Here is a 144,179-nt window from a genome sequence, read left to right as displayed (position 1 = left end):
TCCAACGAGTGCGTTTCCCGACCTATAAATTATGCAAATGTCTAATGGACCATGCCAGAAATGTAGACTAAAGGCTTTGAAGATTAAATACCTAACCTTGAAATGCTTATGACGAAGACAAAACAAAGAAACCATTAACGAAACACTTTTGACCCTTAAAAAAAATCCAAGTCTTAGGAATTGACGATAGTCTTTTCTTTGGACGAACAACAGGGGTTCATCCACCTAGCCCCTTTTCTTTGTGGAAATGCATTTAAAGTTGTTTTTCAGATAGACATTCGCCAATTTTTGGAAGCATCGTCAATCTTTTTGACTGTTTTGGGATGCACCTTAATCCTTCTTCCAACAAGCGCGTTTCTCGACCTATAATTTATGTAAATGACTAAGGGACCATGCCAGGAATGTAGACTAATTTTTTGGATTTTAAACATCTAGGGGAACTCATAACGCACATGGAAGATGTCAGAAGAACACCTAAATTCTCCAACGTCATAAGTAAAACATCGGGAATAGTTTCACCTCTCCCGACATTTTACTTATAATGACGTTGGGATATGACGTTGGACATAGGATCCCCTAGAAATGCTTATGACAAAGACAAAACAAATAAACCGTTGACGGATCAATTTTGATAAAAAAAAAAAACCTGAGTCCTAGGCATTACCGTTGGCCTTTTTTTTTGGACGAACACCAAAAGATCATCCACTTGGTCCGTTTTCTTTGCTGGAAATGCATTTTCAGTTGTATTTCATAATTAACAGACGTTTGTCACTTTTCGGAAGCATCGTTCATCTTTTCGACCATTATGAGATGCACCTTAATCCTTTCTCCAACAAGTGCGTTTTCCGAGCTATAATTTATGTAAATGTCTAAGGGACCATGCAAAAACGTAGACTCAACTCTTAGAAGTTTAAATCCCAAAGCTAGATGTAAAGTGGCGAACATCTGTCGAGCTTGAAAACGACTTCAAATTCATTTGCAAGAAAGAAAATGGTCTAAGTGGATGAACTCCTAGTGTTCTCCCAAAAAAAGCCTGACGACAATGCCTAGGGCTGAAGTTTTTTTTAAGGGTGAAAAATGGTCCATCAATGGTTTCTTGGTTTTGTCTTTGACATAAGCATTTCTAGTGTCACCATAATCCTTCCTCCAATGAGCGCATTTCCCAACCTATAGTTTATGTAAATGTCTAAAGGACCATGTCAGAAATGTAGACTAAAGTATATGGAGTTTCAATCCCTAAGCTTGAAATGCTTATGAGGAAAACACAACTAAGAAACCGTTGATGGATCAATTTTGACCCCTAAAAAAACCCTGAGTCCAAGGCATTGTTGTTGACCTTTTTTTGGGACGAACACAAAGGAGTTCATCCACTTAGCCCCTTTTCTTTGGTGAAAATGCATTTCAAGTCGTTTTTCATGCTCGACAGACGTTCGCCACTTTTTGGAAGCATCATCCACCATTTCGACCGTTTTAGGATCCACCTTAATCCTCCCTCCAACAAGTGCGTTTCCCGACGTATAGTTTATGTAATGTCTAAGGGACCATGCCAAGAATGTAGACTGATGCCTTTGGAATTTAAATCCCTAAGCTTGAAATGCTTAAGACGAAGACAAAACAAAGAAACCGTTGACGGGCCACTTTTGACCCCTAAAATAAAACTGAGTCCTGGCCATTGTCGTAGGCATTTTTTTGTGGCGAACACAAGAAGTTAATCCATTTGGCCCATTTTCTTTGCTGGAAATGCATTTCGAGTTCTTTTTCATTCTCGATAGACTTTCGCCACTTTTTGGAAATATTGTCCATCTTTTCTTCCATTTTGGGATGTACATTAATCCTCCCTCTAACGAGTACATTTTCTGACCTATAATTTATGTAAATGTCTAGGGGACCATGCTGAGAATGTAGACTAAAGTATTTGAAGTTTAAATCCCTAAGCTTAAAGTAGACCTTCAACGGTTTCTTATTATTGTCTTCATCATAAGTATTTCAAGCGTAGGGATTTAAACTCCAAAGACTTTTGTCTAAATTCCCAGTATGGTCCCATAGACATTTACATAAATTATAGGTCGAGAAATGCGCTCGTTGGAAGAAGAATTAAGGATCATCCCAAAATGGTCAAAAAGATGGATGACGCTTCCAAAACTGGCGAATGTCTGTCGAGCATGAAAAAGAACCTCAAATGCATTTCAGCAAAGAAAATGGGCCAAGTGGATGAACTACTGGTGTTCGTCCTAAAAAAAGACCAACGAGAATGCCTAGGACTCAGTTTTTTGTTTTGGTCAAAAGTTGTCCGTCAACGATTTCTTTGTTTTGTCTTCAACATAAGCATTTAAAGCTTAGGGATTTAAACTCCAAAGACTTTAGTCTGCATTCCCGACATGCTTCCAAAAAGTGACGAAAGTCTAACGAGCATGAAAAACAACTAAAAATGCATTTCTAGCAAAGAAAATGGGCCAAGTTGATGCACTCCTAGTGTTTGTTCCAAAAAAAGCCAACGACAATTCTCAGGCCATAGTTTTTTTTTTATGTCAAAAGTGCTCCGTCATCAGTTTCTTTGTTTTGTCTTCTTCATAAGCATTTTAAGTTTAAGGATTTAAACTTCAAGGGTCTTAATTCCCGGCATGGTCCCTTAGACATTTAAATAAATTATATGTCGGGAAATCGCTCGTTGGAGGGAGGATTAAGGTGCATCCCAAAACGGTCGAGAAGATGGACAATGCTTCCAAAAAGTCTCAAAAGTCTGTCGAGCATGAAAAACAACCGGAAATGCATTTCTATCAAAGAAAATGGGCCAAGTGGATGAACTCCTAGTCTTCGTCGCAAAAAAAAAGGCCAATGATAATGCCCATGACTCAGTTTCTTTTTTCGGTCACAAGTGGTCCGTTAATGGTTTCTTGGTTTTGTCTTCGTCATAAGCATTTCAGGCTCAGGGATTTAAACTCCAAAAACTTTAGTCAACATTCTCGACATGGTCCCTTAGACATTTACATAAATTATAGTTCGAGAAATTCGCTTATTGACGCTCGTTGGAGGGAGGACTAAGGTGCATCCCAAAACGGTCGAAAAGATGGATGATGCTTCCAAAAAGTGGCAAAAGCCTGTCGAACGTGAAAAACAATTGGAAATGCATTTTCAGCAAAGAAAATGGGCCAAGTGGATGAACTCCTTGTGTTTTTCCCAAAAAAAAAAAGACCAACGACAATGCCTAGAATCGGTTTTTTTTTTTTTTTTTTTTTTGTGTCTTTAAGTGGTCTGTCAACGGTTTGTTTCTTTTGTCTTCGTCATAAGCATTTCAAGCTTAGGGATTTAAACTCCAAAGACTTAAGTCTACATTTCTGGCATGGTCCATTAGACATTTACATAAATTATAGGTCGAGAAATGCGTTCCTTGGAGGGAAAATTAAGGTGCGTCTCAAAACGGTCGAAAAGATGGACGATTCTTCCCAAAAGTGGAAAAAGTCTGTCGAGCATGAAAAATAACTGGAATTGTATTTCCAGAAAAGAAAATGGGCCAAGTAGATGAACTACTGGTGCTCGTTCCAACTTCTGACAATGACAATGCCTAGGACTCAGCTTTTTTAAGATCAAAAGTGCTCCGTGAACGATTTCTTTGTTTTGTCTTCGTCATAAGCATTTGAAGCTTGGAGATTTAAACACCAAAGACTTCAGTCTACATTGCCTGCATGGTCCCTTAGACATTTTCATAAATTATAGTTCGAGAAATTCGCTTGTTGACGCTCGTTGGAGAGAGGATTAATGTGCATCCCAAAACGGTCGAAAAGATGGACGATGCTTCCAAAAAGTGACAAAATTATGTCGAGCATGAAAAACAACTGGAAATGCATTTCTAACAAAGATAATGGGCCAAGGGAATGAACTCCTTGTGTTTGTCCCAAAAAACCGACAACGACAATGCCCAAGACTCAGTTTTTTTTAGGTCAAAAGTGGTATGTCTATTGTTTCTTTGTTTTGTCTTTGTCATAAGCACTTCAAAATTAGGGATTTAAACTCCAAAGACTTTAGTCTACATTCCCAACATGGTTTCTTAGAGATTTACATAAATTATCCGTCGGCAAACGCGCTCGTTGGAGGAAGGATTATGGAGCATCCCAAAATGGTCGAAAAGATGGGCTATGCTTTCAAAAAGTGGCGAAAGTCTGTCGAGCATGAAAAATAATTGAAAATGCATTTCAAGCAAAGAAAATGGGTGAAAGGGATGAACTTTTTGTGTTCGTCCTAAAAAATGGCCAAGGACAATGCCCAGGACTTAGTTTGTTTTTCTGGGTCAAAAGTGATCCGTAAACGGTTTCTTTGTTTTGTTTTTGTCATTAGCATTTCAAGCTTAGGGATTTAAACTCCAAAGTTTTTAGTCTACTTTTCCGGCATGGTCCTTTAGTCATTTACTTAAATTATAGGTCAAAAAATGCATTCGTTGAAGGGAGGATTATGGTGCATCCCAAAACGGTTGAAAATATGGACGATACTTCCATAAAGTGACAAAAGTCTGTCGAGCATGAGAAACAACATGAAATACATTTCCAGTAAAGAAAATGGGCCAAGTGGATTAACTCCTATTGTTCGTCCCAAAAAACCGCCAACGACAATACCCAGGAGTCGGTTTTTTGGGACAAAAGTGGTCCGTTAACGGTTTCTCTGTTTTGTCTTCGTCATAAGCATTTAGCTTAAGGATTTAACCTCCAAAGACTTTGATCTACATTTCCGGCATAGTTCCTTAGAAATTTACATAAATCATCGATCGGGAAACGTGCTCGTTGGAGGGAGGATTAAGGTGCATCCCAAAACGGTCAAAAAAATGGACAATTCTTCCAAAAAGTGGCGAAAGTCTATCGAGCATGAAAAACAATTGAAAATGCACGTCAAGCAAAGAAAATGGGCCAAGTGGATGAACTCCTACTGTTTGTCCCAATAACGGCCAACGAAAATGTCCAGGACTCAGTTTTTTAGGGATCAAAAGTGGTTCGTCAACGGTTTCTTTGTTTTTTCTTCATCATAAGAATTTAAAGCTTAGGGATTTAAACTCCAAAGAATTTAGTCTACATTGGCGGAATTGTCCCCTAGACATTTACATAAAGTATAGATCGGAAAACGCGCTCGTTAGATGGAGGATTATGGTGCATCCCAAAACGGTTGAAAAGATCGATGATGCTTCCAAAAAGTGGCGAAAGTCTGTCGAGCATGAAAAACAACTGAAAATGCATTTCTAGCAAAACAAATCGGCCGAGTGGATGAACTCTTTGTGTTGGTCCCTAAACGCCAACGACTATGCCAAGGACTCAGTTTGTTTTTTTGGGTCAAAAGTTTTTCGTCAACGGTTTCTATGTTTTGTCTTCGTCATAAGCATTTCAAGCTTAGGGATTGAAACTCGAAAGACTTTAGTCTACATTCACGACATGGGCGCATGGACATTTACATAAATTATTGGTCGGGAAAAGCGGTTGTTGGAGGGAGGATTAGGGTGCACCCCAAAACGATCGAAAATATGGTCGATGCTTCCAAAAAGGATAGAAAGTCTATCAAGCATGTAAAACAACTGGAAATTCATTTCCAGTAAAGATATTAGGCCAAGTGGATGTACTTCTACTGTTCGTCCCAATAAACGGCAAACGACAATGCTCAAGACTCAGTTTTTTTATGCGTTAAAAGTGGTCCGTCAATTGTTTTTTGTTTTGTCTTCGTCATAAGTATTTCAAGTTTAGGGATTTAAACTCTACAGACTTTAGTTTACATTCATGGCATGGTTCTTTAGACATTTACACGAAGTATAGCTCGGAAAATGCGCTCATTGGAGGGAGGATTAAAGTGCATCCTAAAACGGTGGAAAAGATGGACGACACTTCCAAAAAGTGGCGAAAGTCTGTCGAGCATGAAAAACAATAGGAAATTAATTTCCAGCAAAGATATTAGGCTAAGTGGATGAACTCTTGCTGTTCGTCCAAAAAAATGGCCAACAACAATGCACAGAACTCAGTTTTTTTAGCAGTTAAAAGTGGTTCGTCAAGGTTTCTTTGTTTTGTCTTCGTCATAATCATTTCATGCTTAGGGATTTAAACTCCAAAGACTTTAGTCTACATTCATGGCATGATCCCTTAGACATTTACATAAAGTATAGGTCTGGAAACGTCCTCGTTGGAGGGAAGATTAAGGTGCATCCCAAAACAGTCGAAAAGATGGACGAAGCTTTCAAAAAGTGGCAAAAGTCTGTTGAAGATGAAAAACAACTGGAAATTCAATTCCAGCAAAAATATTTGGCCAAGTGGATGAAGTCCTAGTGTTTGTCAGGAAAAATGGCCAACGACAATGCCCAAGACTTAGTTTTTTCTAGGGGTCAAAAGTGGTCTATCAACGATTTATTTGTTTTGTCTTCAGCATAGGCATTTCAAGCCTAGGAATTTAAACTCCAAAGACTTTAGTTGACATTCACGGCATGGTCCCTTAGAGATTTACATAAATTGTAGGTCCGAAAACGCGCTCGATGGAGGAAGGATTAATGAGCATCCAAAAACGATCGAAAAGATGGACGATGCTTCAATAAAGTGGCGAAAGTCTGTCGAGCATGAAGAACAACTGGAAATTCATTTCGAACAAAGATATTAGGCCAAGTGGAGGAACACCTGGTGTTCGTCCCAAAAAACAACGAACGACAATGCAAAGGACTCAGCTTTTTTTAGGGGTTAAAAGTGGTCCGTCAACGGTTTCTTTGTTTTGTCTTCGTCATAACTATTTCAAGCTTAGGGATTTTAACTCCAAAGGCTTTAGTCTACTTTTGCGGCATGACCCTTAGACATTTACATAAAGTGTAGGTCGGGAAACGCGTTAGTTGGAGAGAGGATTAAGGTGCATCCCAAAACAGTCGAAAATATGGACGATGCTTCCAAAAAGTGTTGAAAGTATGTTGAGCATGAAAAAAAACTGGAAATTTATTTCCAGCAAAGGTATTAGGCCAAGTGGAGGAACTCTTGGTGTTCGTCCCAAAAAACGGCCAAAGACAATGCCCAAGACATAGTTTTTTTATGGGACAAAAGTGGTCTGTCAACGGTTTCTTTGTTTTGTCTTTGTCATAAGCATTTCGAGCTTAGGAATTTAAACTCCAAAGACTTAACTCTACATTCGCAACATGGTCCCTTAGACATTTTCATAAAGTATAGGTCGGGAGATGCACTTGTTCGAGAGAGGATTAAGGTGCATCCCAAATCAGTCGAAAAGATGGACGATGGTTCCAAAAAGTGGAGAAAGTCTGTCGAGCATAAAAAACTACTGGAAATTCATTTCCAGCAAAGATATTAGGCCAAGTGGATGAACTGCTGGTGTTCGTCCTAATAAACGGCCAACGACAATGCCCGAGACTTAATTTGTTTTTTGAGGGGTAAAAAGTGGTCTGTTAACGATTTTTTTTTGTCTTCGTCATAAGCATTTCAAGCTTATGGATTTAAACTTCAAAGACTTTAGTCTACATTTGCGGCATGGTCCCTTAGATATTTACATAATGTATAAGTCGGGAGATGGGCTCCTTGGAGGGAGGATTAAAGTGCATCCCAAAACGGTCAAAAAGATGGACGATGCTTCCAAAAGCTGTGAAAGTCTGTTGAGCATGAAAAGCAACTGAAAATTCATTTCCAGCAAAGATATTAGGCCAAGTAGATGAACTCTTGGTGTTTGTCCCAAAAAACAAACAACGACAATTTTTTTTAGGGGTCAAAAGTGGTCTGTTAACTGTTTCTTTGTATTATTTCTGTCATAAGCATTTCAAGCTTAGGGATTTAAACTCCAAAATACTTTAGTCTACATTCGTGGCATGGTCCCTTAGACATTTACAAAAAATATAGGTTGGGAAACACACTTGTTGGAGGAAGGATTAAGGTGGATCCCAAAACAGTCGAAAAGATGACGATGTTTCAAGAATGTGGCGAAATTCTATCTAGCATGAAAGAAAACTATAAATTCATTTCTAGCAAAGATATTAGGTCAAGTGGATGAAGTCCTGGTGTTCGTCCCCAAAAAACAGCCAGACAATGCCCAGGACTCAGGTTTTTTTAGGGGTCAAAAGTTGTCCTTCAATAGTTTTTTGTTTTGTCTTCGTCAAAAGCATTTCAAGCTTAGGGATTTAAACTCCAAAGACTTTAGTCTACATTCACAGCATGGTTCGTCCGGAATCGCGCTCGTTGGAGGAAGGATTAAGATGCATACCAAAACGGTCGAAAAGATGGACGATGCTTTCAAAAAGTTGCGAAAGTCTGTCGAGCATGAAAAACAACTGGAAATGCATTTCCAACAAAGATATTAGGCCAAGTGGATGAACTTCTGGTGGTCATCCCAAAAAACGGCCAACAACAATGCCTAGGACTTAGTTTTTTTTAGGGGTCAAAAGTGGTCCGTCAATTGTTTCTTTGTTTTGTCTTCGTCATAGGCATTTCAAGCTTAGGATATCAAACTCCAAAGTCTTAATTCTACATTCACGGCATGGTCCCTTCGACATTTACATAAATTATAGGTTGGGAAACGCGCTCGTTAGAGGGAGGATTAAGGTGCATCCCAAAACAGTTGAAAAGTTGGACGATGCTTCCAAAAAGTGGCGAAAGTCTGTCGGGCATGAAAAAAACTGTAAATTCATTTCCAGGAAAGAAAATGAGCCAAGTGGATGAACTCCTAGTGTTCGTCCTAAAAAACGACCAACGATATTGCCCAGGACTAAGTTTTTTTTTGTCAAAAGTGGATCATCTACGATTTTTTTTTTTGTCTTCGTCATAAGTATTTCAAGCTTAGGGATTTAAGCACCAAAGACTTTACTCTACATTTTCGGCATGGTCCCTTGGACATTTATAGAAATTATAAGTCGAAAAACGTGCTCGTTTGGGTGAGGATTTAGGTGCATGCCAAAACAGATGAAAAGATTGACGATTCTTCCAAAAAATGGCGAAGGTCTATCGAGCATGAAAAAAACTGTAAACGCATTTCCAGCAAAAAAAAAATGGGCCAAGTGGGTAAACTTCTAGTGTTCGTCCCAAAAAACCAGCTAACGACAATGCCCAGGATTTAGTTTTTTTTTTGGGTCAAAAGTGGTCTGTCAATGATTTCTTTTTTTTTTTTTGGTCTTCGTCATAAGCATTTCAAGTTTAGGGATTTAAACTCCAAAGACTTTAGTCTATATTCTCGACATGGTCCTTTGAACATTTACAGAATTATATGTCGGGAAACGTGTTAGTTGGAGGAAGGATTAAGGTGCGTCAAAAAACAATCGAAAAGATGGACGATGCTTCCAAAAAGTGGCGAAAGTCTATCGGGCTTGAAAAAAAACTGTAAATGCATTTCCCACAAAGAAAATGCACCAAGTGGATGAACTCCTAGGGTTCGTCCCAGAAAACGGCCAACGATAATGCTTAGGACTCAGTTTTTTTTTTGTGGGTCATAATTGGTCCGTAAACATTTTTTTTTCGTCATAAGCATTTCAAGCTTAAGGATTTAAATTTCAAAGACTTTAGCCTACATTTCCGCCATGGTCCCTTGGACATTTACAGAAATTATTGGTTGGGAAATGTGCTCGTTGGAAGGAGGATTAAGGTGCATCCCAAAACGGTAAAAAAGATGAACGATGCTTCCAAAAAGTGGAGAAAGTTTATTGGGCATGAAAAATAACTGTAAACGCATTTCTAGCAAAAAAATGGGCCAAGTGGATGAACTCTTAGTGTTCGTCTCAAAAAAACGGTCAACGATAATGCCCAAGACTCAGTTTGTTTTTGGGTCAAAAATGGTCTCTCAACGGTTTATTATTTTTGTCTTCGTCATTAGCATTTCAAGCTTAAGGATTTAAACTCCAAAGACTATAGTTTACATTCCCGGCATGATCCCTTGGACATTCACATAAAGTATAGGTCGAGAAACGCGCTCGTGGTAAGGAGGATTAAGGTGCATTCCAAAACGGTCGAAAAGATGGACGATGTTTCCAAAAAGTGGCGAATGTCTGTCAAGCATGAAAAACAACTAAAAATGTATTTCCAGCAAAGAAATGGGCCAAGTGGAAGAACTCCTGGGCTTTGTGCCAAAAAAAGGCAAACAACAATGCCCAAGACTTCATTTTTTTTTTTTGCCATCTGTCAAAGGTTTCTTTGTTTTGTCTTTGTCATAAGCATTTCAAGCTTAGGGATTCGAACTCTAAAGACTTTAGTCTATGTTCTTGGCATGGTCCCTTAGACATTTACATGAATTATAGGTCAGAAAACGCAATTGTTGGAGGGAGGGTTAAGGTGCATCGCAAAATAATAAAAAAGATGTACGATGCTTCCAAAAAGTGGCGAAAGTCTGTCGACCATGAAAAACAACTGGAAATGTATTTCTAGCAAAGAAATTGGGGCTAGTGGATAAACTCCTTATGTTCATCCCGAAAAAGGCCAATGACAATGCCAGGACTTAGTTTGTGTTTTTTGGTCAAAAGTGGTCCCTTAACGGTTTCTTTGTTTCTTCTTCAGCATAAGCATTTTAAGCTTAGGGATTTAAACTCCGAAGACTTTAGTCTAAATTCTAGGCATGGTCCCTTAGACATTTACATAAATTATAGGTCAGAAAACGCGCTCGTTGGAGGGAGGATTAAGGTGCATCCCAAAACGGTCGAAAAAATGGACGATGCTTCCAAAAAGTGGTGAAAGTCTGTCGAGCATGAAAAACAACTAGAAATGCATTGCTAGCAAAGAAAATGGGCCAAGTGGATAAACTCCTAGTGTTCATCCCAAAAAAGGCCAACGACAATGCCCAGGACTCAGTTTGTTTTTTGGGTCAAAAGTGGTCCGTGAACGGTTTCTTTATTTTGTCTTCATCATAAGCATTTCAAGCTTAGGGATTAAACTCCAAAGAATTTAGTCTACATTTTTGGCATGGTCCCTTAGATATGTACATAAATTATAGGTTGGGAAACGCGCTCGTTGGATGGAGGATTAAGGTGCATCCCAAAACAATAAAAAAGATGGACAATGCTTCAAAAAAGTGGTGAACATCTGTCAAGCATTAAAAAAGAACTGGAAATGGATTTCCAACGTGAAAAAGGGGCCAAATTGAAGAACTCCTGGTGTTCGTCCTAAAAAAAGGCCAACGACAATGTCGTAATCAGTTTTTTTAGGGCTTGAAAGTGGTCTGTCAAAGTGTTATTTGTTTTATCTTGGTCATAAGCATTTCTAGCTTAGAGGTTTAAACTCCAAAGACTTGAGTCTAAGTTTCTGGCATGGTCCCTTGAACATTTACCCAAAAAATAGGATGGGAAACGTGCTCGTTTGAGGTAGGACTAAGGTGCATACCATAATGGTCTGTCAAGCTTTAAAAATAACTAGAAATGCTTTTCCAGCAAAGAAAATGTGCTAAGTTGAAGAACTCCTGATGTTCGTCCCAGAAAAGGCCAACAGCAATGCCTCAAACTCAATTTTTTAGAGGTCAAAAGTGGTCCACCAACGATTTTTTTGTTTGGTCTTGGTCGTAAGCATTTCTTGTAAACCCGAGATTCTCTTTGGATTTTTTAATATAATTTTAAAGAAAGAAGCAGTTCTGATCCTCAACAAGAAAGAACAAGTTTTGAGGAACAAGACGATTCCACTCAGGTTTTATGGAGACATTACGAAGTGGAGGAGGTAACTTGGGAACTAGAAGAACAAATGAAGAAGAGATACCTGACACTTTTTAGTTAAGGACATCTAAAATTTGAGCACGAAATTTTCTAAGGGGAAGATAAGTTGTAAACCTAAGATTCTCTTTTGATGTTTTTTTATATAATATGAAAGAAAGAAAGAAAAAAATGGAAATTAATTCTATAATATTTTTATCTAATTAAAGGTTTGGCTTAAAAAAACAAAAACAAAAGAAAAGAAAAAAAAGATAAAAGGAAAGAAAGAGGAAAAGAGGGAAGAAGAGATCTTTTTTTCTTCTTCTCTTTCGGTCATGTTGCCCTCTACCGCCAAAACAAACCTCTTCACCATTTTATTATCCCAACTTTCAGAGATTCTTTTAAGAGAAGCATTGGAGAGAACCTGAGGAAGAAGAAGAAGATTTCTTAGTTCTAAGGTTGAAGAAGAAGGCGAAAAACTCAATGGAAGTTGCAACCATGGCAGATTTTGACCCACACTACGCATTTGTGGTTCTTAATCCAGTTTGATCTTCCCAAAAAGAACTAAGAGGTAAGGGTTCAATTTCCTGAAAGATAACTCACTTTTGAACAATTTTTGTGAAGGAAGTTTGAGTCAATTTTGTTGTTAATTGGTTGATATTTGACAGAGAAGACAGAGCAGGTGTTTTCCACACGAAATCAGATATCCTTTGGCTTGTTTAGTGTTGCAGTGCATACACGTTGTATTAGAATCTCTATTTGATATGGTTGTAAAGTCTATTCAATTTCCTATAACTTTTATGAAGATGCTAAGAGTCAATTATAACTGGAAATGTGTTAATTTACAGGGACAATTTGAAGGTCTTTAGAGTTTGCGATTTTGGAGTAGTTTTATTTTGAGGTGTTTCTGGGATTTTCAACTGGGAATTTGGTTTACATATCTTGAGGTACATTTTAGAAGACATCCAATTGAAGATTGTGATATAAAGAACGCTCATTTTAATTAAGTATTGAGGGAGTTATAGTCATTTGAAGTTTGTGTTGAAAATCTGGAAAATGCAAAGAGTTATTGAAATAGGATTTTATTTGTTAAGCTTTGAATTCGTGAGCGTCATCTTTAGTACGACATGTTAAGTCTATCATTAGAAAACTAGAATATTTAGTGTTCTAATACTTGGTTTTTTTGTTGACAGACCGAGAAGAATTAAACCGAGCTTATAGACCAAGGATCTAGCTCAAGATAGTGAATGACAAAACAAGTTTTGAAAATATTTTTCATAATTGTTATTAATGATTAAGTGTTTTATACATTTATTTACGAAGCTATGAAAATCATTTTAATTTCATGACTATTTTCAAGTATGAGTTTCAAGACTAGATTTCTTAATGAAAAATTATGCTAGCATGTGACTATTGAATGTCTGGAAAGTATTTGAACGACAGTGTTTCAAGCACAATATGAATTAACATGTTTTGTTTTAAAAACTACAGTTTTTCATGAACGAACTGAGTAAATTTTGAGCTTTCAGCAAGATAAAGATAAAAAGGTATGTTTTAATACTTTAGATGATTTATGAAATTTTCTCATTGACTACATGATTGAGATCTTAAGCTTGAGGCTAGAGGATACCTTGTGCTCATAGGTTATTTTCTATTGGTGACGTTGGGTATACTCCGTCACAATGAAGCTATCGTGAGTGTTGGGTGAGCCCTACTACGGCAAAGATGATGGGAGTACTGGACGGGCCCTACTACATCGTACAGTTAATAAACATTTGTTGTACTGGGTGTGCCCTATAAAACATAATGATGTCATGTTAGTTGTAAATGCCTTGCTAGCTTTTACAAATATAGATTTGAATATTTGAAGAATTTGTTCTTTTAAAATATTTATGGTTAACGCTTTACTTATGTATTTATTTATTTAATGCCGATTTGTCACATACTCCGATTTATCAAATAATAGTTTTATAACCAGTCACTCACGAGGCTTATTAGCTCAGCTTTAGACACATTTTCTCACTTTTCAGGTAGAGGTCTAGCTCCTAGTGTCTGAAACTCTACTATAGTCTGCTACTAGTTTCACATTTACTTCCAGTACGTGGGTGGAGTTGTATATTGTTTCTGTACAACTGTATATATGTATCTGAAGTTGTTGAACTTTAAGTTGGGCATATTCCCCAGTTCACTTTGTAAATATTTTTTTATGTTTTACATTTAAATAGTTTATCCAGGTAAATGTTTCATGTGGGTGAGTTAGGGTATCGGTACAACTGTATGTTTTGGAGTCTATTACCGTTCCGTTGGGTTTTGTGTATAAATCATATTTCATGTAGAAAATAGCAAGTCTACCAGGTTTCATAGTTCAACAGGGCCAACAAGTATCATTAGAGGATAGTGATGTCTGCTGACTTAACGCTGTCTTTCGGGCTAAGCTAGCAGGTAGTTTGGGAAAGGGTATAACAACTGGTATCAGAGTAGTTTGCTCAATGGGAATTGAGACAAAGTAGTTAGCTCTAAGAAGAAATTGGAAAGTAAATAGTTGGAAATTAAGATAATTTAGAGGGGCTAAAGTTTAGTACATCATTTCATCCCCAGACAGATGGTTAGTCTAAAAGGACCATGTAGACCTTAGAGGACATGTTGAGAGCATGTGTCCTTCAGTTTAAGGGAAGTTGGGATACCCATATGAGGCCTTATACGGTAGACTATGCAGAACTTCTATGTGCTGGAATGAAGTAGAAGAGCGGAAGCTAGTAGGTCTTGAGTTGGTTCATATTATGACAAAAAATATTAAGTTAATAAGAGGAAACTTGAAAATAGCTCAAGATAAACAGAAAAGTGATGCAGATAAACGACGAAGGAACTTAGAATTTCAAGTTGGAGATCAAGTTTTCTTGAAGTTATCTCCGTGAAAAGGTGTTATTCGTTTTGGAAGCAAAGGTAAGTTAAGTCCTATGTATATTGGGCCTTATCAAATAACAGAACGAGTGGGACTAGTAGCTTATAGACTTAAGTTGCCAACAGAACTTACTCGAATACATGATGTTTTTCCTGTATCCATGTTAAGGAAATATATACCAGATCCATCACATGTGTTACGGGAGCAACAAATTGAGTTGAAAGAATATTTGAGTTATGATGAAGAAGCAGTTCAGATCCTCGACAGAAAGGAACAAGTTTTGAGGAACAAGACGATTCCACTCGTGAATGTTTTATGGAGACATCACGAAGTGGAGGAGGTAACTTGGGAACCAGGAGATCAAATGAAGAAGAGATACCTGAACACTTTTCAGTTAAGAACATCTAAATTTCGAGGATAAAATTTTCTAAAGGGAAGGTAAGTTGTAAACCCGAAATTCTCTTTAGATATTTTTTTTATATAATATAAAAGAAAGAAAGAAAAAATGAAAAACAATTATATAATATTTTTTATATAATTAAAGATTTTGTTAAAAAAAACAAAACAAAACAAAAGATAAAAGGAAAGAAAGAGGAAAAGAGGAAAAAAAAACTCTTTTTTTCTTCTTCTCTTTCCGTCATGTTGACCTCCACCGCAAAAAAAAAAAAAAAAACCTCTTCACCATTTTATTATCCCAACTCTCAGAGTTTTCTTTTGAGAAAATCATTGGAGAGAACATGAGGAAGAAGAAGAAAATTTCTTAGTTCTAAGGTTGAAGAAGGGAAAAACTCAAAGGAAGTTGCAACCATGGCAGATTTTGACACACACTGCACACTTCTGGTTTTTAATCCAGTTTGATTTTCTCAAGAAAAACTAAGAGGTAAGGTTTGAATTTCCTGAAAGATAATTCATTTTTTAACAATTTTCGTGAAGGAAGTACGAGTCAATTTTGTTGTTAATTGGGTGATATTTGATAGAGAAGACAAAGAAGGTGCTTTCCACTTGAAATCAAATATCCTCTTATTGTTTTAGTGTTTTAGTGCATACACGTTGAGCTAGAATCTCTATTTGATAACTTTTATCAAGATGTTGAGAGCCACTTATGACTGGAAATTTGTTAAATTACAGGCACAAGTTGGAGGTCTTTAGAGTGCACGATTTTGGAGTAGTTTTGTTTCGAGGTGTTTCTGAGATTTTCAACAAGAAATTTGGTTTATATGTCTTCATGTAAATTATAGAGGACATCCAATTGAAGATTTTGACATAAAGAATACTCATTTTTGTTAAGTATTGTGGGAGTTATGTTCATTTGAAGTTTGTGTTGAAAATCTGGAAAATGCAGAGAGTTGTTGGAATAGGATTTTATTTCTTAAGCTTTGAATTCGTGAGCGTCATCTTTAGTGCGACATGTTAACTCCATCTTTAAAAACCCATAATATTTAGAATTCTAATACTTGGTTCGTTTGTTGACAGGCCGAGAAAAATTAAACCGAGCTTCTAGACCAAGGATCTAGCTCAAGAAAGTGAGTGACAAAACTAGTTTTGAAAATATTTTCCATAATTGTTATTTATGATTGACTGCTTTATAAGTTTATTTACGAAGCTATGAAAATCAATTCCATGACTATTTTCAAGCAGGAGTTTCTTGACTAGATTTCTTAATGAAAATTTATGCTAGCATGTGAAAATTGAATGTCTTGAAAGTATTTGAACCACAGTGTTTCAAGCACAATATGAATTAGCAAGTTTTGTTTTTAAAAAACTATAGTTTTTCATGAACAAGCTGAGTAAAATTTGAGCTTTTAGCAAGATAAAGATAAGTAGGCATGTTCCTTAGGCTTTAGTCTACGTTACTGACATGGTTCCTTAGACATTTACCCAAAGTATAGGACGTGAAACGCGCTCGTTGGAGGTAGGACTAAGGTGCATACCAAAACGGTAAAAAACATAAACGATGCTTCCAAAAAGTTGCGAACGTCTGTCAAGCATAAAAAATATCTGGAAATGCATTTCCAGCAAAGAAAAGGGGCCAAGTTGAGGAACTCCTAGTGTTTGTTCCAAAAAAAAGGTCAACGACGATGCCTAGATTATATTTTTTTTACGAGTCAAAAGTGGTTTGAGAATGGTTTCTTTGTTTTTTCTTAGTCATAAGCATTTCTGGAAGAGGGATTTAAACTCCAAAGACTTGAGTCTACATTCCTGGCATTGTCCCTTAGACATTTACCCAAAGTATAGGATGGAAAATGCGCTCGTTGAACGTAGGACTAAGGTGCATCCCAAAACGATCTTAAAGATGGACGATTCTTCCAAAAAGTGGTGAACGTCTCACAAGAGTAAAAAATAACTGAAAATGCATTTTCATCAAGGAAAATAGGCCAAGTTGAAGAACTTCTTGTTTTCGTCCTAAAAAAAGGCCAACGACAATGCCTCAAACTGAGTTTTTTTAGGGCTCAAAAGTGGTCCTTTAACGGTTTCTTTGTTTTGTCTTTGTCATAAGAATTTCTACATGATAGATTTAAACTCCAAAGATTTGAGTCTACGTTCTAGCATGGTCTCTTAGACATTTACCAAAAGTATAGAATGAGAAACATGCTTGTTGAAAGTAGGACTAAGGTTCATCCGAAAACAGCGAAAAGGTGGACGATGCTTCCAAAAAGTGGTAAACATCGGTCAAGCGTAAAAAACAATTGGAAATGCACGAAGAAAATATGCCAAGTTGAAGAACTCCTAGTTTTCGTCCGAAAAAAGGCCAACGACAATACCCCAAACTTCGTCATTATGTTGTCATTGGTTCTCCAACAATTGCCGACACATTCACTTATGGTATCGTGAGAACCTAGTCAAAAGTAGTCCAAACGTCACATATCTCATGACTTTTCCTACCCTACGTAAGCTTATGTTCGATCTCTCATGACGCCATGCATTCTGGCGTCATGAAATGGTTGTGAAATTTTTTTAAATGTTCTACCTTTGTTGACACGGTCAAAGCAACGTCAGCAAAAGATCGACCTCTCATGATGGCTTGCATGCAACGTCGGCAGTTATTGGGGCAACAACGACGTGTACATCCATGAGGTTGCAAAACGTCTACATTATTATTTAAATTAAAAGTTTTTGCCATATCTCCTCGCTCGGCGTTGTGGAAGCCTTATCCTCTTTCGACGTTATCTGTTCGACGTCGCCAGAGTTCAACGCTGTCGATGCCTTCTTCATGACATCGTGAAAAGGATCTTCTTACGACGTTCCTTTTTTCGACGCATGTTTCTGCATTGGCAAAGCTCCGATTTTTTGTAGTGATAACATATAATTATTTAACTACAATGTTATTGTTTTCAAATCTTCTTTTGTTAGAATAATTAGTATTTGGTATAATGTTTATTATTTTTAGTTATCATCTCTTTTCCTTTTTTACACACGTTTACTATTTCCTATTTAAATCAAAATAATATATATATTAACTATAACTGAAACTAAATTAATTTGCACTTCGACAATATACTAGTAGTATAACCTACCAACTTAACATAATTAACTCACATACTATAATAATTTACAATAATAACTATACCAACTTAACATAATTAACTCACATTGCTATAATAATTTACAATAATAATTAATTCAACATTCCAACCTCTCTCTAAAATAAAAATGTTATCATCTTGAAATTTGAGACTTGAAATAAGAATCAAATTTTGTTTTTTATATATATATGGTCATAGAGAAAAGATACCAGTTTTGTTATAACTTTTCTTTTAAACTCTTGAAACAATGTTTTCTTTTGAAACAAAATTCTATTTTTTCCCATATTTTAGAAAATATAAAACAACAATAACCAAATTAAAATTAGGCTCTGAAAATGGGTCTTTTAAAAAATATAACAAAACGGCAAAATATTTACACTGTATAGAACAATTTCGAAAATGGAAAAAGTCCACAGACCCACTGTGAAAAATACCAAAAATGTCTCGTCAGCCACGCTATCAACAATTCGTGCGTAATATATATGGCACACGATCGTTTAGATTTGACTATTGTTTAATTGGTACACGATTGTTTAGATTTGGTCGTTTGGATTTGGCTATAATTCATTTTTTTAATTTTACCGTTTAATTTGGTTATGTCTAAATTTGGTTACATGGTCGTTTAGATTTGGTTAATCGATTTTTTTAAATTCTTTGAGTATATATGTACATAATATGAAGGGATATATATTTACATATACAGAGAAGATAATAACTACTATAGTGGAATCTCAAAATCTAAAATACAGTAGATTGGGTATATATTTACATAAACAGAGAAGATAAATAACTACTGTAACGGAAATTCTAAATCTAAGAAAATGATGATGGAGCTCTGTAATGTAAAGTAAAGTTTCTGACGGTGGAAAAAAGATCCGGTTATGTAACAAATTTTCAGCAGAAAAAAAATATAATGATGGTTGAGGACTTTCAGTAGTGAAGAAATTAAATAGGGAAGAAATATCCTGCAAAACTGTACATCCGGATGAATGTACGTACAATGTTAATATGACGGGATATATATTTATATAAACAGATAGCACATGTAGCTACTGTAACGGAAATTGAAAATCTAACATACAGTACATTGGGTACATATTGACATATGATGATATTGTTAAATAAACTAACCGGATATATGTGAAACGAAATGGAATCGTGAAATAAAAAAATGCCGGAAAAGCTCTTAGACAAATCTGGCGGTGAAATTTCTTTTTCGGTCAACGACGATTTTCGGCGGTGGCCGAAAGATCCGCCTGTGTAATAAAATTAGGACAGAAAAAATATATAATGATGATTGAGGTCGTTCGGCGATGGAAGAAAAATTATGGAGTAATTGATATAGATGAATAATTTTTGACTAATGGAAAAAATCTTGTAAGTAGTGAAAAAATGAAAAATTAAAAGAAAATATATCTTTTTGAATAATATTTCATAATAAACGGGAAACGTTTTGACTAATATAATTAATTCATATTTATTTAAAATACAAATAAGGAAAATATAATGTATACAATTATGATAACAATAATGTAATTAAGGAAATAAATAATAATTAAATCTGAAAATGATATATATTAAATGATAATCATAAGGATAAAATAGTCCTAAAAAAAAGAGAATTGCTATTTATGTAAAAGACTTAGAATTTATAATAATTGTGAAATTTCGATGTCAAATTAGGTCTTTCCTCTAAATCTTTCTATTTACATTGTATAGAATAGTTTTAAAAACGAAAAAAGCCTATTGACCTACAATAAAAAATACAAAACATGTCCCGTCATTAATTGTCCACTCGCGCGTGTAATATATTTGGACAAGATCCTTTAGATTTGGCTACACAATTCGAAATGTCAAATTTTGTCAAATCTAAACGATTTTTTTCAAGATTATTTGGTACACGATCGTTTAGATATGATTGCACGATGATTTAAATTTTCCTACCCAAATCTAAACAATATTCTTTCAAGATTTTTTGGTACACGATCGTTTAGATTTGGCTACTCAAATGATCTAAACGATTTTTTTTTAAGATTCTTTGGTACACGATCAAAGCAAAATCTAAACTATCGTGTACCAATTTTCAACGGTTGTTTCATGATTTTTTTTAGATCTTTTATATTTAGTACACAATCTTGAACCAAATAACACTTTGAAAAAAAAATACAAAATTTATAATTGATTGAAAATAAATATCATGATTTAAGAAAATATATAAAAGAAAAATTGCAGAAGAAGAGAATAAAGACAATGGAAAGGAAAGAAAGATTGCATAAGATCTTCTAGAAGAAGAGAAGAAAGAAGATAAAAAGGAACGATAGACCTGAAATATTTAAAAAAATAGCCGACTTCATGGATTTTGGCCGTAAATATTTTGTTATTTTGATATAGTATGAAAATTAACTTAAATAAAATACAATAAAGTAAATAAAATAAAATAAAATAGATATTTAAACAATAAATAAAATCTGCACATAAAATAAGTAAATAAATAAACATAAATATAATAAATAAATGAGCATATTAAGCAATAAATAAATAAACACATACAAATATAGGAAGTATATAAATATAAAAAGTAATAAACCATAATAAAGTAAAAAAGAAAATATTAAGCAATAAATAAATAAATACTTAAAAAAATAGGAAATCCATAAATATAAAAGCAATAAACATAATGAAGTAAAAAGAATGTTAAAGCAATAAACAAATAAATTAATAAAATAAAATACATAAACACAAAGCAAATAAATAAAACACAATAAAGTAAAAAGAATGCATAGATATAAAAACTAATAAACTAAAAGTAACAATAATAACAAAAAAAAAGCATAAATATAGATGAAAAAAATGAGAAAAATAATAATAAGATAAATATACTACCTCTTTTTTTTTTGTTACAAACTTCAAAACAAAACTTACGAAAAGAGAGAAAATATGTCAGCTTTTTTTCTCAAGTGGGAGGCTTTTCTAGACCCTTCAACTTCAAGAAAATAGCTAGAGAAGAAGAAAAAATCTCTATTTCACTTTGAACTTTTTTTCTAGGATTTGGAAATCTGTAACTCTTTTTGTTAGGGCTAACTTTCCTTTTCAAAATAAAAAGACATCTTCCCCAATGTAGAAAGCACCTTGTTTATAAAGGCAAAAAAAAAACTTTGCCACACTTAAAGGTATGCTCCCTTTTTTTTACCTAATTTGAAAAATCTTCCCCAGAGAACTAAAGAGGTAAAAGGATGGAAGGAAATGAAATTTGGGTTTTCTTTATCAAAAATTTAAATTATATAAATATTTACTTTTTACTTACCAACTCTCCATCATTTATCAATTCAAGAAAAAAATAATACTTAAAATAAATGAAAATAAATAGATAAGTGAATAGAAAAGGAAAATTAGCATCAAAATTAAATCGGACAAAATAGTTGTCTATACTGAAAATATTCAGAGATATAACAAAATATCACAATTTATCCGTAGTAGTAATCTATATCACTAAACATAGATAATAGTTTATCGTGTTCTATTATTGATAGACAGATAGACAAAGAGACTTTGCTATATATTTGTAAATGTAGCTTACAGTTGTTTGTCATTCTTACTCTTGTAAAGCCATTTGCGAGTCTGTGACCCTTCTATGGAAATTACCAATAAACTATTGTGGCAGCGGACATGAACACGATTGAGATAAAAAATTCGTGCTTTGTATGCATATTTCGACTTCGTCGAAAAAAAAGTTATTTTTTTTTATTAGAAAACAATGTGGCAGGAGCCATCTTTTATTAGACAAAGCCAAGTTATAACAACACATAGGCTTGAGAATAGCCTATATATTTTAGTCTAACAAAGCTTTTATGTTTAAGGAGATTGTTGTTTGATTATAGTCTTGTAGTTCCTTACTTCTACTGGACCACATTCCTAAGAGATTTGTATATCCTCCCATATGTTGTTTATGCTTCTTTCTGAGCTTTTGAAGATTCTGTTGTTTCTTTCCTTCCACAAGCTCCACAGAGTTGCGATCCCTGCATTGAGATGTATGATGTTCCTTCTTCTTTTCTGCTTTAAAGAGTAAAGATCTTCGAAAATTGTTTCCATACTTTCTCTGTTGAAATTGATCCCTGTGCTATTTGTGAGTTTGTTCCAAAGCTCTTTTGTGAACTTGCACTGTATGAAAAGGTGTTGAAGATCTTCGTTTGCTTCCTTGCACAGATAGCAGATGTTTGGATTTAGACATGAGGTTGGAAGTCTTTGTTGTAGAGTCTCTATCATATTGATACACTTTTGTCTTATGGACTAAACAAAAAATTTGCATTTTTTTGGTAGTTTGGTCTTCCATATCATTTCGAGGATTCTATCATTTGTTTGTTGGTTGTTTCGGTCTTCTCTCTGTAAAACTTCTTTGACTGATGCAATCGAGAAAGGTTTCTTGTCATTAGGAAGCCAAATCAAGGAGTTGTCTCCTTTGGTAGTGTCTGGTTTGGGGAGCTCTCTTTTGATGAGGTTCCATAGGTCAGTTTCCCTTTCATTTAGAAGTCTTCTTGATTTTAGGATCCATTCTTGTGATGTTTGGTCCCAAAGGGTCTTCAATTGTTGCATCTTGTTTTTCTTGTAATGCAAATAGTAAAAAAAAGGAGTTATTAAGGTTGAATAGATTTTGTTAAAGAAAGATGTATAATATAATAATAAGTTTTTGATACAAACTAGTGGGCATTTTGATACAAACAATACCAAATCCCTCTGCTTATCTCTTGGTATGATGAAACAAACAAAGAAACAAAATATCATTTGCCTGAATGCGGGGTGGCTCTTCTTTGGTTTGTTTGGGTGAAAAGAAATAATCGAATTTTCAGGAATGTGGAGAAAAGTCTGGTCAACATTTGGGAAGACATTGAAACTTTGATTAGAATGTAGTCTAGCAGAAAGTCTTTGTTTAAAGACCACAATCAAACATCAATATCTTTAAACTATAGGGCTTTGTTAGAATAATGTTTCTTGTATGACTTCCCTCTTGCCAAAATAATAAACAATGTTAACATTGCCTATTATCCATGAATTTGTGGTATGGTGTGAATGCACTTGCTATGAACATATATTATGTTTCCTTTGAATGAGAATCAATATTTTTCACCCTTTAACAAAAGTAGTGAAAAAACTAAAAACAAAAACAAACACTAGAAGAAATCTAGTCTTTAATGTCAGGTGGAAAAAATGAAAAATGGGCTTTAATGTCATTTTTCAAAAGGCGGATGTTTAATGTCGGTTTTAAACCGACATTAAAGATAGAGCTTTAATGTCGGTTTAAAACCGACATTAAACACCCTGCTTTTTTAGAACTGACATTAAAGCTCATTTTTATTTTTTAATTTTGTAAAAATTCAACTTTCTCTCTCTTACTTTACTCTTTTCTCAAACCCTCCCACACACTACTTTTTATCTTTCTCAAATTTCTTTCATCAAGCAGTAATTCTTCGCCTTGCAACTTGTCTTCGATCATTTCTCCAATCGAAACAAGGGAAGACACCTTCATCCCTAAGAGTTTAGTGAGCATCTTTCAGCTTTCCAAACTCATACTCAACTTCAAGCCTCAACCACCGCTACCGAAATTGAAACTCCCCCGCGCGGTCTCACAGCTATTGCTTCCTCTCTGGGCCGATTCAAAGGCGAAAACTGAGATGTCAACAGGGATCACCTTGCTTCTCATACGAAGGCTTAGTCTCTTTCGCTCTGCTTACTTTGTCCCACTCCTCTTCTCTCTCCTTAAGAATCAAGTTCCTTCGCACATGGGCTAGCTGGTTAACCTATTCTCAACGGTCTCGACTTCTAACCTTTGAGCGACTAGGTTCAACGGTAGCAAATTTACTGGATGCTTTTCATTTATGCCGATTTTTTTTCTAAAATTTTGCTTCTATTTCTCAAATTACCTTGGTTTTTGCTGTGCAGGAGGATATTTTCCCCTCTGAAATCCGGAGCTTGATATGGCCGGAAGAGAAGAGTACCGAATATTTGTCGGCGGTTTGTCGTGGGACATCACGGAACGTCAGCTTGAGAACGCCTTCAATCGTTTCGACAAATGGTAAAATTTCAGCGGGATTAACTTTTACCATCTGAAGCCATGATTGTTTTTTTTCTCAGTATTGTTTTATGGTACTTTATTTTTTTTCTCAGTATTGTTAAAATTAAAATGAAGTACTCAAATCACAGGTTGAGTTTTTAATTAAAGCCATTAATGGATAAGGTGAGCTTGGTGATGATTTCAAGCTTCAATATTCTGATCAAACCTTGAAGATACTCATACATAAGCAACTTATTAAAGAATGCAATAAAGTTGCCCTTGTTGTTTTACCATCACAAGAGACTCAAAGCTAAATTATAAGTATCGTTATTAGCTAACCTTATATTCACGATCATCACCATCACAACATCTTCATATGTTCTTTAAGTATATATATTAAACATTGTTGATGTGCCTTATTTCTCTCATTCTAAAAATGTTATTTCATTTCTTAATACTCTAACTAAACACGTGGATAGTTGCTTGTGAACATAGAACTTTGAGTATGCTTTTTATGACTTTGGGACACGTTTGACTAGGGTCATTTTCTTTTGTATTTTGTTTTTGAAAATTGAATGTGTTTGTTTGCATCGATGATCTGATTCGGAATTTTGTTTATTGTTGCTAGTGGAATTTAGATTTCACCTTGCGCTATGTGAAAAGATGAGGAAGATGCATTCTTGAGTTATTAGTTTATGCTCATAAGATGTTTGATGAAATGTCTCGTAAAAGTCTCTTTTTCTTATGCATTGAGTGAGCGTTTTGTTTGGTTTTTTAGTATTATTTTTGTGAATGTAGGTTGTTCAAAAGATGCAAACTCCTAAGGAATGTTGGTTTTAACATAGGAAACATATTGTATCATTGTATTATTTATTTCTTTTGTCATTGAACTAAAAGGTTTTGGTTAATATTTATATTCTTCATCTAAGACTTGCTACTATTCTGGTATATAGGTGATTAAGGGGGTTTCCCATGTACAAAGTAGAAGAATGGGCAGTAAACTGAAGTTTGAACTTGAGAGATTTCTCAGTTTTGATTTGTGTTCTTCTCCCTATACTCAAACAAATAAACACAGAGAAGGACGCTGAGCTAGAAACAGAGGCCATGGTAAAAGATAGTATTAGATTCATCAACTTTTGGTGTTATATTATTAATTCTGATTTAAATTTTGAATTTGTTATTTGTTTGCAATTGGTATATGTTGCTAAAAAAATCAACATCTTTTAGTCCTTTTTGGTTTGTACAGGAAGGTTACCAGTGACTACGAATGTGTCACCACTAATGAAGCTAGTTGGAAAGTTCCCCTGGCTACCCAACGGTGAGATAATGCAAACACATGTTTTACTATGCTGTGTTCATTGTATTGTAATCTCTTTTCACATCCTGAGTCAATGATTACTTTTGCGTCAACAGTTAACTAACCATTCGCTAGGAATTTGGATAGACAGTGCAATTAAGCTGCATAGAAGTTTATAACACGCTTTTTAATTCACTTGTATAATTATGGGTTTGCTTCGATCATGTTGAGAGTTTTTGAGGAACTTATTTGGGATTCTGCAGCTGGGATGGGCTTGGAAATATGGTTCCTGCTGAAGCCATGCGCCTTTTTGTGAAAATATTGGAGGTCAGTGCGAATCCAACACCAAAAATCCATGTGTATTGTTGCATCTCATTTTAATTAATTAATAGTTGTTTGATCTTGATAGTAAGAAGAGCCATGTTGGTATTCTAGAGTATCCAGCTTTATCCCAGAGCCAGGGCCTATTTTAGATGTGCAAATTAATGTGAGCATATGAAATCCCTATCACAGATCTTATTATCATTAAGTTATTTAAGATTAAAATAGTCTCAAAGCATAGAGGTGAAAATGATATTTTTCCTAAGTTTTAATAAACGTGATATAATGCTAATAGAGACCGCTTTGTACCTCAATTAATAGTCATTTTATTGGACCTATTGATAACATCAATGGAAATGTAAGCAAAATATTTTACATGGTTTTGCTGCATTCGTGCAATTTTTCATTTTAGATTTTGGATGATTCTTTAAGAAGACTTGGCTTAATTATTTATTGTCTAATGGAACAATAAAATAGAAACAAGAAAGTCCTGGTCAGTCTGAGTGATGAGATTTCTTTCTAATCTGCACCTGCACCTGCTCTTCTACCTAATTGATTGATTTCTTTGCATAGTTCTTTTTTTGAACTCTTGGACTCACATATAGGTTTTGGTTTGTGATATGTGGTTTGCTTGCTTTGAACGACCTTTTTTTCTCTTAAATAAGTTGGTTTCTGTTTTTTACATTTTTGTTTTGTTTGTGATACGGGTACTTAGTTACGTAGGTTTCGGTTGCGAGGACTTGCAATTATAACTAGGTCATAACATTGTTACTTATCAATTCAACTATCTTGATGTCTTTTACAGGGAGCTATCACTAAACAAATGACTGCAATAGAAGAAATGGTTGCAAGTGAGTACAATTAGCCAGACCCTCATCTTTATGACAAGATCTTGAACATGGTCATTCGTGAAGCGTTCTAGTTTGCTATTAGTTGCAATTTTAGTTATTGCTCTCTCAATATATTCTTTTTCTTTCTTTCTTTTTCTTTTTTTTCCAAAGGATGATTAGTGTATAATAATTAAGCTTCATAATTTCTTTGTCTTTGGAGCCAAGTTGTATATAAATGTACACATTATTAAGATTTCATTTTGTATATGTACAAGTAAAAGATTTCATTTTTAACTATTTGGTGTCATACAAAATGGACTATAATGCAAGGATTTAATAAAAATAAATTTGAAAAAACGATATTAAAGACAGCTTTAATGTCGGTTAAAAAAAATTAAAGACATCTTTAATGTCGGTGGAAAAACGACATTAAAGATGTATCATAAGTGACATTAAAGACATATTTAATGTCGGTTATCCACCGACATTAAAGATGAACCGACATTAAAAGCCTTCAATAACACCTTCAAAGATGTCGGTTTATAACCGACATTGAAACCCAACCGACATTAAAGCCCTTTAATAACGCTCGCAAAGATGTCGGTCGCCAAGTGACATTAAAGGCCTTTAATGTCGGTTTTAAACCGACATTAAAGGCCAGATTTCTTGTAGTGAAAAGTTGTCTCATATATCTTTTAACGAGTCATCTTTTATAATGGGTCAACTCTAGTTTAGATATCTTGATGTACCTTCTTACTCTCACTATTTTGTATTATATTAAAAAAAAAAAACTCTTAACGTGTATTCCACACCTTCCATTATCTAAATGAAAAAATTTGTATGAGATGGAAAGATATTGTTATTGTTATAAGTAATTTTAGATCAAATATTATAATTCTTAAACACTTCTTATTTTTTAAATATAATTTTATTTTTATTATTATTAAATTTTTTTCTTTGAAGAGGAAACAAGATGAAAGAGCATAGCCTTGGCACTAAAAAATTATTTATAGTAAAGTAGTAGAGTACAATCAGGGTAGGAGAATAGCCTCTAAAGGATTTCAGTTTTAAATATATTTTTATTTGTTAGTTGAGCGATATTACTTTAGCCTATATATTATTATCATCATTATAACTAGTTATGAATATTAATATATATATATACATATTTTGTTATATTTTCTGCACCAATTCAGAGTGTAGAGCTAAAACATGATAATAATGAATGCACAATTCAGACAAAAATCCACAAAACATTAAAAGAGCAAAAGAACACAACGATATATAGTGGTTCAACCGATTTGGTCTACATCTACTTTGAGAACTAACTTAGAAGGATTTTACTTAGAGCAAAGTTTGAGGAACAATTACAGAAATCAACAAGATCCACAATCTGTAAATAAACAAGGCAAACCCAACTATACCATCAACCCATAAATGAGAAACACGCGGATGCTCTCTGAACTGAGAACTAAAACCCGCTGCACTGACTCTCGAAAACGAACGCTGCTCGTCAACCACCGCCTATAAATCGACGCTGCCCGTCGAAGAACACCCAAACAACTGATGCCCGAATCACGCCACGCTGCTCGTCGACGTGATACCCACAAAAAAGATGTTGCCTGTCGCAAGCCCACGTCGTTGCTGCGAAGACCGACCTGTTGTCGGAAAGACCCAACCCGCCGCGTCGTTCACCATCACTCACTCGCCGTCACTCACTCTCTGTGTGTATGACTGTCGGCCGCCCCTCGCCTCTTTTTTTCCCCTTCTTTTGTTCTTCACATATTAACCTAAAAGAAAAGAAGAAGATTGATATAATTGCAAAAATGGCATTAAGCATAATTACCAATCTGCCCTCAATGTTAAAAACCCATTTTCAAACCTCTTAAATAATTTGTCAATTTCCACAAATCTCCATCTTGACAAACTATTTAAGACACCAAACTGATTCTCCAAACTCTCTTTCATCCAGATTTAACATTCAGCTCATCTAATAGGTATTTAAACCTATGAGCTGAAAGAGCTTTAGTTAACATATCTGACAAATTCTCAACTTTATGAACTTTGACCATTTCAACATCTTTCTGAGCAATAATGTTTCTGATGTAATAAAATTTGATATCGATATGCTTAGATCATTCATGATGAGATGGATTCTTCGCAAGATGAATAGCACTCTGGCTCTCACAATGGATGATTGGAATAAACTTCTGCGATAACAACTCACCAACAATTCTTTTCAACCACACTGCTTCCTTAACTGCTTCACCAAGAGAAATGTATTCTGACTCAGTAGTCAACAAAGCAACAACTGGCTGTAGGTTAACTTTCCAACTGACAACATTATCATACAAGCGAAAAATGTGACTGGATAAGGACCTTCTTTTATCAAGATCTGCAGCATAATCTGCATCTGTGAAACCTTCTAACAGTGTTGATTTATCACGATCCCTGCTATAACACAATAACACACTGGCACTACCTTTCAAATACCGTAACACCTATTTAACAGCTTTCCAATGTTCCTTCCCAGGATTTGACATAAACCTACTAATTATACTCATAGCATAACCCAAAAGGCTTAGTATACAAATCATTAGATACATAATACTTCCAACAGCATTACAATATGGAATATTAGACATCTCTAACCTTTCTTGTTTAGTAACAGGACATTAAGACGAAGAAAGTCTAAAGTGAGATGCTAAGGGTGTTGAAACTGCCTTGCTACCAGACATATTATACTTTTTAAGCAGTTTAATCACATAACTCTCCTGCAAGATGGTTAACAAACTTTTCTTTCTATCTCTCTTTACATTTATGCCTAGGATCCTCTTTAGCTCACCTAAATCTTTCATTTCAAACTCATTACTCAACTGTTTCTTGAGTTCACATATTTCAGCATAATCCTTAGACACTAGTATCATATCATCTACATTCAACAATAGATAGATGTGATGGAAAAACAAAAACCAAGCAGAGACATGCAGTAGCAAAAGATAAAGATCATGCTTTACTCTATATGCATCTAAACGATTTAGAAGCTAACAAGCATAAGCTATGCAATGGACCTAAACAAAGAGAGAGGAAGGTAAACGGTGAACTTACCTTTGATCCAAAGCTTTTTGTCTTTCTGAAAATCACGAGCAAGGACAACCACCAAGCTGACCTACTATGCTCATGACCAAGAACTGAGTTGTGGGACTCAGCTATGTGAAGAGAATATTTATGAGAGAAAAAGGAGTCAATCGTTTAGGTGTTACAAGAGCAAAAAAACTCATCATTTCTCATTCGGTAATGAGAAATTTTATATGAAATCTACATGCAAATTACATGCAATATTATTTCATATAAGTTCAACACCTCATTAGTCCATTAATTATCAATGGGATCCGTAGCTTCAAATTCACAATTAATTGACACATTTTCCATTAACCGTTAATTAATTGAATAATTAACCAAAGGGGCATTTTGATCATTTGACCAACTTTAGTCAAACTCAAACTTTGAATTTTCTCAGTCAAAAGTCAACTTTTTGACTTTTTACTAATTTTCCCGTCTTGACTAATTCTAACCTCCCGAGTATGAATCCGTATTCATGTCTCTAAAATTCAAATCATATTTGAAAGTAAATCCAGTCAAAGTTCAAAATCAATATATTAACTTTTTTACAGTTCTCTAAACTTTTTAAGCTTTTAAATATGAATCTATATTCATATTTGTTTAAATCATATTTAAACACAAACTTAAAGTTTATTTTTACTGACTTATATCTAATATATTTCTCGATTTCTCTCTCTCTTTTTAATTCGAACAATTTGAATTACTTCAACATACTTGTTTTTAGTTGAATCCATATTAGCTAGTAGGGGAACCCAATTGATCTATAGATCATGGGGTCCAACGATCCGAGATTGACTGGCTAAACTCTTTTAGACCAAAGTTAATCAACATTCGTTAACTAAAGAGTCATTCCACTAAAGACTCTCAGTTGCACTCCCCTCACTATAGATATATTTCTATCCAACTGATATAACCATAATGGGTAAGTTGATCCTTCACAAGTTATTCGTAATCTTGGCTGGGTCAAAATACCGTTTTACCCCCGAGATTACATCTTCCTCCTTAAGACCCACTGATCCACTATTGAACAATTGGTTTAAGGTCCAACCTATAAACCAGAATCCTTCTCGGACCAATGAGAAGGTGGGGTCCCTTGTTCAAGACTTGGATTCAGTCCTTAAGGAAACAACCTATCTACTATCTCAAAAGTGGGTAGGAGTGAATTCCATCTTGCACCCTATGTCCCTAGCTATCCACTCGGTCTTACCCCTGAAATGGGAGGCATATTGGGCCAGCGATGTTGAGTTGCCTTCACCTATGCAAATCTAAGGATACTACCGAATGAACAGAAGTTCATAGTTAACTCAGGATTAAGATCAAGTTACCTAGGTCATCATAAATGAAATAGTCAGTTTATAGTTTACGGTGTTATAACTAAAAGTGACTACTTCATGGTTCTAGTCTTATGCAAATCATTTACATAGGACGCCCCCACTCCCATGTCTCTACATGAACGATTTAGGATTACATCGTTTGTACTAACGACGGAGCGGGTCGCATCCATAGTGTTTATCCAGAATAAGGCGCCTAACCTTATTCATACACTATAGACTATTTGGGCTATTAACTTGAACTTAATCCATGTTTATGTCTTTACATAAAGCTCAAGTATATATGACAAACTAGTAAATAGCCTCGGGACCTTAAATTTATTGATTTTAAGATTATAGCATTCAATAATAAAATTTATTGAATCAAATAACAAAGTATGAGTTTTATGACATAAATTCCAACAAGATGTACGTACCTTTCTGAGATAGTTTCCAGTAAACACAAGCATCATATGAGTTCCTATGGAATCCCTGCTTTAGAATGAAAGTATCAAACCTGATATACCACTGTCTTGGAGATTGTTTTAGTCCATAGAGGGACTTGTGAAGACGATACACTTCCTCCAATTCTCCATGAAGAAATGTTGTGGTGACGTCCATCTGTTCAATAAACATATCAAAGTGAACAGCAATAGATAAGATTAATCTAATGGACGGATGCCTCACCACCGTAGAGAAAATCTCATGAAAGTCAACTCCCTCCTTCTGAGTGTAGCCCTTGGCTACCAACCTAGCCTTATATCTAGGCTTACTGTTACCTCCTGTACCTAGCTTAATTTTGTAAATCCATTTTGATTGAATGAGTTTCTGATTAGGAGGCTTTGGAACCAGCGACCATGTCTGATTCTTATGTAAAGAGAACAACTCTACTTCCATGGCATCCTTCCATTGTTTCTTTGAATCATATACAATTGCCTCTTCAAAAGTAAAAGGCTCTGCTTCAATACTGTCAGCATAACCATACCTTATAGGAGCATGTCTTTCCCTCTGAACTCTGTCACGGGTAAGCTGATAATTTTGTAGGTCATTGTTACTTGAGCTTTCTTCAATAGAAGCTCCCTCATCAATCAAAATCTTCTCTTGTTGAGACTTTATACCATCAAATTCAGACTGTTGTGTATCCTCTATTTCTGAAACTAGTGACGGCTGATCACTAGAAACATCTAAGCCAACCGATGGTCGTACCTCTGAAGCAATTCTGACTTCTGTCACAACATGATCACCTGTCTGTTGTTTCTACTGCTCTTTAACACAGTAAGGCATTTCTGTCTCATTAAAAGTTACATCTCTACTGATAATGCATTTATTCATCCCTTTTTCCAAACACCAAAGTTTATAACCTTTGAAACCCTAAGGATAACCAATAAACATGCATTTTAGTGCCATTTTGTTCAGTTTTCCATCTTTAACATGAGCATAAGCTGTGCATCCAAACACTCTGAGATGGTCTAAACTTGGAGCTTTACCTGTCCAAACCTTCTGAGGAGTCTTTAAGTTTAAAGAGGTAGAAGGACTCCTATTAATGAGATAACACGTTGTTTGGGCAGCTTCCCCCCAAAATTTCAAAGGTAATGAAGCATTAGTTAAGAGACACCTTGTACATTCCATGATAGTTCTGTTAAACCTCTCAGCCAAACCGTTTTGTTGTGGAGTGTACGTAACAGTGAAGTGCCTCGTGATTTTCTCAGATTTGCAAAAGTTGTTGAATTTGTTATTTACAAACTCTAAACCATTATCTATCCTCAGATACTTAACCTTCCTACCTGTTTGGTTCTCAACCTGCTTCTTCCATTCAAGAAAATTTCCAAAAGCTTCATCCTTTTATTTCAATGGATACATCCACACTTTTCTTGAAAAATCATCAATGATAGAAATAAAGTATCTCGAACCTCCCATACAAGCCTCTTTCGTAGGACCCCACAAATCTGAATGAACATAATCCAAAATACCTTTGGTTGTGTGCTTCCCTTTCCCAAACCTTACTCTAGTAGACTTTCCCATTATACAATGTTCACAAAATGGGAGTTCAACATTCTTAACTCCTCTCAGCAAACCTTGTTGGGAAAGTGCTTGTAAGCCTCTTTCACTCACATGAGCTAGCCTTCTATGCCATAACATAGACATATCTATAACTTTACCTGACGCAATAGCAGCACTACCTGAAACTGTAGTACCTTCCAACACATATAGACCATGCCTCAAGGTTCCCCTCAGTTTAACCAAAGAACCTTTGGTAACTTTCATAACTCTATTTTCATATTTTATGGTACAACCTGATCTATCTAATTCACCAAAGGATATTAGATTACGTTTGAGTTTTGAAACATACCTCACATTAGTAAGTATTCTGACCATCCCATCATGTGTTGCAATTTGAACTGAACCAGTTCCCTTTACATTGCATGTACCATTGTCACCCAATAAGACCTTCCCCCATCACCTTTCTGAAAGTTAGTTAGAAAATTCCGATGAGGGGTCATGTGAAATGTGCACCCTGAATCCATGATCCAAGCATCCTGTAATCTCTATGAGACACCATCAAGACCTTTGCAGACTCATACCCAGTCTCTGCTGAATCATACCCATTAGTAATCTCTGCTGAATTATATCCATCAGTAACATTTGCTTCACTAGTTGATGCTTCTCTGCTCTTATTCAAGGGGCAATTTTTCTTAAAGTGCCCTTCTTTATGACAAAGGAAGCACTTTCTAGATTTTTCCTTGGATTTCGACCTGGAACTCCTCTCTTTACCTTTCCAGCTCTTTTTCTCACTCCTCCGTCTGGCCATGAGTAACTCGCCATCTTTGCGTTCTTTCTTGATTTCGAGATTTCTAGTTTTCAAGGCATCCAACATTATACTCATGTTCAATGAATCCCGACCATATTTAATAGCAGCCTTAACCTCTCGATATATTTCTGGTAATGAATTTAAAAGAATCACTGCTTGATTCTCATCCGACATCTTCTCACCAATGTTATTGAGATCAACTATAATCTTCTGAAATTCATCCAGGTTCTCTTCTAAACCTTTACTTTGGTCCATCTTATATCCAAAGAACTTCTCTTTTATATATATCTTATTTGACAAGGACTTTTTCATGTAAAGGCTCTCTAGCTTTTTCCACAACTCCCCTATAGTAGTAGCCTCATCAACTAGCCTAAGAACTTCATCTGACAGATACAGAAGAATAGTTGAATAGGTCATTTCATCCATATCTCTTTTTTCACTTTCTGTAATATTTTCTGGAAGTCTCTCTTCATCTAAGATCTTTGCTACTTTATGTTGAACCAAAATAGCTCTAATCTTTTTTCTCCAAAGAGCAAAATCTCCATTCCCATTAAACTTAGACACTTCAAATCGTGTCGAAGCCATCTTTACAGAAAAGATTTAACCAAGATATGCCGACTGCGAACTACTACTCAAAACCCAAATTTCCTTTGGATTGAATGGAGCTCCGATACCACTTGTTATATTTTCTGCATCAATTCAGAGTGTGAAGCTAAAACATGATAATTATGAATGCACAATTCAGACAAAAAACCACAAAACATTAAAGGAGCAAAAGAACACAACGGTATATAGTGGTTTGACCGATTTGGTCTACATCCACTTTGAGAACCAGCTTAGAAGGATTTTATTTAGAGCAAAGTTTGAGGAACAATTACAGAAATCAACAAGATCCACAATCTGTAATTAAACAAGGCAAACCCAACTATACCGTCAACCCAAGAATGAGAAACCCGCGGATGCTCTTTGAACTGAGAACTAAAACCCGCTGCACTGACCCTAAAAAACGAACGCTGCTCGTCAACCACCGCCTGCAAATCGATGCTGCTCGTTGAAGAACACCTGAAATACTGACGCTCGAATCACGCCACGCTGCTCGTCGACGTGATACCCGCAAAAATGACGCTGCCCATCGCAAGCCCACGTCATCGCTGCGAAGACCGACCTGTTGCCGGAAAGACCCAACCTGTCGCGTCGTTCGTCGCCACTCACTCGCCGTCATTCATTCTATGTGTGTGTATGACTGTCGGCCGCTCCTCTCCTCTTTTTTTCCCCTTCTTTTGTTCTTCACATATTAACCTTAAAAGAAAAGAAGATTGATATAATTGCAAAAATGCCATTAGGCATAATTACCAATCTGCCCTCAATGTTAAAAACCCATTTTCAAACCTCTTAAATAATTTGTCAATTTTCACATATATGTATGTATATATATATACTCCTACATCTTGTACTTTACTACTCTTTATATTAATGAAACGGAAATTATGATGGTGTTATGGATGTGTCCATCTAGTGGAACTGTCTCGGTGCACCTATTGACCCAACCGTATCAATTTACAAAAAAAAAAAAAGTTGCTTAGATTATAATAAATTCATTAATAATTTGATTTACTAATCTAATGGCCCGAGTTCAAAAATGGACATCAACGAATCGATATCACATCTAAATGAGATAAATTCTAAAAATATGAAAGTATTGTTAAGAAAGACTAAAAAAAATACTTGAAAAGGATTGAAAGTTAGTAAAAATGCTTAGCTTTGGACAATCTTATATTGGGTTAAACAAGAATGACCTTTCTATAAATTTATTTAAAAATTTATATAATTATGGTAGATAAAAGTTTCGAGAAATTGTTTAAAAATTAATTTAAGATACAAATAAAATTATGATTTTAATTATTTCAAAATCTCCCAAAAAAACAAACATAAGAGTTCATCACACACACATCACATTGTATAACATTGTATAGGGAACAAACAATATTCAACAAAAGGGTGGGAAAACGCTCATTCTCATTCAATAGGATAAGAGAACAAATTTTGCTCCAACAAAATCTACTCCCTCCTTACAAATTTTATAAGAACATAGTACTGTAGAAAAAACAAAGAAGAGAACAAACTCATTATCATATAACATTATTCTTATTCATCATGTTCTAATTCGAAGCTATAATCTTCTTACAAACTACAAATCTTCTTAATCACATCCATGTCAGGAGAAGGAATCTTTTGATAAATTTCGGGGGCACAATCGTTAAGCTTAGAAATGGCTTTGCAACAAGACGGATGAGGTGCAATCGGAAACTTGATAACATCTGTCACACACAACGTTGCTTCTAAAATAAAAGGAGCACATTTTAGAAAAGGGAAGTTTTGTGGTACTGATGGACTAGGTGCTGCAGCTGTTGTGTCGGCCATCGTGGTCGATGGCGCTAAAATGGCTATGCAGACAAGAAATACAAGCACGAGCTTCATTGCGGATACGTTAAGCGACTGGGCTGCCATTGTTTGTAGAAAAACGAGTGGGAGAATTGAGAATCTTCAGTTTTGTTGGTGTGAGAAAGTTGTGTGAATTGGGAGCATCTTATATAAGGGAAATTTGGAGTGGAGATTTTGGCATCTTTATGTCATTGATATTACTACCGCCTTTGTTATTGTAACTTTCTTCTTTATGAACTTTAACACGAGTATAACTCAAAATTCCCTCCATTGCACATGTGTGATTTTCTGTTCATATCTGTGGTCTTCCAAATTTCAACACAAACATTTTAGTCTTCCACATTTGCAAAATAATTCTAAATGTTCTAAGCTTTAACTTTAAGTTAATGTAATGGTTACCTAAACCCTTATGTATACTGACTTGTATGGTAATTGTACCGATTAGTTGACAAAATAAGTTACTTTCTTCTTCTATAAAGTACAAAATTGCAATAGCAAGATATCAAAACATCTTCAATTTGAGATGGTATATAAGTATCTTATCTATTAATTGTATAGTTTAATAGTAAAGTGATGAATTTTTATTAATTGAGTTTCAATATTTCATCCTACCATTGCATATTAAAATAAAAAATTTATGATCTACAAGAATAAAAATGAGATTGGTACGAATTTTCAATAACAAAATGGAATTATATATTTGATAGGATGTGGTTTAAAAATTAGTGATAGTTCCCTCTAATTGTTTTTATTTTCATTACCACAAGAAGAAAAGTAAGTGTACATTTTCAATATTTATGTTTTTGGTTTTAGTCTCATAGCCTTAGGTAAACAGAAGATGTGAAATATATGGAAGAAAACAGAAAGAAACAAAACAAAATTAACCAACTACCAATAAAAATGCAAACGGGAATATGATATTTAATGGGACTCTAATTTTATTTCTATGTATAGGGGAGAGAACCATATTTGTAAAACTAATTTCCTTTTAAGCCAATGTGTACATGACTCTAGAACTTTTCAAAAAAAAAAAAAAAAAAAGAATGTATATGGTAGAAACATGTATGATTATTATTTTTGGTTATCGGATAAATTTAGTATATATCGACATTCTAGAAACATGTTTTATCCTAATTATTTCTACTAGCTATTTTTTAACAAAATACTTCTTTTGTTTGGTAACATTGTTTTTTATTCTTTTAAGAAGAAACATGTTTTTTAAAATTATGCACAAAAATTGAAAATGAAAAATAAAAGTTTTAAAAAATACATTTTATTTTTAATTGAAAAACAAAATACAAAATTATTAGGTACCAAATATATATGGCTCTTGCTTTTAAGCAAAAGTTTAAAAATAGAAAAAGGTAAAAAAAACCAAATTAAAAAATTGTTAACAAACGAGGCTTTCGTTTTCTAGTTTTTTTTAAAACATTGGTAAAACGTAGATAACGATGCAAAAGCGTTTGGAGATGAAAAAGATTATTAGAGGCTTTAATTTCTTTTAAAATACTTGGGTTTCTTTTGATAACTTTTTTTTTTTTAGTATTTAAAAATGGAGCTAATGTCTATTTCTACCAATGTGACCAAGAACTATGCCAAATTTTAAAATTTATAAAAAATACTTTCAAGATCATTTAGTTAAAAATTCAAGATTTGAACTTAAAAAAGATGAAAAACATGATAATAAATTAAGAGAAAATAAATAAGCTTTTCAAACGGGTTATCAAACATGGCCCAAAGTAATTTTCAACAATTTGTTTTTATTTTTAGAAATTGGTTAAATTAGGAGAAAACAAGTAAGATTTAAAAACTAAATATTTAGCAAACATGATGAAGTATCTTAAAAAATAAACAATGGTGAAAATACATAGGGAGAGTAACTAAAATAAAGTTCAAATTGAAGTTACCTAAGCTATGAGATATCAAATGTGAACCTTTTTGAGTTTTCTCTATTTCCTTTTCAATTTTGTCCTTCTCAAGTACATAAAGAGTAGTTGAATGGACATCTAAGATCAATAAATGATGGGGTAGGGGAAACCAATTTCAAAGTGGACTCCCCATTCATAGTAAGATCGATAAGATCGCTTAGACTTCATAACAGGTTTGCCGTATGTTTTGCCTTGTGGCAGATGTCAGATGTTCATATGACATGGGAATAGACCACTGTTATTGAATCAAATCACCTGAAATGAAAAGCAAAGCATAAAGATCGATCAATATCTAGATTGTAATACATTAAGATGCCAATGCCTATAAACAAAATATAGGATGATTCATCTTTTCTGTTTTATCCTAAAGGAGGGTTTTTGTTTCTAAATTGTATACAAAAGGATTAGATTTTCAGTTTTTGAAGCACTAAATAAGACCTCCTACATACACCCCTCTCAGTCTCGATTGCCATGTGATCGAGTTTAGTTGGAATTTATTTTGCTCTAGAAGTTACTAACACACTTCTAACTTTTGTGTCTCATAATGTTGTTAATTAGTATTTGATGTTCTTTGGTAGTGAAACTTACATGCATTCTAGGCACCGATGATTGGTATTGGATGCATCTTTAAGTTGTGTAGAATCAAATTAGTTTTCTTTGTTAAATTAATGTCGGTATAAGTAAAATTATTAGCTGCCAACGTGAGTTCAGTTCAATTGACACATTTTTATGTATTTGGTAAGGTTAAAAAAAATCATGGGTTAGAAGCTTGATTATATTTTAATAATATTAAAGTTTAACAACTAAATTAATTGTCGCAAATATGAAAATACATGAATTAATTATTTTTTTTTAAAGGATACGTTTGGATCAACAGGTGCATCTGGGTATCTTTATTAGATAAACATCCCTATAGCATTTTCATCATTTTCGTAACATAGATTAATTGTTAATTTCATGAAAGTGATAAATTCAAATTGTTGCTTTCATAAAAGTTTAATCAAATTGTTGCATCACAAAAAGTTCAAGAAAAAGTGTTTTTTTGAACTTTTTCTTCCCCTCCATTTGCACCCAAAATGAGAGTTGAGAAATGAAAACGAAAATTTACATAATACTACTTTTTGGTGTTGAATCAATTAGTATGCCACACCACTAAAACTCTAATCAACCTTTTTCTTTTTCTTTGGTATATAACGAGACTCACGATATAATATAAATAAAACTTTTAGTTTATGTAAAATCATATAATATTTAGAACTATTTTTAAATATAATAAAATTGCTTAAAATATTTACAAATATAACAAAATTTTATTCTTCAAACATTTATCATTCTAGTGATAACACTAATAAATTCAACATATATTATAGATAGAAAATGTCAAATGTTGTTATATTTGTGAATATTAGCTAGTTAGCCCACCATTTTAAAAATGGAATGCAATGTCGTATAAATAGAATGTTATGGTTTTTGGTGTACAAATTTCTTATATTTTTTTTTGCCCCTAATTATATCCTATTATTATAAACAACTCTCGAGGAGGATGGTTAGGATTTTAATTCATATAAAATCTTTATTCTTTTCAAAAGATCCTAGGAGATTCAGTCCTTTCCAAGATTTTGGTTTGTTTTTTACTTAAAACATAGCTTGTGGGGCAGCCTAGTATATATGTGAAAGTCAGGACTCATAGTTTGTATGTTTTAGTAGATTTTGCATTGATGGTGAGTTTCTTTCGAAAAATCCACGTGTGTGGTGTGTATTTGAGCACTACTGAACATTGTGATTCACTTCGATAAGAAGATTTCTGCAAGTTAGAGGGAGTTTAATGTTGATAGTTATTCTGAGGAGTCTCTCAGGGGGAGCTTGGACATTGGTATGCAAAGGTGAAGCGTGAAGCATATGATGTAGGGGAAGCTTAGATAGAATCCCTTATTCACATATCGAGTGGTTTAGGGAGAGCTTAAACATTTATCATGTGAAAGTTGCATAATACAAAATAATTAATTCTTCATAAGTTATATATTTGTAAACTTCTCGAATTTGAGTAAATTAAATGATCTTTTCAATCGAGCTTAAGAACCCCTCAAATGTAGGTGTACGTCAAATTAGATTACAAACTTGGTTGTGTTCTATCCTATTTTACTGTTGCTTATGCTATTTAATCTGTCAATAGCTTTGGTGCAAAAATAATTCTCTAAGTTAACACTCTCTTTTTTTTAATGTCTTCCAAATAAAAGGTTGAACTTTTTTTATTAGAGAATGTTAGAAAATGGTCCCACTTCCTTTATTTCAGTTATTTAATATTTTCGATTAAAAATTATTTAATTTAAATATTGCTGGTTTGCTATGAAGATTCTTGGACTTGGTTAGGATTTGTTTTTCGTACTATTGGTTTCAAGATTTTAACCTCATCTGGTTGAGATTAAGTCCACTCCCGTTTAGCAAGTCGTGAAGATTCCTGGAATGAGAGTGTTTATTGAGAAAGGAAAGTAATGAAGTGATAAATAGTTTGCGGTAAGTTTTTTGAAGTGTTGAAGAAAAAGTTTGATGATGTCCTGCAATTAAGATAGAAGAAGAAATAGTTCTTCCAGGACTTGTATGATTGTATTGCAAGTAGTCTTTGATTAAGGGAGAGACAGTCTTCTAATTCTTATGATTACCGTGTTAATTCACTTCTAGTTCTGATGAGTCAGTTATTGGTCAACACGTTGTTGAATGTGTAGAGTGATGTACCTTTCAGTCAATTACTGCATGAGCAATACCTATAATCTTCTATCATGGTCAAAGATCTCCAAGAGATGTAGATGCTTAGTCATTGAACTAGGCAGGGGCAGATTTATTAAGGGGTCAGCGGGGCACATGTCCTCCCTCACATTATCTATTTTTGTATTTTAATATTGATTTTGAAGTGTCAGACTACAATATATATTAACAAATGCCTATCATTTTTTAAAATTAAGTTAGGGGTTTGAATCCTACGATTATTTTTATAAAATAATTTTTATTCCAAATATCATTAATTTTCTTTTCTCAAATATCAAATATCTTTCCAAAATTCAATAATTTTGTTTCCCAAATATCATTAAATTTTTTTCCCCAAATATCAAACATCTTTTCAATTCTCAATAATTTTATTTCTCCAAATGTCAATATTAATAAGAGGAAAAAAGCCTAACTAAGATAAAACCCTAACTTATTTGGGAAATATCGAATGTTTCCTAAATTGTCACAAAATATATTTTATTCCAAACATCATTAATTTTCTTTCCCCAAATATCAAATATCTTTCCAATTCTCAATATTTTTATTTCTCCAAATGTCAATATTAATAAGAGGAGAAAAACCTAACTAAGATAAAACCCTAACTTATTTTCTAGCCGCCATCATTTGTTATCTAACAAATATTTAGAAAAAAAAATGCAACAAAGTCGATGATATAAACTTTCACTATCTCAATAATATTCCATGAAAGAGCTATTATTCTTTCTTTTTTGTTTTCTTTTTCTGATATAATTTTTAAATTCACATTTACATTACTTATGCTTACTTATGCATATATTTATTTAATTTAATTTCAAAATTAAAGGCTAGAAGATAATTTTTTTCCGTAACCATACCAAAGATATTGAAGCTGTGACTTTGAAAAATGATCCAAATAATTTGAAATTGATTGCACCTGATATTCAAAAAGATATAGTAAACTGCATTGCAACAAAAATTGTTAATATAGTTATAAGAGATGTGAGTGACAAACAATTTTCTATCTTGATAGACGAATCAAAAGATATATCTTCAAAGGAGCAAATGTTAGTAGTATTACAATATGTGGGGATGAAGGTCATGTGATTGAACGATTTATTTGAATAATCCATGTCAATAATAATACAAATGTCATATCACTTAAGGAAGCTATTGACGGTTTTTTCTCTCAACATGGATTAAGTCTTACTAATTTGCGAGAACAAGGATATGATGGAGAAGGTAATATGCAAGGTGAGTTCCATGGCTTGAAAGCACTTATTTTGAAAGAAAATGAATGTGCTTTTTACATTCATTGTTTTGCTCATCAACTTCAATTAGCTCTTATGGATACTGCAAAAAATCATGTGAAAATTTCTGGTCTTTTCTTTATTGCTACAAATGTAGTGAATGTTATTGGAACATCAGCGAAACGTCGAGATTTTCTACGAGAGAACCATAGCATGAAAATTTTTTAAGCTTTAAATAATGGTGAAATACCAAGTGGATGAGGATTAAATCAACAGATAATGATTAAAAGACTAGGAGATACTCGATAGGGATCACATTACAACATTTTAACGAGTTTAGTTACAATTTTCTCTTCAGTAGTTGATGTGCTTGAGACAATTGTGGACAGTGGATCAAATTTAGAACAAAAATATGAAGCACAGATTCTAATGAATTCAATCTTGTCATTTGACTTTGTTTTCAATATGCATCTCATGAAAAATACATTGGGAATCACAACTAACTTGTCTCAAGTCTTACAAAGAAAAGATCAAGATATTGTGAATGCAATGAATTTAGTCAATGTTCATAATAGTAGACTGCAAGCAATGAGAGAATTCGGTTGAGATTCATTATTGGAAAGAGTTTCTAATTTCTACAATAATCATGGTATTGAAGTTCTTAAAATGGGATGCTATATTTTTAGTTCGAGGATGAAAAAGTCGAAAATCTCAACCAATTACAAATTTGCATCATTATCGTGTTGAAGTCTTCTATGTTGTCATTGATATGCAACTTCAAGAGTTGAATAATCGTTTTACTGAATCAAGTACTGAATTGCTTATTTGTATGGCCTGTTTGAATTCGAGTAATTCATTTGTTGCTTTTGATAGACAAAAACTTAGTCGATTGCTCAGTTTTATCCAAGAGACTTTTCAACTATTAAACTCTCTATACTTGAGGATCAAATTCAAAATTACATTATTGATATGCATTTAGAGTTTGTTGAACTAAAATACATTGGTGATTTTGCAGTGAAAATGGTCATTAAGAGATAAGGTCTACCCATTAGTTTATTGGTTGCTCACATTGGCATTGATTTTACCGGTTGCAACAGCTACTATAGAGAGAACATTTTCTGCTATGAATATTATAAAGACTCGACTGCGCAATCGAATGAAAGATCAATGGATGAATGATTGTCTTATAGCTTATATTGAGAAAGATTTATTAAATAAGTTAGATAATAAACTTATCATGGATCGATTTCAAAACATGAAAACTTGTAAAGAACAATTATAATACGTATTAAATTAATTAATTTTTAAAGCTATTAATATTTTTTTTACATTTTTTAGTATGTTTATTATATAGTGTCTATAAAATTTCTAGATCTGCCACTAGAACTAGGTTACCGATGTCTCAAAACTAAGGTATGGTGACGGTTTATACACTTGGTTAAAAGTAAATTATATAAGGTCTGAAGTTCAAACAATAGAAAAGTGGAAGAGAAAAACAAACAAAAACAAACAGATGCACCACAAATATAAAGAAAATTGAAAAAATTTCAACTTACAGATGTATCAAAAAGAAGAAAACAAAGTTGGTAACGAAACACGCTGTCAAATTATACAAAGTCATCCGCCAGAGCCAAATGTAAAATTAGTCGTGGGTCCCAGTAATTAATTCCCATTAGTTTCATTTCAGTAAACTAACAAACCATATTCAATATATATATATATATATCTCCAAAATCTTCATTCCCATGCAAAAGAATGAAACAAAATAATGCAACTTTTACCACATAGATAAAACCAAAATGGGGAAAGTATATGTAATGAATTCAGATTCTATTACCGTATACGATTCTATTAAGACTAGTAAAACTTGTTCTGCACTATTATCAGCTTCTCTTTTAAAAAATAATCGCTGATTTTTGTTTTTGGAAAAAGGGAGGAAATTACTAAATTATGGAAAAGAAACTTAGATAAAAAGGTAAATTGTTAGAGTGAGCTTTGCTCAATCTTAATTAGCATGATCTTCTATTTGAAAAGTGAAAGATTCAATTTCCACCTAATAGAAAAAAAAAACCATCGTATTAATCTTATATTTGATTACGTACCATCCTCATATTCTACCAAGTATCAACCTTATTGAAAAGTTCTAGTGCATTATATCGACCCATCGATTTAGTATTTTTTACAAAAAATGAAGTAATCACACTACAAGAAATATCAGTTACGATAGCATCAAAAAAACGCTATCGTTGACTTTTGATAGCGTTTTCAAAATGTTGTCGTAGTCGATGTTATTGAAAGTCTATGACTTTTCATAGAGTTTTTTCGCTGCTATGCAAAACGCTATAATATGTCCCTAGTGATAGCACAAATATGATGCTATAAATGCTTTTTATAACGTGAGAAAAAACGCTATCAAAACATTTTGATAACGTTTTTTATTGCGTTGGAAAATTGCTATAAAATGTTTCAATAGAGTTTTCAATAACATTGGAAAAACACTATAAACAATTTTTTATAACATTTTATAAATGTCGTCGTAGCAAAAAGTCATTGACTTTTAATAACAGTTTTTGTAGAGCTATTAATAACGATATAAAAGGTAGGTATCTTTTAAAACCATTTGGCCTCATTAACATTTCATAATCACATTATTAATAGAAGAATTACCATAGAACTATACATATAATATTTCATTGAATAATATATGTTATCTTCTATGCATTACAATTTTGTTTATAAAGAAAAAAATCCTTTGAGAACAAACCTAAACAAAAAACTACTACCCTGATTTAGAAAACTCAATACATCACAAGAAAACTGATAAACTGAAGCATTTCTTCATACAACAAATTTCCCATGGAACCATTTCTCATAGATATCACAGCAAATCCAAAATTCATTTGAAGCACAGTTCTCACCACATGCCCTACATAAGGTGTCACCGTGCTCGTCTTCATCTTCTTCATACCTCTTTCCTTGCCTGCGACTGCCTTGCGCACATTTCTTGCATTTCAGCTTCACTCTAAAAATTCTTGAAAGATAGAATATGTAACCAATCTGAGTAATCAACACAGTAAATTACATCACATCAACAAGTGCCATTAGTAAGTAATCGACAATGGGTATTATCTTACCCTTGCTCAGTTTCTTCATTGAATAGGTGGGAGGGGAAATTAGTTAAGCCCCAGGAACATGCATGAAGTAAAAATAAATTCATTTCTAGAAAAATAGATAAAATAAATAAATAAAAAAAAAAAAAACACATCGTTAACCAACTGAAAAATTAGAGACTATCCAAGAGAGGACACCAAACAGAGAATAGCTCAAATGGTATCAAATAAAAAAAGAGTTACATTCAAAAATAGAGTACCACAAGTAAAATTAGTTAACCAACTGAAAAAATGAAGATCACGATACACATACAAATTTAAAACTTGACTTAGATTTGCTACCATTTGCACTTGATGATTTTTCCTTAACTTGTTTCTTTGCAATATTGGTGACCACTTCAAATACAGTTGGCAAATCATTTATAATATTAAATAGCCGCCTCCTGCATAAAAAGAACATGGAAAAACATTTTATAGCAAGATCAACCATCATGGTTATTGAAATAACTCCTACATGAACTAAAGTCAAAATCAAAATACCTATCAGATTTATCAAATCCAAATATCGCACCAAAACTTAAATAATCTTTTCCCACTTTTACGTTTTTTCTTTTCTGCTTTTTTTTTCCTACTTTTATAGTGTTTATTAGAAGTGCTATATATAAACCAAATCCAAATTACTTAAGTTCGGATAAGGAACCAGAAGCCATAAGCGGAATATTAAAAGAGCAACAACAAGAACAAAAAAGTATTAAAAACATTAGGGGGACTAAGATTCATAAGAAACTTAAATGAATAGAGCATAAAATTATAGTAAAAAACCAGAAACTTAATAACCAAATCCAATTTACTTAAGTTCAGATAAAAAACCAAAACCGATACTCCTAACAAGAACAAAAACCAACATTAAAATAGCAACAACAAGAACAAAAAAATAATCAAAAACTTAGGGGCATAAGACATCAATCTTTTTTTTATTGATTTTTTTCTATGAGACAACCACACCATATTCAATGCAAGAACTATAAGCAAATAAAAAAATCCTTATTGGTTTCTGCGGAAACTCCACGACATAAAAACTTAATTCTCAATAGAAAGTTGATCTCTACGACGGCTTAGGACTAATTGAAAAACGCCTAAATCACTTACACATAGCAAAAATCTTAGAATAAAATAGTAAAACTATAGTAACCCAAGGAGTTAAATGACCAAAAAGAAAAATCACGAAAAGAAAGGACATTGTTTTTGAATCATGTAAGTACAGTTTTGCAGTAGTTTTCCCTTAAAAAAAAACTAAAATAATTAAAGTTTTTCGAGTCAAGGATCAAAAATTTGGACCTCCCACCTCTAACAGGCTGGCGTATGTAATTATTTTACAAATAATTAAACTGGATGGTTTATATTTTGTATGTCCGAGACTTGTCAAATGATATTTTCCCTAGGTGAACATTTACGAAAGGGCTCAATATTCAATTCACTGCATTTTTTAAATTTTATTTTTAACAACTAATTCTTTTTAGTCAATATATATATATATATATATATATATTAGCAGACCCTTAACATTAATGCAATATAAATGAAGAATAAATGTTCTTTTAGTATATCGTCAAAGAAAAATAAAGATTATTATTAAAAAAAAAAAAAAAAAAGACAACTTTTTAATATTAAAATCTATTGATATTCTATTGTCAAATATTAGTATCCAAGAAATTGACATAAACACATGGTTACGTTTTTTTTTTTTTTTTTTTTGTTTTTTTTAATGAACCTAACACGTCTGGATCCAAAATACATATAATTTTCTAATATGAAATTAGGATGTTAGATAGGCACCACCATTGTGCCCCGAATCCTTTGATGTTGACATAAAAACACATGGTATATATCATAGTGTAAGACATTTTAATCAAGGATTTATATGTAGAAACTAATTGAGTTGTTCAATGTTGGGACAAGTTAACCAAATATTAATAATAATAACAAGTAATAAGACTAAAAAAAACTTACAACAATGCATTATGATCTTCTATTCTCATTCCACGTTAAACCCAAATTTAGTAACTCCAAAGTTCAAAGTTAATATTAAAAGAATTGCAGTTTTCAATGGCTGCCAGACGTTTCCAATCTTCATGTGTGACCATCTATATATATCTAACCTCTACTATCTCGTTTTTTCCCACAAACAAAATAGAGCTATTCCTTTATCCTTCAACAGACCTTCGTACTCAGTTTTTCTAAGAATAATGGCAGCATCATTCACCAAGTTACCACTTGCACTCCTTTTCTGCATTTTCATTTTAGCATCATCGGTAATGGCTCGCCCGGTAACGGTGGCAGCAGCAGCTCCTAAAGGGGATATCTCTTTGTTTCCCTGCAAATCATTTGTTCCCAAGGCCACAGAATGTGTGATTGATGTGCTTAAAAATGCAGTTGCTCCTCATCCTTCTTGTTGCCAAGCCATTTCTGAACTCCATGATTGTTCATCCCAGTTTCTCAAAGACATTCCCTCCGTCGATATGATTTTGGTTAAGAGTATTTGTGCTTTGTGGGGTGTTTCTATTTCATAGACTAAAATTGTACTTTTGAGTTAATTTGATGATCAAAATGAATAAGAAAGTTATCCATAGATGATGAATGGTTTTTCTTTTTTTGCCCCAACTTAGGCAGAAATAAAGAGACTGAGTTTGAAAAATAAATACAGTTCAATTCATAAATTACTAATAAACTCAAAAGCTTGCTTTCAGATTAATCGATGATTTAAGATTAACTACCTAAAAGACACGCACTAGCATAAAATCTTTATGGAAGAAGTGTTCAAATGGGTCAAAAAAATACTCAGAATCTACCATCAAGAGCTTTAAAGTGTTACGGATTAATTGATCTATAACACATTAAAGACTGTTTGTAAGGGTCATAACGTATTATATTTGTCCAGTAACTTCAAAATCCTCGATGTGTGGTGTCTGAAAACACTTCAAACTTGAAGATTTGAAGTCTTTAGGGAATGGGTAAACGAAATGGCAAAGAGATGTCGCTGAAATGCATTCCACTAAAGAATAAATTTTGAGTAGTTTGCAATCTTGTTCCATAGGTCAACTATGTGGTTGTCCTTGTTTACATTGTTGTTCATGGCCATTGTCACGTTAATTCGCTAGAGTATAGATTATATGACAAGGGTTGTTGAGTAGCACCTATTGCAAGTCATCTTCACCGTTGTGGCCATTGTGTCGTTATTGGTTGCTGGATCAATGGAGCTAGACGCCAGAGAAGAAGAACCAAAGTTGAGCTAAAGCAAGAACGAGAAGAAACTAAGGACCCGTTTGATAACGTTCTTGTTTCCTGTTTTCTGTTTCTGTTTTCATTTTTTTAATAAACAGAAGTGTTTGATAACGTTTCTTGTTTCTCGTTCTCAAAAAATGTAGAAACGTTTCTCATTTTATCAGGAATTATTGGGAACAAAAAGAGTAGTTTCTTTTGTTTAATTTCTCAATTATTTCTATTAATTTCCTTTTTCACATTTATTTCTATTTGTTTCCTTTTTCTTTTTCTCAATTATTTTTATTGATTTTCTTTTCTTTTTTTCTCAATTATTTTTATTAGTTTCCTTTTCATTTTTTTCAATTATTTTTATTTGTTTTCTTTTCCTTTATTTTTCTCAATTATTTTTATTGGTTTCATATTCCTAGTTCTCAATTATTTTTATTGGTTTTCTTTTCCTTTTCCACAATTATTTTTATTGGTTCCTATCCTTTTTTTCAATTTTTTTGTTTCCTTTTTCTCAATTATTTTTATTTGTTTCCAACCTTTTTATTGGTTTTCTCAATTGTCTTCCCCAAATAATCATCATCTTTCTCTTTCACTCACCATCTTCTCTGCACACCATCTTCCTCTTCACCTCTCATCGTCTTCCTCTACAACCCGGATTGTTCCTCTTTGTCGAATCTTTAGTTTTTCATCTGACTCTTCCTTTTCGTCGGATCCATAGTTTTCGTCTTCTTCTTTACACGGATCTGAGTTTTCGTTGTGGGTGTTTCTCTAAAGCATCATAGGTAGGAGAGTTAAAGGTTAAATTTTGTTTTTTCTTTCAATAATTCTGAATATTAAAGACATAATAAAATACTTTAAAATTAATATTGCAATATTCTAGATGTTACAAAATATCGATAAGGTTGTTGAAATTGATGGATTAAGAACTGAGTGGACATCATCTAAGAAAAATGGCTCGAGTGAGAGATGATATTGCCAATCAAATTTGGCAACATTTGAAGGATAGATACAATTTTATGTTTATGTTATTATTTTTATTCGTGCATCGGTACTTCTTCGTATTAAATGAATCAACTTTTGATAATTTTATTTTTTATGTTTGATTGATGACCTATATTTTTGTTTAATGTTTAATTGAAGTAGATGTGAAAAATAAAAAATAAATCTAGAAGAAAATCAAGAAACAATAAATAGTTATCAAACACATTTTTTGTTTTTGTTTCTTTTTCTTTTTTTCAAGAAACAAGAAACAGAAATAGTTACCAAACACATTCCTATTTCTTATTCTAAAAAAACAAACACATTTTTATTTCTTATTCGAAAAAAAAACAAGAAAAAGGAAATAGGAAACAAGAAACAAGAAATAGAGAATAAGAACGTTAACAAACGAGTTTTAGGGGCAAAAGATAGGTTGGGCGGTTGCGACTTTGATTTTGATTTAGGATATGTCGTTTCACCCTATTTTACTTAAAATAAAAATAATAATTAATAATTTACACGCATTAATGACAATTAATAAGTTTCATAAATTAGTGACATTTAAAAAATGGGGTTTTTTTAAAAAAATTATAATAAATCGTCAAAAATATTTCCATTTTTGATAACAAAAAAAAAACCTGATTAATCGGCCAAACGCGTGCGTGTAATTTTTCTTCTAAACGATCATGATACGCGATCATATAGGAAATAATACACGATTGTGTAGGTAGTATAAACACAATTGTGTTGTTCTTTTTAATGATAGAAAAAATGCTTCAAATCTAAATGATCGCGTTGATCATGCTAAACGATCACGTTAACTATGGTAAGTGATCGTTTAATTCATATCCACACAATCGTGTATAGTTCATTTTAAACAATAGAAAAAAGACTTCAAATCTAAACGATCTTTGTTGACTATGGTAAGTGATCGTGTAGATCATATCCACACGATCGTGTAGTTCTTTTTTAACAATGAAAAAATAGCTTCAAATCTTAATGATCATGTTGACCATGTTAAACGATCATGTTGGACTAGGTAAGCGATTGTTTGGATCATATCAAAGTGATATTTAAACGATTTTAATATTCTGGAAGAGGAGCTGGAAGAAAGAAAGAGAAGATGAAGAAAGAAAGAAAAAGATGATGAATAAAAATTGAAGAAACAAAATCTGAAAAAGAAGATAAAAAAAATTGAAAAAGAATATGGATAAATCGCAAAGAAGAAGAAGAAAGAGAAGTGACAAATCGTCTGCAATATCAATAGCAAATATGTTTATGAAAATATTTTATCGGCTTCATGGATTTTTTTGTTTTTGTTACACGGACCGTAAATATTTTGGTGTTTTGTTACATTTATGTAACGACCTAACTCTTTATACTAAGCTGAGGTCATTACTACTTAAAAGAAAATAAAATTTCTTAAATTAAATTGAAAGGTAAAACAAATGTTCATGATCAAAACGTCAAATACTCATTTAAAATTGTAAATAAATAAATATATAGAAATAAATCTCAAAATAACAAAATTCTGATTCAGGCCCTATCTAGTTTTAAAGAGTAATAATGAAAGTACAAGAAATACTAAAGTCAAACTAAAATCATAATGGTGGAAGCAAAATGTTCCCTATGTCATGTCACGGTCACTTCTTGTTTCCTCTGCTCTTCCCTGTTTCCTCTGCTCTTACCTCTACCTCTGCCTGAAAAATTAAACATACGAGAGTGAGTATAAAAATATACTCAGTAAGGGACCTACTACTAGTCCCGTTAGGTAGCTGTTAACTTTCTATTAGAGTTCTGTAAAGTAGTACCCTTAACTGGTACGTGCTCGAACACGTGCAATCTGTGATCCCATAGAAACACCTAGGATAAATTGGTCTTTAGCGAATCTCGAAAGAAACACTAAGACAATCGGGTTGTGAGTTACCCCATCGAGTTACTCGTAACATATCATCTCATACTGGACTGGCGATCCCGTCGAAATACATAGCCATAAAAAGGTAGTGATCCGAGGGACATCCATGTTGGTACAACTCTAATAAATAAAACTAACAATACGACCTATCCATAGTATGTAGCATACATAGCATCATCATAAACATGGCATGAGTATTAATCAAAATATTCTTAATCATGAGATTAATAATTCATGCATAAGCATCAACATCATCAAATATCATCATCATAAACATAACCCAATCAGATCTATCAGTCATCACAACATAGACTAGTATCACTCATCATAAACATAAACACATTATACATCGATGACACATTATGCATATTAGCTAACTACATCAATGCATAATGGAAAAGTGACATGCAAGCTCTTACTTCAATTCGAAGGGCTAGTAGAAGAATCTCTTACCTAGAGATTAGCTTAATTAATTCACAGAAATACACTCCTGACAGCAAAGTCAAGCTTCCCTAAAAAATTCTAAACAATAAGGATAAAATACTAAGATGATAACTTAATTTACAGTTAATTTAATTAGGATCAAAAAATCTAGTTAATTCAACTTATCCAAAGTTGATGTCGGATCCAACTTTAAATTAGGACAACGTTCCACAACTTACTTCCAATTCATCTAACAAGTCCTTTAAGAAAATAATTCAATTATTTAGGGTCCAAAATTAATCTCCAAAAACCTAATCAACTTACCAAAACTTACCAAAATAGGTGGGAAAAATGACCAAAAATTTAGACTGGCGGCTAAAAAACGGCTTGGCTAAGGATAATAGGCTAGGCGGCTCGACTGCAGAAGACAGGCATGGCTTGAAGAGAAGCGGCTCGAAGCAAGGACACACGGACGGCTCGGCGGCTCGCACAGGCACACGCAGCTCGGACTTCACGTGCGTGGCTCGGACTTTGCGTGCGTGACTCACGGCTAACGGAGACGGCTCGACGGAAGTGCGTCCGACGATCGACGATGCTCAGCTTTGACGGAACAACGGAGACAACCGGCTTGCACGGAGAACGTCTCTGGTTGCAGCTGAACGACGGTTGATGAAGCAGCTTGCAGAAATGTGGCTCGGGTAGGTTCGGACAATCGACTGACGGTGATTCGCGATGGCTGTCGAACGGAGACGAAGTGGCGGCAGCGACGGAGGTAAGCGGCAGCTAGGGTTTTTGAAGGAAAAGAAATTAGGGTTTTCACTTTAGGGTCTGTGAGGAAGATGATGAATAGTGTCACGTTTTCTAAAGAACTTATTTAAAGAAAATAGTAATAATATTATTATTATTACTTTTCTTTTATCTTTTCCTTATTTTATTCCAAGTAAAACAACTCTTTCTATCTCTTCATTTAAACCCATCGAATCTACTTTTTAAACTCAAATCTTCTTCTCCCTCTAATCAAATCACTTTTTTCTTTTTCAAAAATAAATATCCTTACATAATTATATTATCTACAAAATATAATTATTTCAACTTCAAATTTAATTAATTACATAATCATATATAATTAATCAAATTCTCCCCAAATACAAATCCCTTAAAACAAACAACTTTAATCGTAGATTTCAAATGTAAACAATTTGATATTTTTCAAAATATCCAGTATATTCCAACCTCCACAAATCAAATATTTCAACAATTGGATAAAAATAACACCCTAATAAATTTTTCAAAAAAAATTAGACTTAAGATAATTAAAATAAATTACCTTAATTTTGGGTGCTACAATTTACGAAAATTAACCTTTAAAAATTAATAAAATGTTGAAAACTTCCGCGTTTTCCCATCAAAAACTCTTATTTTATCATTTATGATATTTTTCTTTTTCTCACCTCTTAATTTGGTTAAATAAATGTGTCGTAGTTGTTAGACGTACTTAAATAATACATATAACTATAGTATATAGGTTATGCATGTGAATTAATAATTTAATCACTTTGGATTATTTTATTACATTGGACCTATTATGTGATCTATTTAATTAAGGTTCAAGATTTGGACTAAATTGGTAGAAGCCTATTCCTAAATTGATTAGGGTTTAATGAGAATCCTAATTGAATTAATATTTAAAGTACTAAAGAGACTTAGGGTTATGGTCTCTGATAGTTCTTAACTACATCAAGAGTTCTCTCCTCAAATTGACTTTTCTTTCCCAATTCCTAACATGACATCGTTGTATGGCGTCGGGGGTTGTGTCTTACTCCCAACGCGTGCATTTAGCCTGTCGAGATAAAGTATTTCTCTCAACTCGCTCTCTCCCTTTCATCATAATTTTCTGCATCAGAAAAAAGCTCTTTTTTTTTTTTTTTTTTTTTGTGTTGATATAGATAAGATTTGTTCAAAGGACGATACAACGTTACTCTAACATCTATTGCACTTAATTTATGTGCTTTCATGGAATTTAAGCTCCCATCCTATCCTTTTCCCATAGTGACGCCATCATTAGTTAACCGAGGAATATTTCTCTTTGTTCCCATGTATCATTTGTTCCTCAAGCTACAAAATGTGTTATATTGAATGTGCTTAAGAATGCATTTTTCTGGTTTGTATATTAAAATTTATGAAGTAAATTGTTATAAAATTAAAAATACATGAACTAAATCGTTACAAATCCAAATTAAAAAAAGTAAATGTTATTGTTAGGAAAGGTTAAGTAATTTAGAGATTAGAAAGACTTTTAACTCTTTTTTTTAATTATTATGAATTAAAAAAAATTTTACTCGGTGTACTTAAACAAATTAATGAAACTGTGCGTTTATATTATTCTTACATAATTAGACATTACCAAGTTCTTTTTTTGGTAGGGAAACATTTATCAAAGGCTTATTTGGATATTCAATTGACTACATTTTGTTTCATTTTATTTTTAATAAATATCTATTTTGGTCAATATAATTAGAACATTGATTCAATATATACACTGAACAACTCTTCAATAAATCATCTAGAAGAAAAATAAATGCAAATAATATGAACATTATTTAAATTTAGAGGTATATATATATAATATACCTCAAAACTCATAAATCAAAAAGATATTTTTCTCAAAAGTAAATTCAGCTTCACTTTTGTCTAAAATAATAGCTCAATAGACTGTTCATGTAAAAATAGAAAAGTTCAGTTTTATTTTTAATAATTAAGTGTTTATTTAATATTTTTTTAAGGATGATTTGCCTTTTTTTTAAATATAATAGTTGAATTCTTTAGTCAAATTTCAAAAACAAAACCAAATTTTTAAAAATTATTTTTTTAGTTTTAAACTTTGAGTTGGTTTTTTAAATTTTTTGTTTGTGTAAAAAAAGTAAGTATCAAAGAAATTTGTAGATGGATATAATAATATAGATGCGCTTAGTTGTCAAAAACCAAATAATAATAATAATAATAATAATAATAAAATGGTTATCCATTAGAAATTTGATTAACAAACCCTAGATAAAAATTGGCAGTGGATCCCACTACTTAATTCAATTATTCCATTTTAGTAACCCTAACTAATAAAGAAACGAAAATTTTAATTGGCATGCAAAAAACAAACAAAATTATTCCAACTCATACTAGAAAAAGTATTTTTAAATAGATTATTCAGTTTCTATTACTATATATGACTATGGAGATGCCAAATTGGTAATAACTTTCCTTTTCAACTATTGAAGCCATTCGCATCACATAACCTTTAATTTGTCTTTTTTCTTCTTGTCAACACTACTTTTATTTTTCCTTCTATAATTTTAGTACATAAAATCCCCGTAGAGTATTAAAATTCTGTATTTATTTAGTTAATATCAAATCATATTAATAATTAGTTCATTCAAATAAAGTATTTTAAGTTAATTGTTTGTATGGATATGAGACTCGATCATGTGAAGGGGTTAAAGATGTGTCAATCTAATTGAGATATCATAGTGTCCTCTTTTCCTCTATTAACTTGTTCGAAAATTATATATTGTCAAAAAAAAAATGTTTTGAAAATGCAATAAGTACTTGCCAAATCCAAACATACACAAGACCTAAGGCACTTACAATATTGAAACCAGTACGTAAATGTCGTATAATTTTATTTATGTGTCATTGTTCTATAATGCATCGAGTCTTTTCTAAAATTACACTTCGATTTTTTAATTCTAAAAAACAAATGTGGACAACATATATATTAAGGATGGAAGCATTTGAATTTTTACCTTTTATTTGTGATTATGGATTCACTATTAAGCTAACATTCCTTCGTGAAGAAACAAATTTACACCAACAAGAATTGCAGTTTTCAATGACCATAACAAGATGCCAAAAACTCCAAGTACACCATCTCTTATATAAGAACCTTCACCGTTCACAAACTTTTCACACAAATTCAACACAAGGATTCTCTCATTCTCTATATCTCCACACTCATTTTTGTTCAAACAATGGAGACCGCAAAGTCTACGAGTGCATCCACAATAAGGTTAGCACTTGTATTCCTAGTCTGCATAGTCATTTTAGCACCACCAGTGACGGCCCACACGATGGCAGAAGCACCAAGTCCATTATTAGTACTACTTGATCAGGATTCATCTTTCTCAAACTGCGCTCCTTTTATTTTAGAAGCGACAATGTGTATGGTGGATGTAATCAAGCTTCCTGTTGCTCCTCATCCTTCTTGTTGCAAAGCCATTTCTGACCTTAACGATTGTGCTCCCGAAATTTATCAACATATTCCTGGCATGGATGTGATTAAGAAAATCTGTGGCCTATGAGTAATTGGATAATCATGATGAATAAAGAACTTATATCACAATAAATTGCATTTTTTTTCTACACAGTACACTATATGGTTGTTATAAATTCACGGTTTATGGTGGAGAGAGAACGTTGTTGGAGAGAAATTATATTTTCTTGAAATGAGAACCAAATATTCACAATTTGTTTGAAGTCTGGGTATATATATATATAAATAAGCCCAGAGGTATTTAGCAAATGTTTGCTGCAAGAAATCATTGTTGCATTATTATTAAAAGTATGTTTGATTTAACTTTTAAAGAGTTTAATTTGAACCTAAGTTATTTTAATAAATAAAATTAGATCATTTATGATTACTTAAAAAATACTTTCGTAAAAGGTGTATTTGAAACTACTTTTTATCAAATGAGTTTAAATAAAAATAAATTTTTTCAAAAACAATATTTTTTTTTTCAATCAATTCGAAGAGGTCCTAATTAAACCATTGACTTTAACTTACATGAATTTGTGATTTTTTTTTTTTTGTTGGTAGTTGAAATCAATATGATTGATTAGTGACCATGTCATTTTGTCTCTCTTTATCTAAATCCACGCTATCATCAATAAAAGTATACTATATGTTGTTATAAATTTATGGTTTATGACGGAGAAGAAACGTTGGAGTATTGAATATTTCACAATTTCTTGAAGTATGGGTATCTATATATATGTTTGATAACTTTTGATTTTGAATATAAGTTATTTTAGGGAAAAAAAAAGACCTAAAACATACTTTCAAAAGTGTATTTTAAACTATTCTTGCCCAAAAACGATTGTTTCCAATAACTATTGTTTTTCCAATCAATTCAAAAGGTTCTAAACCATCGACTTTATCTTATGTGAAGTTGTAATTTTTGTGTTGTTGGTAGTTGAAATCAATATGATTAATTAGTGATCATGTCATTTTGTCTCTCCACACTGCTTCTCAACTTATTCATGGTCAAAAGAAACTTATTTTAATGACATTTAACAATATGTACTCTCTTAATCTAAAATTTCAACACCCTCATACATGCAAATGTTCTATTAGGAAAAAGAACATTAACTTGATATACCTATCAATAATTGACATTTTACTACACATCTTTTGAGAATGGTGGTTCAAATCCTCACAACATAACCGACGTAGAAAAAGAAGAAAAAATATTTATATTATTTAAGTTAATCCTTATTTTTGTCAAATTACTGAAACCAAAATATTAAAGAAACTGATTGTATAGCTTGTTTTGTATATCGTCTTATATTGAGCTTTTTCCTCTAGCTCCTTCAACATATCTTTTACGTACTACTTTGTTTTATTTGGTAAAACGTACTATCCTATTTTTTATGAAAAGTATGATGGAAGGATGTTATGGATGTGTCAACCATTCGAGATAGAATTAGAGAGCTCCCCTCCCTCTCCAAAAACAATAATCAGCAAAAAAAGATATTGCTCAACAATCCACTTTTGGATAAAACTTGCAATTTCATCTTATGTTCCTGACTTTGTCATGCTATCTGAAGTTAAATTATTCACTATTCGCACGAGGTTTCTGGAGAAACGTGTTTCATGAAATTGAACTTGTGTTGATGTTGTATTTATGTTGATCTGGTGTTGTATGATTCAATCTTTAGTACTCGATCTTATGATTTTCTCTCGGTTGAATGCATACACGCTTGTTATATGGAAGCGCGTAGCGCTTGACGTTCTTAAAGTTCGAGCTTGAGATTAAGAACATTTGTATTGGTATCTCCAAATTTCTTGAAGAATCTTTAGTACTTGATCTTATGATTTTCTCTCAATTGAATGCATACACGCATGTTACATGGAAGCTCGTAGCGTTTGACGTTCTTAAAGTCCAAGCTTGAGATCATTAAGAACATTTGTATTGGTATCTCCAAATAACTTGAACTTCAAGAAGTAGTTCAATCTTCAAGAGTTAAAAAGGTTTTCGGATTATTTGGGAGGATTCTAATTTTCTAAACCTCCCACAAACAAAAGAACTCCTTTATTTTTGTGGAACTCCATAAAACCATTTCTAAAAATCCTATCTGATGGTAGAGGGCCACGATAAACCCATTTGGAACCAAAATGGGGATGGTACTTTCTCCATTTCCTCAGTAAAGCAACTCATCCATTCTTCCTGATCTCTTGATGAGAATCCCAGTTTCGAGGCTAGAGTATACACGTCGCGAAGGAAATCAAATATCCCGAAAAATATAATTTTTTTGGTGTAGACCCTTATGCATGATAGCATCTTCATAACGGATGTTCTTTCAAAGGAGGCTGCCTACTTCTTGTCTTAGTTCTAATTGATGCACTTTATGCAACTGCACCATAATGACGATTTTGAACACCTCTTTCTTCATGGCTCCATTTCTCAAATCCTTTGGGAAAAATAATCCAAGACAAGATTTGGATGGCGAAACAACAATCAAAATTATCCTTCTCTATGCAAAGATTCACGCTCCATGAATGTATCGTCTAAGTATTATCCTATTCAGTTATATGGTGGCTACTTATGGTCTATCTGCCTTGAAAGAAACAATAAACCTTTCAACAACAAACACACTAGCATTGTCAACATATGGGAGGACATTTGCAAAGCTTACTCATTGTTGGTTTTCTAGACATCGTCTTTTCTCATAACACTCGTCATCTACCATCACTTTAAATATTAGTGTTGTCTTATAATCTGGCTATATATGTATCTTATATGGACTGCTCTCTAGTCCTCATTTGAAGTGGGGATGATGAGAGTGCTTAATACATGCATATGCTTGGGTGCACCTATTAACCCCAAGTCGTATCTCTTTCTAAAACTCTTCCTCCCTAAGATCCTTAACTAACAATATTATATTTATTTAGGTTCCATACTCTATAGTGACTTGGGTTGTCTATCATATGATATAATTTTAATATTTCAAAACTAATTTTGCATATATGAAAACTTCAATTAAAAGTGTTAAATCAAGTGTTAAATGAATTCTACTATATATATTCCATAAGAGTAATTTTTTATAAGACAAAAAGAAAAGGCAATTTTAAAAATCTCTCCTAAACATGGCTTTATTAGCAAGGGAACTTTGAACCTATTTCTCCAAACTTTCTAGGAAAAAATATAAAAGATGTTCATCCCTAAAATATTTCCAACGAGAAACATATATTATTCTAAAGTCCAAGAATATCACTAAAACTGAAAAGAAAAAAGAACTCCAAATATAACGTGATCCTATATATGTAACTCCAAAAGTCCAAAATGAACATAGAAATCAAAGAAATTGCAAACTAATTAAACCCAAAATTTACTAACTCCAAAGTCTAAAATTAACATATAGAGATTAAAGACATTGCAGATGAATTAAACCCAAAATTAACTTATAGAAATTAAAGACATTGCAAATGAATTAAACCCAAAGTTTAGTAACTTCAAAGTTGAAAGTTAACATAAAATTTAAAGAAATTGAAGTTTTCATAGCTTATTACTGAACGTTTCCAATTTCCCTATATATCTAACCTCCTTAGTCCTTTCTCCCACACAAACCAAACAGGACTACTGATTTTTAGAGAGTAATTAGAACCTTCTTATTCAATCCTTCTCTTAACCTAATTCATACTCAATTTTGGTACCAAGAAATGGCAACATCAGCAATAACAAAGTTACCACTAGTACTCCTAGTCTGCATTGCCATTTTAGCATCATCCGTAACGGCTCGTCCAACAATAGTAGCAGCAGCAACACCTACGTCGGAGGATTTCTCTTTGTTCCCCTGCATATCATTCGTTCCTAAGGCAACAAAATGTGTGATTGATGTGCTTAAAAATGCAGTTGCTCCTCATCCTTCATGTTGTGAAGCCATCTCTCAACTTCATGATTGTTCGTCTCAGTTTCTCAAAGATATTCCCTCCGGTGATATGATTTTGGTTAAGAGCATTTGTGCGTCATGGGGAGTTTCTATTTCTTAGACAATTAATGTAATTTGAGTTATAAATTTGATGAAGTTGAATAAGAAAGTTATCCATTATTGATGGTGAATGTTTACTTCTTCTTCTTTTTTTTTTTTTTTTTTTTTTTTTTTGTCTTTATCTATTGAGTACCATTTAGTTAGATTATATAAGGAAGTTGGTTTTTTGTGGAATATAAGACTGACGCTCCCTTTCAATGAGAAAACAAGCATATTTTTCTACAAATTTAAAAATAAGCATAATATCTCAACCTTTGTTTTGGTCATTCCATTCCCCACTTCAAGCTTATCTTGTAAGGATATTTTTTTAGTTTGCATTATATTCTCATCATTCAAAAGAAACAGAGAAAAAAATTAAATATATATATATCTATAAGATATTAATTAGATAGCAACTGAATGCAATTAGATGTCAATCATAAATCAAAAACCAATAAAGAGAACAAAAAATAAAAGATAATCAAATAAAAATACTAGAAACTACCAACTATGTAACGAATAATAGAAGATAATCACGTGACAATCAAAAGAAAATTATATAACAATATTATACACTATTAACTATGTGTCAAAGAATAGGAAGACAATCAAAAGACAAACCAGATGACAATATCAAAAACTATGCAAAAAAAAAAATAGAAGGTAACCATATAACAATTATAAGACAATCCGAAACTACTTATTGAAATAAAATAAAAATAAAAAGGTAAACTACTTGGGGAAGAACAACTCATTTTGAAGCTCCAGTTGTTAATACACCCATCAATAATTCAAGATTTTAAAATTAGTATAAAAGACTATCAAAAGTAACTAATTGATAAAAAAAAAAAAAAAAAAAAAAAGTAGGTAACCAAATGATAAATGACAATCAATCAAATTTCATGAGCAAGTTCATAAATTGATGAGGATATTTTAGACTTTTTCAGTACACTTCCTCCTTTCATTTGGGTTGGACGATCAGTTTTGCTATTTTTATAAAAAGAAACCAAACCTTTGAACCATGAAGTAGTTTTTTCGAATATTTTTGTTATAAATGTGTTTCATTAAAATAAAAAGAGAAAAAAAACACTGGATATAAGTTATACAACATTATGAATTTATACTTACTCCAAATTAAACCCAAATTTTATTTTAGCAAACTCCAAATTCCAAAGTCAACATAAAAAAAAAAATGAAGACATTGCAGTTTTCGTAGCTACCAAACACGACCTACTTCTCTCTTGCACAAACAAAACAAGACAATTGATCGTAAGAACATTCTTATTCAATCATTCTCAAAACCCAATTCATACTCAATTTTAGTACCAACGTCCAATGGCAACATCAGTTGCCAAGTTACCACAATTGTACTAATACTAGTATTGACATAATTAGAGTATTTTTTAGAAATATTATTTTTAGAAAATATTATATTATTCTTGTATATTTTTTCTTTTAGTGTGTTTTAATATGGTTATATATAGGGTTGTAATCTGTGATTATTATCAATGAATCATCAATGAAATACCGATATTCCATACAATCTAACATGGTATCAGAGCTTTAGGTTTTAGTCGATCCCTACTTTCGTGTTCGATCTCTGCCTCCGTCTATCGTCAATGACTAGCCATAGACGGAGGCAGACACAAGCAGACCCAAGTGTAAATCTATAGCTTCCAATATTTGTTTCCACTTAATTAGAAAAAAAAAAAACCAACGTGGTTTGCAACTCAGACTACTACGCTCCGAACCCACGTCATCCGCAACACACCACGCCCCGAACTCCCTTCCTTCAGATTTGCCATTCCTTTGCAAACCACGTTTGCCCCCAGTTCCTTTGCAGCCTCCGTACGCCGTTTTTTCCGTCGACCGTCGCCCCTAGCCCACTGCAGCCATCGCTGCGAGAAACCCTTCCTTCAACCGCTGTCATTTAAACACCATTCAATGACTCATTGTTTACTGATCGTCGCAAGTCTCCCGCCGTTCTAGCCCTATCCATCGCCATAATACCCATGTTCGCCGCTGCCGCCTCCAGATCTGCAACTCTATCGCATTTGTCCGCCGTCAACGAAACTCGTCCGCCGTCCCTGAAATCAATCTGCCGACCATCTGCATTAGCTTCGTCCATTCTCCGTTCGTGTGAAAACAGTAAAACCCCCTTTCTCAGCCGCTCTCGGGTCTCCGTGAAATCCAGTCTCTTGTTCTACTCTCCGCCGCCCCGTTCTCCGATCTCCGTTTGCTTTAAGACGAAGCTCTTTGTCCTCTGTTTTTTTGTTCAGCCCCGTGATTCAGTTCGTAAATTACTTTAAAAGAAATCTTTATTCTGTTTTCTTTCAGGATTCCGTTAAGATCTCTCCGACCCAGAAGTTCGGTATGTTCTTCGTAGGTTCTATTATAGATCTCTATACGAGAATCTATGTCTCCATCCCAGAAGTTCTTCCTTTTGTTCTTCGTGGGATCTATCTCCATCCCAGAAGGTTTTGTTCTTTGTGGGATCTATCTCCAGTCTAAAAGTTTCTTGTGTTTTTGTTATTCGTAAGTTCCTGATTCTATCCTAAATCTATTGATTTGATTAATAAGTTTTCTTAGCAAAACTCAATTTTGTGATAACCTTGAGTTTGAGGGTGAGTATTGACATAATTAGAGTATTTTTTAGAAATATTATTTTTAGAAAATATTATATTATTTTTGTATATTTTTTCCTTTAGTGTGTTTTAATATGGTTATATATAGGGTTGTAATCTGTGATTATTATCAATGAATCATCAATGAAATACCGATATTCCATACAATCTAACAACTAGCATGCACTGACATTTTAGCATCGTTGGTAGCGGCTAGTCCAGGAATGGTGGGAGCAGCAGCGTCTAATAATTCATTAGGAACGGGGGAATATTTCTTTCTGTTCCCATGCATATCATTTGTTCGTCCCAACTTTCTCAAAGACATCCCTTCAGGCGATATGATTTTGGTCAAGAGTGTTTGTGCTTCATGGGGAGTTTCTATTTCTTACACTAGAAATAATTGTTTGAGTTAACGCTATGAAAGATTAATAAGAAAAAGTTATCCATTGACGATGAATGTGTTTATTTCTCTCTATTTTTGAAGTAACCTAGCTAGACTATATGGGAAGAAGGTTCGCTTTTTCTTTTTCTTTTTTTTTTCCATTTTGTAACAAGAGTGTATACTATACTCCGTTTTCAATTAGAAAATATATAAGCAATTTTTACAAAATTGGAGATCATTTAGATTTCGAAAACACTTTCCATACTAAAAAAACTAATATTACATATTATATGATAGATTTCAAAAACAAGAGTTATTTGTTATCGTTAATATCTTTAATATCGAATATGAACTTTTATGTGTTGGGAAGACCACTGTCTTAGTTTGAAAACAAAAATTGGTTACATTCTTTAATGAAAAGAATGTTGAAAGATAGGTTCAAGATATCCATATTTCAAAAATAATATTTGACTAAAAAATCAAATATTTCTTTAAAAACATTTGTGAAAATTATAGGATGAACTCAATGGAAAAAAAAAAGGAAAATTTTCATAAATGTAACAAAACATCAAACTAACCTCGTGTAACAAAGTTAATGAAATTAACCATTTTTTAAATATTTCAGGTTTGTTCTTCCATCTTTCTTCTCTTACTTGGCATTCATCTTTCTCCTGCGATTTCTTTCATCGTCTTTCTTCTTTTACTCTTCTTTTTTTCTGCGATTTATTTTCATCGTCTTTCTACTTTTTCTTTTTTTTTTCGCTGCAATTTCTTTCCACTGTCTTTTCTTCTTTTCCTATTATTTTTTACGTTGTTTAAATTTGGGACCCAAATCTAAATGACCATGTACAAAAAAAATAGCAAAATCTAAAAGATCGTGTATAAAGAATCTTAAAAAAAAATCACTTACATTGGAGTAGCCAAATGTAAACGACCGTGTAAAAAAATTAAACGATCATGTAAAAAAAATCATCGCGTAGACAAATGTAAACGATCGTGTATCAAAAGAATTAAAAAAAATCATTTAGCCAAATCTAAACGATCGTGTAAACAAATCTATATTGGAATTTATGTCCTAAAACTCGTAGTTTGTAATCATATATTCTATTCAATAAAGTTTTGTTATTGAGAAATTGAATATTATAATCTTAAATCCAATAAACTAAGATCCCAATGCTATTTTGAGTAAACTTGAACTTTATGTAGAGACATAAATATGGATTAAGTTTGAGTAAATAGCCTAAATAATCTATAGTATATAAATAAAGGTTGGGCACCTTATTCAAAGATACTATGGATGTGGCCCGCTTTGTAGTTATTACAAACGATGTAATCATGAATCGTTCATGTAGAGACATTAAAGTGGGGGCATCCTATGTAAAAGGTTTACATAAGACAGAACCATAAAATAGTCACTTTTACGTTATAATGTCGTTTACTATTTAAAACTGACTATCTCGATTTTTGATAACCTAGGTAACTTAATCTTAATCCTGAACTAACTGTGAACTCTTATTCACACGATATTTTCCTTAAATTTGCATAGGTGAGGGTAACTTATTAGCGTTGGCTCAATAAGCTTCCCATTTCAGTGGATAGTTGGGAACATAGGGTGCAAGACAAAATTCACTCCTACCCGCTTTAGGGTTAGTAGATAGGTTTTTCCCTTAAGGACTAAATCCAAGTCTTGAACAGAGGGGCCCCACCCTCTCATTGATCCGAGAGGGATTCGGTTTATATGTTGATCCTTAAAACCAATTGTTCAATAGTTCAGTGGGACGAAGAAAGATGTAGTCTTGGGGATAAAACGGTACTTTTCAACCCAGCCAAGCTTACGAACAACCTGTGAAGGATTAACTTACTAATCATAGTTATATTAAATGGACACAAATATATCTATAGTGAGAGGAGTGCAACTACGGGACTTTAGTGGAATGACCTATTAGTTAACGAATATTGATTAGCTCGATATAAAAGAGTTTAGCCAGTTAATCATAGATCATTGTAGCCTATGATCTATAGGTCCATTAGGTTCCCTTGTTAGCTCATATGGAATAAACTTAGAACAGTATGATGGAATGAGTCGAATTATTCCATTTTGAAGAGGAGAGAGAAACTAACAAGTATATGTGATATAGCCATCGGCTTTTAGATTACTAATAGAGCTTTATGCTTAAATGGGATTTAAATATTAAAGATATGAATGTGGATTCATACTCGGAAGCTCGAAAAAGATGGAAATAGTCAAAGTTGTAAAAAGTCAAAATGTTGATTTTTTACTTTTGAAAAGTCAAACTTTTGATCAGCAATATATTCAAATGTGATTTGAATCTTGAGAAAATAAATACTGATTCATGCTCGGAAGGTCAAAATTAGTCAAGACAGACAAAATTGTAAAAAGTCAAAATGTTGACTTTTTGGTTTGAAAAGTCAAAGTTGACTTTGACCAAATGACAATTTTACCATTTGACCAAAGTTAGTGGAGAAAATCCAACATTTTGTTGGATAAACCCACTAAACTATAGTGGGCTAGGTGTTAGCAAACTATGAAGACATTAAACCTACTAATGGTTAGAGGATTATGTGTTGTTGACCTATGTGTTTGCATGCACATGCAACCTTCATGTAAAGTCTCTATAAATTGGGCTCTTAGGGCCTCAAGAAAAAGGTTGGTTTTTTTTCTTAAAATCAAAAATTAGGATGTTGTTTTTATAAAACAAAAGGCCCAAACCTTTTTTCCATATTTATTTTCCAACTTTTTTTCTCTCTCTCCCGGTTTCCTTCATCCAACGAGTCCCACAACTCGGTTCTGAGTTCGGAGGATAGTAGGTCAATCCTAGTGGTGGTTCAAGCAACAATCAGAGCTTCGAAAGTAAGTTTGTCTTTAAAAAAAAACCCTATTTCTAATTTTTCTTTCGGTTTAAGGGTTTTTTTTTGTTAATTAATTGCAATTAGAGTAATCTTTCAGTCTTTCTTCCGCCGTGCTCGTTTAATCTCTATCAATCTAAACGATCGTGTAAAAAAAATAAACGATTGTGTACCAAATTTTGAAAAAAAATCATTTAGATTTGGACCAAATGTAAATGATCCTGTAACCAAATTTAAACGTAACAAAATTAAACGATCGTGTAATAAAATTAAATGATAGAACTGAACAAATAAATTGTAGTCATATCTAAACGATCATGTACCAAACAATAGTCAAATCTAAACGATTGTGTAGAAAATATATTATGTGGACGTTGTTGATGGATTTAATTGACTGAGTCATTTTTTTTTTGTATTTTACATGGGCGCTCCCCGTTTTCAAAATTGTTGTCTAAATATTTTGCAGTTTTTTTATATTTTTTAAAAGATTCGTTCACAATTTAAAAATAATTATTTTTTATCTTAAGAAAACTTCAAAACAATTTATGAGAATATTTTTTTTCGAAATTAGAGTTACTTTTTAAAGTAGACATTCAAAATGAAAGAAAATTTCCAATTATGCCGACTCCGCTCCGCCGCCTTTCTCCGCTAAGACAACGATGACACACCAAAAAGCAGCTGAGGTCAAACCCGCCGACACCGCCGTCCTCCTCCGTTCGAGTTACAGAAATGCTCTGGTCGCTGAATTTTTCGAAATTAGACCCTAAATTCTGTAACTCCAATGTTTCATTGCCAGAATTGCACTTTTCAATTCCCATAAACATACCAGACGTTTTCAAACTCCATTCTTCTTCCCCTATATCTAACCTCCGTACTCCCCAATTTTCTCTCGGAAACCAAAAAAAGGAAATCCCCTAATTCAACCCTTCTCTGAACCTTTACACTCAAAATTTCCACAAACAATGGCGGCGAAATCACTAAAAACATCTACTTTGAAGGTAAATCAACTCAACCTGATCCATTCCTAACAGAGGATATCTCTTTTTCCCCCTGCTTTTCATTTGTTCCAGAGGCGACGAAATGTATGATCGATGTGTTTAAACACCCAATTGCTCCTCATCCCACTTGTTGCAAGGCCATTTCTAAGCTCAAAAGTTGTTCCTCCTCGTTTTTTTAATGGAATTCCTTCTGCTGATATGATTCTGATTAAGAGTGTTTGTACTTCGTGGGGAGCTTCAATTTCTTAGAATAATAAGAAATATATGATAATAAGATCTGTTCTAGAATGGGTTTTCGTTTAATTGTTGATTGAAAAGTCTAATTCAACTTCCTCCTTTTTCTTGTAGTTTTTAATATTATATTATAATTTTATGAGGCTCCGATTCAACACTCTGTATTTCTCGATATTGCTGCCGATAACTTCAACTTTGATTCTAAACCCATTTCTTTTCCTTTTTTTTTTCTCTCTTTGAAAAGGATTCTAAGCCCATTTCATGCACTCTGTTTTGCGATCGGAACTACAGAACGCCGTCGTTTCCAACCTACCAGCCATGGCCAGTACTAACCCTTCCGGCACGGTTCAAGATGTAGCTTCTAAAGGGGAAGTCCCTGAAAGATACATCCATAAAGAAAGCGATCGAGGAGCTCGAAATGCTCCGTTAATGGCAGCTCCTGTAATCGACATCGCTCTCCTCTCCTCTTCATCCAAATCCGGACCGGAACTGGAGAAACTCCGACATGGACTTCAATCATGGGGCTGCTTTCAGGTTCGATTTCTCTTGATTTTCCTCTCTAAAACACTAATTTGTAAAGGGGGTTAGGAATTTCTGATTTCTGTGGACTCTGTATCTCGATCCCGTTAAAGATTAAATTGAAGATATTCATAAATATTTGTGATGTTCTTGTAGGCTATAAATCATGGAATGACAAGTGAATATCTTGATGAAGTTCGTCAATTAACGAAACAATTCTTTGGTCTTTCAATGGAAGAGAAATTAAAATACTTAAAAGAAGAACATGAAATGGAAGGATATGGGAACGACATGATTCTCTCAAACCAACAAATTCTTGATTGGACTGATCGTTTATACCTTACTGTATATCCGCACCAAAGCCGTCGTTTCAAGTATTGGCCAACAAATCCTCAAAGATTTAGGTTAGGTTTTCTTTCTAAAATCTTGTTTTGTTTGTGATTTTGTTTATGAATCTACATAAACATATCTTGTTCTTGGATTCATTGTAGGGAAGTTGTTGGTGAGTACACTACTAATGTGAAGCTGATAAGTGAGAAAATCCTCAAGGCCATGGCAAGGTCGTTGGATTTAGATGAGAGTAGTTTTCTTAGCCAATACGGCGAGCAAGTTAAACTTGACGCACGGTTCAACTTCTACCCTCGATGTCGAAATCCCGATCTTGTTCTCGGTGTTAAGCCACACGCTGATGGATCAGCCATAACCATTTTGTTGCAGGATAAGGAAGTAGAAGGTCTTCAGTTCATGAAAGACAATGAGTGGTACAATGCTCCGATTGTTACGGACGCTCTTCTCGTCAATGTGGGGGATCAAGTAGAGGTAAAAAAAGAAACACTTGTTTGTTCTAAAATGCATGTGAAACATGTTGGTAAACAAAGTGGTGATTTGATTGTAGATCACAAGTAATGGGATATTCAAGAGTCCAGTTCATAGAGTATTGACAAACTCAGAGAGGGAGAGGATATCCTTGGCAGTGTTTTACCTTCCAGATTCAGAAAAAGAAATTGAACCATTAGAGGAGCTGATTAATGAAAGTCAGCCAAGGTTGTACAAGAGTGTGAAGAACTTTGTTGGGCTTTACTTTGAGTACTACCAACAGGGAGAGAGACCAATGGAGGCTGCAAGAATCTAAATTTGTTCTATGGTGTTTCAGCTCTACCCTCTATCTCAGTTTTTGAGTAATGCATGGGAGGGTAGACTCGAAGTTGGAGGTTGATAGTTTGAACTTGAAAATATTTTTAAGAATTTGGTGTAGTGTAATAATTAATAATAGATTGAGGTTGATTAATTAATTTTGATTTTGATTTTGATTTTGATTAATCCGGCATGGGACTGAATTGATTGAAGTTTGAAGGGTTTTCTTTTCTTTTCTTGGAAAAAAGTTATATTATAAACTTGAATTTAATTTCTCTAAATTTGGTTGAGTCCTAAATCTAGTTTGGTCGTTCAATTTAAGGTTTTGCTTTGTTTCTCCACATGGTGTAGAGTTTCTATTGGGGCACTCAAGAGGGTTTCTTCTCCTTCGGACCATTTATTTTAGTTGTGTGCTAATTAATTTATAAAACTAAAAGTGAGTTTAGTTTTCTTTCTTATTTTATTACAAATTTGAGAGTACCAATAATGGAAGACAATTCAAAATGGACCCCTCTAAGAAAAATAAATCACTTCCTCCTCAATAATGAATGCTTTGAATTGAAAAGACATAAAAGTGTAATAAATCAAAATCAAAAAGGGTATTTTAGTCTTTTAAATCTTTAATAAAAAGATAATATGAATACATAATCATACCTCTACATCATCATAAACAAATGGCACAAAATTCTCAGATCCCACAAACACAAACACTCCAACAACAACTTCTCATCAATGGCGGCCATACGCCCGAAAGTTATATTTACAAAGGCGGCTACCACGGCGGAGATTCCAACAATAATACTCCACTTCCATTGGCACAGATTCCGGTCCTTGACCTTTCTCAACTTTCATCTGCGTCGGTGGGCGAGGCTCCGCTGAACCACCTCCGGTTGGCTCTTAGTACTTGGGGATGCTTTCAGGTCAGTTTTCATGAATCTCAACAATTCCTTTTACGTTTGAAAACGTATTATACTGTTGTTAACTTTTTGGTGTTTTAAAGATAGGGATAATATAAACAAATACATTATTAGATATAGTTTAGTTCGTTTGCCTGTGTCAAAGATTGAGGACACGTATCTGTTTGTTCTTGGGTACCTCAAGACTCTTAAGAGTATATATTTTTGTTTTATTATCTACTAACCATCCTAATATTTTCAAAATTTTCTTTTTCAAGAAATGTGAAACTATAGTATATACATATGAAGTATAGTTTTTTAAAAAATTGAAATAAAACAGTAAACGTAAATGGTTATGAAATGGAGTGAAATCGATTAATTAATTTGAGAGTGGGGTTTCAGGCAACTAATCACGGTATTTCAAGTTCATTTTTGGAGAAAATGAGAAAAATAAGTGAGCAATTTTTCTCATTGCCCATTGAAGAGAAGATGAGATATGGAAGAGAAGTGGATGGAATGGAAGGATACGGGAATGATTTAATTTTTTCAAACCAACAAATTCTAGATTGGTCCGATCGTTTATATCTCGTGACAAATCCTAAGGATGAAAGACGTCTCGAGTTTTGGCCTTTAAATCCTCCATCTTTCAGGTCAGTTTAAACTCTAAATTTCTGTAGATTTAAATCAATTCAACTTTTTTTTAAAATTATTTTTCAAAACTAAAATTATTTTCCAAAAGTGAAATTCCTAATGGATGAAAAGATAGAGGACGACAAGTAAATGAAAATGGTTCAAATTTTTAATAAAAAAAGTTGCTGATATCTATTTTTTAATTTATACAATCAACGATGATCCCTTTCATTTTAATATATGAACTTACCCATGTGATGTGATTCCATTAACAATTTTTAGTTCAAATTCTGCCATGTGATTTCTTTAACGATTTTAGATTGAGATCCTGTAATTCCATCAATGATTTTAAATTGAGATTCTACCTGTAATTCTATTCATGATATCTATTTTTTAATTTATACATGTAATTCTATTCATGAAATATATCGGCCCTCAAAACATTAACCCTAAAACTATGCAATAACACATTATATATCAGCATGTGATGGATATTTTAATCCTTTTCAATAACCCAAAAACAAATAGATAGGAATTATTATTGAGTGATTACCCTTATTCAAGCAAGGAAGATCTACATGAGTATACAGTAAAATTAATGAAAATAATCGACACAGTGCTGATAGCCATGGCAAGATCCCTAAACGTGGAGCCCAATAGCTTTACCGATCAAGTAGGAAAGCGACCAACTTTATTCAAAAGGTTCAATTTCTATCCGCCGTGTTCGACACCACATCTTGTTCTTGGACTCAAAGAACACTCCGATGGCACAGCTATCACCGTTCTTCTACTCGACAAACAAGTTGAAGGCCTCGAATTGCGAAAAGATGATCAGTGGTATAGAGTCCCTGTTCCTGCCGTTGCTGATTCTCTTCTCATCATCATTGGGGAACAAGCCGAAGTAACAATATTAAATACTTAATTTTGATTTTTTTATTTTTGATGTTACATACTGGGTTTTTAAGGGATTACTAATGTTATGTGTTATGTGTATGGAGATCATGAGTAATGGAATCTTCAAGAGCCTTATTCATCGGGCGGTGACGAATTCAGAGAGACAGAGGATTTCAGTGGTGTCTTTCTGCTGCCCAGAAAAAGATATAGAGATCAAGCCAATCGAGGGGCTGATCGACGAGAAGAGACCGAGATTGTTCAGAAGTACGAAGAACTATTTGCAAACATATTTCCAGAACTACCAAAAGGGAGAGAGATCAGTAGATGGATTGAGGATTTAGAGTGCCCATGTTGTTGTGTGTTTCATGGTGTTTGTAAGAAGGAACATATAACTTATTTCATGGTGATTCTTGAGCTTTTACTACCACATTAGAATAAAAGTATGAAACTGAAAAGGTTGTCTCCCACTATCAACACCTCTATCTTTGTTTCCAAAAACTAGATTTGGTTAGCCTTTGAAAATCTCAATGATAAATATGCAGTTGAAGGAGTTATTTCAATTAAGACTTGCTATATGTCTATCTTTCTAGATCTACTGTTTTCTAAGCATTTTTCATCAATCCTAATCCGTTTTTTTGACGAGCACACGTTAGAGATCGAGATTTGTGTTAATTTGGGAGCTAAGCAACTGATTTTGATGATCTATCATTGATCATCAGATTGTGTCGAGTATTTCTTTCAAGCACAATGGTCCACTTTATTTGAGTACTTACAAAAACATGTTTGGATAATGTATATTATTGATATGGTGAATTGAGGTGTTAGGCCAAATTTATAGCCATAAAGAAAAAAGGTTCATCCAAATTGAGAAAAATCTCTCTAAGAACAATGTTTTATTGAAATGTAAAGATCAAAACCTTCTCAATACAACCCTAATTTGATTATTTATAATCTTACAATAAAATAAAATTAATTAACTGATAGGGAAACTTTTATAAATGTAACAAAACTGTTGTTGATGTTGTATCATCGAACTGGGTTAACAATGGCTTGTGTTTCTACTGCCTTTACTTATTTGCACCGTTAGCTGTTTCTACTGTAGATTCGTCGAGGATCATCTCAAATAACTGTTGTTGACGCTTTCCTTGTATTTTTATCACAAAGTTTTAGGAAAAAAAAACCAAAGTTGACATATATACTACACGTTTAGACAAAACACAACCTTTGACTTCTAAAAAAAGAAAACGGCGTCCAATTATCGATAGCTAAATAACTCATTTAGCTCAATGAAATATGAGAACTAGTATATTTTTTTTTTCGTTTTACTGTTTGGTCAAAGGTCATTTAATTTGTACTTTGATCAATAGAGAACTTAGTATACTTTTGTACTGCCCTTTTTATTTTTGTGCGCCCCACCTACGTAGCGTTGCAACGCTATGGTTACAAACGCCATTTCCACCCTTTGTTATTTATTTACTTGCTTTTCTATCGTTTTAGTTCGTTTCGTATCATAATCGTGTTGAAAGCCTAAAATGCTCGTCTTTCTGTAAAAATACTAGAATAACACTTTGAAACACGAACTGGTGTGGTTCTGTGATCATGAAGTCAATATCTTGAATAGGGTGTACTGTTGTGCCATTTTTCTCAAGATATTGGTAACTTTTTTGTATGTCGCTTTTATATATATATGCATATATATGTATAGACGTGTACACATACGTAATTAAACATATGTATATCAATTGTAATGAGCAAACTGATGAAACAAAAACATTTACCCAAGAAACCAAAGAAAGAGAAATAAGAAGAAGAATACACAATGAATGACGAACTTTTTTTTGTAGATTTCCTAGTTTTTTTTCCCTCTTCTTCATTTTTCTTGTTGTCTCTACTTTGTAGGGGAGAGGCAAGATTCATCCATATTTACAAAGATCATTACCATGGCCTTCTTAAGATTTTACTGTTTGTGTTACAACGTTTGATAATAATCTAAAAGCGTTAACTGAGGAATTTTGGGTTTTAAAGCAATATTGTGAGGAAAATATGAGTTTGGTTTTAAGGACACAGGTGGTGATGTCTTTTGAGTTTTATTTGAGTATGCATGCTTTCTTTACACAAGACAAAAGTTGGGATCTTTAGGCAGATCATGGAATTATGTGAAAAAATCTGCACATTATTCGTTTCAAATTAGTGGTCGGATGTGGATGTAGTTCGTGGACTTTTTTTATCTAGTGGATTGATAGGTATTGTCATTTGAAGTGACTTTTACTAACCGTTTACAGATACTTTTGAACATTTATTTAAACACTTGGAATATTTGTGGCAAACATATAGTTTTGAAACTTTGATAAATGGAACAAGGGTCTTTGTTTAATCTCTCGTTGGATCTTGCTCCTGTAAGGAATCAAATTTTTATCTGGTTTGGAGGATTAAGGTTTCTAAAAAAGTTAGGTTCTTTATTTGACAAATCTTGCTTGGTTGGATTAATACAATTGATATGCTTCTTACGAGAACTTCGCTTAGTTTGTTCGGCATTTTTGATGCATGCTTTGTTGGAAGATGGAGGAAGATCTTAGCTTGATCATCTTTTTTGGGAGTGCTCTTTTAGCACCTGATTTAGAATCTCCAAACCATTTTTATTGTTTCGTAGTTAGGGATGAAACTAAATTCAAAGGCATAAAATTTGATATATTTGTTTAGGCTAATTGAGAGGGGAAGATCTCTACTACCTAAAAAAATAAAACAATAGCAATTACCTCTAATTTTATTATTTTGAAATGTATATTTTCATTTCACAATTTTGGAAATTTGGAATCCTGGTCAATGTTGTCATTTTTATATCATCTGCACAAGTTTTCCTAATTCACCCATTTTGTTACAAAAGGAAAACAATTTCCATCTCTATAACGTCATTAATTAATATATAAATTAACTATTGAAAGACATTGTTCGAACTCACAATCAAAGTTGCATAGGGCATACGTTTTATAATCCAATTGAAATCATACCTAAATATGTTTTCAAAGTTATATATTGCTAACACATTCAAGTATATGGTCAAAATTGTCATGGTTATTTAAGTCCGGAGTTCAATTTACTTTCAAACAATAGTAATTTCGTTATCCGAGCTTAATTTTAATTGAAAATTGATTAAATAATAATAATAATAATTTTTAAAATAAATGTTTGAAGTTTATAATAAAAATATTAATAGAGATTAACACAGTGTCTTTTCAAAAATATAACAAAACCGCAAAATACTTACAAACAATTCTAACAATGGAAAAGGCCTACAGGTCTGTAATGGAAAATACCAAAAATCTCTATCAACAATGTACTAATATATTTGATTATGCACGTAATATATTTTGTAGACGATCGTTTAAATTTGGCTATTGTTTGGTAAATGATGGTTTAGATTTGTTTTTTCAATTTTATCGTTTAATTTAGTTACACGATGGTTTAATTAATTGATTCTTTATGCACAATCTTTTAGCTTTGGTTACTCTAATCTAAACAGTGTAAAAAAAGAAGGGAAAAAGAAGAAAGATGGAAAAATGACGGTGTAAAAAGAAGAAGAAAAGAAGAAAAATGGAAAAATGGCAGCTAAAAGAGAAGATTAAAGAGGAAGACAATAAAAAAAATTGAAGATGAGAAAAAGATGAAAGAACAAACCTAAAATATTTAAAAAATGACTAAATGTATGAATCGTAAATATTTTTAGTAGTTTGTTAGATTTATGAAAATTTTCATTAATATATATATATATACATGAACAATAAACTAGCTATTAACGAGATGTAGATTAACTAAATGGATGGGTATATATATGCACACCATATAATTTAATTAAAAAGTTAAATGAATATAAAAATACCTGCACTAATATTACAAAATAAATGAAAATTGCAAACCAAGATAAGAATTAATGAAAGAATTTGTTTACTAGAAGACTTTGACAATCTAAAACTATGATAACTATGAAGATAAACCTGTAAAAAATATACCACTTAAAGGGGACAATAGCTTAAACGTGAAAGTTAATCGCAAGCCACACCTCTGCCCAAGTCGTGGCGTCCGCAAGCCGTGAGTCGTTCCCTTTCTTTTGAGTCGTGAGTCTGATCTCCTTCCATTGAGTCGATCCTTCCGTTGAGCCAATCCTCTTTCACCTAAGTCGTGAGCCGCACTCCTTCCTTCCAAGTCGAGAGCCGCACGCCTTTCCGCTCGAGTTTTTCTCTGTCCAATCACGTTGCATCTTCCAAGCTAAGCTGATTTTAATATTCTTTGAGCCACTTTTGGTAAGTTTTGGAGGCATTTCTTTTCTATAACTTTTTGCTTCGATGTCTAGATGCGCTTAAAAACCAATTAGCATCACGACACCGCAATAATTTAAAAAAACGTTTCTGCCGCCAAATTTAAATTATTACGAATTCCAATCAACTTGCACCTGTTATTTTCCAGTTTTACGAGTTCTTTTTAGTCTTTTTGGGTTCTCGAACATTTCCTCATCATCCGACATGTGGATGAGAGGCTAAGATACTTGTATATGAACAACGACATTAACATGTAGATTTACACGTATGCACACAAATTCAAATTTAACTATAGAATTAAATAAATATAAAAATACCTCCACTAATATTCAAAATAAATGTCATTTACACTAAATATTGAAAACCAATATAAGAATTAATGAAAGAATTTGTTTACTATAAGACTTTGACAATCTAAAACTACGATAACTATGAGCTTAAACATGAAAAGAAAATACTACTTAGAGGAGACAAGAGGATGAAAGTGAAAGCAGAAACTAACTAAAATGGAAGCCCCTGCAATTTCCATATTGTCCCCAGAATTATGGATGGATAGAAGAACCCTGTATTGAGAAATAATTCATAAGAACACACCAGAAATGGACAACAATCTTCTAATATTTCTTGGGAACCATGCTACACTGTACCACGAAAGAAGAAAAGAAACCTGTTGAACAGAACAAGACCAAGCCATTGTTACAATGATGTAATTTCTTAAGTTTTTTTATAAACTTAAGATTATGCAGTTATTTATATCTTCTTTTTTAGTAGAATTTACCTTTAATAGTATACTATTCCTTCTAGTCTGTATGAAAAACCTGAAATTTTGATGCAATTAAGCTTGTTCCAACACGTTGTAGATTTTCGAGACCCTTCTCCGAAATAGTGGCTCTAATCGGAATGATGGAACTCCAGTTAGTAACTTCCTAGCTTCATACATCTCATTCCATGCTTGTACTATTTCATCAATTTTGAACCCAAGACCTGTATAATTGGAGGAGTTAAGGAAGACATTTAACTCAGAATTAAGAGATGAAAAACAAAGTATATTCGTATTGTACCTTCATGTGAGTTGTTGCTGGAACAGTGACTCTTTATCATAACTGCGATATCTGTTGCAGAAGCTCCAGCAAGCTCGAATTTCTCAACTGCAACTTCCAGACATTCATGCCATGTTGGCAGCCCCATTTTAAATTCCAGTATCGATCGCTCGTAAAGCATGGTTCCCCATAAGAGGTTTATATGAGACCTCATATTTTTAGCCTGTTCTGCAGCCTCATCAACTGATATGTCCTTGATCAGCCCATCTAACCCCATCTTTTGCAACTGGGTTTTAACATTGTTTGATTTAGATAGTTCGCTGGTACGCTGCTCTTCCCATTCTTCCCACATCTTCATGCCTGTTTCCATGTTTTCCTCGGCACTATTGTAAAGTTGCATAATTTCAGTGCAAGGCCACATTTTCGGATCAACATCGCTGCTAACTGCATAATGCCAAGAAAGTTTTGCCTGTTCAAATTGTTGTTGTCCTAGGGCTAGATAGCCTTCATAAAAGTCCGGTTTGATTTCCACCGCCATTTGATATTTCCTTTCTGCTTCAGCATATTCATTTTCGACCCAATCAAATGCAGCTTTGATCTGCTCAAGGACACTCACTTTCGAACCACCATCAGCAAAGTAGACCTTCTTCCTCGCCCTTGCCATGATAACATTTCCCCAGTTGAATAATGCTAAGGCTGCCATCTCATGAAACTTTTCTGCTGCTAATTTGAAAAGACTCTGAGCTTCTTCACTTGTGACTGTCTCTTCCACAGCCTCAGAATAAAGCTTCATCCCAAGATCATGGAGATCCAAGTATGGACCAGATTCAAATCCAACATGGTTTATAAATAACTGAGCAAATTGAATTATCCAGTCATCAATGCAAGATGACATCTTTATTTCTTTTGATTTTAATATATGACCATTCTCCAAGATGCTATTTTCTTCAACTTCACACCTGGCTACCTCATCATTCTTAAACCTTTCATAAAATGGATCTTGCTCTGGATTAACTTCAAATATATAAAATCTAACAGAACCCTGTGACTCCTTAGATGTTTCAGCCAATCGTAATTCTTCATTGGTAGTAATTGTTACCAAATCACCTTCTTCATCCCTGTACTTGATAAGGACCGCTGTGCAGGTAGGGAAACGATCACGTATAACCTCCCTCAGTTGCAATAGAGTGCAATCAACTGGCAATTGAGCCCATCGAATATCTTCTCCAAACACCAATTTCACAGTGTTTGTAGGTGTTTCCTCCTGTGACGTTGTGATTTTCTCCTCCACAACTAGTTTATCCTCAGCCTTCTTCTCCTCCACCATCTCATCAACCTTCTTCTCCTCCTCCACTGTTTCATCAACCTTCTTCTCATCAATGGTTTCCTTAGTCTTCTGGTTGTTTTTTTTCTTTCGGTTCTTTTCTTTTGGTTTTTTTTGCGGCAGCACAGAAGAAGGCAATTCAACAAAATCAAGAGGTAGCTTGATCTCAGCATCATCTTCCTTTGATCCTTTCATCTCAATTGCCTTGGTTAATCTCTCTGATATTTCTAAAGCCATTATATTATTCGGCTCCATGTTTAAAACTGCCTTAACATCTCTTAAAGCCAAGTCCAACCTATGCAAACCCTCATAACATCTGGCCCGCTTCAACAATGCCTTACTATACTTGGGCGTAACTTCAAGAGCCAAATTGCACTCGTGGATCGCTCGTGGATACTCACTAAGCCCCATCTGCATATAGCATGCTGCCATGTTACTCCGAAGATACGATACATCTATATGATTCCTTGGAAGCAATTTGAGGGCCTTATCATACTTCAACATTGCTCCCTCAAGATCTCTAGACTGGAACAACTTATTCCCCTCATCCTTTAAAACCTGGGACATAGTAATGAAAATAACATGGTCCTTGTCATAACTTGGACAACTTCCATCTCCATTTTGGCGATGTTTCGAAATCGCCTCACGAAATTTATCACCAATCAGCTTCTTCTTCTTTCCAGTTTGTTTTCCCATCAAAAATCAATCAATATGAAAAACCAAGAACCAAGGAAAATACCTAATTTCTACAACTACACAACTTCAAACGAATCCAAACCAACGAAACTTGACTAGTCGAAGAGGAAGGAGAATCAAACCCCCGCACAAACAATTGCTATAGATACAAATTCGTAAGTAAAAACTCCCTAAAAAGTACCGAGAAACACAAACTCGGGTGTAATGAAATGCAGAATAAAGTAGGGCCAATTATGAAACATAAAAAACAGAGCAAAAGGCAGAAGAGAAAGAAAGCAGGGGATTATAGTGGTGGAGAAATGTGGGAAGAGAAAACTTATCTGAGAAATGTATGAAGCAGTGAAATTAATCCGGAGAATCTCAGGGTGAGAAAGAAGGGAAGAAATTTGGTTGTGGAAGAAGAGGGAATATAAATTTAGCAAAGGAGGAAAATGAAATTGAAAATCAACCGTAGAATCCGTTTGTACTTTTGTAATGAGTAAGATTTCCAACAACTTGTCGTGAACGCCACAAAATTCTGAGCAAAAGCTGATAATATATATATTTCTTATTTTTAATTTTAATTTTTTTTATATCAGTTTGAATTAAAAATAACTGATTTTATATTTGACTCGAAAACTCAAAAATATATGGTGCGTGTGTGGGCCCTCCGTTGCCGTGAATTCCAAGCCTTTTGGTTATCTCCCACAACCATGGCTTCTTGGTTCAGACACACAAATTTACAATTATATTATATGTTTATTACATAACAAATTCAAAATTTTTATAAAGTCTATTACATAATAAATCTATATAGTTAATTTCAAGGAGGTACATGAAAAATATAATTTATTGAGCCTGCAAAGCAATTTTTTTTTCTTGAAAACATATATTTAGCCTGCATAGTTACCCACCATTTTCCCTTGCTTTTTTGGATAGGAATACTTCACCTAGCTTTCTTTTTACATGTGACAAAAGTTACATGAAAAGACATCATCGCATACTTTTTTCTTAATTAAAGTACACTATATCATATGCTTTTAAGGGGTAAAAGAGATCCATAATTATATATTAATTATTATAATTGGAGAATAAATCTTGTTTACGAGAATTTTTAGGTGCAAGTAAAGAAACATCATATGGCTAGTGATTGAACAAGAAGACATTATAAAATTAATGCATGGTTAGTTTAGTTAAGGGATTATTGCTTTATTAAAGGATTATGAAATTACATTTTTATCCTTCAATTATTTTCCTTTATATTTTTCTATTTTAATTTGATTATTTTCCTTTCTTCTATTTCCTTTCTTTTACATATTTTAATTTTTAGTGTAAAATAGAATAATGTATTCCTTTTTCTAACTATAATATATTATGCATATTCATGACAATATGTTCGTGTGTTCGTGCAATGTTCTTTATTTAAATTGAATTGTCTTTATTATTTTCCATCAAGATTTTAAGTGCAATTTTATTATTATTATTATTATAATACTTTTTCTAATAGTTGTACAATACTTCCATATATGTCGATTTTTGTGAATTATATGATCACCAGGGTCGATGCTATCTTTATTTGTATAAATTAATTTGGTTTTAGAAGTTAAAAAGTAGTATTTTTAAATATAGTAAATAAACTAAAATATTTATAAAATATATTTGTGATTATTGAACTTTTTTATATTTTGTAAATATTTTATTAATTTTACTGTGATTACTGGACTATTTTTTTCATTTTTAATGAAATTAAACTAACATCAAATTTTGTTTTTACAATTTCATCCTAAAGTTTGCGTAATTAAAGAATATCCAAACCAACCTGGTTTAAAAAATGAGGTTGAGGGATAAAAGTAAATTTAAGTACAAATTTTCTAAAACATATTGAATAATTCAAAAGAAAACAAACATGAATTTCATCGATAACATTAATAGTAAATGTGAACTTAATATTTTTATCCTCATATTAAGAAGAAAACAAAATGTTATGGTCATAGATTTAGAAACCAAAAATCTTCCAAGTATTAATATTATAAATTTTAAATTTTACCAGAGAAAAATATAATCTAAAATTCAAATATTTATTTAAGAAAGGTTTATAGAGGGAAAATAATCTAGGAAAAAGATGCCATACATTTTTAAAAATGAAATTATAAAAAATAGAACCTTTCACAAAATATTTTTCCTTTGTACAAAAATGAAATATAATAAATTTTGACTTTTAATAGTTTTATTCTAGAAAAATTGCAACAAACGACAAAACAAATAGAAAAAAAAAACAGCCTATAATACCTCTTTTTTATATTGCGAATACAAAAAATATGGCAAGTAATTAATGATATCATACAGTTATTAAACGTTTATAAGACGGCTATTCTAAGGTTATTTATTTTCAAATTTAATACTTTTATAATTTAGAAAATGTAGTGTCATAGACCCTATTATCATACTATTTTTACAAACGCTCGTACGTGTAAATAGTTTGTTATTTTTTATATTTAGAAAATAAACTTTTGAAAACAAAACAATAACACAGAACATAATTTTTTTATCACGTAAAAAGAGAACTCAATTTAATATATAGATTTAGAAACCAAAAATCTTCCAAGGGTTATTGTTATAAATTCCAAAGTTTATAAGTGAAAAAATTAGGTTACATCTTTTTTTAGGATAATTATAATAGATAATAATTTTAAAAATAATTATTAAGTATGTAACAATATTTTTAAAAAATTGTAAATATAGCAAAATCTACGGGTGATAGATTTCTGTTGTTGATAGACTCTTATGGTTTATCAGTGATAGACCAACATTTGCTACATGGTCTATCAGTGATAGACTCTTATCATTGATAGATTTTGACAAATTCTGCTATATTCGCAATTTTTTAAAAATGTTGTTATATGCTTAATTATTTTGAATATAATTGTTACATTTGCAACTATCTTTTTTTTTACAAATTTATAACTTGAAGGGTCTCATTGGGCTAAATTTTCTTGCGACCCCCATTTTTCTAGAATAAGAATTGTATGATGAAAAAATAAAAGGAAATATAGTTTCAATCACCGAAAATAAAATAAAAAATGGAAAAAATGTAACAAAACACTAAACTATTTATGACGGTGTAACAAAATTTATAAAGTTAGTCAATTTTTAAATATGTCAGGTTTATCCTTTCATCTCTCTTCTCTTCCTCGCGATTCCCTTCATTGTCTTACTCCCTCGATTTTTTTTATTATCTTTCTTCTTTTCCTTCTTTTTTTCTAGTGCGATTTCTTTCTATCGACTTTCTTTTTTTTTTTAATTATTTTTTACTTCGTTTAATCTTTCGATCATATTTAATCTTTTCCTTTTTTTTCCCTGTGATTTCCTTCCATTGTCTTTCTTCTTTTCCTTTTTTTACGTCGTTTAAATTTGGGTCCAAATTTAAAAAACATAACAAAATCTAAAAGATCGTGTATAAAGAATTTTGAAAAAAAAATCATTTAGATTGTGGTAGCTAAATGTAAACGATTGTGTAAAAAAAAAGATCTCATTTAGATTGGAGTAGCAAATGTAAACGATGTGTAAAAAAAGTAAACGTGTATAAAAAATCTTGAAAAAAAGTAGTCAAATGTAAACAATCGTATAAAAAAATAAATTATGGTTGAGAGAAATTTAAACAATTGTGTATTAAAAGAATTAAAATATTCGCGTAACAAATTTTAAAAAAAAATCGTCCAAAATCTAAACGATCATATTTAAACGACCGTATAATCAAACTTAAATGTAACGAAATTAAACGATCATTGAATATTTCATGTTTTCGAAATTATTCTATAAGTGTAAATACTTGGCCACTTTTTTATGTTTTTGAAAAGATCCAATAAAAAAGTTGGGTTAATACAAACGTATTTTTCTTCCCTTATTTTCATTAAAATTAGTTAGCATATATTTAATTTTTTTTTTAAGGTTAAAATCTATTCTTAAACATGATAGTTGAAAAATCGATGAATCTAAAAATGGTAGATGGGAGAAGATCTAAACTAACAATAATTTTAAAAGATTAATTTATGTTAAACAATCGATTAACTAACCAACAATTAGTTTGTAATTCTTTAACATCTATTAAAGAGAATATAGTGGATTAGACGTGGATAATTACCCTAATACTTTCCAACCAAATTTCTGGTAAAAGAAAAAACTTCAAATTTTTCGAAAAGATAAAAATCCTAAAAGATAAATAAAGATGCGGACAAAACAGTCGTGGGGAAGGGGCAGGCTAGAAGGACCCCACCATCCGATGTCGGCCATTATGCGTGGTCCCCACGTGTAGCGAATATGCCATCTGCCATCCCAACTACGACAATCGCAATGACCTTCAATGGGCCTTTCACAACGCCCCCCCTTCCGGCCCACACCCTTTACCTTTCACAACGCCCCCCCTTCCATTTTTTATATAAACAAAAGACGAGACTTTTACCATTTTGGTCACCAGCTTTACGTCCCTTCCGTCACTAAAATACTAACAAAATATTGTAATTTCATTTTGACTCAGAATAGCTCAAATTTTCAAATTGTCACTAATTTAATTTAAAATGTTGTACAATTATTTAAAAAATTATACCAACAATTTATTGGGGTCTTTCAAATCTATCTATGAACTATATTCCAAATTGATGAAATAGGACTATATATTAAATTGCACAATAATGTATATTTTATATTATCAATTGATAATGTAAATTTATTGTGGGATATCAATGTTGAATAGAACAAATAATAAATACGTATAAATCTAAATCTACATAGGAAAACTAACCAGAAAATAATAGAAGAATTAAAGGAGAAAACCCTAATATGGAAATTGAGCGGTCATGAGGTCATGGACACGGGAAGAGGCTGCACCGCCCAAGTCCCACTGCTACCGCACCAGCCGCTCGACTCGTGACTTGTGAGATCCAATTGAGGTTGACGTTGGTCAGTTGGTTTTAGGGATTTTTAGGCGGCGTGTTTTAGGAGAATTCATCCACTTTCTGATTTGGCTTGCATCCTAATTAAGTCACCGCCCTTCTTCAACTTCACAATTCTTCGATGCTTTTATCAATTACTTTTTCTTTTTTCTTTTTCTTGGTTTTAGATTACAAGTGGTCTTTTCTAATACAAACAATTACAAAAACTATGAAGATTAACGTCATTTTTAATATTATTGAAGTATAAAAGAAAGTTATTAAAGTTTTAACTTTGTATCTTATTTGATATCTTATTGGAGAGGATGGATGATTAGAAAGAAAGGTCATATATTATATGTTTTGGAAAATGAAGATAGATTAAAGAGAAAATTGAACCTTTGATGGAAATATAAAACTTCAAAACTGCAAAAAAAAAAAAATAATAATTAATTGCCTCTCAACACCATTCTTAGAAGGGTTTCCAAAGCCTTTAGATAAGAGTTATATTACATTAATGCTGATGACTATTTATGATTTAGGGTTGGATCCCACACAAATATATGTATGTGTGCATGTATGCACATACACATTCATGTATGTATACAAATATATCTATATACATACATACATTAATTCAGGTATCGTAGTTAAGTTGGACATGCTTTTGTCCTTTTCTTCTCGCCAATGATCAAATTCTTTTATTTCATTCCATTTTCATTTTATATAGTGTCCTCTTAATTTTGTATATGATCCAAAGTCAAAACATTTGGAGGAATATATTACCGTCACAAGTAAAAATATAACAAAATGGTAAAGTATATACGTTATAGAATAATTCTGAAAACGAAAAAAGTTTAAAGGCCTACCGTGTAAAATACAAAAAAAAAATTGTCAACCACACCGTCAACAAGCATGTTTAATTTGGTTACATTTAAATTTGATACACGATTTTTTTTTCAAAATTTAGTACATTTTTAGTTCTTTTGATACAAGATGGTTTAGATTTTTAATTTATTTTTTTTTACATTTGCTTCAATCTAAATGATTTTTTTCCAAGATTATTTATACACGATTTTTGATTTTTTTATACAATCGTTTACTTTTTTTTACACTATCATTTACATTTGACTACTTCAATGAATTTTTTTTTTCAAAATTCTTTATACACGATCTTTTAGATTTTGCTATTTTTTGTATATGGTTGTTTAGATTTGGTTATCCAAATTTGAAGTAAAAAAAGGAAAAGAAATCACATAGTAAATGATGTAAAAAAAGAATCAGAAAAGAAGAAAGACGATGTAAAGAAATCGCAGTAGAAAAAAAAAAGAAAAAAAAGAAGAAAGACGATGAAAGAAATTGAGGAAGACGATGAAAGGAATCGCGAGTAAGAGAAAAAAAGATGGAAGGTTAAACCTGAAATATTTAAAAAATGACTAATTTTATGGATTTGGTTAAATTGTAAATAGTTTGATATTTTATTATGTTTACGAAAGTTTCCCTTGTTATATTAATAAATCAATGAAATATATTACATTGAAATAAATAATAGTAACAAAACAAAGGTATATATCACATAATATTAAAAGTCGAATATGAAAAATGAGAAGACACCCTAAGATGTGAAATAGAAAATAAAATGATGTTTTTTCTCTATCCAAATTGAAAAATCGAAAAAATACCTCTTCAAATCGAAGAAAATGAAAAAAAAAAATTACAATATTATATGAATAATCTCTCCAATTTAATCTAAAAAGTTTTATTAAATACATTTTCTCCCTCCATTGTCAAGTACATTAATAAATAGGAAATGTATAAGTCTTTCCTGACGTGGAATTTGATTTTTTTTCCATCATCTTTCTTCTTTTTATTCAAATATAAAATATCTATATTTATTTATTTTCTTCAAAGTGTTATTTAATTGTTTAAGATCGTATACTAACGTCCAATAAATCTTGAAAAGTTTAGATTTGAGCAAAATCTATATGATAAAATTTAAACGATTGAAGTTTAGATTTGAGCGAAATCTATATGATCAAATTTAAACGATCATATACTCAAACTTATTGACGGGATATTGTTAGTATTTTCTACTATGGACATGTGGGTTTTTTCCGTTTTGAAATTGTTATATATATTTTGATGCGTATTTTTTGAAAAGACCTGTGAACATAAATCAAATATAAATAAAAAAAATGGTAAAATTGTTTAAAAAAACTTTAAAAGATTTCTTTTTTTTAAAAAAAAAAACCAAATAAAAAAATGTAGATGTGAAAATTTAAGTTTAGGAACTTGGTTGATCTAGTTGGGGAACCGGGGGAAGGGGAAGCAAAGCCCAATGGCAAAGCCCATTAAGAACCATACCCAACCCATCTTTTTGAGATAGTCAATCCAATTCCCCCTTCCCACAACTTGTCAAGTTCTTATTGGTCAAGCATATGTGTAAGTTCATCACTCAATATCGACTACACCAGGCCGTAAAACCCAAAGACCCAATTTCTTCTTCCTCTCGACGTCGCCGTCGCCGTCGCCGTCGCCGCTCTTCCTCCCCTAGCTGAAATTCCTGACCCAAAAACTTTGCTTCCCTCGTTTTCACCATTGTACATGCGTTTTAGGACGCAGAGATGACGCAATTGCTGTGGTTGATCCTTTTAGCTGGTTATCTTTGCCACTTTGCGTTAGCTGATCAGATCTTCCCAGCTCAATTAGGTAAAAATTCTTTCCCTCATTTTCTTTTTCTTTAACTTTTTCTTGAAAACTTACGAACTAGATGTCTTGTACAATCTTTGATAATACATGTCTCGCATATTGGAATTAGCGAACTCCAGAGGGTGGTATTTCTTAGGTTGTTTAACACAAAATGAAACTTCAAAATGTACAGAGGCGTAGCATCTTTACATTTATTGCTTTTGTTTATAACGATGGTTACTTGTTAGTATGGAATTTTATTTTCTCTAATTTCCGATTGTTGATTAGCAGGTGGAACATTTAGTCGCAACTCTCGTGGGCCAAAATACAATATTGAATTCCATCAACAAGACTCTCCTTACAATCCTGTAAGCTTTTTGGTATACTTAGTTGTTGATTCTTGATATTAGTAGGATCCTGTTCGCTTATATAATGTTATTAGATGGGAATCTTTTGGGTCTTAGGCATCTCTACCTCGCTCTTGTTAACTCAAAATGAGTTTGCTTCAGATATCCTCGATTAAGTAAACCTAGCATATAATGTACGCCTTTACAAAATCAAAACTGATAGAAATCTCCAGTTATCATATTTTGTTGTTTCTTTGTTTGAATTTATCATCTTATGGTTTCTCTGTTCGCCTAGTTTTTATTTTATACAATATATATTCCCATTCTGTGAAATATATTCTTCAGTTGTCTTCTTTCTCCGAGACAGAGGATTTAAGAAAGGGGTTTGAAGATTTCTTTTAGATGAGAAACATTTCATTGAGTAAATGAATTAAGGGAAAACCCCAAATTACCATTACAAAGAGTCCCATAGAGTTCTTAGCTGTAGATAGAGCCAAATCTATGAAATTATCAACCGCTGAAAAAGAAACTCTGGAAAGACGTTTATTATGCTCGTCCCATAGAGTTCAAAAGAAAGCTTGAATATTGGCCAACCAAATTATCTTCTTTGTATCATGAAAAGTATGCCCCAACAATAAAGATGAATTATTATCAGAACAAGCTAATGACCTGTCAAAAGCTTCCAACACAATATGCCAAAATCGAGAAGCATAAGAACAATGGAAAAAAAAGATGAGCAGGGAATTCATAATGGCTTTGACACATGAGACATAGGATGGAGAGAGACATATAAGGAATGGCCTTGGAGATGGATAGTTGATTATTTTGTTTGGCATGTTTAAATACAATGAATAAATAAGGAAAACGTTTCTGAGTTACAATGACCCAAGGCACCAAATTTTGAAGCAAATTAAAATTCCAGTTTCATCCTTTTGTTACTAAGCAATAGGCATATTTGGTATGCAAATGATTTCTTGAACTCCGAGACTGTCTTAGATGGCCTCTACATGAGACTGGTCGTTAAGATGCAGTATGGAAGACTGCAGAGGAATTAGGAAGGTGGCCTCTGTGTGCTCTGTATCACTTAGATGCTTGATAATTAAGTCACTATATGTGCTAAATTCTGCTGCAAATGTAACTGCAAATTAAAACACCTTCTCCTTTCATGAAGTTTTATTGGTAATTTTCTCCATCAACTTGAATAGTTGAGATATTGATTGAGCCTGTATTATGTCCCCAGATGTGGGGGAAAGGCACATTTCCATTTACAATCCCGTCTGCCTTACAAGTTACAGTACTCTTTTCCTTATCGCAAAGTTGATAGAACACTATCTTTGGTATGATCTTCCTTGTTTATTTCAACAGAAATTTACAAAACGAATTGATGAAATATCAATTCGGTACTACAACTCAGTTGATCTCCTCTCGAGATGCAACACTAATCCTTCACATGAACAACTAACTTTTATACTAGCCAACTAACCGACTTCCCTCCCTCACATTTTACACGTGCTTTTTATTCTTTCTTTTATAAACAAACTTAATGGGAGGTCTAACACTACTTCCTCCCATGAAGCTTCGTGTCTAGGAAGTCCTTTCCAACAAATCAATACTTCCCAGCCACCAGCTTTATTCTTCTGATACTCAAGAATGTCTTCCAGTTGTTCTTGCCATTCCGTATTTTCATTGATGTACTGTATCGTCGAATGCACCCCTGCGTGATCACCCACAAGTTTCTTTGACTGGGAGACATGGAAAACTGGATGTAAAGCAGTATTTGCTGGTAAATCCAGCTTATACGCTACTGTACCAATTCTTTCCAAGATTTTATAAGGCCCAAAATATTTTGGAGAAAGTTTTTCATTCCTTTTTCTCCTTAATGTGAGTTGTCTGTAGGGTCGAATCTTTAGGAAAACCAAGTCACCAACTTGATATTCTACATTCCTCCTTTTATGGTCAGCATATTGTTTCATCTGCTGCTGGGCCAAAATAAGATGTTCCCGCAATGCCACCAAAATTATATCTCTTTCTCTCAATTGCTCATCCAGCGTAGAATTAGAAGTGTCACCTTCCCCGTACGACAATAACGAAGGAGGTTTACGACCATACACTACTTGAAACAGAGATACTCCCAATGCCCTCTGGAAAGTGGTATTGTACCAAAATTCCGCCCACGGCAGCCATGATACCTATTCCTTCGGCTTCTCACTACAGAAACACCGCAGGTAGGTTTCCAATCCCCCGTTTACTACTTCAGTTTGGCCATCGGACTGCGGATGATAAGCAGTACTCTTATTTAGCTTCGTGCCAGCCAATCTGAACATTTGCTTCCAAAAGTGGCCGAGAAAAATCTTGTCTCTATTAGAAACAATGGATGAATTAAATCCATGTAGCCGAACAATCTCCTTTACAAATAAATCTGCTACTGTCTTGGCTGTGTAAGGATGTTTTAATGGCAGAAAGTGACCATACTTGCTCAAACGGTCAACCACTACTAATACTACTTCAAAACCTCTAGCTTTTGGTAATCCTTCAACAAAGTCCATGGAAATATCACTCCAGACTTGTTGCGGAACTTCCGAAGGTACCAGTAGGCCAGCCGGTGATAATGCCAAAGTCTTATTTCGTTGGCATGTCAAACATTCATCGCAATGCCTCTTCACATCAGACTTTCATACCTTCCCAATACAATTCACTTGTCAACGTTTTATACGTTCTTAGGAATCCAGAATGACCCCCAACTACTGAATCATGGAAGGTATTTAACACTGCTGGAATCAAGGATGAAGTTTTTGTTAGAACCAATCGGTTCTTATAGTGCAGCATCCCATTCTTCACTGAGAACTTATTATCTCTCTGCCCATTGTCATTTTTCCACTCATTTACTACTTTTTGAAGCTTCTCATCTTTTTCTACCTCCTCTTTAATAATTTTTAGATCAACCAAGATTGGTGCAGAAACCCCAGACAAAATCTTCTTTCCCTAAAATGTATGATATCTGTCTTTGGAATTTAAGAATATGTAGGTCTGAACTTGCTATGTTTTTTTGCAGGATGAAGACCAGGAATCTGTGTTTATGCCCAATAAAAATGGAAAGAATTACTTGTGTTACTTGCCTAAGGTGGAGAAGTCCAAGAGCGGAAAACCATCTATTCAACTGAACATGAGTAGCATGATTGTGGAATCTGAGAAGCGAGTCAAATTGAAGACTCCAGACGAGCTGCTTGAGGCATTGAAAGAGCAATGCTTTGTCAGGGTTAGGATCTATTGCTTTTTTTTTGAAAAGGAGACAAGCTTCTATATTACTAATAATAAACTCAAAGTACAAGAGAGATATACAATGAGAATAATAGAGAAGCCTAGATATTGGGGGGGGGGGGATCAGTAGGTTTAGAACCCTAGAAATGGGGTTAGGATCTATTGCTGAATATAGTTTTGCATGCATCTGATGACTATTATATATGCATTTTAGAATTATATCTTAACCAAAAAGTAAGATGGAAGCACTGTTTTTGAATGTGTGGCTTCAGAAATCAGCACCCCAACTAACAATTTGATTTTTAATTTTTGGTTTTTGAAAATTATGCTTCTAAAAATGACTTCCACCTATAAGTTCCTTTTGTTTGTTATCTACTTTTGAGTCTTTGAAAAATGTTTTAAAATTGAAGTCCAGTTTGGAAAACTAAAAAAAATAGTTTTGTTTTTAGAATCCGACTAAGAATTCAAATTCTTCCTTAAGAAATAATTGTGAGCAAACAAGCTTAATGTTCACAAACCAAATGACAAATGGTTATCAAATGAGAATTAAAGAAAAATCAATTTTATTTTCAAACAAGATCCAAAGACATTTTCTTAGTTTTTTAATTTTTGTTTTTTTAAATAATATATTGTAAGTAGATAATGTGTTCAAAAATTGCAAATGTGTGCATGCCTGGCCTCACGTGAGACTAGGTGCCTTTATTGCCCTCAACACTAAAACTATTAGATACTAAGGTCGTTTGTGGTAAAATAAATGCATTTTTAGGTAAAACATTTGATGATTGTGCCCTGAACAATTGACATTGTTGACCTTGGATCATTAACTTCTTTTTGCAGCAAGAGGGTTGGTGGACATATGAATTTTGTTACCAGAAAACACTAAGACAATTTCATTTGGAGGATGAAAAGGTAGTCTCTTATCCTTAATGCCTATATGTAATTTTCTAATTAGCTTATGAATATGGGAGGAAACTATCATGGTTTATTGCTTAATAAAAAACGCAAAATCATGTTTGTCAAGTAGTATAGATCTTGAAGTTCTCGTCATTTTATCTTACAGGTAGTTCAGGAGTTTATATTGGGCGTCTATGATGCAGAGGCAACTGCTAAACTCAATGAGAATCTCTCTGATATATCTACTTTGAAGGATCCTCGCTCAAAAGATGCATCCCAAAGGTGTGCTTTTGTTTTCATTTAGTTACAAGTAAAGAAATTATGAACAGGCTTTAGGTAATAGTAAAAGGCGATCTTCATTCAGTACAGCTTGTAGTTTCTCTAGTTCTATCACTTCTCGAAACTAGTAAGTTGGAGGCATCATGAAAAAGTAGGAACAACTTCATTCGGCGTTCTACTTTTAATTTGGCTTCGTATTTCTTCCATAGTCGATTCTTACATATGTCAAATATTACACATACAAAAATGACTGGAAGTTTGTATGCGATTTAGAAAGGTTTGATTGATCATATGAGTTGAATCCAAAGACACCATAACTGCTGAACAACTTATAAAACAGATCTTGTTCAAGTAAGGTCATAATGAAATGTGTTGAAGATTGCAAGAGTAAGATTGGTGCTTCATTGAGTTATGTCATACACAAAATTTGTGCCAAAGATACAAGATCTATCATTTGTTACATAGACAACTAATTTCAATTTCTCAAAATAATGACCGATCTGACTCACTCAGGTATCATGCCCATCACTACACAAATGGAACCATGTGCGACCTCACAAACCAACCACGAGAAACTGAGGTACAAAGTAATTAACAATTTACTATATTACCTTCTTTTCTTTTTTAACTTTTTCCCCATTACTGATCTTGATTCTTAATTACATTGCAGGTTAGATTTGTTTGCTCAGAACCGCCCAGAGCCATGATCAATTCTATCACAGAACTATCAACGTGTAAGTATGCACTTACGGTGCGATGCCCGACACTTTGCAAGCATATGTAAGTCTCTCCCTCTCCCTCTTGCTCTTTTCTCTTTTCCCTACACAAATCCATCCATTTTGCTCATTGTTACCTAAATATAACTACAAAATTATCAGAGTAAATCAAAGTTTGTTACATTTTTATTATAAATACTGTTAAAAACAGTTCTTGTAACTACTTGGAACTACTCTAGCAACTGCTGTACTCTTGACTATTTATATTGCCCTCATTCATCATTAATAAATCAAGAAAGGGTTTATTTACTCTCTGCTTTAATAAAAATCAAGCGTTACTGCAATAAGTTTGTGATGGGGAGCCGAGAGAAACAAGAACCCTGCTCTTGGAACCAAACTACTCTAAAGAACAGTCCGATTGAGTAGCCCTTAATTGTGTATGCACCAACCAATGGGAGTTAGGAAACTAGTTTAGGAACTTAAAAGAATTGAAAGTTGTCCCTACACAAAAAAGTTCACATCAAGATGTTAATTTTGTTTCCGTTTCTATTTTTCAAAATGCATTTTGTTTCGACTGTGCAGGTTATTTGAAGAAGAGAGACCAGTGTGGTACATCATTAACTGCAATGAGCTTCCGGATGATTACAAGGAAACAGAGCGGAGTGAAGAATCAACAGATGAGATTGTCATGGTTACTGACATCAAATATCCAAAAAATGAATCTGAAGATTAATGTGAATATTTTATTTATATCATAGAAGTTTTATCAACCAAACTAACCTTACAAACAAAGCTTTTTCCTCTGTAGATTTTTTTTTTCTTTTTCATTCAAATTATATAATTGCTGTGAAGATCAATCCATCGATTTTCAAGCCCCACGAGTCCACGACGAAAAATTCCCGCGTGAATTGTTGTATCAGTTGGTCATATTTGAGGTCAACCTGAAAGCTACTGATATGGCAGTTTTATGGGATTTATTGATTTTGTCAAACGATTCGACTTCTGTAGGGAAAAAGTTTGAATTGGTAAACTCATAGCTTGCTTTTATTGAGACATTTACATCACTGCTACAATTATAAACAATTAGAAGACCATTATTTTGAGTCAAATAACATCGTATTGATCTCATAAAGGTCTACATGGTTTGATACGTCCCTAGGCTGGGATGACCACCTCCTTCCCGCTCTCCTTTTCATTTTGAAATCGGAGGAATTCTCTAGAGGATTTGTGGGGCTCAAGTTTATGGAAAAAAATTTCCATTTTAATCTTTTGTTAATAAATAATGAAAATATCCATATTTATAAAAAATAAACAATAAACTTTGAGACTTAAATATAATATCTATATGAGGTTTTTAGGATACCGACTTAAATTCGCTGAGTGAATTGATATATTGCTCCGTCCTAATAGTTATATTTATAACTACCTATAATATACAATTAAATATTGTAAATATTATTTAAATTTTTTTCTACAATATTTACTATTTTCACTGCTATAATTTACCCTCTAAATAATATTATTACACTCATTTGATTATAATAACAAGCGTTTTGATACTTACCAAACTACTATAAATATAACATATATATATATATATATATATATATATATATATATATATATATATATATATATATATATATATATATATATATATATATATATATATATATATATATATATATATATATATAAGAGAGGCTAGTTAATGGAGCAGAGAAAATATTCTTCGAATTTTTTTCCTGTTGTGAAGAAAATAGAAATCTATCATTTTTCAATGAAGGTCATGAAAATGGATTTTGAATAGTTGAATTGTATATGGTGTATCCACTCAAAATGTATATGCTGCATTAGTGGTGTTTTCATTCCACAATCTCCTCAACAGCTTTTCTCCAAAGCATGTGCTATGAAAATTTGCAACCTCTACTTGTAAAGCAAAATTTAATTTAATTTAATGTTACCCAAACTTTTGTAGCAATATCGAAGCGGTTTTGTTCATAGTCTTTCAATGTCAAAATCATAGACTGAGGCTATAATTCAACCACCATCTTCCTAACAGCAATTTTTTTTTTCTGGGTCTATTCATATTAACGATATTGTTTTATATATATGTGTGTATATATTAGGATTTCTTTAATTCAAGCAGCTATTAGTTAGTTGGTTTGATCTATAGGTAGCTTCTATCTTATGTGTTTAGATCACAAAAAACTTGTTATTTTCTTTTTCAGTGTATTCCTTCACCCCTACACTACCTCTACTAGGTTTATGGTTTGATGCATTTGTGCAACTTTCCTTCTAATTTCATATTAGATTTAGATGACAGTTCTAACAGGATGTCCGTGATTGGATTTGGTAGGTTGAAACAAATTTTAGATTCAATCCAATTGTTCAAGCTATAAATTTCAACCTAGTTAAACAACCATTATTAAATAATGAATTCAACTCAACTATGAAGCATTTAAGTTGGGTTGAGTTGAATTGAATTTAGTTGCCTGAGTGGAAATCATTTTTTTTTAAAAAAAGTAAAGTCTAATAAAAATTCTTTAATTATTTTTCCAATATCAAATTAAGATTAGAAAATCAGTTCAATTTAAAAAGTCATAAAATTAAGTAAAATAAAAATAAAAAATATTTTTTTAAAAAATATTAGGTTAGGTCCCGTTATATTAAGTGAAATCATGGACAAACGCCTATTCCATAACGTTTCATTTATTTGAATTCATTCTAACCAACTTTTTCGGGTTTCAATCGAAGTGGGATATGCTCGAAGTTAATTGGACATGTGTGCTCTCTTTTTATTAAAAAAAATTAAAATCTTCATAGCCCTTTGGTCCTCTCTTTCCATTAGAAAAAAATAATAAATTCTTCATATCCCTCTTGGTCCTCAAGGAAGAAAGAAAAAAAAGCAAAGAAAAGAAAGAGAAAGAAAAGTGCAAAATGGAAAAAGAGATGATATGTTAAATATTAAGACAATAAATTAGTATGCTTTCAAGAAAAATAGGTTTAAACAATTTCCCATTACTTTTCCATCAAATGACTAACCAAGTCAACAAAATATCTATATTATTCCAACTACACATTTTTATAATAAGATTTTATAGACTTTTCCACTACTAAAAATATTCAAAGTTAATAATATTGGGAAAAAAAATCCAAGAGACAATTTATTTCAATAAACATAAACCCTAAAAAAGTGAAAGAGACTCAAATATTGACTTTGATGAAAAAGGGTTTTGATAATGTTTATTATTCTAAATATTCTGATAACTTTTTATGGTAGTAGGTTTTACACATATCTTTATTATTACAAGGCTCTATATAAGGTTGGTTTGTTAGGTTGTTTTTGTCTTTATAATATATATATATATATATATATATATATATATATATATTTAATTTGTGTAGGTGTATAACAATTAAGAATTAAATTATTTAAAAGTTGTAGGCATTATATTTTTAGAGCCACAAAGACCCTCCCAACATTTGCAGCATTTAAGCCCTTAATATCAGCAATTGTGGTAGTAGGTTTATTCAATTTATTAATATATGTACTTATTCTATATTAATTAAATCTCTAACATTATTTAACTTTTCCCTAACAACCCAAAAATTATTTTCCTTGATTGGCTCTGCATATAATAGGAAATATATATACACAAATAACAAAAGTGAGAAGAAAAAATAAATGGCATACTTTTCTTTTTATGGTAACCAAAACAACTTACTCTACTTATCAAATATATTATTCTTTATAGTCATTTGGGTTTACTTTGGTCATTTATTACCTAAAAAGTGATTGGTAACTATGACTTTGAGTTTAATGGTTAAGACATCTCAATATTCATTTTAGCTAATGCTTCATCTTTAAAAGATATATGATTTGGTCATTTAAAGTTAGTGTGAACAAATGTCCTATGAGTTGTTGTTGTTGTTTTTGTTATAATTCTTTTAAATAGTAATATGTTTATAAATTATATATTTAAAAGTTTTCTCAAATAATTTATTATTATTATTTTAAACAAATAAACCACATGTAAAATTAGAAAAACGATAATTTAAAAATTATGTCATCCCTCATCTGATTACTTTTTTAAAAAATTATTTTCTAGTTTTTAGTATTAATTAATTATTATATATATATTTTTTTTTTTTGAAAATGACTATGAGGTGTTCTTATTCTTAAAAATTCAACGATTAAAAATCAAAAGAATCAATCAAATTACTCATTCTTATAAATTCACATGATCTAACATGCATATTCTTCTAAACTTAAAAACTAATTAAAATTAATTAGGTTTTTTTTTTTTTTTTTTTTTTTGCATATATCAACAAAAAACAATCCAAAATCTGAAATGGATACCCAATATAATATATATGTAAAAGGCTTTTTGTATAAAGAAAAAGAGAGAAAAAAGACAATAAAGGCAATAAATTGTAGTTGAAAACTTTGATTTTGAGTAATAAATAAGTAGAGATGATGAATTAAGAGAGTGACATATATTGGTAGGAAAAAGTGGGTTTTGAATTGGTATTGGAGTGTTAGAAAGGGTTGGATCATTACTATAATGTGTGTGTGTGAGTGTAAATAAAAAGTTGAACTATGGATAGCATTGAATTGAATTCATGAATTGAATATGGCATCCCCCAAATAATAACATTTCTGACTTCATCCCTATACTGTAACCAAAACATATTAAACACATCCAACCCATTCCTTTCTTGTGAATCAATCCACATGCAACCCCTACCCTACCAAAAAAATAACACCAAGTACTAACCACTTATATTGACTTTCCTTCTAATGCCCCAAAACTCATACTCATCTCTCTCTCTTCTCATTGGACAGTACCCTCCCGACCCATGTTCTCTAAACTCACTATTTAAACACATTTACAAGAAAGTAACTCGATTCGACTTTAATACATATCTTTCAACACATTTTAATGTATCTTTTCATTAGAAACTATAAATTTAGTGGCAAGGTTAAAGATAATAACAATACAAATGGTTTGTCACTATTATTGACTTTTGTCATCTTTTATTAACCATTAATTATGGATAAACAAACTAATTAGTGGTTAATTGTAAATTTGAAAGATAAGTCACTTTAGAAGTGGGTCTTTTTAATTGTTTGAAGTACTCTTTTCCATGACATCTTTTTTCAAAGTACACAAAAAAGAAACAAAAAAATTTAAAAAAAAAAAAAAAAAAAGGTTGAAAAGTAATTGTGTTTTGTAGTTGGGTTCAAAAAAATAATTAATGGGAGGGGCATAATGGTCATTCCAATGTTGAATAAACTTCCAAAATTAATATAAAATAATTGATCCATAGGGAAAGCAACATATATGTATGTATACACCCACATCACCTTTCTCTCTTTCCCTCACTCTCATCTAATTAAATTATTTTTGTGGTCCAATAAATGTTACCACCATTTTCATACCCTTTGATCTAATAATACATTAATTAAATACTCTATTATGTTGCTAAAGGATTTCAATCTCCAACTAAATATGCATAATAATGCTCAAACCAATACTACCTTTTTTTTCTTCAAAAACAATTAACCTTTAGACCTACTTTCTAGATTAATGCTTACAATTTTACTCTTCAAATTTTATTGATTTTTTACTATTTCTTATAATTAAAAAAAAAAAAGAAAAAAAAAGTAAATTAAAACCAAATCCATAACATTGGGAAAAAGAAATATTTTTGTTTACTTAATTTTTCTCCAACATGAATTAATTTCCCACTCTTCTTCTTATCTCTCTCTCTCTCAATATATATAAATCACAATCCCCAAACTGTAAAAGCCATTGTTAAAGCTTTCATCAAACAAACCTCCTCTCCCTCTCCTCCAATGGACTGGTTCTCTTGGCTCTCAAGAACCGGCCTCGATCCACTTCACACTTACGAATACGGTCTCCTCTTTGCCCGTAATGCCCTCAAACCCGAAGACATTCCTCGTTTCAACCACCATTTCCTTCAAAAGATCGGTATCTCCATCGCCAAACACCGCCTCGAGATTCTCAAACTCGCCAAATCCCACACCACCCACCAACCCAATCTCAACAATCCCCTCATCTCTGCTTTCTTCAAGACCAAAATCTGCCTCAGAAACTGCCTCCGCCGCCTAATTTCCCCCTCCCCCGCCCCGGACAAGCCCATCATTTCCCCCGAGCCACCGCCCTCGTCCCTGGACGAGCCTAAGGTTAAGGTTAAGGAGGTCCTCAAACCCCCCAGACGACGGAGTAAACACGTTTCGCTGTCCGGACCGTTGGATAGAACGCACGAGAAGTTCGTGATGAGCAGCAAGAGCTTGAAGTTATCTGGGCCGTTGGATAGAAAAGAGAGACCCCCGCCGTCGCCGTCACCATCGCCGCTGCCGCCTATGTTTCCGAGAAGCCCAAGAACGTCTGGGCCTTTAGATGGGAGAATATCGGATTGGGGTTTGAGTAACAAAAGCCCAAAGGTGAATGGGCCGCCACAAGGGAGAATGATGAGGCTGATTCCACCAAGTCGAAGCCCAAGAGTATCTGGGCCGTTGGATGGAAGAGATGGAAGCCCAAGAATTTGTTGTCGGTGCAATAGGGAAAGAATGGAAAGTGAGGATGATTACCATTCCTTGTGGGTTTCATTGTTTTATGACATGAAGCCAACTTGAATTAATTAATGTTTTCCTTTTCCCCTTTCTTCTTTTTATATGTGATGTGTGCATTTGATTTGAATGCCAATGCAATGCTACTAAATGAAAGTTAGTCTATTGAAATTTTGTACAACATACATAAGCTTGTTTTTTCTTTTTTCTTTTTTTAATTTAATGATTTTGAATTAAGATATACAAATTTCTGATCTAAATAACTTAGTTTTTATGTGAATTTTTGTTGCGATTAAAGCTAATATCTAAAGAGGTGATGGCATTAATATTCCGACTAATTTTCAATTTCAGTCTCGAATTCCAAGGTTCAATGCCTTTTGAATGACGTGGAATATAGAGTGGGCTTTAAAATCGGATCACTGACTTTACAGGCCCACTAGAAAAGCCTATTAAAGCCCACATTTAGGACCCAAAATCCTTACGCAGTTGCTCCTATTGGTAATACAAATGAAACAAAAGAAATGTGAAATTTTTATTTTTATTTTTTTGGACTCTATAGACATATAGCCTAAATAAATCAATTTGTTTAATTACACTATTGTCTTTTTAACTTTTCTATTTTCTTCATGAATAACTTGACCAACTATTGCTTTACACCAAAATCTAACTCAATTTACCTTTTTGGTTTCTCTTAACATTCTCTCTTAATAATTGGTCACATCAAATTTTCAAAAAAATTTAATTCATAAAATTAGACTTGTGATGATATTGTATTTTTGTTGATTTAATGTAATGTTGGTTCATTTTCTAGTATTTGATCATTTGATTTTCTCTCAGTTTAATGTCTACGTTTGATTTGAAAAAACAGAGCATGTAATGTTCTTGAAGTTGTAGTTTAGCTTTTGGGAGAATTCTCTCAGATCTTCTAAAGTCCAAAAATTTATGTCCTCCCAATAAATGAAAAATCCTCAATTTGTAGACTTCTCTTGTGGGCTTAATGAACTTTAGCTTTGTTGGTCCATGGATAAGATCTTTGTTGGTCCATTGATAAGATTCGTAGACTCAATCACATAAATTTACGTCATGTTTAGCATTTTAGCCAAATTAAGTTTATTTATAGATTCAATCGAACTTTAACTCAAATAAAATTACTTAATTGATTCAAAATAATTAATTTGATTCAACTATCATGATCAAAATTTGTGACTTCATTGTAATTGACCAATTTATGTCCAATTTCAATTTGGGACACCTGTCAATTTTTAATAAATCTCAAATTCAATTATTTATATGAGGCGGCAATTTGTGATTTCTTTAAATAAATTTATTCATCAACAACAATAATAATAAAAGCTCGTAAGAAGAGTTTTTTTTTAAGGTCATCAACGTTCTAAAATAATTTTATTTAAAAAGAACACGTAAGAAAAATTTTTTAGAGAAAAAGATATGAATATTAACAAAAAGAAAAACTACATATTCATATTTAATACATATAACATTATGTAATTTGTTTTTTTCTTAAAAAATAAAATAAAAAAGTAAATTATGGTATATTTGATAAGTGTATGAATATGAGACTATTTATACAATATATCCTCTTATATACCAAACGACATATGTAATATATACTTTTTATTTTATTTATAAACACACAAAAATAAACTATAGTATATGTAATGTGTGAGATCTCAAAGTAGACCGATTAATTTTTAGCTAGAAATATATATAGAGAGAGAAAAGCCTTTCTAAAACGAAAGAAGACTTAATTGAAAATATTATACATTAAATGAATTATAAATAAAAAATACAAAGTCAAATTTCAAAAATTATATCAATAAGAAAAAGTTGAATATTTCAAAAGTTAATTTAGGAGAGAGAATGTATATAATGATATTTGAAAATTAAAATCCTTATATAACTAATAAATAAAAATGATATATCTTTTTATATAAAATTTTTTATGAAACTAAAATATGAAATAGAATAGACTATCAAAAGGTTAGGAATGTCCTAAAATGGTGGGCAAAATCTAATCATAAAATATTATTGAACTTTAAGAGATTTATGAAATGTATTAGTTAAATCCATAAATGTTTCAAGAAAAATTTTGGTCTTTCTGACATGTACGTAAAAAAGACCAACTTATTATTATTATTATTATTATTATTATTATTATTATTATTATTATTATTATTATTATTATTATTATTATTATTATTATTATTATTATTATTATTATTATTATTATTATTATTTTATTTTCTTTCTAAGAAAAGTTAAAAGATGTTGTAGTTTTTAATTTTGATAATTTATATAGTTCATGAATTTTAGATAATAGGTTTATATAATTTCAAATTTGTAACTATTTAACTTTTAATTTTTGTTTTATAATTGTTTGACGCAATGTTCAAATTCTACAAGTGGGCCTAAGCCCATAGGGTGCCAAAGGGAAGACATATTAAAGGACTTACCTTTTTGTGCTTAGCTAAATTTAGTAATTTAAACTCCATACAACATCTATGCTACTATCTTTAACCTAAGTTAGCTCAAAGTATCGTCTCTAAGAATAAGAAACAAAACCGAGATCAAATAACCTACAAGAGTCTAGTAGCATCACCCAATAAGAATAAGATTTGAATGTCCATACTTTTTTAAAAATCTCATAGAAACGAAGTATCGATTGTTATAACGAATCGACCTAATTTTTGTAATATATAAATAAATTTGATATCTTGGATTAATTTATCCATCCCATATGGGTAAAAAAAAAAAAAAAAAAAAGACTAAATCTTAATAATATTTTCACAATAAAACAACAAATGTCAAAACAAAGATTGAATCATTAGTCATTAAAGTCCAAATATATCTAAAATGTTATATATTTGAAAGTTGAGAAAGTCGTAACCAATTAAAATTGAATGACTACAATTTTGGTTTTTGGTCGAAATAAAATAAGATTTTGAAGTGATAGAATACACTCCAAAAGCCAAATATGTAAAGTTGGTGGGATGGCAAATGCCTTATTTCTTACTTTTTAGAATACAAATTGATGACAATAAATTAAATAAAGAGAGACATCGTTTCCCTAAAATAAAAATTTAAATTAAAGTCCTACCAGTAATTAAATACACTTTATTTAAACTAATTAAACTCCAAATCCTTTCTCACCACATAATTAATGAATCAAAAGAAGGAATTTGCCAAACCCAATATTAGCCCCTTGTTTTTAACTCAAAACATATAAAATATAAGAAAGAAAAGGATATCAATGCATCGACATCGCCACATGACATTTGCTTGAAGAAATTAAACCTAAGTATTGGCCAAAAATGCAACCAGCTGGAACACATCATGATGATGATGATGGAACAGATTTTCTTGGCATCCAAACAGATTTTAGTGAGCCACCATAATATATTCTTTTGTTTTAAAAAAGAAAGTTATAGTTTGTGAGGACAGTGGATTGAATGTTGGACACACGATTGAGATTCGATGGGGGTTTTTTGATGGGAAAAGTTTGGTAACTAAAAGAGGAAACTTAGAAGGAAAATATACAAGATGAAGGGTCAATGTTAAACGAGTAATGTAATGTGTGGGGGAATGAGGTCCATACATATATATATCATCATGCCCTTCAAGATAAGACTATACATGGATGGAGATGCATGTTCTCGAGGTACGTACTCGTCTTCGTGAACTTGGGTGTTTGTAAAATACAACGTCATAAAGCCACACACTAAATATGTTTTACTAACATAAATATCAAGCTTATAAACTAAACACAAATATAATATGTATCATCTACAATTAAAGGTAAAATGATAAAAAAAAAAAAAAAAAAACCAAAAAACCCTTCACTAATATAAAGTTAAGGAATTACAATGTAGTAATTATATGTTGAATGACTTTTATGGTGAAACGCATAAAATTTAACTTCTAGTGAACAAAACCTTAGACTCCTAAATGTGATAGTCATTTTCATGTTACTTCTGGCACCATATCTCTTAAAAGAATCTCGTGAAATAAAACTTCTAAATTTGTGAACATGAATGAAGATTATCCCCTAGACTCATGTGAATATTATCTATGAGTTTACAACATTGCTTCTGACAATATATCTAACAAAGCTCGACTCTCCACACTTATATTCAAACATGGCACTACACAAAGTTGTATAATCAAAAGCAACAACCTTGATCCAGATAGAACAAGCAAAAGTAAGTACTATAGTTTCTTTAATTTAAGACAATAATTAAGGAAGAAAAGAAAAACAAGGCAATAAGACTAACTTTATAAAAAAAAAATTAAGAAGAATTATAGACAAAATTTGCAAATGTTAATTAGAGCATTATGGTATAACATATTAGATAGGTAAGTATCTTACCTATAAAAGAAACGTAACCATGAATGTTATAATATAAAATTTAAGCAAACTCAATTATTAAAGACAAAATTAAGATTTTCCTAGATGCGTCTAAGAATTGACATAAAAAGAACAAAATTCAAAATGATTTGTAAGCTATAAAAGAGAGAAAATTCATAGAAAGAAGTAAGCACTTTTTGAGTCAAAATGCAAACAAAGCCTTGAGATTTTGGAGAGTTTGTAGGGTTTAGAGTTAATAAATTGAGAACTAACAAAACTAAAAACATTTTGTAGTTTTTTAGTTAACTAATAAATTGCCCAAATGCTAACAAGAGGTTATTTTTTTTGTAGTGTTGGCTCGTTAAGAAGGTCTGTTTAGACCATAAATTAGAAGAATTAGGATTAAGAAGAAATGATTTGAGGAACTATGCTGAATTTGTGAAAACAATAAAAAGTAATAAGGGTGTCCTAAATTAAAAAGATTTAAGATAATAAAAAAGCTTCGAAAGAAAGTTATCTTTGTGGTTAGAATATGAAATAAAACTATCTTGTTATTGTGTGCCTCATGTTGAATTCTTTTTCTTTTTTTAACAGATCTAAATGTTGCCTAACTTTCATGGTGACACACATAGAATTTCAATGCTAGTGAACAAAATCTTAGACTTCATCTAAGTATGATAGTCATTTTCATGGTACATATATCGTTACTTATCACTTTGCCTCTTAGGAAGATCTCTCCTAAGTGAGAATAAAGCTTCTAAATTTGTAAACATGAAAGAAGATTATCTCCAAAACTCATGTGAATCTATGTGTTTACAACATTGCTTCTAACAGTACATCTAACTAAGCTCGACTCTACACACTTTCTTTCAAACACGACACTACATAAAGTTTATAATCAAAAGACACAACCCCGATCGAGTTAGAATAAGCAAAGGTAAATACTACAGTTTCTTTAAGACAATAAGGAAAGAAAAAAACAAGGCAATAAAACTAACTTATATAAAAAAAAGTTAAGAAGAATTCTAAACAAATTTACAAACGTCAATTAGTGTATTATGCTAGTATTATGCTAGAACATGTTAGTCAATATTTTACCTATAAAAGAAACGTAACCATCAATGCTATAATATAAAATTCAAGCGAACTTAATTATTAAAGACAAAATTAAGATTTCAATAGATACATCAAACATTGTTTCAGAATTCAGATGATTTGTAAGCGATTTAAGAAAAAAAATTCATAGAAAAAAGTAAGCAACTTTAGGTCAAAATGCAAAGCCTCGAAATGTTGAAGAGTTTAGAGTTGATAAATTGAAAACTAATTTTTTCTTTGCCCATATGCTAAGGCTTGTTTAGACCATAAATTAAAAAACTTTTTAGACGGAAGAAGTGATTTATAATAGTCCTAGTATTATAATAGTCTTACTACTATCATAATTCTAATATTATGAAGGTCTATATTTAGAACATATACTACGTCGTGATAATTTGCATTTTATTAATAGTCTGCTTTTGAAATAGATGTTATGATAGTCCGTGTTATAATAATCAACACGTTTAGAGTACAGACTATTAGAGTACAGACTATTATAATCTGTATTAATATAAACTGTATTTGAAGGTAGACTAAAAAAATGTATATTGTAAATCAAATGCACAATTTTATAACTTTGATTATGACATTGGCTCAATATGTTTTTCATGCATATATACACTACAACGTTCCCAATAATAATTTAAGCTTCCTTCTTGGACTTAGTCATGCAATATTTTTCTTTAAAGCATTTTTCTTAAACTTCTTAATTAAGATTTTCATTTCATAAGTTAAAATTTCTATTTCTAAATCCTTACTTTCACAATTTTTTTTTATGTATATATATAATACATCAAATAAATTAGTTATTAGTTTTGCTTTGATTTTCCTTTTACATTAATCTTTTTTTCTATGCATATATATTTTCCATGAACTATAAAATTTTACTTCAAATTAATTTTTAATCTTTTTAATTCCAACATTTATTTCATAAATTGAAATTAAATTGTTTAGTTTTCACTAGCACACAAGTGTAATGAAGATCGCATAATTACAAACTGATATTATATTACACCAAGACAAATAAAAAAGAACATAAAGAAAAGAGTTAATTAAATATATGAGTAAACAATGAAAAAAATAATTACAACGCATATACAGAAAGTGAAAACATCTAATGATAAACTATAAACATAGAAAAAAAGAGAAGAAAAAAATGAAAGAAGGAACGCATGAGAATAAAAGAATGAAATAAAAAAAAAGTATTATAAATAAATAAATTAAAGTAGAAAGAAGAAAAAAGCAGGAAAATAGAAAAAAGTAAAAAAATAGAGAAAAAAAAAAGAACGTAAAATAGTGAAAAAAGAATGTAAAATAATCCTAGATGACCCCAAAATATGAGCAGACTAACACAACCCACTAAACTCTCCTGGTTTGAGAAACTATGCCGTGCTGGAATTTGTTAAAACCACAGATTGACCAGAATATTAACACCATGGATGTCGAGTGAATATCTTTGCACAAGCTTGTGGTTAAAGTTAGCACCAGCTAGTGCTCTTCAACCTCTTGAACTATGATCCAAAATGTATAGTTGACTCGACACCACATCAAATGCACACTCTCGAGCAATCCCCAACGGATGGTATACAAACAAGATCCACTACCATCAACCATAAAAGTCTCTTCTTTTAAATAAGTTAAAACACTTCAAACTTCAAACTCAAACCAAAACCACTAACCCCAAATCCTCAAAAACTGTACTCATCTAAATACATTGAAAGTGAGGTTTCAACCTCCACGTAATTAACTCCATCCACCCCCCTTCAAGCCCTTGCCAATGGCATTCCAAACAAATGTAACCAAATGATCTGGTAAATTGTTATTTGGTATAGTGAGAAAATTAAAAAGCTCATAAGTCGGTGGATTCGGTGGGTCCTTTGCTCCTCCTCTTCCCACCTAATATAATACAAAACAAAATGACATAACTTGAAAAATATATCAACCATATCTTTTGCGATTGATTCCCTAAATTATTTAAAATCATATAATAGACATGTCACTCACCACCATATCATACCATCTGTCTTACAACAATAATTAAGTACACACATTTTCTCTTCCCCCCATCTTACTAATTCCTAAAATTTCAACAATAAAATAATAAATTCTTAATTAAGCCCAAAGACTAAGTCGTAAAAGGTGACAAATGAAACATTTGTTCCAAAAATACCTTTTTTTTTTTTTTTGAAGAAATTAAAAAATAAAGGACGGTAGTGTAGGTGTGGAAGGATTCATGGATGACCAACATTTGCCTAACTATTACATTTAAATTGATTTAATTGTTTCTTTTAAGTAGTTTGAAAGGATAAAAGAAGAAATACAATGTTGAAAATGGATAAAGATGATGATAATGATAACGATAATGATGATGGGGTTGGGAGAAGAGAAAACGGCCACATACCTTTCATTTTCACTCTTATTGTCACCTTATCGTATTCCGCCTTTGCCTACTTCCTTTTTCAACCATTTTAGAGTCCCATCCTTCTCTTCTTCCTTTCATCTCCAAGTTGAGTATCAATTTTCCCTACGCAACAAATTTTGAGTTCAATTACCCACAAGCCCCAATTACACCCCCATTTCATGATGATACCTCAGTCGCTCTTTCCGTCCACCGATCGAACTCACAAGTCGGTGCCATCGAAAAAATCTATTTTTCACAATTTCTCTAACATATTAATCCTACCGTTGTGAAATCTAGAGAATTCTAAACTCTATACCAACATGATGCTTTTTAGTTGTAAGCCATAAACTGACACTTCCTAGCTACCTTCAACCCCTTTGGCCCAAACACCCCCACACCCCTCAAATCTCACTCCAATGGACCAGGAAGTCAAAGTCAAAAGTTGAAGAGACCCCACAGGGCTGTTGAACTAATAATGAACAAACAACTCAGCTCCAACTTTGGTATTGGCTTCTTTAAGAGATGGAACCAAACCCATATCAAACAGAAACCATGACATCAACTTGAATTCGACTAAGCCTTGTTGTAACACCAAGTCAAATATTTAGCCCAAATTTCAAGTTATAGTCTTTATGTTCATCTTCTTAATAATTTCCTCTCCTCCAAAAAGTTATATCCTCTCCTAATTACGTAGACAGCTCTTCCCTTCTCAAAGGGACATTCTTCAACTGAAAAGCCGCATTCATAATCGATTTCTCAATATCCCAAATTTTTTTTTTTTATGATTATCTGATAGAGATTTGATTTTGATTGATTCTTCATGGCAAATAGACGTCGGTTCCTTCCACCGATTTAGAACTTGACAGGTCAACAATCATCGATCTTCATATTCTTCAATTTCATTTCTATTCAACTCCTAAATTATTTTACTTAATTTTAACTCTATGATTTGATCCCAATTAGTTTGAATTTTTAATTGTTCAGTCTATGTCAAGAGTTCCATCAAGTGTGTCCTTGTTCATAACTTCATCCAAATTTCCCCCAACGTCAATCAAGCCTACGTTCAGATCACAAAATTCAACCTGCAATTGCATAGTCTGTATACAGAACAAACAGAAATTACGAATAACTGATCGAAGAACTTAAAAGAAACAAAGGAAATACGAAGAAGAAATAAGGAAATATACTTTACCTTTGACTAAACGTATAACGGCTTTAATTTGAATCTGACGATCAGCAGAAGGAAGGAGATGATGAACGCCGAACCAAATAATGTCAAACACGTATGTTCTGGTAACAATACGAATCGAGTGGAACGAACAAACGTAACAACAATGAAGACGCAAATAAATTTGAATCATGCCTTTTGGAATTAGAAGACCTGTACAGTTAGAAACTATGACTAATTAGAGTTTGATTAATGTTTGATTTAGAAATTGGTGAAAATTTAGGGTTCAGAAGCTCCACGAAGTGTTATCAAAATCGCGGAAACTGTATTTATCTTCCATATATGTAATATATATTTGGTGTATATACACAAATTATAGGTTGTCTAGTTCAACTCCGGGAACGAGGTGTAGTGTAGAGGCCATCAGATCCGATTCTCGATTCTCAAGCTTCGCCTCCGACTCTGTATCCCTGCCATCGAACCTGTGGTTGAATCCGCCGTCTTCGTCGTTGAAAACTCAGAGAAGAGGTAAAAAGATTAATAAACCAGAGGTTATTGGCCAACGTACCAAAATCTCCATCACAGATCATCAGCTTTCGACATAATTGAAAGACGACTCGGTCTTGGACAGAAATCCACTCGGCGTCTTTGACTATGAGACGAAGGTCTGATGAGAGACGCCAAGGCACGCCTCAATATATCCCCTTCAACTCCTCCAATTCTAACCAGAGAGTTCGTCATCGCCGATCTCCGTGCGTTGAGCCGATTAGATGAGTAAGGAGTAGAAGGGTGGGACTGAACGCCCTTGTGAAGACTACACCGGAACGAACCAGGATGTGTGGTTGGTGAACACATGCACGTCCTCTTCTGGTGGCTCTGCTTCTTCACTACTTGATGATTCCCAGTGGCACGAGACAAAACAGAGATAGGGCGATTGGGAGAAATAGACCGGTCCAGCGAAAATCTCACCGATGACGCGGACGGAGAAGAGGATCCTTGCAGATTAACGCGAGAAGGAGACACAGATCTACGGAAAAACGAAGTATGGTCTGTAGTGGAAAAGCTTGATGTGGAAGAGGCAAAAGCCGATGAGGAAGAAGAGGAATAAGAAGAACAGGAGCCGTAGAATCTCCCAGAAGGTGAGAGAGACCTCAGAACCGGCCCGCTTGATTTTCTAGAAGAAACCGCCATTGAAGGTAGAGTCGGAAGAAAAATAGAGAAGAAGAAGAAGAAGAAGAAGAAGAAGAAGAAGAAGAAGAAGAAGAGAGAAGAAGAGGGATTTTCTTCAAGCCCGTGTTTGGGTCTTCAAATTGGCAAACCTAGCTTTACTCGAGCCATGTATTTATGGGAAGGCGTAGGCCCAATTTCTCGCGATATTTTGTCGATTTGCAAATATGCCCCTATACTTGTAGAGATTTTTCATTTTTAAATCAAAGTAATTTATATGGGGAGGAGACTGGAAGATTCTATAGTCGCTGTAATTAGCAAATTCTTAATTAATAATTTAAATTTAATATTTGTTTGGATTGAAACTGAAAGCCTTTGTTTGAAGACACGATTTATACACGAAATATAAATTAATTTTATAAATTGGATGAATTTCCTCTTTAATCTTACGTTCGTAATTTGAATTAATTTCTAGATTGAATAATTGAATAATGTTACCCATTCAATAAAGTATTCAATGCTTGAAAAGTCGTTCATGAATCAGTCTTATAACTTTGCTCATATATGTACATAAGAATTTCCTAAAGTTGGGTTCCCTAAAAAATAATTCCCTCAAGAAAAGCACTTTTGGAAAATTTCACCGTTGTGATGTTACACCCCGCATATTATAAAAAGTTAAAAACTCTAATAAATCATAGCTAGTCAAATTAAATGGAGACACTAGAAGCATTAATGCTATATATTTATGTATAGACGAAAGGTAAAAAAAAAAAAAAAAAGAAACTTTTTAATAACCAATATGACTATTATACCCCTAATTTGAAACAAAAACATAATAATAGAAAAAAAAAACTCTAACCAAGTGGACCAAAATGAAAATTTGAAAATATTGATGAAATATTTTAATTTGAAAAGAAAATAGTAAAAATGAAAACTCATATAGTGATAAAAAAAAAAAAGGAAAAAAAAATAAAAAAAGTGTAATTGTTTGATTTAAGAAAGGAGGAAAAAGGTGAAAGAGGGAAAATAGAAGGGTATTTAAGAAAAAGGAAAAGTGGAGGAGAGAGGAGAGAGGAGAGTAGTAGGGTTAGGGTTAGGGTCAGGGTTAGGGTTTAGAAATGAGAAGGAAGTTGAAAACGGCATTATTAGAAAAGCTATGGGCAGGGGGGGGCATGAATAAAAATAAAAAATAAAAATAATTGAAAATAGGAAAGAGGGGATGGGGGTGGGGGATAAAATAGGGAGCCGTTTTGTCTGACAGTTTGAAGGCAAGGGGAAGAGGAAAGTGCCACGTACTAAGAATACCAAACTGACACCAGCTCATCTGGATTCCACGTACCCCCCATGTATGGTTTCCCGTGGGCGATTTTATTATATCCAACTTTTCTTTTTCTTTTTCTTTTTCTTTTTCTTTTTCTTTTTATTTTTCTCTTCCCATTATTTTAAATAAAATAATTTCGTGGACATCCCCCTTCTTATGTGGAGTGGGCCCCTTACCACAAACTTTGGGTTTAGTATTTCACATGCCACTCTGGTCCCCCCACCCCCTCCCCCTCCCCCTCATACATAGCCCTTTTCTTTTCCCTTCTTCTTTCTTCTTTTATTCCAAACCTTTCTAACCGAAATTAACCATTTTCATTTTCAATTATTAAACTTACATATTCATTCTTTTATTAAACAAATCAAACCCACATCTTCACCTATTACTTTATCAACTATACTATTTTTAAAAATATATATACAAATTTAATCCATATATGTTAGATAAATATTGGTAGGGGTTTGTTAATGTTTATCATTGATGAAATATGAAATGAGGGAATGAATGAAACTTTTTCTTTTAAGAAATTATTGAAAGTTATCGTAAATGAGAAATGGGTAATTGCAACAAGAAAATGAAACGAGAAGTTATTCACGAGCGAAAAACAATTTTTATGCACAAATCAAAAACAAAAAATAAATAGTTATAGAAGTTGTTCACAAACGAGGAAAAGGCAAGCGGTGGAAATTTGGGATGAGAACCAATAACGATGAGAATGAGAAGCAAGAAATAGAAACGAGAAGAAGTTTATAGCAGATTGGCCTATCGTGTAGATGAGGTTATTTTGGTAAATTCATAAGACCATTACTCATTACAATTTGAACTATACGTCAATTTAGACCACCATTTAGAGGTTATCAATACAAAAATCCTTAAAATAGCTTTTGAAGTATATTTATGAACGGTTTTTATCAAAAGAGTTCTATTAAAAACAAGTTTTTGAAAAACAATTTTAAGTCAATTTAAATGGATCTTAAATTATTACAAAATTGTTATACACCAAAGTTTTAAAACTAAATTATTAGTTTTAAGGCGGATCAAAAGTAAAAAAGTAAAAACAATAATAGACAATAAATTTAATACTTATAGCTTTAAAATAAATGGGTTGGCATAGGGTGGGTTTTAATAAACCTCATATGTTGAATTCTTAAAACTTTCCATTTCATTATTAAAAAAAAAAACCTAAAATTCATATTTCATTCATATAGTTTTGCAATCTTCAAATGTATGAACCTTTAAGTTCATGGGACCAATTTAATAATTTAGCATTGTAATTTGTTGGCTATAGTGTGTCTCCTATTTTTCTTGTTTGTTTATAAAAGAACAATATGGTTCAAAATTTAAAATATCTATATTTTGATGTTGCTCAACCCTAATTCAATTTTATACTTTCCATAGATATCTTAATTTTACCCTTCAACATAATTAGTTTATTATTGATTATTTATAACAATATTACAATATTGTATTTTCTTGCACGAGAATTATTCCCAAAGGCTAAATTTAAAAATAATTGAAAGTACCTAACTAAAATTAGTCCATTAAAAAGAAAAATTCTTAAGTAGCCATAAATTCTTTATAGAAAGCACTATATAATAAAGACTAAAAAAATTTAAATGTTGAAATTTGGAAAGATAGGACTTAAAGCCACAAAAACTAGTCCCTGCAATACAACCATATTTTTTAAAAAATTAAGTATTATTTAATATATACTATAATCTAACACTTTAAACTTAATATTAAAGTATGTGAGAGGCACAATTTCGTTTAAACTATAGTTTATCTTTCTAGTAGAAATGTCAATTTATTTTAATAAAAAAAGTTTGTAACGTCACAATTTTGTAATTATTCTAGGTTAAGAATGTGAGCTGCCCTAAGTATTTTTTTTATAAAAATTAATCCTGTTGTGACATTTTTTTTTCTTGTTTGTTTTTTATTGTATATATATGTGTGGCATGTGATGTGTATGGTAATAATGTTGTCAAACCATAAATAATACAACCAACAATAACTTAAATTTTTAGACAAAATAAGAAATCTATGGTCCGCTCGAGGTTTTCAAACTTGGACATTCCTATCTAACATCTTTTAACAAAATAACTCACTTATTATAACTATTCTTTTTTCTAATTTTTGGGATACTTTCTATTCTTATATATGCTAATATTTTAATTTTAATTACTATATTTACAATTCTTTTAAAATAATATTTATGATAAATATCAATTTATTTGTTATATTAATTTAAATTTTTAATTATATTTTATTTGGGTGCGTTTGTGAAAGTTTTAAATTTAAACTAATATAATTATGAAGCACTTTAGATTACTCCTATCTCTAACAATCTTTAATTACATCCAATTAAAAATATTTATATATATGAAATACTTTTTAATTTTTCTAATAATTAAATTAAATATGAAGTAGTTCCTTTAAAAATAAAAGTTACCATATATATATATATATATATATATATATTTTTTTTCTTGTTGACGTTTCTTAAATGCTTGAAAATTATTTGTAAAATGGATGTTTCTTAAAATTAAGAAAAGAAAAAAAGTTGAGACATAAATGGGTGAAAATAACGTACGAACAAAAATCGAGATTCAACATTTCCATAATGTTCCAAATTAAATAGTCATTGCATCGTTTTCATAAATCTTCCTTACAACTCAAAATTATCAAAATACTTCCATTTTAAGAAGAGGAAAAATAAAACATTTTACGTACATAAAAGTTTATATACTTTTGATCTTATAACAACTTAAATCCTTGAATTTAGTTTTAAACAATTTGATTTTTGTTCATTTTAGATTTGTAACAATTTAGTTCCTAACAAATTGGACGTCAATTTTCATTTTTTGTGATGTAAACTTTGAATTATATATGGGCTATCTTAAAACAAATTTATGTAGGACTTATTCGTTACCAATTTTAAAGAGCAATGACTAAATTGTTACGCTATCAAGTTTATGGACTAAATTATTATAAAATTTAAAATACAATAACTAATGATTAAAGGCTTATTTGCTAACCCATTTGTTTTTGTTTTTAAAAATTAATTTATGTATTTTTCCTTTTTTTTTAAAAAAGAAATTGTTTACTTTTAAAATTACAAAAGAAAATAGAAAAACATAAAAAAATATATTTTGTTTTCTAAAAACAGAAAACAAAAATTTAGAAGCAAACAAAAAGATTAGTGTAAAATTATTGTTGTTATTAAATTAAAAGTGAATTGAAGCAAATATTTGTAATTAATTATATTTTTTTAAAAAAAAAATAAAATAAAAAAAATAGTTAAGGTTGTACATTCAACGATTGGCGTCAAGTGCGTGCGCTGACCGCAGCTTCAATACTTAGACTTCTAAAGGTCAAATATTATACAATTATTTTCTATCTGTGTTTGTGTATGTATATATTTACATATTATCTTTTATAATTTTTAGTCATCTAGTCTGTATACCATTTGTATTATTAACATTGAATTATATTTTCTTATACATATACATAAAACTAATCAAAAGTTAAATTTGTTTTGTGAGTGATAAAGATTAGACATTAAGTTGGCACCATACAATAATATTTAGGCATTTATACAAATTTAAACATTAACTTTTTTTTTTCCCCTTAATTTGTTAATGGAGAAGGAACCAACAAAAGGGGTCCTTTATTTAGGGGATAGGGCATCATAGCTTTAGACAAGTAGTGGTGCTTTTTTATCTCTCCCAAGTCCCAAATTGTGTTCCCTTTGCCCTTTTTCTTTTTGAATAATAATAATAATAATAATAATAAAAAGAAACACACCAAAGACCATTCAATTTTATGTTGGGGAGACACAAAATTAAATTAAAGAAAGGTCACAGGCTGGTGATGTTATTGGAGTGGCATCTTTCTTTCATTTTAATTGGCATTATCATGACTATGAATTATATTGTATCCATCTTTTTTTTAGAATTGAAACTATGATATGATGCCCTATTATTTTTAAGTGCCTAATGCTTCTACAATAAGGAAGCAAGAGAAATTAGTTCAAATGTCAAAAATGTTGATAATATTTATAAATATAGATCACTAGTAAATTTTTATAGATGTATATTAATATTAATAGACACCCTAAATCTAAACTTTAAATACTAAATTTCAAATGTCATACCACTGGTAGATACCATGGGTGGATATAGTGACAATATTGGTATCAATATCTATTATTGATAGATTCTAGAATTTTGCTATATTTGTAAATATATATATTTTTTTTTATTTTGAGATATTTTGAAAGCACTTTTTTCAAATAAATAAAGTTACTTTTTTAAATTTTTAATGATTTAAAATAGATTTTAGAACTATTCTCAAATAGAGTAAAATGAACCAAAATATAATAAAATTTTAGATTCTATTAATGATAGACATCGTTTGACTCATATACACTTCTATCAGTATCTATTAATGACCTTGTTATAAATTAATAGAAATCTATTGGTATCTATCAATTGATAGAAGTCTATCGATATAGGGTATATCGATGCCTATCAATGTTTATCATTGATATCGATAGAATCAAAGATTTTTTCATAATTTTACTAGAATGAAATTTGCATTTAAAAGTCAAATATTTAATTATAAAGTAATTTTAAACCATTCAAATCCCTTTCGTGTATATATGTTATTATTTTGTTTGTTTTTGTTTTCACTAATTAGTAAATTGAGGCAACATGTCGAAAAAGGGACTTTTTTGTTGGTAAAATTATTGGAGAGCAACGTAACTAAATGTCACCCAATCAATATAGAAAATAAAAATGTTTGTCTAATTTGTATGTCGTTAGGAGTACAATGAATATAATCTTCAATTAATTTTAATGTTGTCAAAGTTACCATAACTTAACCTAACATATGAATGTGTTAGTGCGACCGCAAAGTTTTGTAGCTTTTAAATCTATTTTACTACTATTGTACTTAAAAAAAAAATACTAATTTCAATGCTATAATTTGTTTTGGGAAAAATAATCTTTTAGTTATGAAGTTTTCATCATTTGGTGCGTTTGGTCATTGAATTTTAAAAAAAGGATATTTTTAGTTTCTATGTATTGAAAAATAGGTTTATTAAGTTCCTCAACACTAACAATACAAACAAAAATATGACTGGACAATTTGTCGGTGCCTATGATTGAACTTAAAAACTTGTCTAAGTGGATTTTTGTTTTTAAACTAAATCAAATTTAATAAAATAAAAACGTAGAATTATTAAACTCACAAAAACGCTTGGGTCGACCTCCTCTCTCCTTTCTTCCTTTCTTTGTTTATTTACACATTGTAACTATGAAACTTTTGTTAATCAAATTGAATGAATGAATTTTTATTTGGGCTTACATTTTAAGATATACGAGTTGATTTTATATTGTATAGGTAGTAGCTTGTAACCACATTATTCTTAAATTTTCTTAACTCTGTAATTTCCTTCACTGATGTTAATTTAAGTTTCTTCTAAGATTTAGAAGACGTGCTAAATTTCACAAAATTGTATATAGTTTTTATTAGTCTCATCCCTAAACTCTAGAGGTCTATCTACCTTATCCCCTCAAAATTTATATGTATTATTAGAAGATCCTTTGACCTATAAACCGACTCAATTTCTCCTTCAATCTCAATTTGTATATTTAATTCTAGAACATATGAAGTTGGTCTATCTTTTATAGTTTATTTTTATCAATAAGAAAATTTTAAAACTTCAAACAATTAAAAGAAAACTTCCAACAATTTTAGTGTTTTAAATCTTTTTTTTTTAAATTCTAGTTTTATAGTTATTTTTCAATAAAATATTAACATTCTATATTTATAAACTTAACACTTAAGTATCTTTTTAACTCTTTTTAATTTTTTTTTTAAAGTTTAATGAAAGCAAAACAAATTTTATCTTTCATACAAAACTAAACACTTTTGAAATAATAGAGAATTTTCAAATATAACACAACAAACAAAATATAGCAAAATTCTCAGATTCTATCAATATCAATAGACTTTTATTAATATCTATCAATACAAGATTTACAATTTTACTATATTTTATAAATATTTTCTATAAATCCAAAAGAAAATTTTAAAATATAATTTGCATTTTTATAAATTCATATAATAATAAATATTAAGATATCAACCTCGAAATCCCCTACTCCTACATTATCAAATAACATTATATAATAAAGTAAAATAGAGAATAAAAAAGAGAAATCCTTGTCACCTCCAACATTGGTTGACGTTGAAGCAATTGGGATCTATTGTCTCTAATTTGGATTAAAATCTATTTAATTTTAGTTATGTTAACCATTTTTAAATTAATTCATGATAAAGAAAAAACATCTTAAATTCTTTCAACTATTTCAAGGATCAATTTCCTTTTATACAAAAAAACAATTAAATACTAAGATTATAAAAATATAAATGGAAGTGTTATTATGCTACAAATTGACATTAAATAAAACATTATTTAGTGGTTGAGCTTATCAATATTTTGCCACTAAAATTTGGTAATATGGGACCATAGAATTTCCTCTCTTTTTTTTTTTTTTTTAGAAAAAGAAATGCTTTTAATGGTAATAGCCTATACTTTGGTATCAATCAACCATTGTTTAACGTTGACAATGTCATTGTATATGTTTTTCATATATTTAGATGCATACCATAAAATATAACTTTTATTAATAACTTTGTTCATGGTTGATCAATTCGAAAATGACAAAAAGACACAGTTTAAGTAATGCACTTTTAAAAAACTTTAAAATTTTGTTTTTCTCGAACAATCTTGATCGGAGTTAATTCTTGAGATATACATAGAATTAATGAATTAAGTTTCACTATTTTTTTTTATATATTAATAACATTTAATAGACTAATTTATTGTTTAAACAACAAGACTTTAGGGAATCACATGGTGTTGATTTTTCTCAAACAACTTTTGAAGTTTAATATTGAATTAACCATCACATGGGTTCCTTTCTTATATATAATTTTCTTTAATAGAATCCATTCTCATTACTTTTTGGATTCTCCAATGACCTAAACATTATAATATGCATCTTAATTACAAATAGTTCTAGAAGTAGATATTACTTTGCAGAATCATGAAACCATATGTTTCATATAAGATTTTTGAAGTTAAAAACATGGGAAAATTTATGGTCTATTGTTCAACAAATAATTTATTGTAGTGTAGTATGTAGAGGAGTGGACTCTTCAAAACCTAATTGATGGGGGTGACATTAATTGCAAATGTTGTCCTTAAGAAAGAAAGTCCTTGGAAATGTCTTATTGATTGACCTTTTTGTCTTTTCAAAAATGAAGAAAAAAGTTTGTGATCAAAATTGGAGGGCAACCTTGTCAATAATCGAAGTCGTATAATCGGACATCTATGGAAAATAACTAATCGAGAATGTCAGACATTTGTAATTCTCGAGGAAAAATTGAAAATAAAACAAAAAAGCTTTTAAAAATAAAATACTCTTTATAAAATTAATCACCAAACATATATGATTTCTATTTTCGACAAACAAAATTTAAAAAGCACAAGAAAAAAATTTAGTGTAAGATTTAATTAGTCATTCCATCCAACTTTGTAATTCAATTTTCATATTTTAAAATTCAAAACAATGTAGTCCAATAGAGGCAATGTTATTAAGAATTGAAACCCTAAATAATGAAATGTGTTTTTTCTCTCTAGCCATTAAATAAGAAGAGAAGTGATGTGAACATAAGGAATTCTGTCATCAAGTCTCTATCAAAGAAAAATAAAAAGTTTGACCACTTTTTTTCACTTTGAATCTTCTAATAATTTTGATTGATATTATTGGGGTATTTGATACTTTGATCAAGGCCATGTTGTTGTTGGAATAAGTCAAAGTCTATCTTAGCATGCCCCAAATACAAAAAATGTTTCTGAAACATCTTTGTCACTATAAGAATATTATTCCATCTTATTATTGGGTTAATTAGCATATTTTGTGGGGGCCAACAATACTAATACTTGTTGAAATTTGTTAATAAAATATGGTTCAATGAAACATATTGATTACGAGTGACAAGAAAGAGACGAAAAACGACAAAGCAATGACAAAGTAATACGTCATCGTATATTTTGAAAATACAACAATTTGAATGTTTTAAGATTCGTGGAAGTTAAGATTCGTTTTATATGAAAACTATAAGGGTATTGTCATTTTGAGATTGTTTAACCAAATTACATGATTACATATTATAGCAAATTTTGTAATTTGGTTGTTGTATTGATAATTTGATATTAAAAAAAAATGGTATGTTCGAATAGTAAACTTATGTATATATAAAAAAGGAAAATTATTAAAAATAGTAAATTTGAGAAACAATTTACAAAATTATAACAAAATTTTGCTATAGATTATAAATATTTTAGTTTATTTTACTATATTTGAAAATGTCAAAATCCATTTATTTAAACTTGAAGAATATAATAAAAGATAAATTCAAATGAATTTAAGTAATCTATGGATAGTCTCAAAGTTAAAAATTAGATGTTTGGTTGATATTTATCTTGTTCTATTTCTCTTCAACAAAACTTAAATGTGATGTATATAGTAAGGAAGGACTTTAATTCTTAATTAATGTGTAATAAATGATCATAGAATATTAACTTAGTTTTAATTAATATGAAATAAAAAATTTAGAAACCCAATCAATCTTAGAAACAAAATTAGAAAGATGATTAATTAGATATGCAAATTTGTGGACAACTTCAATAAAACACTAAACTTGTGAGCAATGAAATGAAGAAAATTAAACAGTATTAACAACAAAACTTGCTTAAAGCTTAAGCAAAGTAAAATTTAAATGCGAAATTAATAGTGTTCTTCAACAATATCAAATTATAGTATGATTCCATTGAAGGATACATAGATTGCAACCATACTTCAAAATCTCTATCAAAAACAGAGAAAGATTCCCAAAAAAATTGGAATATATTCCCAAGAATATAATTTGTTGAAGTTCTTGATAAAGAAATCAAGAAAGTTAACATTTCAAGATGTAATGAATCACCATCCGTTTATTACGACTTCGCTTGCATTTTCCAGTTGCAAGAATCAGAGAAGAAGAAACAAAGGAAAAGATGCAAAAAAAAAAAAAAAAAAAGAAAAGAAACTAATTCTATTTCAAGAAAGACTTGTAGAGTCATCAAGATCGATCCAATGCCCTCTCGAAATGATCTGTACACAAACAGAGTACTGTATCTACAAACTCATCTGGAAATTCAGCGACGGAAGAAGATCGAAATCACGAACAAAAACAGACATATCCAGATCTACTACGTACGTACGACTGATTAACCAACTAAAAAAATGGATTTCAAGAAACAGTCAATCCAGTTCCATGATCGTTCATCAAACAAAACCTGGAAGGTCGAGGATGAAAATTCCTCCGGCGTTGAACATCGTTACTGGACGGCTTAATCATCTGGAGCAGAAATGCTCTCAAGGCATTAGCCTTGGCAAGCTCCAACTCCGCAGAAGATGAAGACCTAGTGGAAGAGATCTTGTGGCGGGTGCGGTGAAAACTGCAGCGGAAAGAGCCTGGATGGGTGGTAGGAGAACAGAGACACTTCCGTGAACCAGCGGTGGACGGGAATTTGTGAGTGGAGGATCCAGATTTTGAGGCCATTGAATTGAAAATTTGGGAGTGATTAATTCTTTCTCGTGGACTGATTTTTAGGGAAAACTGTGTGGAACAAGATTGGTGTTTTGGAGTTTGAGGTTCTTTCTTTTTTAACTATTTTTATATTGAGTTTTGAAATTTATTTATATTATTTTCGAATTTCTTTCAATTTTAATTTTTTTTAACTATAATTTGTTTGGTTGGTTGGAATATGAATTATGGAAATAATTCTTTTTTTTTTTTTTTTTTTTTTTTGTTAGTTTGAGTAATGGTTGGATGTAATTCAATTCTAGACTTTCTACAACTTTCCGAAGATTTGGGAATTAAGAGATATTTTGTTTTGTTTTACTTTTCTTTTTTCTTTCTTTCATTTGAAAATGTCAACTAAAATTTATAACTTCCATTCAAATTATATAGATTTAAGGATGGACAAGATACAGCTTTGATAACTTAATGTGAGGTAAGATAAAGTAACGTCATTTCATTTTAGACAACATAGTTTTAGATTAGTTGAACTTTTTAAGATAAAAGTACTTCAAATAATGATGATGATTAATGTTGTATGTGAACTGGATTAGCCAGAAATTAAATTTACATCTATTCGAAGAGGATAAAGTAAAGTTAAAGTTATTTTTTTTATAGATAGATACATTATTATTATAATTTCATATGAGGTAACTTGATCTTAATATGAAAATAAAAACTTTTTAAATTCTTCTTCATTAAAGAGTTTTTTGTTTTTTACTCCGACATCAAATTCTTTTCTTTGTTTTATAGTTTCTCTCATCCAAATTATAAATTTATTGTTATTATTGTCACGCGAATATCGAATTTTTTTCTTGCACAATGACAATCAAATTTACGAAGAAGTACTTAGAGATATGGGTAAAGTTAAGGATAAAGTTTAGATTTTAGTTGCAAGAGAAGAAAATAAAGGAAAGAATGGAGGGTGGAATTTAGAATTGTGGTCCAATACTTAGGAAGATGATTAAATCCAAAAGTGGAAGATATAACTTTTGATCCCAAAAAATTATATCGTGGGATAATTTGCTTAGTGGGGAAGAGTTTATAATTAAGGGATTTTATTCCAACTTTAATGATTGATAAAGATTGTAATCCTCAATATCTCACTTCCACTTTAAGTGTGCTCATTTTTAATATATATATATATATTTCTTTCATCCTCTTTTGTAAAAAATAAAAAAATAAAAAAATAAAAAAATAAAAAAATAAAAAAATAAAAATAGAAATGAAGAAGATGTAAATATATGATATTTGGAGGGCCAAGCGGCAAAGTGGGATCAAATTGAAGATTTGTAGACCCACACTCTCCTCCTTCATACGAATAGACAATAATTCAATAAATATTCCGATTTTTTAGTTTTGCCAAAACAAAATGTCGGTTTGTTTGTGGGACCTCTAATATATTCTATCATTCCATTTAAATAATTATCCTCTAAAAACATTATATAAACTTTCAAGTTTATATCTACGTGTCCCTATATCTAACCCTCGTCATAAGAGAAACTCTTCCAGTCTCACGTCTATTCTCATAAGAAAAATAACAAACAAAGCAACCAACCCAAAAAATCCTTTCCTTTAACTATTATCTCTATCTACACAAAGCATCACATCAACAGTATTCAGATTCAGGTTTGAAGAATATCATAGCTAGGGGAAAACAAACATATTTGATATTCTACAAAAATAAATAAGCTCTAATCTAATGTAATGTTCAAATATGTGTGAGACATAACTCAGTATAAAATGTACCTACAACAAGCATACATGGATGTATGATTCTTACAACCCTTCTCTTCGATATCACTGGCCCATATGGCTCTTTGTATATACACGGTGTCGTCGTTCTCTGGCGTAGATTACCCAGAAAATTAATGACAGCATCACGGCTGCAGACACCAGAACCAATCCAATATAGATCCATTGTGTATATCGACGCAATCCAGGACAATAGTTATTTTGTATGTCTGTGAATGTTTGCCGCACAAAAGAGCAATCTTGCAAACTAACCAAGTATGGACCATACTTGTACAAACCAAAAGTTACATTTACAGCAGCAGTCATTTGACCGTAGTAAGTTGGGGTTAGCCGGCCAGGAGTTGTACAAATACCAGATGCTGAAGCTTCGCAAACGAAGTTCCTCCAGACCTGCAAGAAATGAGTTATGAAATATTATTTGATGGAATAAAAGAAGTTTATATGATTAGAACGACAGAGGTTGTTTGGCAGATATCTGAATAGGGGGAGCACAAGTTTTTGTATAAGGAAAAAAGATTTCAAGATGCTTAAGAATTAGTGAGGTCCACAATGAAGAAAATATTAACAATTCCTCCCCCTAACAGTTAAGGAACCACTTTGCTGACTGGCATAAAGATATACGAAAAATGAACCATGAAAACTGTTGTGAAATAGACATAAAGAGAACGAGAAAAAGTAAACAACAAAGATCTTAAACGCGCTAATAAGGTTAGAAGGATAAATGACACCTTAGAGTGTTTGTATAAGATAGTGAGACCTTGTGCTTGTTGATTTAGAGCACTAGATAACATATTCCAACAAAAGCTAGATAGAACACAAACTTTAAGGAGAATATGACAGTCCACTCTTTGTAAAGTAATTATCACACAAAATGGGACTTGGGCAATAAAAAAATTTCTTACCACAGTAGCATTCCCCAGTTCTACTTCACCCGATGCGCATAATCGATCGGTAAGATTTGAATAAAATGGGTTGCAGAGGATGGGCATTGATGGACCAGATTGATTAAAATAGAAGGGTGCTCCAGCACTTGGTGGGAAGTTACCATTGGCGATTCCAGTGATGACATTGTTGACCACATCAACAAGTTGAAATGCCACATTCTTTGATTGTGTGAGAGTTTCTTGCGCAGTGGCATTGTCCACACATGGTAGAATATCATCTAGAGCTGTATGGGCAGTTGGGTTTTGAACCCACTCATTCATCGACACACATGTATCTGCTACGACACTGATGTGTATTAAGAAAAGAAGTTAGCAGATTTGCATGGCAGTAGCGTTCTTAATACTAGATCAAACGCAATTTACACATATTATGATGAAAATTGAAGGAACATAAGAAACAATATAATACTCAAAAAGAAACAAACGTACTTATGGAGGAGAAGAAAAACACCACACAAAATGAATGTGCCAGCAACAAGAATCCAACCAATGATCACCAAGCTGCAGTCATCAGAGAACTAAGTGTTTATCACGATGGATCTTTTGCGCAGAAGAATATATGATTCAAATATCCCAACCAATTTGAAATATCAGTTTAATTTGAGATATAAACTTACGAGTATACAAGAGACTGCATCCCAAGAATGGAAAATACTGCAACGAATTACCGGAACAAACACAGAAATTAATAACAATGAGCTCTACTGGATTTGAATAAAGCTTCATTTGCATCTTCAAGTATTGAGAAATATAAAACACTTACAGAATCCAAGAAATGCCAGAAGGAGCATAACGGCAGCTAGAATTATAAGAGCAAGCCTTCTGTAGTGCAAAATAGGATGAATGAAACCATTAATGTCCAATTAAGCAAGCACCATACATATTATAACTAAAACAGAGTCAACTTACATATGATCAAGCACATATTGGATATTCTCGGAATTCTCTCCCGTCTTCTCAGAAAGAGTAGTAGCAGAAGAGTTAAGCTTTCTATCAATGTCATCAATTTTTGTCTGGATATCAGGAGAAAGAAATGCTGTTGCAACTCCTATCTTCTTAGCTGCACTAAGGTAATCCGACACATTGTGAAGATTGACAACAGTGTCATCAGCTTGACCCACTACATAGTCCAGTGTCCTTGTTGTGATGCTGTGAAACTTCCCCTGACCCGTGTATAAAACAATGCACCCAACACTGAAAACCAAAAGTTAAAATTTGAAAAAGAAACTTCTAAAATACTCAACCACATAGAGAAAGCTGAGACGAAAAAGAAATACAAATTGAGCAAGATCTTACATAGCTGCAATGGTAAAAAGGATAAGAAAAATGAGAGAAAGAGCATAAGCCAATCGAGAATAGCCATAAGGCTCCCTTCGACAACAGCAATAGCATAGGCAAATTAGAAACAAACTCAATCCAAAAACAATGAACCAAATCCCAGCGATGACAAAGAAAGGAGCTGCTGTAAAGGCAACAGACTGCAGAGAACAAGACAATGATGAGAACAAAAGTAAGAACACAATAACAAATTAGTTCACAAAATACAGTAAAGAAACAAATACTTCAATAACATTTGAAATAAAATAAAGAACGATATATCATATAAATCAAACTTAAAAAAGACAATCCTAAGAAACATACGCAGCAAAGCCTTTAAATAAAATTATCACCACCAATAGGGACCTACTCTTATAGATTTACAAACATTTGTTAAAATCAAAAGCTCCTCTTCCCTTCCCTCTTCTTTGATTCAATACATTCTAAATCTTTCTCAATGACCCACCAAGGCAAACTATATTGGTATTGAATCATAACATCAGAAGTTCAGGTATGGCAAAAAAAAAAAAAAAAAAAAACCCTAAAAGCAAACTAACAACAAACTGGAAAAAGAATTGATATTTAACAAGAACAGAGCAAGTGGGGAAGGAGCAAATAGAATATTAAATTCAGAACCGAGTTTAAATCAAAACCCAAAAAGGAAAAGAAAAAAAGACCAGTTGGTAGCCGTTATACACAATGTACAGAACGTACAAAACACAGAGATACATTAAAACAAATGTAGATTAGAAAGAAACTCACAGCCCAGTAATGCTTATTTTTAATATTCCAACCACCAGTATAGCGCTGAAAATTATTAAGTGGGTCTTTCCTGTACGTTCTAGTCTCAGCCAAAATCAGAGAGGAATTATCAACGATGGATTCCACCAGATTCCTCCCGGCTGCCTTCCAGAGTTCCACCACACTAACGAAGTCTCCTCGGCCAACTGCTGCAAAAAGAAACAAGAGAGCAATAAAACAGTTAAAGAAGTAGGAAAAAGGGAAAGAAGAATGAAAAGGGAAAAACAGAGTAATACGATACCATGGAAGCGTAGTGAGTGGAGATGGGAAGAATGGTTAGAGGCAGAAGAAGAATGGAGATGAAGAAAAAGAAAAAGGGAAAAGAGAAAAGGGAAAGTGAAGAATTTCATAATAGAGGAGAGTGTAATTGATTTGGGTTGAAGGATCACGAACTGAGAGAGTTCTAAGGCAGGGGATTTGTTGAGAGAGAGAGAGAGAGGGGGTGGGAGAGATCTAAGGCGTTTGGACGCTGAATGTGTTGGGGGAAAAGAAAAATGGAAAGTAGGCCATTCTTTGTCTATTCTTGAAAATTGTACTATCTGAATCCCTAAAATACCCCTGCTTCTCAAACAAAATGCCGCGTCTCTTTAGTTGAAAAATTGGATCATCATAGATTCTAAGGCTAAGGCATGCACCAAATTTTCAAGTTTAGTAACGTCCTATATACAATATTGAAAATTCAGCCACATTATGGATCTTTTTCTCATTTATTAAACACAATATTTTGAAGGGTTGAGTTATCAAATACATGTTTTTTTTTTATCTGTTTTTAAATTTTGATTTACAAAATTCAAGTGTTTATTTCACAAATTTGAAAAATATCGAATATAAGGAGAAAAGCGTAATAAGGGAGAGTTAAAAGAAATTGGAAAGGAAGAATGGATGGATGAATGAATGAATGAAGTAGAGAAAAGACCAATGATATTTTTTTAAAATTTTATTTCTGTTGTTGTTGTTGACAAACTTCAAAAAATGACAAAATTGGAGTTTTTGAGTCTCATATTGGGAGGAGCTTCGGAGAGGATGACACGTGTCAAAATACGATTTTAAAGAATAAAAATAAAGAAAGCAATCTGGTGTGTGTGGGTCCCAGTAAGAGTAAACAACGTTCCGTTTTGTTGAATTCCGTTTTCGTGTAAAACCCAACCCCCGTCCCCCACGGCGTCTAAACCGTGTGTGTGTGTTTGTGTAACGGTTATATGGTCTACGCCTTCTCAAACGTGTCTTTTAGTCCCACCGACTTCCAAGTTCCATCTGCTTCTTCCTCTCTTCTTAACGCTTTCTTTCTTCTTCTTTCTTCCAACATAATTATGTGCCCAACGCATTCAACTTCTTAACATCAATATATATATACACATATATTTCTTTCATCTTTTTAGTTTTAAATATATGGATGGTGTTTCCATAGTTGAAATCTAATTACACCTAGAAATGCTGGAAAACGTGAATAATCAAATACATAACAAAAATGACAATGTGAGATGTGAAAAATAATAATAATAAAAAGGTTAAATCGATAAGGTTGGAATAGAATGAGTTCTACATTGCAAATCGGACTCGAAACGCTTACTATAAACATTAGTTTTTCTTTATCACATTACATACAATCCCATCATGTTATGGGAGACCAAAATGTTTGGTTTTGGCAAAATATTAGGTATGTATAGGTTGTCTCACATCATTTAAATATAAGAATTAGGATGCATACCATGCCAAGGGCTTATAAAATTGGAGCATATGTGTTCTCTAGTTGGAGAGCTAAATATTTGGGTGAGTAGTCAAAATATTTTTAGAGAAATATAGAAACTTTGAGAGAGTTTTATTGTAATTAGGATTAAAAAAAAAAAAAAAGAATTGTTTTGTGTGATTATAACAATTTTTTCATAGTGGATTTCCTTTTTGTGGGTTTTGGTTTCTCTCCAAATTGAACTAAGGCTTTCTCGTAAATTCTTGTGTGTTTAGTTTTTATCGTTTTCTTCTCATTTATTTTTATGCTTATTTACAGTCGTGGATAGATTTCGAAATCTCATTATATATGTATTATATTTGTAATTATTTTTCATTATATTTTTGAAGTAATTTCCTTTTTTCTTATAAATTTTTAGCTTTGTTTTCTCAAATACAATAGACTTAAACGATTTGCATAATCCTTCGTACTTCTAAAATTTAATTTAATATTAGATAAGGATGGCGGACATGATTACATAGATTCGTCAACATGTTGTGATGGATCAAAATATTTAATTCCATGTGTTCTATCATTTATTAATTAATGACAAGAATTAAAGAATAATAGAATTTAAAAAAAAAAATGTAGAAACTAAAGATGCGTAAACAAAACACATCGTTGTTTTCTAAGTATGTTAAATTTAAAATAAAACATAAAAAATCTGAGTGGGCATGACTTTATTATTTATTATACAAACGTGAAAGCATCTGTATATATATTTATAAGTTTAATCGATTAAAAAGAGAGAAGTTTGATAAGGGTATGTACACATAACAATAACCATGAATTTAATATGAAATTATTATACTCCCATTATACTTTAGGAAAGAAAATAAAACATTAATTTAAAGTATTGTAGTTAATTAATTAATTGTATAAAGTGTGGGATAAATGAAAGTAGGTAAAAGAATTAGCTGTCAACGTGCACGTAAAGCGTTCCCCATTCTTTGGCTTAAAGCCAATTTGGGACATAATAATAATAATAATAATAATAATAATAATAATAATAATAATAATAATAATACATAACGTCCTTAAAACTAATAATTCCATTCATATGATTAATTATGTACTTTTTCTTTCTTTTTCTAGAACTATAATATAAAGCGAATAATGTGGACTCCAAATTATATTATTTATTATAGCAGAAGAAATATCAAATCTCTAGTGACTATGAGACAACTAATTACGTTGTTGTGACGATATCTTTACCTTTTTTCTTCAAATACATGGATGAGAATTGAATTGTATGGTTGACGCTTCAAATGATGATTGATGTATTATTCATTGAGTCATACTTAAATTGGGATAATGTGTATTTCGTATTTTTACAAAATCAATTATCTAAATTTTGGCACATGTTGGGGGCATGTATAATTGGTAAGTAATACATATGATATGCAAACATTAGAATGTGAGTGAGCTAAATTGATAGAAACTAATCAAAGGTGAATTTAGATTGCCTAGAGAAAAATGGTTTTTTTTAAAAAAAAATATTTAAAATTTTTGGTTAAAAATGGTTTAAAATTAATTTTAAAAGTGTTTCAAAAGCTATTTTGAGTAGCAATAATTTTTTTTTTCTAAATTAACTTATTTTAAAAATTTAGATGTTTGAAAAGTTAAACCAAATACACTATAAATATACAAAATTAAGAGTTTGTACTCGAATTAGTGTCCATTTTGGTTTTCAACTTTTAGATTTTGAAAATGATTAGCTATAAACATCCATTACACTTCTTAAATTTCTTGCTTAATTATCTAATTTTTTACTAAAATTCTCAAAAAAATAAAAATAAAAACAAAAAGAGTAGGTTTTCAAAAGCTGTTTTTTTTTTCTTTCAAATTGAGCTAAGAATTCAATTTTATTTTACTAAGAAATATCAAGATAATGGTGATAAATATAGGAGAAAAGAAAATCTAAGCTTTAAAAGAAAGAATCCAAAATTATTTTCCAACAAGGCATTGACCCTTGTTTAAAACAGGCACAACAAAATAACGAACTTTTAATTTAATAAATGCTATATTATTTAGAAGTAAAAAATTTACAAATATAATAAAATCAGTATTATTGATAAAATTCGTCTTTTAACGTTTTGTTATATTTATAAATATTTTTAATAATTTTATTTATTTAAAACAATAATTCACAATTATTTATTTATTGAGGGAAGCATTGAAACATATAACTTTTATATATATATATATATATATATGAGGATCAGCAACTAAATTAGCTTAATTAGCTTTCTTAATTTTCTTTTTTCTCTTAAAAATGGGAATGGTTTGAAATTAAAATATTAATCATTCCCCCACCGATCATTATCATACAAACAATTTTCAATCTTATAATTAGGAAATGACTTGTAAAAGATGAATTTCAAATAGAAGTTTTGGACAACCATCTTTGTAAAAAAAAAAAAAAAAAAAAAGAGAAAAACATATCTATCTACTTGCAAAAGTCAAATTAGAAAATAATAACTTTAAAGACCTTTCACTTGGTGGATATATATAGCGTAACTAATAATGTGTTTGATATAAACTTCTATAGTTAATGTCATAACTTCTAAGTCAGACTAGTTTGAGAATGACTTAAGAAAATGTTTAATCGAACATTGAATGATAAAATTAGAATGCATTGTAATGTAATCCAAAATTCATGTTTGGATTGAGCGTTTTGAACACAAATTGTAATATTAAACTCATTTTGTTTGAGCAATTTTCAATTAAACTCTATTATCTATCGTTTCCACTTTTCAAGATTTTATTTTTGTTTCACCTTCAATTCTAACACATATTCCAACACTTATCTTATTCACAATAATTCTGACTATTATGAATTCCAACTTGTCAAACATCCATCTTATATATGATATTAAAAGATTAAGAGGTTGAAAAGTCAAACATTTTAGTCCATATATGTTCTTTAGTTTTTTTTCTTTTTTGTAAAGAAAATCTAAATTACCTTTATTTTACAATTAAGAGAAATTTTGGTATTTATGTATGTTTTCTTAAAGAAAAAAATTTCATAGTTGGAATGGATATGTTTTAAATTTTCAAACTTTCATTAAAAACTGTTATATGTTTTTTTTTTTTAAAAAAAATTAATTTTAAAATGATAGTCAAAACATGAATAGCATTAAAATAGAGATTTTAAAGCATTTTTAATTTTGTTTTGACTCATTTTAATGTTCATAAATAAGAACAATAATGAATCATGTGTAATGGTGTAAACTATAGAGAATAGATATGTGTATTGAAGAATAATTATCAACCTACCACATTTTAATAGAACAACAACAACAACAACGTGTGATTTATTAAATATAATTTAAAAATACTATGCTATAGTATTGTTGTAATTATGAAGCGAATAGTAGAAAAAGAAATTATCTAAAATGATTTTCCAATCAACTACTTAAAAAATCGAAATTGCATTCATTTTGAAAATATTAGGCAAAAACCTACGCTCTACCAACAAGCCATTGTCGGTAGTCTTTTTTGATCAATATGAAATTCTCAACCTGCATTCATTAAAATGGTGTCTTTTTGGGTTCATCAATCTTGATCGGATCACAATTTCTTTTAGGACCTAATATCCGTTACTCATCTTATCTCATAAGCTAAGAGATGTGAAGTCTCTTGGTTTTTTCAACGTGGAATTTATAACAGCATACGGATGCCAATTGAGCTAAGCTTTTGTTGGCTACAAAGAGTCAATTTTTTTAGTATATAACGATTGTGGTGATGAGAGATAGAGCGAATCTCCCATCTTTAGGATACAATTACACCACTGAACTAAGTTTGCTTGGACACAAATGCACTAATATTCTCCTAATTAGTCAAATTATTTAATGATTTTGGCGTGGGAGTTGGGGGCCCTAATATGATTTACCTAAGAATTAAGATATACCTCATCAAACTTTATAAAATGAATGATTAAAGGACATATGCAAATGGGTCTCTATTGTTGGACCTATGTGTCAATTTTGGGTATCTTTCTTGAAAATGTGTGTTGAGTACTTAACTCAACATGACATTATGGGTTTCTGTTAGTTAAAATATTATCTGCTTTTCTTAAGAAGAGAGACATAAATATGATAAAATTTGACTAACTTTTTCATTTTGTTCATTCTGCATGTGCACTCCAAATACCTAGAGCACCTTTATTCCTTTTGGCCTCCTAATATACAAACAGTTCTACTTTTTTAATAAAAAGGCATGCAAAAATTAAAGTTTCTCCTTCCCTAAAGCCCTTCTTACAAAAGCCAAAATTTCATGTAGGTTTGAGTTTTTGGCCCTGTGGGATTAGTAGAGTATATAACTTCCCTCTCTAAACACAAAGTTCAAGTAGGTTTAAGCGTGAAAAAGAGATATGTTAATTTGATTATAGCTTAAATATGTCGATCTCAAAGTTGTTTATAATTCATGATCCTCTCTCTAATAATAATCTTTTGAAATTCATGACATACTATAGCAGATATTTCAACAAGTTTTCAAATGAAGATAGATATATTGGAGATTAAAAGTGGAGTTAGGATGTTGATTTCCCATCAAACTTACTTAATGGACAATTAAAAAAAGGAAAAAGGAAAAAAGTGGGTATAGCATCTTTCATTAAAAGTCAAAAGGAAACTCCTTTCCAACTTAAACTTTAATTAGGATCCAAAACCTAATTTGAAATGACAAGTCTAATATCTCCTAGTAAGTGAAAAGTTTTTTAACATATTTTAAATAATATATTACATGAATCATTGTAGTTAATACAAAATTATTAAAACATGGAGATCTTCCTTTTCTTTTTCAAATTTCTAAAAATGGGCTTGGTTGGACCTTCAATATGGGCCTGAGGGCCCAACTCACTTGCAATCATTTCAAAGGAGGCCCATTTCAGCTTTATAAATAAAGTCTGGTTTACTTTCAATGAAAGTGATACATCAAAAGTACTCCTTTAATTAACACTTCTGAATTATATTAAAATGAGAACGATATTTCTAACATGTGTTAAAATGAGTATAGTTTAATCGTAACTTTCCTTTGCTTAACATTAAAAGGTTCAACGTTTTATCCATATCATTTAGAACAACGTTAACTTGGAGGGTTGTATGCATGAAACTAATTAGAATAAGCGACATCACAAATAATGTAAGGTTCATAAATAACAACGTGGTATTTTCTATTGAATAATTATACTACAGTGACACATACACAATCTAGCTTTTAGTATGCCATATTTAACTTAGGTTTCATTATAGGGAACCGTAAAAATGACAAATTTGATAAAATATTTATAAAATATAACAGAATTTTAGATTATTTTAATTAAAGATTTTGATAGACACTGATATATTCTACTCAATTATATTGATAGACAGTAATATAAGTCTATCAGTATCTATCATTGATATAATCCAGAGTTTTGTTATATGTTGTAAATATTTTTGTTTATTTTACTATATTTAAAAATCTTCCTTCAATAATCTCATGTCTATAATAAAATATGCAATATTGCTATATTTTGTAAATATTTTGGTGCAATTTACTATGTTTAAAAGTTCCAATTTTTTTTTAAAAAATATTGTTAATTACCATTTTAATGTTAATTTCTTCTAGACAAATAACTCAAAATGTCTAGTTCAACAACAAACGAGAAGAAAATATAAATATGTAGATTGTTTGATCGAGATCAAAATAATATATGTCTTGATCAATTAAACTATATATATTCAAGCGTGACAGCAAAGTAAAAACATAATTAGATCATCAATTACCTTAGCTTATATATAAAACAAGCGATTAAATACATACATCCATAAATAAATATATTCATAACTTACATTATTCAACATTTCTCTCTCATTCTTCCAACAGTTACATAAAACCAAACCATCGACTATGACTCCTTCTGATAACTTATTCCTAAGTAGAGAAAGAAAAATGCACAAACATAAAGTAAAAATATATTAATAAGAGTTTTATTTTAATTTTTATAGTTATATAATTTAGTATTGGGGGAATTTTGAGTTTGAGTTTGTGAATTTACTCATTGCTGAGACTTGCATAATCCGAAGGCAGATAAGGATGAAAAAGCTCAGCCAAAATGGACTGCTTCCTAAAGTACTTTCTCCCCATATCTTTGCAAAGTTGATCATTATACCAAATATTATTAATTCCAACACAAGATCTCCAAAAGTATTCCCCTGCATATTCTTTCATGTTCATCTCCCACGACCTTATTTCTTCCTCCATTTCTTTTATGCTTGGTAACTTGAAGCTTCCATCAAGCACATGTACTAGCCATTGGCATCTCATGTCCGAGCTAAACAAGTCTGATATCCCCTCTGCATACCCGATCACCGCTAGCTGCGGAATCCTTGGCTGAATCACCTGTCTGCACTCATCATGTTCCAAAGAATTGGTAAGTATGTGTTTGTTGGTATGCGTGCAATTCAAATTTTGAAAACTATTCTCAAACATATATATGTTGAGGTTAATTAAGTTTTATAATTTACCTGTACAGAGGCATGATGGAGGTTGGGGAGGTGGAGATGTATTTTTGGAAAGTGGTAGATCTGAAGATGGATTTGAGCTTTTGATTGCCTTGGTAGCCGGTGGCGAGAATGACGACGTCAGCTTCGACAGGTTGGGTGTCGTCGTCGTCGATGACGAGACCGTTTTTGGAGAAGGTGAAGGAGTTGGATTTTCTCAAGACAATGCTACCTTCTTCCACTTTTTGGTAGAATTTTGGAGGGATGGTTGCAACTTGGCATGAAGAAACCTCTACAAAAAAGCTATGCTTTGGTAGCATTCCATGTTTCTTTAATGGAAGTTTCCATCGTAGGTAGCTCTCCACAAATTTTGAGATACCCCATCTCTGAAAATTTTCATCAAACATATATATATATATTTATTGTACGCATGGGTGATAAAAGGGGAAATTAAAATAATATCATGGATCAAATATTATATAATCTAAAACGACTTACAGATTAGAGGTTTGATCATTTGTTTTGTTTTCCATGTGATTTAGGGTTTGGGAGAGTTATTTTGCTGCTAAAATCATTTTTCTTCTAAATTAAAGTTGTGATGTTTGATAACCAAAAGAAAGTGATTTTAGAAAATTCTTTCCAAGTGAATTTCTTCTTTATCTCTATTATCTTTTCTTTAAATTTTTCTCTCTCTATATGTAATTTATCTACCACCCTCTACACTTTTTCAATCTAAGAATATTGATTTTTATTATTAATTAGTAATTCTAAAATTATCATTAAAAGCAAATATTAATCCCTTGAAAAAATACATTTAATTAAATTAAAGAGAATGCTATTTCTTTTTTTTTTGGTCAAATAGTTTTAAGGAATAGGAGTGTTTGGTTCTCATTTTTAAAACATACTTGTTTAATCTCGAAACTTTTTAGAATATAACCTTTTATTTTTTTTATTATATCAAAACGTGTCTTTGTAGTCTCCAATTTTTTAGAAAATAGATTTAAAAGGTCTAGGTAATGATAGTATTAATATTAATAATATTATTAGAAAAAAATGTCAAAAATAAAATATTTAATAAAAATATTTATACTTTTCAATGAATTTTGTATTTTAGTGGTTTTATTTATTACATGGATGTTTTAAATCTATTCTTAAAAATTCGTAAACTCAAAAGGATTAATTGAACTTTATTTTTAAAAAGTTATGGGCTGAAAATGTATGTTTTGAAAATTGAAGAAGCAAAATCATAAATCCTTCAAAAACTGAGAACTAAAATTTTATTATTATTTTTTAAATTAGATAACTACAAATATAGAACCAAATATATTAACATGGTAGTTAAATTTGTTACACTTTTATGAAATCAACCATAATTAAATAATTTAACTTAATATAATAACAAATTTCAATCTCAAACACACCCTTAAGTATTACATATTAAAATGATTGTATAAAAATTACTTTTAACAAATCACTTGTCAGTATATAAATCAATTTAGTTAAAATTATTCTTCAAATGTCTCATTGGATTGCAAAAAGAGATTGTGTGGGTGTAGGAAATTGGTTTTACTTTTCTTTTAAAATTTTGTGGTAGTTAATTTCCAATCAATTAAATTGTAGAAACTATATTATAAGTTGAACATTGTGAACAGCCATGCATGTCTTTCTCTCTCACCTTCTATTATTATTATTATTTTTTTTTTTGAAGAAATAACTTTAAAGATAATATAAGAACATAATCACATCCACACCTTCTTATGAAAGCTAAATTAGCCAATCATATATGATGTATCTAATTAACACACTTTACCTTTTTTTGTATCGAGTAGGTTTCTAATTATATATATGGATGGAATGGATTTAAAGATCGATACATCTTATCAAAGGAACTAAGATAATAGTGCTGTGCTTACACACTTAAAACCACTCATCTATGTTGGAAGAGGTTGAAGCACTCAATATACATACATACATACATATATATATATATATAGAGAGAGAGAGAGAGAGAGTCTTTTCTCACCACGGGGGAAAGTAAGGTGGCGATGACACTGAGTAGAAAGTTCTCGCCAGGTTTATGAACCAATAGTTCAGAGAAACGACTATTATACAAAAGACCTATATCGACACCCCATGCTTGGTCAGAAGGAGTCAACCAATGGGGGTTTCTTACAAGCAACGTGCATGGGTTTTCCGCTCCTGCAAAACCGATTTCTTGAGTGAATAAAGATGTGTTTTACAGTTATCACTTTTAAGCAATGCAGTAAACAGTGGTTAAACAAAAAATGGTAATTAGTTAAAAATTAATTTCACCATTTGCTTCTGCACATTCCATTGCTATATCCATGGCTGATTTGAGAGATCCAACCACTGCAACTTTTTTGCCTTTCACTAACTGAGTGCAAGCTGAGACACCTCCTATTTTGTTCTTAGAGATGGAAGCGTAATCCATTGAGTGAAGCACTTTCCCATGAAACACTTCTGGGCCTTCATTTGGTGGGAACTCTGGTATGTATGGCATCCCACTGTATTTCCCCATGCACAATATCACAAACCCAGCTCGATGAACCTGCCATATCAAAAATACCGTCCCTCTTTGTAATCATATTACTCTTAACCTTCCACAATTATTTCGATACAAATCTTAGAGTAAAATTCTAGTTGTGCATGCAAAATTTCTAAAACGAAAAACAGGACTCACGGGGTTACATCTATTTTATATCTCATTTTCCATCCAAAACCATAAACAACTATTTTTAACTTCAGTTTTGAAATGTTTATGAAAGATCAAAATTTATATATATATATATATATAGGATAGTTTTGAAATTTCGAGAGAACGATGATATTTTTGTAATAAATGCAAAAGTTGGAGGCTATTTTTTGTTTCTTAGCTATAGAGAAAATTATTTTAACGTACTTTTTCATGAATATTAGCAACTGTGTATGAAAGATATGATTGAAATAATCTCACTCTCTCACTTCTTTTCTAAAAGAAAATAAATATATAAATATTTTTGGTGTGTGATTGGAGTAAAGACACACAAAAGCAGTGGGTGCAACCTAGCTCGAACGAGTATATAATGGATGAAAAAAAACGATATAAATGTATCACTAAACCTAAAAGTTAAGAGGGAAAAGAAGCAATATCAACACCTGAACCGTATTAGTTTTAGTGTCTTGAACTTCAAGGATCCATCTAGGTTCCTTAGCAAAGGGGAGGCCAGTTCCTCCCCAGAGCTGAGGCGAGTAACTCTCCATTTCATCAACTCCATCGGTATCGTAATCAATACTGAGAACACGAGAATTGAAGTTGATGAAGGGAAGGATATCAAAATGAAGTGCGTAAGAATGGAGATAGTCAAGAACTTGTTGATGAGAAGGATAATCAGTCTGAACAGAAGAAGGCCAAGGGAAGTCACAGAATTCATAAGTGCTTTTGTGGTTTTGAAGTTTGGTTGAGTTGATGGTTCGAGCCCACACCCCTCCAATACCGTCTTCGGCCTCGTAAACGACAGGGTGTAACCCCTTTTGAGCTACAAACTTGCAAGCAATTAGACCGCTAATTCCAGCTCCAATTATAGCCACTGGCTGTTTCATTTCTGCCATTATTAATTATGGTGTTGTTAATATGGCAAACTTTTCTTCGCTCTTCGCCTTAGCTCTAAGTGTTTTGTAATTTTTGCTGTGGTGTTTGCATGGGAAGGGACTCTCCTTATATAATGAATTCTTATGGTTGGGGAGTGGAGGGAATGGGAATGCATGCCCCCACTATCCACATTCATTATTGAAGGCAGATTTTTAGTGCAATAATACTTTCTAAAGTATCTTCCATTCTATCTATTTTTTTCTTTCAGTAGTATATATTTTACGTTTCCGTCAAAAAAATTCAAAAATGTTTTAGAAAAAAAAGGATTTAATAATGTTAAAACTCACGGAACCAACGAAATCACTCTTGACTTGTCTAAAATCGCTTTAATTCTTTTCAAAATTTTGATGTTCAATATCCAAATCAGTTGTTAGAAGATGATTTTAAGTGATTTTTATCTAGTGATTATGAATTTGTGAGTGCTTTTCTTTTTCATTTTAATTTTTGTCTTTTTTCATTTTCTCTCTCCAATTTTCTTTTTTTCTTTTTTTTTTTTTTGTAAAGTTTATCTATAAAAAAATTATTTTTCACATGTCCTCTCTCTCATGGTTTTCAATTCTGATTTTTTCTCTTGAAATTTACTCTCCATCCTCTTATATTTTCTCTCTCTAAAGTAAATCGCCATAAATCATTCTAAAAAAATATAACTTTGTTTTTTTCTAATTTCTCTTTGTAACATTTTTTTTTCTGTTTGAAATTTTTGTCTACCTTCATTTTTTTTTCTTAAACTTTTATTTCTCTGTATAATTTGTTTTCAATTCCAAATAGTAATCATGATCATACGTTATTTGTTTTGTTGTTCAATTGAGGGGGGGTTCCCACATTCAAAATATTAGAAAAATCGAGAAGGAGAAGGCAATAATTGAGGACATTATATTGATAGTGACTAAAGTTGAGAGATTATAAAGAGATTGGTATTACAATTTTGTATCATTATTATTATTATTATTATGTAGATATTAATAGAAAGTAAAATTTTGCTATATTTGTAAATATTTTCAACCCTTCTATTATATTTAAAAGCAACATTTATAATCTATAATATATATAAAAGGATGGAAGTAAAAAGGAACTTTCATGATAGGACTCGAGAAGATAACGTAGTAAAGAAAACGAGTTCTTTTTTGGTGAAATGGCAGAGCTTCTCTCTCAACTCCTCAAGCCGACGGCCATTACGGTTCCCAAACTTCAGAGAAACTCAAACAAGTGCCATGGAAAACCTTTGCGCTTCCCCTGAAAAAATTTACTCTACTCAACAACCAAATTTATTCCAGCTGATACTCCCGCCAACCAAGGAAGATTTCGATTATCTCAGGCTATTAAGGTACATTTACAGCAGTCTTCAAACTCACTCTCTGTTTCCTGCTTTGCATTGCTTTCTTTCGCAGTATGTCTACACTACGACAGCTCCCTCGCTCTTGCACCATCGAAAAAAAAGACTTTGTTTTTTCAGTGGACAACCGATCACGCGATTTAAAATTGCTTATTACGGAGGTGGGGCCATACAAATCTTTCTCAATTGCTGTCACTTTGGAATCTTTGGAATGGTTAAAGTCTTCTTTCAGAACTCTGCTGGATACTCCTCGTACAACCAGATTCTTCTTGGAAAAAAGATTCGAGGATTATTGCCTGTGGGTCCAAAAAACATACAACAGAAAAGGCTACATTGCTGAAATTTATCGAGTGGATGATAGAGGAAGGAAATGCTGTATTCTTGTCCCAGAAGGATCAGAAAAATCAGGTTGGGCACAATTTGTCAGTCTTTTATATGGAAAGAAGGATTCGTCCAAAAAAACAAACTACAGAACTCTTCTGAACACCAAACTGAAAGACGGATTCTCTAGCTCTGAATCAGGGGACGACACAAAGAGGAGATCCTATGCCGAAGCGGTTATTAAAGGCAGTTCATCCGACGAGGAAACAAACTCATGGACCACAAATATAAAGAAAACAGGGAAATCCAACACTAACTTCTCTTTTGAATGGGAAAGAACAGTGGTCCTTACTAGAAGATTTTTCCATGACGATTGGGAGAAAATAGTGGAGAAGCTTAATGAACAACTTGATACCACTGTTAGGTACAAGCCTTTTCATGCTGATAAAGCGCTGATTTGTTTCAAAAATGAGGAACAAGCCAACCTGATATGTAAAAATAAAGGTTGGACCACAGTGGGTCGTTTTTATGTCAAGTTCGAAGAATGGAACCAGAAAGCCCATGCATCACCGAAAGTCATCCCAAGTTATGGAGGATGGATAAAGGTGCGAGGAGTTCCCCTGCATGCGTGGAATTTAGAGAGTTTTACTCAAATTGGAGATGCCTGTGGTGGTTTCATTGAAGTGGCAAAAGAAACTAGGGAGCTCACAGATATCATAGAAGCATCTATCAGAATCAAAGACAACTACTCGGGGTTCATTCCGGCGTTCATCAAACTGTTTGACAAAGAAGAACACAGTTTCATTATACAAGTTATAGTCAAAACCGAAGGGAAATGGCATCTGGAAAGAAGCCCTAGTATCCATGGTACTTTTACTAGAGAAGCGGCCAAAAGATTTGATGAATTTAACTTGAACAGTGAACAATACTTCTTCGAAGATAATCTCGCAATCTCGCTGGAAAAAGCAGTGTCCATGGTGATCGGAAAGGAAGATCGGAAAAAGAAGGGTAACGGTCAGATTCCGAAAATTAATAAAAAATTGGGAGCAATGATGAATTTTTTGAATTATGACGGCGACAGCGACTCAAGTGAGAAAAGAAAGATGGAGACAGAAGATGATGAGCTGACAGTGATTAGCCAAAAAGGAGGGAAGTTTTTTTATAAAGGGGAAAATTCAAAGTCAGTTGGGAAAAGAAAGGCAAAAGAAAAGTCTCTTTCGAATCTCTGAAATCCAAGACGATGCTATATGACCCAAAGAGTGCCCCACAGGCCCTTCTGAAGTTAAAAAGCCCACTTGAAAGCCCAAAGAAAAAATTGATGAAGAAATTCAAAGAAGAAAACAAAGGGAAAGGCAAAAAGGTGTACAGAATCAAGAGCCCAAAATCCAAGTCCGATACCCAAACTGAGAAAAAGACAAAAGGAAGTGGGCTAAAAATTCAACCCATTGGCGATGAAAAGGGATCAAACTCATTCAGTCTCACAGTGGACCTTGGGCCTTTATCACCCTTCTCTGACGAATTTTTATCCAGCCCAGATCAATTATCCATCTCTCAATCGCCCACATCTCCAACACATTCTGATCTCATAAAAGATAGTATTGAGCAGCTTCTAGTTTCTGAGAATGAAGAAAAAACTGAAGAAGAAAAAGGGGAGGAGAAAACTGAAGAAGAAAACTTCAAGGAAAAATTGATTGATTGGTTAAAAACCAATAACCTCAAATTGGCGCCGGTGGACTGGGACATTAACATAAACTCGGCCTCAAATGCTTACATGGGAAGCTCTCCAGCTGGGAAATTTGAAAAGGGGAATATTATGTTTAAATGAAAATTGTAAGCTGGAATACTAGAGGGTTAAACTCTCCCTCAAAAAGAGTTCAAATAAAAAATCTTCTTTCTCGCTATCTTCCTGATTTTGTGATTTTAGTTGAGACCAAACTTACTGTCGTTACAAAAAAAATTGTTAAATCTTTGTGGAGCTCTATAAGTATTAAATGGCGTTCTTTAAGTGCAACTGGCAATTCGGGGGGGTATCATTATAATGTGGGACGATCTCAGATTTAATGTTACTGACTTCATTGAAGGATCCTCTTCTTTATCCATTAAAATAAACATCCCTGATGGGCCTTCGAGTTCGACCTAGTGGTTGTCGGCTATATATGGGCCTACGGGTGGTCGAAACAGAAATTCTTTTTGGGCTGAACTGCTGGACCTCAAAAACAAATGCTCTCCCACTTGGCTTTTAGCGGAAGATTTCAACGTTGTGAGATTCTCCTCTGAGACATCTGCCCAAAATCCAAGTAAATACAGTATGAGAAAATTTAACAAATTCATCTCTGACAGCAATCTTATTGACCCGCCCCTCTCAAATGCAAAATATACTTGGTCTAATCTCAGAGCTCAACCGATTCTCTCTAGAATTGACAGATTCCTTTATACAGCTGATTGGGAAAATTTATTCACTGCCCACTATTCAAAAACACTCTCCAGAGTTACTTCAGACCACTTCCCGATGTCCTTGAATCCTCCACGATCAGTTGGGGCCCTCTTCCTTTCAAGCTTATAAATGTACATCTGAAAGAGCCGTGGTTCAAAAACAACATTAGAAATTGGTGAAATAATTTGAGACATGAGGGACATCCGGGCTTTTCTTTCATGAAAAAGCTCAAAAACTTATCCGTCATTATAAGGGATGAACAAAAAAAGAATAATCGTCACAATGATGAAGAAAAGAGAGCTTGGGTCAAAGAAGTCGACAACATAGACAGATTAGAAGCTGAAGGAAACTTATCTGAAGAGCTTAGCCTTCGCAGGACAAAAAGAAAAACCGATATCCTTCTGTCTGACTTCAAAGCTCAAATTTGGTACCAAAAAAGCAAGAGACTGTGGAACACTGAGGGAGATGAAAACACCTCTTTCTTTCACAAAATTTGCTCTGCTAGACAAAGAAGGAGTATCATTTCAAACATTAACTCTGACGATGGTGTTCCCTGTACGACAAATGAGAACATTGCAAAGACCTTCTTAGACCACTTTGAAGGAATATACAATGGAGGTGGTGTGGAAAACCCCTGGCTTATTGAAAATCTCAATTGGTCCCCTATATCCACTTCCCAAGCTCAAAATTTATGCTCTTCTTTCTCGGAGGAGGAAATACATTCAGCCCTTACTGCTTTCTCAAACAATAAAAGCCCGAGCCCAGATGGCTTTACTATGGAATTCTTCAAAGCAGCTTGGTTTGTACTCAAGGATGATATTTTCAATATCTTCAGAGACTTCCACACAAACTGTATCATCAATAAAGCAGTGAATATTACAAATATTGCTCTGATTGCCAAGAAAGAAAAGTGTGCGGAGCCTGCGGATTACAGACCTATTAGTCTAACGACTTCCATTTACAAACTTATCGCCAAAGTCATTGCGGAAAGACTAAAAGAAACTCTTCCTTCAACGGTGGCAGAGAACCAAATGGCTTTTGTAAAGGGAAGACAAATCATTGATGCTATCTTAGTTGCTAATGAAGCCATAGACTATTGGAGAGTTAAAAAAATTCAAGGCTTTGTTATTAAGCTGGATATTGAAAAGGCCTTTGATAAACTGAATTGGAGGAGATGGATAAAAGCTTGTATCAGTAGTGTTCAGTACTCTATAATCATCAATGGCAGACCTAGAGGTAAAATTCAACCTTTCCGTGGTATCCGACAAGGAGACCCAATATCCCCTTTTATTTTTGTCCTAGCAATGTACTATATAAGCAGGCTGCTGAACTCTGTGGGCGAAAACATCAAAGGGGTGAAAATGAAAGATAACCTAAATCTGACTCACTTACTTTTTGCAGATGATATTTTGCTTTTTGTAGAAGATGATGAGCACTCCCTACAAAATTTAAAGAATATCATCAATCTCTTCCAGCTAGCATCGGGGTTGAATATCAATCTGAATAAGTCCACCATCTCCCCTATAAATATTGATGCTGCAAGAACCGATCAGATAGCTTCACAATGGGGAATTACTACTAAATTCTTTCCAATCAACTACCTTGGAGTCCCTCTCGGAGGTAAACCAACAACAAAGGCTTTCTGGAAGAACATTGATGAAAATATAAGCAAAAAACTTGCCAGCTGGAAATATTCCATGTTATCCAAAGGTGGGAAAATTACCTTGATTAAATCTACTTTGGCCAGCCTTCCTACTTATCAATTATCAATTTTCAAAGCCCCTGTATCAACCTACAAAAGCATTGAGAAATCTTGGAGGAATTTCTTCTGGAAGAACCTATCCGAGACCCACAAACTACACCTGGTTAGTTGGGTTAAAATTACTTCTCCAAAAGAGAGAGGGGGGCTGGGCATTAGTCGGCTGAAAGATACAAATGTTGCTCTTCTAACAAAACGGCTTTGGAGATACATTCATGAAGACTCCCCCCTATGGAAGAAAATTATAAATGCAAAATACAGAAGCCAATCCAAAGGGGACATCCCATGTGTTTGCAATCACAGCAGCAGCCGCTCCCCTTGGTTTTCCATCTGCAAAGGAATGGATTGGTTTCAAAGGCAGGTTTCCTGGTAAATTAAAAATGGTAGGAACTTCTCTTTTTGGCATAGCCGCTGGCATCAAAATAGTTCTCTTTCGTTACACTACCCCAGATTATTTGCTCTCTCTACGAACCAGGACAACTCCATAAAAGATATGTGGAACACTACTTTGATGGATTGAGATCTTAAACCAAGAAGACAGTTAAGGGATTGGGAACATCCTCTGTGGGTCGAGTTAAAAAACTCTTTAAATGCCAGTTTTTGCGAAAATGGAAGAGACTCTCCAACTTGGATCCTAAACTCTGATGGCTTTTACTCTGTTGCTTCAGTAAAGAAAGCTCTTCTCCAACCTGATCAAGGTATTTTAGCCCTCCAAAATCAAAATACTTTCAAAAATCTTTGGAAGTCCAGCATCCCAAAGAAATGCAAATTTTTCATCTGGACTCTGCTTTATGATAGTGTTAATACCGCCGACCAACTTACAAAGAGAATGCCAAATCTCTGTTCTAGACCAAGCTGGTGTGTGATGTGTAAAAGGAATGAAGAGGACAAAATCCACCTCTTTATCCTTTGCCCCATTGCAAAGTCCATCTGGAACTTAATATCATCCCACTTAAAAAGCAATGTAAACTGTCTCAGTCCAAAGGATCTATGTATTACCATGTGCAGCTGGAAACAGAAAACCAAAAAGAATATCATTCTCTTCAATACCTATGCCTCTGCCCTTTGGAACATATGGTTGGAGAGGAATGCCCGTATCTTCAATGGGAAAGAAAAAACAGTTGCTGACTTATGGGAAGATATAAAAGCTCTTGCAGGACTGTGGATCAGTAGATTTTTACTGTTTACAAATTATCAAGCTACTTCCGTAGCTCTAAACCTTAATGCTTTTACTTATCTTTCAGTCTGTACTTTATTATCTTTGGGGCTGTTCTCAAGCCCTTTGTCTTTCGTTTTGGGCTCTCCTGCTTCTGTGTACTGTTCAACGTTATATTATTAATGAAGCGGGTATGATGATGGTGCTAAGGGGGTGTCCACCTAGTGGAGATGCCCGGGTGCACCTACTGACCCACCGTTTCTTGTTCAAAAAAAAAAAAAAGGAACTTTCAAATCTCATTTTACTCTTTCATTATAAGTCTTGCATTAGTGACAATTTTGTCATTCTATGTGATCATTTTCATATTCAAAGAGATAAAAGTTTTGAATTTTCATACTCAGTATGTGATCATTTTGGTAACTTTTTATCTCCTTATTATAACTTTTCTTAAAATTAAATTTTCTTTCCAATTAATTATGTCATTTAAATTTATCCAAATCCATTCATATTCCTCTCTTTCCCTTAATCTTCCATCTCCTAACTATTCACATTTCCTTATCTCATATTAACTCTTTTGTATCTTTTGGTACTTTTTAAATTCTTCATTTTCAAATCTTTAGGTATACCCCATTCTTTTCATTCATGTTCACAAGTTACAACAAAATGCTAAAGGTGAAAAAGAAATCAAATCATGTTTTCTATTCTCGTCTTTTTTTTTTGTTGCCTATTTTTTTATATATAAAAGTATGCTTTGTATATTCCTTCATTTATATAGTTTTTTTTTTAATACACAACAGAAGTTGCGGAAACTTGAACCACCAACTTCGTGGTTGCATGTATATGTTTATGCTCTTTATATTTAAGTCATATAATATTGAATTTCTTTTTAATGTAACCATGGATCTTGCTCATGTTTTTTTTTATTTATTTTT

The 144,179-nt window shown here is 32.0% G+C and overlaps 9 protein-coding genes across 24 annotated transcripts; 3 read left to right on the top strand and 6 right to left on the bottom strand.

Moving 5' to 3' along the window:
* Nucleotides 1-44,958: 44,958 nt before the first annotated feature.
* LOC127148290 (PHD finger protein ALFIN-LIKE 5-like) lies at nt 44,959-47,529 on the bottom strand. Its single transcript, XM_051081762.1, has 4 exons — nt 47,451-47,529; nt 46,060-46,114; nt 45,544-45,673; nt 44,959-45,177 (listed from the first exon to the last, which is right to left on the bottom strand). The coding sequence occupies exons 1-4, from the start codon at nt 47,527-47,529 to the stop codon at nt 44,959-44,961; spliced, it is 483 nt and encodes a 160-aa protein (XP_050937719.1).
* A 19,124-nt stretch (nt 47,530-66,653) lies between these two features.
* Nucleotides 66,654-71,748, top strand: LOC103503159 (jasmonate-induced oxygenase 4-like). Of its 6 annotated transcripts, none has more exons than XM_051081587.1 (7): nt 66,654-66,986; nt 67,465-67,754; nt 67,896-68,143; nt 68,231-68,558; nt 68,635-69,793; nt 70,172-71,300; nt 71,398-71,748. In XM_051081587.1, exons 2-5 carry the CDS (start codon nt 67,482-67,484, stop codon nt 68,869-68,871), a joined length of 1,086 nt encoding a protein of 361 aa, XP_050937544.1. In that variant the 5' UTR covers nt 66,654-66,986; nt 67,465-67,481; the 3' UTR covers nt 68,872-69,793; nt 70,172-71,300; nt 71,398-71,748. The 6 variants fall into 6 exon arrangements, with proteins under 6 accessions (XP_050937544.1, XP_050937545.1, XP_050937543.1 ...); XM_051081588.1 differs by lacking the exon at nt 66,654-66,986 and adding an exon at nt 67,064-67,142; XM_051081586.1 differs by lacking the exon at nt 66,654-66,986 and having other exon boundaries at nt 67,361-67,754; nt 70,172-70,419; nt 71,017-71,300.
* A 4,160-nt stretch (nt 71,749-75,908) lies between these two features.
* LOC103487400 (protein PHOX1) lies at nt 75,909-79,171 on the bottom strand. Of its 2 annotated transcripts, XR_007819076.1 has the most exons (3): nt 76,668-79,171; nt 76,385-76,590; nt 75,909-76,273 (listed from the first exon to the last, which is right to left on the bottom strand). XR_007819076.1 is itself a non-coding variant. In XM_051081584.1 (2 exons), the coding sequence occupies exons 1-2, from the start codon at nt 78,664-78,666 to the stop codon at nt 76,442-76,444; spliced, it is 2,148 nt and encodes a 715-aa protein (XP_050937541.1). In that variant the 5' UTR covers nt 78,667-79,171; the 3' UTR covers nt 75,909-76,441. The 2 variants fall into 2 exon arrangements, 1 of the variants encoding a protein (XP_050937541.1); XM_051081584.1 differs by having other exon boundaries at nt 75,909-76,590.
* A 6,831-nt stretch (nt 79,172-86,002) lies between these two features.
* Nucleotides 86,003-92,782, top strand: LOC103487399 (protein OS-9 homolog). 2 transcript variants are annotated; one of them, XM_008445702.3, is made up of 8 exons: nt 86,003-86,279; nt 86,550-86,626; nt 89,658-89,861; nt 90,701-90,772; nt 90,924-91,039; nt 91,550-91,616; nt 91,707-91,816; nt 92,335-92,782. In XM_008445702.3, exons 1-8 carry the CDS (start codon nt 86,195-86,197, stop codon nt 92,483-92,485), a joined length of 882 nt encoding a protein of 293 aa, XP_008443924.1. In that variant the 5' UTR covers nt 86,003-86,194; the 3' UTR covers nt 92,486-92,782. The 2 variants fall into 2 exon arrangements, with proteins under 2 accessions (XP_008443924.1, XP_008443923.1); XM_008445701.3 differs by having other exon boundaries at nt 86,022-86,279; nt 86,547-86,626.
* Nucleotides 92,783-97,454: 4,672 nt separating this feature from the next.
* On the top strand, nt 97,455-98,557 carry LOC103487398 (uncharacterized). Its single transcript, XM_008445700.3, has one exon. It carries the CDS (start codon nt 97,616-97,618, stop codon nt 98,417-98,419), a length of 804 nt encoding a protein of 267 aa, XP_008443922.1. The 5' UTR covers nt 97,455-97,615; the 3' UTR covers nt 98,420-98,557.
* A 6,441-nt stretch (nt 98,558-104,998) lies between these two features.
* LOC103487397 (uncharacterized serine-rich protein C215.13-like) lies at nt 104,999-108,695 on the bottom strand. 8 transcript variants are annotated; one of them, XR_007819071.1, is made up of 4 exons: nt 107,749-108,689; nt 107,405-107,593; nt 106,213-107,309; nt 104,999-105,707 (listed from the first exon to the last, which is right to left on the bottom strand). XR_007819071.1 is itself a non-coding variant. In XM_051081582.1 (2 exons), the coding sequence occupies exon 1, from the start codon at nt 108,569-108,571 to the stop codon at nt 107,960-107,962; it is 612 nt and encodes a 203-aa protein (XP_050937539.1). In that variant the 5' UTR covers nt 108,572-108,695; the 3' UTR covers nt 107,666-107,850; nt 107,949-107,959. The 8 variants fall into 8 exon arrangements, 2 of the variants coding, with proteins under 2 accessions (XP_050937539.1, XP_050937538.1); XR_007819075.1 differs by having other exon boundaries at nt 104,999-107,309; nt 107,749-107,862; nt 107,949-108,689; XR_007819074.1 differs by having other exon boundaries at nt 104,999-107,309; nt 107,749-107,850; nt 107,949-108,689.
* A 10,135-nt stretch (nt 108,696-118,830) lies between these two features.
* Nucleotides 118,831-119,745, bottom strand: LOC103487396 (uncharacterized). The gene has a single exon (XM_008445696.3). It carries the CDS (start codon nt 119,544-119,546, stop codon nt 119,235-119,237), a length of 312 nt encoding a protein of 103 aa, XP_008443918.1. The 5' UTR covers nt 119,547-119,745; the 3' UTR covers nt 118,831-119,234.
* Nucleotides 119,746-121,115: 1,370 nt separating this feature from the next.
* LOC103487395 (uncharacterized) lies at nt 121,116-124,901 on the bottom strand. 2 transcript variants are annotated; one of them, XM_008445695.3, is made up of 9 exons: nt 124,623-124,901; nt 124,343-124,527; nt 123,560-123,741; nt 123,173-123,457; nt 123,027-123,085; nt 122,881-122,917; nt 122,693-122,764; nt 122,222-122,549; nt 121,116-121,709 (listed from the first exon to the last, which is right to left on the bottom strand). In XM_008445695.3, the coding sequence occupies exons 1-9, from the start codon at nt 124,729-124,731 to the stop codon at nt 121,365-121,367; spliced, it is 1,602 nt and encodes a 533-aa protein (XP_008443917.2). In that variant the 5' UTR covers nt 124,732-124,901; the 3' UTR covers nt 121,116-121,364. The 2 variants fall into 2 exon arrangements, with proteins under 2 accessions (XP_008443917.2, XP_008443916.2); XM_008445694.3 differs by having other exon boundaries at nt 124,343-124,530; nt 124,623-124,876.
* A 6,950-nt stretch (nt 124,902-131,851) lies between these two features.
* Nucleotides 131,852-136,431, bottom strand: LOC103487394 (probable flavin-containing monooxygenase 1). Its single transcript, XM_017044298.2, has 5 exons — nt 135,752-136,431; nt 134,909-135,164; nt 134,619-134,794; nt 132,620-132,981; nt 131,852-132,498 (listed from the first exon to the last, which is right to left on the bottom strand). Exons 1-5 carry the CDS (start codon nt 136,202-136,204, stop codon nt 132,147-132,149), a joined length of 1,599 nt encoding a protein of 532 aa, XP_016899787.1. The 5' UTR covers nt 136,205-136,431; the 3' UTR covers nt 131,852-132,146.
* Between the last annotated feature and the right edge of the window lie 7,748 nt (nt 136,432-144,179).

The sequence above is a fragment of the Cucumis melo genome, chromosome 2 (genome assembly GCF_025177605.1).
Source record: "Cucumis melo cultivar AY chromosome 2, USDA_Cmelo_AY_1.0, whole genome shotgun sequence".
Taxonomy (NCBI): Eukaryota; Viridiplantae; Streptophyta; class Magnoliopsida; order Cucurbitales; family Cucurbitaceae; genus Cucumis; species Cucumis melo.
Note: the sequence above shows the minus strand (reverse complement) of the source record. Positions and strands in the feature narration are given on the sequence as shown.

Excerpts from the sequence above, each read along its gene's own strand:
- LOC127148290 (XM_051081762.1), bottom strand. The coding sequence starts at position 47,529 with ATGAAAATGCAGAAAAGGAGTGCAAGTGGTAACTTGGTGAATGATGCT. Across the intron at positions 46,115-47,450 it reads TAGAAAAACTGAGTACGAAG|GAGTATCGGTTTTGGTTTTT; the intron begins GTCTGTTGAAGG and ends TGTTCTTGTTAG. Across the intron at positions 45,674-46,059 it reads AAATTGGATTTGGTTATTAA|GAGGCGGCTATTTAATATTA; the intron begins GTTTCTGGTTTT and ends CTTTTTATGCAG.
- LOC103503159 (XM_051081587.1), top strand. The coding sequence starts at position 67,482 with ATGCACTCTGTTTTGCGATCGGAACTACAGAACGCCGTCGTTTCCAAC. Across the intron at positions 68,144-68,230 it reads ACAAATCCTCAAAGATTTAG|GGAAGTTGTTGGTGAGTACA; the intron begins GTTAGGTTTTCT and ends GATTCATTGTAG. Across the intron at positions 68,559-68,634 it reads ATGTGGGGGATCAAGTAGAG|ATCACAAGTAATGGGATATT; the intron begins GTAAAAAAAGAA and ends ATTTGATTGTAG.
- LOC103487400 (XM_051081584.1), bottom strand. The coding sequence starts at position 78,666 with ATGGGAAAACAAACTGGAAAGAAGAAGAAGCTGATTGGTGATAAATTT. Across the intron at positions 76,591-76,667 it reads CAGCAACAACTCACATGAAG|GTCTTGGGTTCAAAATTGAT; the intron begins GTACAATACGAA and ends CCAATTATACAG.
- LOC103487399 (XM_008445701.3), top strand. The coding sequence starts at position 86,195 with ATGACGCAATTGCTGTGGTTGATCCTTTTAGCTGGTTATCTTTGCCAC. Across the intron at positions 89,862-90,700 it reads AAGAGCAATGCTTTGTCAGG|CAAGAGGGTTGGTGGACATA; the intron begins GTTAGGATCTAT and ends TTCTTTTTGCAG. Across the intron at positions 91,617-91,706 it reads ACCAACCACGAGAAACTGAG|GTTAGATTTGTTTGCTCAGA; the intron begins GTACAAAGTAAT and ends ATTACATTGCAG.
- LOC103487398 (XM_008445700.3), top strand. The coding sequence starts at position 97,616 with ATGGACTGGTTCTCTTGGCTCTCAAGAACCGGCCTCGATCCACTTCAC.
- LOC103487397 (XM_051081582.1), bottom strand. The coding sequence starts at position 108,571 with ATGGCGGTTTCTTCTAGAAAATCAAGCGGGCCGGTTCTGAGGTCTCTC.
- LOC103487396 (XM_008445696.3), bottom strand. The coding sequence starts at position 119,546 with ATGGCCTCAAAATCTGGATCCTCCACTCACAAATTCCCGTCCACCGCT.
- LOC103487395 (XM_008445694.3), bottom strand. The coding sequence starts at position 124,731 with ATGAAATTCTTCACTTTCCCTTTTCTCTTTTCCCTTTTTCTTTTTCTT. Across the intron at positions 123,086-123,172 it reads CAATATGTGCTTGATCATAT|AAGGCTTGCTCTTATAATTC; the intron begins GTAAGTTGACTC and ends TTTGCACTACAG. Across the intron at positions 122,550-122,692 it reads GTTTTTCTTCTCCTCCATAA|TGTCGTAGCAGATACATGTG; the intron begins GTACGTTTGTTT and ends AATACACATCAG.
- LOC103487394 (XM_017044298.2), bottom strand. The coding sequence starts at position 136,204 with ATGGCAGAAATGAAACAGCCAGTGGCTATAATTGGAGCTGGAATTAGC. Across the intron at positions 134,795-134,908 it reads GGAATGTGCAGAAGCAAATG|GAGCGGAAAACCCATGCACG; the intron begins GTGAAATTAATT and ends TCGGTTTTGCAG. Across the intron at positions 132,982-134,618 it reads CCACCTTACTTTCCCCCGTG|AGATGGGGTATCTCAAAATT; the intron begins GTGAGAAAAGAC and ends GAAAATTTTCAG.